General features: G+C 33.9%; 10 protein-coding genes and 2 long non-coding RNA genes across 32 annotated transcripts in view; 9 read left to right on the top strand and 3 right to left on the bottom strand.

Annotated features, from left to right (window-relative positions):
• Positions 1 to 6,498: 6,498 nt before the first annotated feature.
• LOC136272641 (uncharacterized) lies at positions 6,499 to 9,704 on the top strand. The gene is made up of 4 exons (XM_066074545.1): positions 6,499 to 6,655; positions 7,634 to 7,715; positions 7,837 to 7,922; positions 8,747 to 9,704. Exons 1-4 carry the CDS (start codon positions 6,586 to 6,588, stop codon positions 8,815 to 8,817), a joined length of 309 nt encoding a protein of 102 aa, XP_065930617.1. The 5' UTR covers positions 6,499 to 6,585; the 3' UTR covers positions 8,818 to 9,704.
• Positions 9,705 to 13,430: 3,726 nt separating this feature from the next.
• LOC136272640 (uncharacterized) lies at positions 13,431 to 15,387 on the top strand. Its single transcript, XM_066074543.1, has 2 exons — positions 13,431 to 13,711; positions 14,255 to 15,387. The coding sequence occupies exon 2, from the start codon at positions 14,404 to 14,406 to the stop codon at positions 15,271 to 15,273; it is 870 nt and encodes a 289-aa protein (XP_065930615.1). The 5' UTR covers positions 13,431 to 13,711; positions 14,255 to 14,403; the 3' UTR covers positions 15,274 to 15,387.
• A 7,624-nt stretch (positions 15,388 to 23,011) lies between these two features.
• On the top strand, positions 23,012 to 26,114 carry LOC105348359 (uncharacterized). Its single transcript, XM_011457739.4, has 4 exons — positions 23,012 to 23,167; positions 24,073 to 24,154; positions 24,276 to 24,361; positions 25,143 to 26,114. The coding sequence occupies exons 1-4, from the start codon at positions 23,098 to 23,100 to the stop codon at positions 25,211 to 25,213; spliced, it is 309 nt and encodes a 102-aa protein (XP_011456041.3). The 5' UTR covers positions 23,012 to 23,097; the 3' UTR covers positions 25,214 to 26,114.
• A 4,915-nt stretch (positions 26,115 to 31,029) lies between these two features.
• Positions 31,030 to 36,541, top strand: LOC105321671 (vacuolar protein-sorting-associated protein 25). Of its 2 annotated transcripts, none has more exons than XM_066074563.1 (6): positions 31,030 to 31,070; positions 33,860 to 34,005; positions 34,490 to 34,543; positions 34,844 to 34,935; positions 35,347 to 35,422; positions 35,845 to 36,541. In XM_066074563.1, exons 1-6 carry the CDS (start codon positions 31,045 to 31,047, stop codon positions 35,955 to 35,957), a joined length of 507 nt encoding a protein of 168 aa, XP_065930635.1. In that variant the 5' UTR covers positions 31,030 to 31,044; the 3' UTR covers positions 35,958 to 36,541. The 2 variants fall into 2 exon arrangements, with proteins under 2 accessions (XP_065930635.1, XP_011418343.2); XM_011420041.4 differs by lacking the exon at positions 31,030 to 31,070 and adding an exon at positions 31,769 to 31,882.
• Positions 36,542 to 37,241: 700 nt separating this feature from the next.
• Positions 37,242 to 48,469, bottom strand: LOC105321672 (transcription initiation factor TFIID subunit 5). Its single transcript, XM_011420042.4, has 19 exons — positions 48,302 to 48,469; positions 48,093 to 48,205; positions 47,580 to 47,658; positions 47,302 to 47,380; positions 44,576 to 44,699; positions 44,051 to 44,169; positions 43,047 to 43,124; positions 42,513 to 42,613; positions 42,310 to 42,401; positions 42,019 to 42,138; positions 40,908 to 41,053; positions 40,552 to 40,689; positions 40,203 to 40,284; positions 39,893 to 40,004; positions 39,374 to 39,487; positions 39,185 to 39,239; positions 38,973 to 39,095; positions 38,226 to 38,322; positions 37,242 to 37,930 (listed from the first exon to the last, which is right to left on the bottom strand). The coding sequence occupies exons 1-19, from the start codon at positions 48,452 to 48,454 to the stop codon at positions 37,789 to 37,791; spliced, it is 2,067 nt and encodes a 688-aa protein (XP_011418344.3). The 5' UTR covers positions 48,455 to 48,469; the 3' UTR covers positions 37,242 to 37,788.
• Positions 48,470 to 48,548: 79 nt separating this feature from the next.
• LOC105321673 (uncharacterized) lies at positions 48,549 to 49,041 on the top strand. Its single transcript, XR_010710624.1, has 3 exons — positions 48,549 to 48,681; positions 48,780 to 48,806; positions 48,983 to 49,041. It is a non-coding gene; the product is annotated as an uncharacterized lncRNA (long non-coding RNA).
• A 5,256-nt stretch (positions 49,042 to 54,297) lies between these two features.
• Positions 54,298 to 65,263, top strand: LOC105325687 (transcription factor 19). Of its 17 annotated transcripts, none has more exons than XM_066074553.1 (6): positions 54,468 to 54,837; positions 56,063 to 61,701; positions 62,837 to 62,902; positions 63,309 to 63,374; positions 63,583 to 63,824; positions 64,662 to 65,263. In XM_066074553.1, exons 2-6 carry the CDS (start codon positions 61,275 to 61,277, stop codon positions 64,818 to 64,820), a joined length of 960 nt encoding a protein of 319 aa, XP_065930625.1. In that variant the 5' UTR covers positions 54,468 to 54,837; positions 56,063 to 61,274; the 3' UTR covers positions 64,821 to 65,263. The 17 variants fall into 17 exon arrangements, 16 of the variants coding, with proteins under 16 accessions (XP_065930633.1, XP_065930626.1, XP_065930629.1 ...); XM_066074555.1 differs by having other exon boundaries at positions 54,480 to 54,837; positions 56,063 to 59,407; positions 64,662 to 65,262; XM_066074559.1 differs by lacking the exon at positions 54,468 to 54,837 and adding an exon at positions 61,776 to 62,665 and having other exon boundaries at positions 61,567 to 61,701; positions 64,662 to 65,262.
• Positions 65,264 to 66,672: 1,409 nt separating this feature from the next.
• Positions 66,673 to 68,328, top strand: LOC136272111 (uncharacterized). The gene is made up of 2 exons (XR_010710014.1): positions 66,673 to 67,539; positions 67,996 to 68,328. It is a non-coding gene; the product is annotated as an uncharacterized lncRNA (long non-coding RNA).
• A 1,859-nt stretch (positions 68,329 to 70,187) lies between these two features.
• LOC105321674 (uncharacterized) lies at positions 70,188 to 77,499 on the bottom strand. The gene is made up of 2 exons (XM_011420043.4): positions 77,361 to 77,499; positions 70,188 to 74,113 (listed from the first exon to the last, which is right to left on the bottom strand). Exon 2 carries the CDS (start codon positions 74,063 to 74,065, stop codon positions 72,314 to 72,316), a length of 1,752 nt encoding a protein of 583 aa, XP_011418345.1. The 5' UTR covers positions 74,066 to 74,113; positions 77,361 to 77,499; the 3' UTR covers positions 70,188 to 72,313.
• Positions 77,500 to 119,937: 42,438 nt separating this feature from the next.
• LOC105321675 (nose resistant to fluoxetine protein 6) lies at positions 119,938 to 130,674 on the top strand. Its single transcript, XM_066074564.1, has 17 exons — positions 119,938 to 120,048; positions 120,522 to 120,730; positions 121,206 to 121,347; positions 121,486 to 121,664; positions 121,863 to 121,941; positions 122,031 to 122,139; positions 122,405 to 122,607; positions 123,210 to 123,380; positions 123,803 to 123,899; positions 124,012 to 124,104; positions 124,539 to 124,704; positions 125,941 to 126,020; positions 126,117 to 126,224; positions 126,348 to 126,468; positions 127,955 to 128,141; positions 128,443 to 128,585; positions 129,275 to 130,674. The coding sequence occupies exons 2-17, from the start codon at positions 120,554 to 120,556 to the stop codon at positions 129,392 to 129,394; spliced, it is 2,175 nt and encodes a 724-aa protein (XP_065930636.1). The 5' UTR covers positions 119,938 to 120,048; positions 120,522 to 120,553; the 3' UTR covers positions 129,395 to 130,674.
• Positions 130,675 to 136,389: 5,715 nt separating this feature from the next.
• On the top strand, positions 136,390 to 140,242 carry LOC105321676 (polyprenol reductase). Of its 2 annotated transcripts, XM_011420047.4 has the most exons (5): positions 136,390 to 136,627; positions 137,036 to 137,181; positions 137,919 to 138,119; positions 138,512 to 138,631; positions 138,838 to 140,242. In XM_011420047.4, exons 1-5 carry the CDS (start codon positions 136,452 to 136,454, stop codon positions 139,140 to 139,142), a joined length of 948 nt encoding a protein of 315 aa, XP_011418349.3. In that variant the 5' UTR covers positions 136,390 to 136,451; the 3' UTR covers positions 139,143 to 140,242. The 2 variants fall into 2 exon arrangements, with proteins under 2 accessions (XP_011418349.3, XP_065930637.1); XM_066074565.1 differs by lacking the exon at positions 136,390 to 136,627 and having other exon boundaries at positions 137,052 to 137,181; positions 137,864 to 138,119.
• Positions 140,243 to 140,860: 618 nt separating this feature from the next.
• The window catches only part of LOC105321678 (V-type proton ATPase catalytic subunit A), a 10,947-nt gene continuing 7,628 nt past the window's right edge, over positions 140,861 to 144,179 (bottom strand). For all 3 annotated transcript variants that reach the window (XM_034447056.2, XM_034447057.2, XM_066074566.1), the window contains exons 9-15: positions 144,073 to 144,179; positions 143,621 to 143,858; positions 143,198 to 143,405; positions 142,981 to 143,040; positions 142,784 to 142,878; positions 142,478 to 142,649; positions 140,861 to 141,919 (exon numbers count right to left, since the gene is read on the bottom strand). The exon at positions 144,073 to 144,179 is cut by the window's right edge and continues 2 nt beyond it. In XM_034447056.2, the coding sequence (XP_034302947.1) occupies positions 141,827 to 141,919; positions 142,478 to 142,649; positions 142,784 to 142,878; positions 142,981 to 143,040; positions 143,198 to 143,405; positions 143,621 to 143,858; positions 144,073 to 144,179 (973 nt within the window). In that variant the 3' untranslated portion in view covers positions 140,861 to 141,826. The remainder of the gene's footprint in view (positions 141,920 to 142,477; positions 142,650 to 142,783; positions 142,879 to 142,980; positions 143,041 to 143,197; positions 143,406 to 143,620; positions 143,859 to 144,072) is intronic.

Genomic DNA, 144,179 nt, shown 5'->3' on the forward strand with positions numbered 1-144,179 from the left:
AAATATAAGTTCATTAATGTATTATAAATGTATTACGTTTGTCATTTAGGATACCCTTACTTAAGCCTGTGTTAAGTGAACACTAGCAAAAACTATTTAAATAAACTATTAAAAGCTCTTTCGAGAAATCAAATCCTGGTTCCAGGCAAGGGTATACTTCTCTTTTAAATGTCTAAACACTTAGGTTTTAATTTGTTCGCAATTGTATATAATATCATTTATGCTTTACGATTAAATTATCTTTTCCTCTTAAAACAATGTAGTAATTATGAAGTTGTTGATCCTCCATCCATTTTTTGTATATTCAAAATAAACAGTTGCTGATAGATTGATATTCAAAACAAGACATTGGTTTCCTGGTCCAAAAAAAAATAAAATTTATATATCTTTTAATCCCGATAGAATTGTATAAATATACACTAGCTAGAACTATACTTTACTGTCATATCGATCCATTTTTAAGCTTATTGTGCATGGGTATACAGTAAATTAATGAGTAGGGAGGAAATAAACAATAGGACATTTTGAACTAAATATAAAGGAACAAAATGAAAAAATAAAACAGTTAAAAAAATTATGTAGATTTTGCATATAGTCAGACCATTCAATTTAAAACTAAGTGGAAATTACACACCTATAATTACAGGGACCGGGCTCTCTCTCTCTCTCTCTCTCTCTCTCTCTCTCTCTCTCTCCCTCTCTCTCAGAATAGGGGGTTGCGCTGTATGTATCATCACCATTAAAATTAGTACTTTTGGCATACTTATTGTAGAGCAATACTCTATCAAAAATTCACACTAGGTTGACAATGATGCAAGGTATGTGTAATTCTTGCTGCGCTCGCCAGAACGGTTGCACCGTAAAATATATTAATTGATATTCATTTCCCTAATATTTGGCAGAAAATACGTAATAAATGGAAAATATTCTCAATGTTGCATGACAATGAAAACTGCACAATTCAAAATATAGGTAGTTAAACGATACCTTATTGCAACTAAATACCAAAATAATCTTAATCTGAATGTAACTCCGGTGAAGCAATTTTGAAGACAGGGTTTGATTTTTTAAAATGTGTGCTAGTCTCCCATACAAATGAACTTATTAATAACATAAAAGTCAATGGCAGATATTTAGTGAAAAAATTGTATCATACATATATAATTTATATCGTGTAAGGAAATCATTGGTGAACAACATTCGCGTGGAGACTCATGTATATCCCATACATAATCAGTGTTACTAAGATTACTATGACGTCAGGTTTCGTACTCAAATTGAGACTTGTAATAGAGACCGCAGCGAGCTCTATAGACAACGTGTACGAACGGGGGAAGATCGAGTTGAAATCTGTACATTGTTTAAGGGGAACAGAGGGGTTACAGTGTAAAATAATTTGTCAATGAATTTTTTGGCTTTTTTAAACACATTTATATTAAGATGTCCACTACCACACATATCATTTCCAGACCTATTTTGTTATCTTGCAAGGGAGATATTTTGATAGGAATTGTCCCCCTTTTCTGGCATTATGAACTTATTTAACAATTTAATTTTCCTGCAATAATTATTTTCTTTGATGCAATTCATTTGCAAATCATATTCATTAATTTTGAGAACGTAAACAAATTTCACAAATGTTTACAACACTGGTTCTTTTACATAGCAATATCATAATTTTATCAATATATTGCTAAAATCAGCACTTTAAATTGTGCTTTAAAACTGTGCATGACAACTTTCTTGGCATTTAAGAGAGATACTACAATAGGAATCACCCCTACCCCTTATGACCATTTGTGGCAAATTCTGTCTTGAACCATCAAAAAAGTAATGCATTATTCAGTTTTATCAATTGACATGAACAGATCATTATCAGAATATATCTTATTTAACTTTCCGCCTATGATTTTGTATATTTACATTTCTAAAATTAATTATGTCAGTTATATTTCAACCTGTTCATGTTGTGACACACCTTGAAGCCGTTAAGTACGGGAAAAGGTCTATCAAATCCTGTGTGATGTTATAATGAATAAATGACATCATAGCATCATACAATCAAATCAATTATGACGTCTTAATAGAGTTAGCACATCAAAGCATCATTGTAATAAAAGTCACGTAATATGTGTCCTGTTCCTCCTAATGACATTATTATAAGGCCACGTGAATGAAAATACATGATTGTATTAGCTTTAAAAAAACAAACTACTTTGTTTTATCAAAATATATTAAAAGGTCTGTTTTACATTTGATTAATGCTCCGTCGTAGTTGGGTTATGTAAATGAGCCGAGGTCGGGACACTTGAAATAAATGTTTTATAACCTCGGTTCCTTGAGGAAGTAAAAGTATTCGAGAGAAAGAAAAAGTTTATGGTTGGGGCGCATGTTGCATGTAACAATAATGAGAGATGTGTATTTCCTTCTGCGTTCGCCCCAACGGCCACATCGTAAAACATATTAATGTTATAAAAGCTTGATTTTCATTGTTTTATCTACTTTTTATTATTAAAAAAAGGCTGTCGGTAAGATACGATCGTTATATGGTTTGTTGTTGACCTAATATGGTTTATGCAATGTATAAACCATATTACTAATTAGGTCAACTTTAAACCATGTAACTAATAATCTCAATATGCATGTATATCGGCAAAGAAACACATCATATTTCACACTTAATAGTGTTTGCACAAATATTTGAGTTATCAAAGCATTGTTCTGTCAGCGTTGACATTCGTCATCAAAAAGTGGAACCAGTTGCAAAAAAGTTAGAAAAGAAATCAAGTAGAACTCATTTTCAATTCTCTTTAAATTCCTTTAAATGTGGTACCAACATTTAATTAACATTTGATTTTCCTTCATTGAATACAACAACGACGTGCCTCGACGTTAAACGAACGTCGTATTGGCTTCATTTTGTTCGCTGAAATTAATCGGTTACATCTTCGATTTCAGATTAAAAATGGGAAACTTCCTTAGGCTAAACCGCTCGGCATTTCCTCATTTTATCTCAAGAAATATCTAGCTGCCAACACGTGATGTACAAAATTAAAATGATTAAGATTAATGATAAGTTAAGGATATATCTTAACATCGAAAAATCCTCACTTTCTTTTATCCAAGTAGTACAAAAATAGAACATTTGAATCAGATATAATCTATTTTGTTTTGTGTTTCCATTAGAGTAAGAATATTACTTGAACATGCAACGGAATTAATTGGAAAAATGACTAATGATTTAACAGAAGATTATTTTATATCACTGATGAGGGCTGAAAGAGCTTTCAACATAAACAACTTAAAAAACGTTTTCAAAGCATTGTTCTGTCAGCGATGACATTCGTCATCAAAAAGTGGAACCAGTTGCAAAAAAGTTAGAAAAGAAATCAAGTAGAACTCATTTTCAATTCTCTTTAAATTCCTTTAAATGTGGTACCAACATTTAATTAACATTTGATTTTCCTTCATTGAATACAACAACGACGTGCCTCGACGTTAAACGAACGTCGTAATAGCTTCATTTTGTTCGCTGAACTTAATCGGTTACATCTTCGATTTCAGATTAAAAATGGGAAACTTCCTTAGGCTAAACCGCTCGGCATTTACTCATTTTATCTCAAGAAATATCTAGCTGCCAAAACGTGATATACAAAAATGATTAAGATTAGGGCTATGTTAAAGATATATCTATACATCGAAAAATCCTCACTTTCTTCTATCTAAGTAGTACTAAAATAGGACATTTGAATCAGCTATAATCTATTTTGTTTTCTGTTTCCATTAGAATAAGAATATTCATGATTATATTTAAGCATCCTTCAATTTATCGTTAGTCTGAATCTTTTGTGAACAATCATGTGTTGCCAGCTAGATAAATCTTAAGATAAAATGAGGAAACAGATTCTATTTACTTGTAGATGGATATGATTATTGATATTTGTTACTTAACTAAAAATTGTTAAGACGGCGTAGAAGAGATAAACAATAAAAAATCAACTGTGTTGAGTATGCTGGACTTGAAATTTTTTATCACAATTAGAAAATAAAGATTTAAACAGAGAGACTAAACCTAACATTTTGAATTCATACAAATACTTAATGTTGTTAGGAAATTATGATAGTTTTATAAATCAAGTACTGAAGTCCTTAAAGTCGGGCTCTTTAAAAGACTCTCTCTCTCTCTCTCTCTCTCTCTGTCGGCAAATTGTCGAGCGCGACTAATTTTTTAAGCGACTACTTCCAAAAATACACACAGATTATGACTTTTTATGAAACTATATGGTATACCGGAATTTTAATTTTGCTTTGACGCTGTTCGTTTTTGTACATTTATTTTGTTTGGGTTTTTTGGTTTTGTTATGTTTTGGGTTGTTTTCCTTGTTTTTTTTTAAATTGTTTTTTTTATTTGTTTTCAGCAAACCCCGGATAAAAATAAAATGAAACTAATAAAATAGCTAAAATGGAGGGAATATGGGGAAATTACACCGATATTGGAAAAAAGGTTTCTTTTAACAAAATGACACAAAGTTCTATTGGCTCTGATTCCATATTCTACATAGAATAATCCAAACTATAAACTATCTAATTAACATCTACGACAGCCCATTGAGCTGTGATAATTGTGCAAACCATAGAGGAATGCGTGATCTGCGTATAATAACTGCTTGAATACCTTGATACAATATTTCTTTTTCCAACATGCTATGTTGGTCTATGATAATAAGAAAATATGCTTGATTTCATAGCGGAAATCACTCATTTTTTATATCCCCCTTTTCAATAAACAAAACAAACCAAGAAACAAAATTGATCCCGATAAATATAATTATCAAAAATAAACCCCAAAAACAAACTACACATTCAACCTTCCCACACAATATTACCTTTTCGATATTTGTCAACGTTGTAGATTCAGTAGATTCATAATTTTACTTTTATCATGATTAGAATATAATAACGGTATTTTGTATATTTTCTCAATTAATGTTGGAACTTATGCTTATGCACATTCCTTGGCACACTTAAATAACCGTCAGACCCTCAACCTCCCACCTGGAATTTTTTTTTTGATTTTTGATCAGTGCATACTCCCCCTGTTCGGAAAAAAATTGTTCCTTAGAACCCCCTGTAAAATTTCCAGGATCTAACAGTATTTTTAAAAGATATATTGGCGCAATCGATAAAAATGCGTGTAAAATGGTTCGTCTTATTTACCTTCATACCGGGCTTACCCACGGTGTGAAAAAAATCGTTGTCCATATCCTGTCTATATTTAGTAAATTATGATGATTTTCTTTTCATCAATTATCGCTTTGGTAATGATCTGCAAAAATTAGTACAATGTTATTCGAAAAGACTGAGAGAGGAGGGTCCAGAAGTAAGAAAACAGATGTCTATACTATAATATTTTTATAGGAAAAAAACATAACAACAATTGTGATTTAGATCTAATCAAGTGATGCTGCTTTAGAAATAATCGAAATGACACTGATACCAATTCTATATATTAGTTCCAGACAATCCCCGAACAATAAAAAAAAGACTAATTAAGCCCTAAGAGCCAAGAGTCCATGATTAAGATATTTTCATCCAATCTAAGACTAAACTACATGTATTAGCCTACTAAGGCTTTCATTATTATTACCACTATAATAACACAACATATTGGGAGTATATCAATAAAGTTGCATGTATATGGCTCGAAGGCAATTGTATTTCACAAAGAAATCATCATGAAACAAACTCTTACGTAATTCGAAAGCATTTGTCTCTTTTACTCAGTGGTAACACACCACCATGGTATGGTATCAATTTTGTATTACGTCGAAAGTATGACGCAGGTACGACGGAAGACCTAATCGTTGCTTGCAACGAGCTCGTCTCTAGTTTGGTAAGCAATTTTAACGACAGGACTTAATAAGACAAAATTATTGCCTTTAATGAATTTTAGATATTTAGATTATAAAGTTAATGGCAGATAATCAGTGAAAAATTCTAATCTATATTAATTTCTATATGCATATATATTCTTTTTATTACTCTTATTACGCTCAATATCAAACAAATTTTGTTTTTGGAAAGCAACACCCTGTGGAATCATAAGAATTTGTAGTGTCTCAATTTTTGTAATATTCGTGGATAGCTCTCCCCCACGAATTTACATCCTCGACAAAAAAAAATATTTCAAAAGGTTAGTTTTCTTCTTGAAACTGAAAACCGACGCATCCACGAATTAACGACGTCCTCACGGATTAGCAAAAAATCCACGAAAATTGGCTCCAACGAATTTAAATGATTCCAGATTATTTTGTGCTATATTTTTCTATATCTGCATGTATCTATCACTGTGAGTTGAACTTTTGGTGTTTGTGTATTAAATGTAAAAATGAAATAGGGATGTTTAAACTGAGTTTAACTGTAGTTTTTCTGTGGTTTTTCTGCAATTGTAATCTGTCTATCAGTGATATAAAGCTTTACAAGGAAGTCCGGTGGAATAAGGGTATATAATTGACTCTCTTGCTGCATCCCGCCAGTCCATCACCAGATTCAACTCATCACCGCGCTAACTGTACGATTCAAGCAATGGCTGCCTCGGACAAGGTTTTCGTCGCTGCCCTGCTTCTTATGTCCATGCTATCTATCAGCCACAGAGGTAATGGTGTTTGCTCGTTATTTTTCATTCTTTGACTAATACTTTACTGTAAATTCCTTATATCACGCGAGTCCTTTATTTCTCGTCCTCGCTGTCTTGTATCAAATCGCAACAACATAAAATCGCATACGCGGAACTTTTATAATTATTTCGTTAGTTCTCATTTTATGCAAAACAATAGCGAGATTTTAAAATCCGCAAATGCATTTAGTATACTTTTAGTATAAACATATTCCAAAAAAGTCAATATTTTTTTCTCGGAGATGATATTTTTTTCTTGCAATGACTGGGAAATCTAATTTAAGCATTCGAACATTCATAAAAATTTAATTTGAACATTTCTTAAGTGTATTTATTTTTCTGAAAATGGAAATGTCAGAATTCAAAGAAGTGCTTTGGATTTTCATAAAACAAAACTTCGGCTTCTATAGTCAACTCTCCTTACTTATGTAGCAATATACCTTCATCACCTGCATAAGGAGTTTTTGTTTCTCAGTTAATTCGATACGCAAGGGCATGTTCTACGTATGAACATTTTCTAAGGCGGGGGAAGCTACCGACAAATAAGTTGATAAAACAGGACTATCAACAGTTTCGACTGAAGTCATCATTTCGTAAGTTCTATGGCCGAATATTACGACGATCTTGTATTCAAGCTTCCACTGGGTCGCATGCTGATTGACCTTTTTCATATTAATTGTTAAAACATAATTAATCACCTAATTGTATACGGATTTTTCCGGGGTTTTTTTTTCGCAATTACGACAAAGAGCACAGGGCGGGTGTGACCGATCAGCAGAGGATGCTCACTCCTCCGTGGCACCTGATCCTACCTCTATTTCTTCAGAGGTCCGTGTTTGCTATGCCCCTGTTTTGTATTTTTCCTTTGGCGATTTTGATTTTGAACACTGTCCGTTATCACCACATGTCATATTAAATTAATATATCATACTTACCATATCATGCAACGTTTCACAGGTGTTTCAGCTCAAACTGTCTGTAGTTCAGCCTTGGGCATTTGTGCTGCCGGTGTGACCGGGGATAACGAAACATTCTGCAGGTAGGAATTGATTTTTATACATTTTACTCAAAGTTTAATTGAGAATAAAGTCAGGGAAATGATTTTAGCGCCATGTTTTCATTTTCATAACAATGGTTTTACTAGTAATCACTGTTTTAAGGCGCGCATTAACTTGCATTGATACATCACTAGTATGCGGAAGGGAAGAGAAGGACGAAGCAAAAAAGAAGTTAATTGAAAAAGGATGTAAGTAACAGCTTGCTTTATATAACATTGTTCAAAGTACTCTATAATTATTTCTGGTTAGTTGGATACAAACGTTTCATTTACTAAACATATTGAAATAGTCTTCCAAAAAAAGGTTTTGTGTTAATTAACTCTTAAGATTTTTTCTAAATTTGCTAAAAAAGATCTTTCTGATTTCATAAAATAACATTAAATTTCGTTAAATGTTGACTCTATATTTAACTGGATGCAGTATTAAAATAAGTAAACTTAGGATGCGTTTATCCGGTGATGAGTGATTAGTCATATTGAAGTGTATAAATGAGTTTTGCCACCAAGTACACACAGGCACCTGACGTTATAAACATTTCTCGTAATAAAAATAAAAACCCTACACCTAATAAAACACAAGGTACCCATCGCTACATCTTGGATTCATTTCAAACTGTAGAATCGGAATTTTCGCTGAAAACTCATCGGTAAAATTATTTTCCCGTCACCCGATCGGTCTTTCAACATATTAGCTTACAACCACTTCAACCAAAACAGTCATTACACCTGCATGTCATTAATAAAATTCACCCCTAAAATTAAATCTGCATCTACTGCCTTAAATATATCTTCTATATATGTGTATCCCATTGCAACTTAAAGGACATATCAGTCTTTTTAAGTATTATTTTAACCAAGTCTATGTAAAAAAAAATATTTGATGGTTTTACTTGATTGTAAACATATATCATCTACATAGTACATAGTACTATGAAGTTCACTTGTTTTTCAGAAACATTCACTATAAAATTATTTATCTATACCCAGACTTTATTTATCTCTTTTCCTTTCAGGTTCCGGTTCCGGAATACCAATAATCAGCGCCATGAGTCTCTTCGTCGCAGCTCTTTTCCATATGCTGTAGTTTTAACGTTAATGATATACAGTTTCTCAAAAATTAATTTTAGCAAATTTTGGTATTGCTGAATTTTGGACAAAAATATTGAACTCTTTGATAAAAGTATCAAAGAACTTCGTTAAGATTTTTTTTATTGAACATGTATGTATATATTATTGATTAACTGAAAGACTTCAAAAGTATGTTTACTGTATTGGTAACCAAAGTCAATCTCCTAATAGTCAAACCACACCCAATCCAACATCGGTGCGAATCCTTATGATTCATTCGTTCTTCTTTTAAATATTCATAAATTCCTCTCAGTAGAAATATTGAAAGCGGAAATCACTGAAATGTTTAATAATAGGTGATCAAATCTAATAAAGCCCAAAGGACTTAACAATAGATTTGATAACACTCTAATGATTCCTCACTATACTTATATTTTTATAATTTTCAGTAATTGCTTTTAAATATTAAAATATTCATTGATTAAATGTACTGGACTTTAAATTACAAAATCAGTTTGAGTTCTCACAGACAAAGACATTGGAAAATGTAAATACTAGACAATGAAGTTCAACATATAATGAACAATTTTTAAAATGGAACATCTTCAGTGGTTTTATAGTAGTGAACACTTTAGCAATTTTTATGTACCGGTATTTAAATGTGTGGGGTTTTTTTCAATTTTTTATTTGGGGGGGGGGGGGGTGTTGTTAAGGGTTGGGGGTTTTGGGGGGGTTGTTTTCGGTTTGTATTTTTTTTTTTCTTTTGAGGACAGAGTGTTGCATGCATGTAAAACGCTTACACCTTTTTTGGAGTTTTTTCAAATTTCTATTATCGTTTTGATGTATTTTTATTCGCATGCCTTAATTCTTTTCGTAGATAATGAATAAATTTCTCCAAAAATATACGGGTTTTTTTTAATTTCGTACAGACTTAAATGGCACCATCAATCAACAGGTACATTACAACAAGGGGGCACCTTTTTTCGCAACAAGCATTTTTCTTAAATTGATATATAGAAGATTGAATTGTGAAAGAGTTGCACCCCTCCAACACACACACACACACACAGAATTATATGAAATAAACATTGAAATAGAAATTTTAGACCTCAACCCTCACCAGGGATAAGGGTTTTGAAGATTTTGCGGATTAAACCCCGTCTCCCTTTTCAACTTTCAAAAAGGATGCTACGTGTCTGGCCTGCAAAAAAATCATGTTTTTTGGTGAATTCTTGAATTTAAAAAAGTAAATTGCGAATGTTAAACACAACTTTACGGATACTTCTTAATCATATTTAATGGAGTAAAAGAGTGAAATGGAGAAGAATATACCGCACACAGATTGCTTAAACGAATCCGGGAACAAACAAAACCTTATTGTAATGAATAACTTACCCAATGATGAAAAGCTATGCGAAATAAAGAAATGTATTCCAAAGGAAACGAACTATAATCTGAAACTAAATGCTGGAGAAGACTTTTTTTCGTCGAAAAACGTATTTAATAGACGCCTACGTTTCATGAAAGGAAATATATAGGTCGGATCTTGCGCTTGATATTGAAAAAAATATTGAAAATTGACAACACGACAAAATTTTGCATAATTTCTTTTATAACACGTACTTCGTTACAACATTTAAGCGGATGCTAGAATAAATTATGAATTAGTATTTAGATACCCAACTTTAGTACATAATATAGGCCCAATATATATTTGATTAATTAGTTTGTTTTCTGCAATCAGAGAATCTAGTAGTCGGTATGATGCGTCGTTTTTATTGTCCATTTTGCAAGTGTAACATAAAAGGAAACAAGACACATTATATGTGTATTTAGATAGGGTATAGAATAATTATTCCATGTGGTATACTGAGAATTTAACAATTTATCTCCGTTTAAGACCTAGTTAAAAGCATTTCTTAACTTAAGATCAAGATCTTTTAAATGAAAGGTGCCTACAGATTTATAAAACTAAGATATAATTTCTTTCGATGATGCTTCATAACAATAGCTTTGCTTGATAGGGTGTATTGGGGCTAAAATATTTGATCAACACAATGAAAAATCATGTTTTAAACTGTATTTTTCAATAAAATATGAAGAAAATAAGGGTAAACTATTGGAGTTTTGTTTATTTTTGACAAATTAAATATGTTTTGTATGCCTACAGCAGTCTCTCCAAAAACGAAATTCGTTAGAAAACTTTAATGAATAAAATTGTTTTGAAAACATTTTTACAGAGTTTAGAAAGGGATTATATCTTGTGGCGGAAGGTTTTCAAGAAGAAAATGAACAATTTTCATAACTCACTAGCTTTAGAGTACTTTTACTTTAGCTTCCTAATTTTCAGCGCATATTTAAACAATATTTTAATATTTCTATCGATATATTTTGGCATATTTAGCTTATATTTCACAGAGGATAAGAAAAAAATAACTCCAATTTTGACCTAAACTTAGCTAATTTCATGCTATATCTCAAATTTTTGAGATGTGACCCCTACTTGCTGACGTTAAATGTATGTCTATTTGTATGCAAATATTTGGAAAAATGACATTACCATAGTTTTATAATTTTATTACTCCAAAATTTTGTAACATCTGTTGTGTTCATTATGTACTGGCCTTAAATTTGATGCTACCAGTAAAGCAAATTTTTTAAACTTTGACTAAAGATTTTACTTTTATAGTCACTCTTGTGTTCAACTTGATACTGTATTAAAATCATAGCTAAATAATAGTAATGTTCAAACTATAAATATTTGTTTGGTTTCTTCAAATTATCCATTTCCATGTCAATTTTTAGCAAAAATTTCAGGAAAATTATCATTTCTGTTCGGGACCCTATCTTTCCAAAAAAAAAAATAGCATGTGACATGGGTCATAAATAAAATGAATGAACATTTTATGTCCCCATCTTTATATCCAAGTGGTTTTCGGATGAGTGACATTATGGCTATTATTTCAGGTGCCAATTAACCTCCTTAAAGCGGTCGACTTTAATTTTCATTGCGCATGCTTTTGCGCATTCTAAAATACCGTGAATTTACACTTTTTTAAAAAGAAATCATTTCGGATTTTTAAGAAAATTTAAATCTTTAAATGGTTTTCCGTTGTTCGGTAGAGTTTTATGGGAGTACGTTAAAAGAAAAAGTATTTGTCGCCCTGGAAATTTCACACTGAGGAATATGATATTATCGATACCCTTTAAAAACAGATAGCAGAATATTTATAATACGTAGGTATTTTTATCATCAATTTCGAAAAGCAATTTCCAATATATTCCAATGATAACTGTGCATGCAGTCTGTATTATAATTATGAGATGGTTCCTAAAGAGAATCATATGACAGATTTTCAAGAAACTTTGGAAGTATATTAAAGTTAGTGTATATTACACATGGTTAAAAAAATAGTTTTCCTATTGTGGTTTTCATGCACACACACACACACACATACTCGTAAAGACATGAAACTCACTACACATGACTTTTCACCAGAAAGTCACTACACTATTTTCTAAGGGTCGTGAAGAAAAAATTTGAGCAAATTTATAAAAGACTGTCTACTCTTATTAGCCTAGGGGGCTGATAATTCGTAAATTCATTACATTAAAAATTTGGGTTTTCCCCTGAACTCCACTACATCAGACCACGTGACCCACCAGTTAGACACATATGATTCTCACTACATCGTCAGGTTTGAAATACACACATGAAACTGACTACATTAATTTTTACTTATTTATCCCATCTTCTCATTATCAAATGATTTGATACACCATACATTCTTTGTACAGTTTCTAAAGAATTATAGCACACACGTTTTGTGATTTATAGTGGATTTTAAATAACGTATGTGGCAACGCACTTTGAGAAAAGTACACACTTAAAAAAAAATAAAACGCGTTAAACTTAGGACTTAGCTAACGCAGTTTGAAAAAAAAATTCAAAGTGCGTTATGAAGGAACTTCAACATTTTTTATTTTCGAAACACTTAACGCACTTTAAAAAAATATGTTAAAAAAGAAAAATCTGGAATTGAATTTCTAATTTGCTGATTGTATGATGAATTGTTAACACTAGTAAATCTCATTAACCGTCTTTGAGAACGGGGTTGGGTGTGGGTTAACCAATCATTCAGGTCAATTACCGGTGCATCATTTACTAGTAATTGATTTCAGGAAGAAGGTTGCCTACCCCTTATCTTTCTATCCAAAAAGTATGATATTCAGCAACTTGAAGTAAACGTTTCTGACATAGCCCAATGTATCAGATAAGAAGTACATTAATGTTGCTGCATAGACAAAAAAGGAAAAGGCAATTACTACGCGATGCAGCTGTTCATGTCATATTTGGATAATTTAAAACTCCTGATTTGTTCTTGTGTAAATTGTCAAACTACGTAAGCTTATGAGAAAAAAATTCTAATCGAGAAACTGTTTATAAAGTAAGCTGAGAATGCATTGGGGTTTTTTTTTAATATATCCCATTGAGCTAAACAATATCAAACCAAGGTTAAAACAATCAGTTATTGTATGTCAATAAAAGTATCAATTATTTGGACCAAATCTTGAACAGTTTTTTATAATATCGACGATATCAACGCACTTTGAAAAGTACTACCGTTGGCAGACAAAAGGTACCACTGGTAGAATTTCCTACCATTGGTATGCCAACGGTACCAATGTTTGCCAACAAAATTTACCATAGGTAGACATTTCTGCAGACGATCTAGAGCTCTATTAGCGATGGTAACTTTTTTTATGACGTCACCAAAAATGGCGGGCACTGAGTACGTAATGAAAGCCACAGATTTTTTTTTCTCAGCTTTTCCCGTTAAATCTTGTCGTGGCTGAGAAGACCTACCGAATTTTAACAAAGGCAACAAATATTCAGTTTATATCCGACAGTAAGTATGCATGCTTTTTGCTGTGTAGTCCATATATAACAAATGAATATAACGTATATCAAGGACACTCTATATGTATAGCTATAGTGGAGCATTTGGGATAATTTTTGCGTGTCTTTATATGATGTATAGAATACGACTTACCATAATTCGTGTGTTGGACAAATTCTGATTAGCAGTGTTATATCATACTTATACTGCAAATTATTTCAAGTACATGCCCATGTGATATCATTTTCAGCGTACATAAAATTCTCTTAGAAAGACTTTGACAATTAATACAGCTTATTTATCAAAATATTGATATATTTTCTTAGACTTATGTAAACTTCATTTTAAATGTATTTAATTTAGTTTTTATATTTTTTTGTTGATTGTGTGTCTTTAATTGGTACCGGTAATCAAAGATGAGACATGCAACATTTTGTTCACAATTGTTGAGTACCTTCAGTTTTTTATCAAACTATAAGAACTGATGATAAATAGGGTTGTTTGACTAATGGTTAAACATGTACTGAATTTGTTTTTCTTTTCTTTTACTAGATCTTGATGTGGTATCTAAACAGTTGGAAAAGTTACTTCCACCTGAACCCCCCAAAGATCCAATATTTATTGATACTATTAATGGAGAAATAGTTATTCCGAAAGTACTATTTGAACATCAAGAAACACAGGAAACCCAAACAAGAAGTATGCCTAAATGTAACTCTGCATCCTGTGGTGTATTGAGTAAAACTAGCAACTCGGCTTCAGATAATCATGCCCCTGATCACCAAGCAAGCACCTCAGTTTCAGATAATCCTGTCCCTCAGAGTAAAGCCTGCACCTCAGCCTCAGATACTAGTAAGCATGTCCTTTATAGTAAAGGCAGCACCTCAGCCCCAGATAAGCATGTCCCTCATAGTATAGCCAGCACCTCAGCCTCAGATAATCCTTTCCCCCAGAGTCAACCCCTAGATGTCAGTGATTGTGAAGATTCAGGCATGAGGAGTACAAGGTATGAGTGGAAGTTATCCACAACTCGAAAGCTTCTTAATGTGTTAGAAGAGAGAAAAATGGCTGCGCCAGAGTCATTCTGTATCAACGGAAAGATATGGCCTGGAATATCAAAGGAGATTTCAAAAAGTGAAACTAACTGTCCGTCTGCAATTCAGTGTCGGGAAAAATTTTATTCCTTAAAGAGGAGTTACAGAAAATTTTTGTCCGAATGCAAAAAAACTGGAAACAAAACTCCTAAACCATTTCTTTACGAAAATGAAATGCAGAAAATTCTTGATGGGGATCCATCCATTAAACCATTGGTGCTTCGCAGCTCTTTCGGTATGAACAAAGATAATAGTGACTCAGATGAAGACACAATGGAACAGGAAGATGATGCAAGCACCAGCAGTACTTCAAGACCACCCACCCCTGTACCCACATCCAAGACAAAGAAAAGGAAGGTTGATGACATGAAAGAGTATTTTGAGGAGAGGGACAAAAAGTTTTTTGAGCTGATGAGGGAGATGCAAAATAGTAACAAGGAGTTTTTGAGCAAACTGATTGAAAAATTAGGTAAATAGGGTACATAGAGAATGTTTTGTCCCTTTAACATTCTCATAAGTTAGATTGTTCTTATAATTTTACACAGTTGGTGCTTATAATTTTTACAAATGCTCAAGTAAGCTTGTCTATGATAATTGTGATCATCATAGACATAGACATTTACCAGTAATTACATAGTGAAATAAATGATCTATTTGTTGTTGGGGTTTTTTTTCAAACAATTAATCCATTATTATATGATATTATTTTTAGCTATACAAAGACTTTGTATATTTATACATGTTGTTTAAAACAAATAATAAAGTTGTTTAAAGATATGTTTAATGTTATGAATATTTGCAATAAACATGATAATTTTGAATAATGATATAAAAATTATTGAACACAGTTAACAGTCTATTACAGGTAATTGCATTAATGCTGTGAGTTCATATGAGTTGATTCATCATCTGTTGTCTGGTTTGAATTCCTTGAAGTTGGTGACCATCGCGGGCGTATGGCATGTCATGACAAGCTTCAAATTCATCTGGCACTTCGATGAAGTCTGTGTCTGATATACATAAATTGTGTAAAACACAAGCAGCAAGAATAGATTCCACTAGAATTTTCATATTGGAAAACTCAAATAGCAAAAGTCTCCTAAACCGACACTTTAACAAGCCAAAGGACCTTTCAATGACTTGTCTGCTACGACTGTGCTCCCTATTAAATTTTCGCTGTTGCTCAGTAAGGTTGCCACAATCCCGAAAGGGTGTTATAAGCCACTGCAATAAAGGGAAGGCTGAATCACCCAATATGACAAAGCCAACAGGAATCTTTCAATCGCTGTTTTGAAACAGACCAGACATACGCAGAACTGTGACATCGTGTGTGCTTCCGGGATTCCCTGTCCAAACATAGGTAAATTCCATATTCGCATTGCAACACGCCAAAAGTACAACAGAATAAAATTTCTTCCTGTTAAAGTAGGCCTGTGGCTGGTGTTTTGGGGCATTGATTGGAATATGACTGCCATCCAATGCACCCAAAACATTTTGGAATTGACAGTTTTCTCCAAATGTTGACTTGTTTCATTTAGTTCTGCTTGTGATGTAGGCCATCTGATTACTTCTGCCATAATACTTGTCAAGGAGGATGAAACTCTTTTAATACTGGAATGAAAACTTCCTTTAGATGTACCAAAGCGATCAGCCATCGATCGAAAGCTCTCAAGGTTACCTATGTACCACAAAAACATCAAGAGTTCTTTTTCAAGATTAGGGGTAGGCCCCTTTAGATTGTTGTAGGCATTAACTGTATAGACAGTCTCTGGCACGTACTTTCAAATGTGTCCCTGGACAAACGGAAATGGGTTTTAAATTCATCGAGTGTATATGAAGGTATAGTAATTTCATAATAATGACCCACTCTGGCCATTTCCTCAGATGATCTCCGCATGTTTTGCAGAAGAAAATAATCTGTCAGGGAGAAGTACTTTAATGTACTAAATATAGTATTTCTGAATGCATCTTCTTGTTGCAAAATGATGCACGAAGCAGTAATTATATCTTGGTTAGACATTATTTTCCTCTTAATATTCAGCCAATGTTAACATTGGTACACCAACGGTACCATTGTAAACATTGGTGAATTTTCCACCAATGTAACGCAAAAATCCGTTCAGAGTACATAGGCGTCCAATGGTACCAACGGCACAAAATGTTACCATTGGCAAACAGGTGATGGTACCACTGGAAATACTCTGAACGCACCCAGTGCTCTCGCGCTATATTTTCCGCGATAAATTAAGAGGTGGATCAAACATCTGTAATGAGTGTACTTGAGTTAGCTATTTCAGTATAGACTGCGATATCTGTCTCATTGACGTATGATTTGTTTTTCATTTTATTTTTTTTAATATAAAGATTGTATAAATACTGTCATATCGATCCATTTCTAAGCTAATTGTGCATGGGTTTACAGTAAGTTTATGAGTAGGGAGGAAATAAACAATAGGACATATTGAACTAAATATAAAGGAATAAAAATAAAAAAATAAAACAGTTAAAAAAGTTATGTAGATTTTGCATATAGTCAGACCATTCAATTTAAAACTAAGTGGGAAATTACACACCTATAATTACAGGGACCGGGCGCTCTCTCTCTCTCTCTCACTCTCTCTCTCTCTCTCTCTCTCTCTCTCTCTCTCTCTCTCTCTCTCTCTCTCTCTCTCTCTCTCTCTCAGAATAGGGGGTTGCGCTGTATGTATCATAACCATTAAAATTAGTACTTTTGGCATACTTATTGTAGAGCAATACTCTCTCAAAAATTCACACTAGGTTGACAATGATGCAAGGTATGTGTAATTCTCTCTGCGCTCGCCAGAACGGTTGCACCGTAACCTATATTAATTGATATTCATTTTCCTAATATTTGGCAGAAAATACGTAATAAATGGAAAATATTCTCAATGTTGCCTGACAATGAAAACTGCACAATTCAAAATGTAGGTAGTTAAACAATACCTTATTGCAACTAAATACCAAAATAATCTTTATCTGAATGTAACTCTGGTGAAGCAATTTTGAAGACAGGGTTTGATTTTTAAAAATGTTTGCTAGTCTACCATACAAATGAACTTATTAATAACATAAAAGTCAATGGCAGATATTTAGTGAAAAAATTGTATTATACATATATAAAATATATCTTTTAAGGAAATCATTGGTGAACAACATTCGCGTGGAGACTCATGTATATCCCATACATAATCAGTGTTATTAAGATTACTATGACGTCAGGTTTCGTACTCAAATTGAGACTTGTAATAGAGAGCGCAGCGAGCTCTATAGACAACGAACGAGGGAAGATCGAGTTGAAATCTGTACATTGTTTAAGGGGAACAGAGGGGTTACAGTGTAAAATTATTTGTCAATGAATTCTTTGGCTTTTTTAAACACATTTACATTAAGATGTCCACTACCACACATATCATTTCCAGACTTATTTTGTTATCTTGCAAGGGAGATATTTTGATAAGAATTGTCCCCCTTTTCTGGCATTATGAACTTATTTAATAATTTAATTTTCCTGCAATAATTATTTTCTTTGATGCAATTCATTTGCAAATCATATTCATTAATTTTGAGAACAAAAACAAATCTCACAAATGTTTACAACATTGGTTCTTTTACATAGCAATATCATAATTTTATCAATATATTGCTGAAATCAGCACTTTAAATTGTGCTTTAAAACTGTTCATGGCAACTTTCTTGGCATTTAAGAGAGATACTACAATAGGAATCACCCCTACCCCTTATGACCTTTTCTGGCAACTTCTGTTTGGAACCATCAAAAAAGTAATGCATTATTCAGTTTTATCAATTGACATGAACAGATCATTATCAGAATATATCTTATTTAACTTTCCGCCTATGATTTTGTATATTTACATTTCTAAAATTAATAATGTCAGTTATATTTCCACCTGTTCATGTTGTGACACACCTTGAAGCCGTTAAGTACGGGAAAAGGTCTATCAAATCCTGTATGATGTTATAATGAATAAATGACATCAAAGCATCATACAATCAAATCAATTATGACGTCTTAATAGAGTTAGCACATCCAAGCATAAAAGTCACGTAATATGTGTCCTGTTCCTCCTAATGACATTATCATAAGGCCACGTGAATGAAAATACATGATTGTATTAGCGTTAAAAAAAACAAACCACTTTGTTTTATCAAAACATATTAAAAGGTCTGTTTTACATTTGATTAATGTTCCGTCGTAGTTGGGTTATGTATATAAGGCAGCCGAGGTCGGGACACATGAAATAATTTTTTTTTAACCTCGGTTCCTTGAGGATGTAAAAGTATTCAAGAGAAAGAAAAAGTTTATGGTTGGGGCACAAGTTGCATGTAACAATAATGAGAGATGTGTATTTCCTTCTGCGTTCGCCCCAACGGCCACAACGTAATACATATTAATGTTATAAAAGCTTGATTTTCATTGTTTTATCTACTTTTTATTATTAAAAAAAGGCTGTCGGTAAGATACAATCGTTATATGGTTTTTTGTTGACCTAATATGGTTTATACATGGTCAATAAAATCCATTTGGAGGCTTGAGCTCCGCTCTCGGAATTTAATGACAATGTATAAACCATATTACTAATTAGGTCAACTTCAAACCATGTAACTAATAATCTCAATATGCATGTATATCGGCAAAGAAACACATCATATTTCACACTTAACAGTGTTTGCACAAATATTTGAGTTATCAAAGCATTGTTCTGTCAGCGTTGACATTCGTCATCAAAAAGTGGAAGCAGTTGAAAAAAGTTAGTGAAGAAATCAAGTACAACTCATTTTCAATTCTCTCTAAATTCCTTTAAATGTGGTACCAAAATTTAATTAACATTTGATTTTCCTTCATTGAATACAACAACGACGTGCCTCGACGTTAAACGAACGTCGTAATGGCTTCATTTTGTTCGCTGAAATTAATCGGTCACATCTTCGATTTCAGATTAAAAATGGGAAACTTCCTTAGGCTAAAACGTTCGGCATTTCCTCATTTTATCTCAAGACATATCTTGCTGCCAAAACGTGATGTACAAAAATGATTAAGATTAAGGCTATGTTAAAGATATATCTAAACATCGAAAAATCCTCACTTTCTTCTATCCAAGTAGTACAAAAGTAGGACATTTGAATCAGCTATAATCTATTTTGTTTTCTGTTTCCATTAGAATAAGAATATTCATGATTATATTTAAGCATCCTTAAATTTATCGTTATTCTCAATCTTTTGTGAACAAGCATGTGTTGCCAGCTAGATATATCTTAAGATAAATTGAGGAAATGTATTCTATTTACTTGTAGATGGATATGATTATTGATATCTGTTACTAAACTAAAAATTGTTAAGACGGCGTAGAAGAGATAAACAATAAAAAAATCAACTGTGTTGAGTATGCTGGACTTGAAAATTTTTAATACAATTAGAAAATAAAGATTTAAACAGAGAGACTAAACCTAACATTTTAAATTCTATCTTATCATTTCATACAAATAGTTAATGTTGTTAGGAAATTATGAAAGTTTTATAAATCGAGTATTGAAGTCCTTTTTAAATTCTATCTTATACTTAATGGCCTTCGATCATCAGCAAAGTTCGATAACTCTAAATTATCCAGATTTCTTTTATTCGTACCATAAATCTGACTTTTATACAGACAATTTTAGTGTAGTATTCTACTGCTAGTACAATGTGTAACATTCAGTTACACAACTGCATGCTTGGCGAAGTGGATCCACGGAGCACTCCCAGTTATATACATCTTTGTATAGAGTTCGAGCCAACCGATGCACCGGAATTTTTTTAAACTCAACTTACTTCCTAATTCCATTATATCCATCGTAGGCAAATTTACAATAACTTTGTAAAATGCATTGATACTCTCTAAAAAATCATTTTATATCATTTCATTTATAAAGGTTGAAAAAAAATATCATTCTTATGATGAAAAAATACTTTGAGGCTCATGAGGATCGGTGAACCTTAATGTTGTTAGGAAATTATGATAATTTTATAAATCAAGTATTGAAGTACTTAAAGTCGGGCTCTTTAAAAGATTCTCGCTGGCTCTCTCTCTCTCTCTCTCTCTCTCTCTCTCTCTCTCTCTCTCTCTCTCTCTCTCTCTCTCTCTCAATGTCGAGAGCTACTAATTTTTTAAGCGACTACTTCCAAAAATACACCCAGAATATGAATTTTTGTGAAACTATATGGTATATCGGAATTTTAATTTTGCTTTGACGCTGTTCGTTTTTGTACATTTATTTTGTTTGGGTTTTTTGGTTTTGTTATGTTTTGGGGTTTTTTCCTTGCTTTTTTTCCCTGTTTTTTTTTAATTGGTTTTTTTTTATTTGTTTTCAGCAAACCCCGGGTAAAAATAAATGAAACTAATAAAATAGCTAAAATGGAGGGAATATGGGGAAAATTACACCGATATTGAAAAAAAGGTTTCCTTTATCAAAAAGACATAAAGTTCTATTGGCTCTGATTCCATATTCTACATAGAATAACCCAAACTGTAAACTATCTATTTAACATCTACGACAGCCCATTGAGCTAATTTTCGTAGGTAAGAAAAATATTTTTTTTCGCGAATAACTGCGAAACTTTTGCGATATAACGCGTTAGTTTCGCGAATAAACGCGAAACTTTCGCGCCATAACGCGAAACTTTCGCGACATAACGCGTTAGTTTCGCGAATAAATGCGTAATTTTCGCGAATAAACTCGTAACTTTTGCGAATAAACGCGTAACTTTCTCGAATGAACGCGAAACTTTCATGAATTAACGCGAAACCATTTAATAAATATTGTCATTTCATACAAAACCCTTATGAAGAAAAACGATTGAAAACAAACACATTTTAAGTTTTATATTTATAAAATACTTATTATTCATTATTATTATAATATCCGTGTTACGTTGATTTTTGAAGACAAAATTATCTTTTTTGCATATAGATAATAATAAATCTGATAAAACTTTATAACATTTTTATATGTTATATGTCCAAAGTAGATAATAAGTTTGAGCATCATATTTAGATTTTCATTTCTTTGCCGACTCTGTGTTCGAACAGGCATTCATTGATTATCTTTTTCTTATAAAATTGATATAAATTCAACCGTCGGAAACCTTTAAAATCTTAGTATTAATTTTCAAATGACGTGATAAATTTGGAGGACGAATGTACGTCATCTAAATTTGAACAAAAGCTTAAAAATTTCAATTCACAGCTTGACTTATCTTTCTGATTCTAAACTAGACGTTAATTTATGTCGCGGCGATATAACATATATCATAACGTTTTAAACAATGATATCCTTTAAATTCTAAAGTGATACTTAATTAAACATTTAATTCGAATTAAAATTGTTATCATTAAAATATGTTGCTGCCTCATTTTCAATAATACAGCGCCCATTAGAATGTGAGAAGCACGATGAATTATGTTCTTTGAAAATCAGTACTAAGATTTTAAAGATTTCCAACGTTTGAATTTATGTTAAATTGTATAAAGTTAAATCTTATTCATTTACATCTGTATATAATATTATTTTGTTTTATTTAAATTAATATATTTGTTTTCAGTAATTATTCTTCATAGGAGTTCTTCTATGAAATAACAATATCTATATTTAAGTTTCGCGTTTATTCGCAAAAATAACGCGTTATATCGCGAAAGTAAAGCGTTATATCGCATTAGTTACGCATTTATTCGCGATAGTTACCCGTTTATTCGCGAAACTAACGCATTTATTCGCGAAAGTTTCGCGTTTATTCGCGAAAAAAAATATTTTTTACCAACGAAAATGAGCTCAATAGGCTTTTGTAAACATCAGATAAACTCATTTGCTTGTGCAGTTCGAACGGGGTGAGCGAATGCTGGCGTAAAAGGAACACGTTATAAGGTTGTGGCGCGCACAAAAAATCCAAAATCCACGAAAATTGGCCCCCAAGGAATTTAAATGATTCCAGATTATTTTGTGCTTTATTTTTCTATATCTGCATGTATCTATCACTGTGGGTTGACCATTTGGAGTTTGTGTATTCAATGTAAAAATGAAATAGGGATGTTTAAACTGAGTTTAACTGTTGTTTTTCTGCAATTGTTATCTCTCACACTTCGTGGTACATTTTTAGAGTCTATCAGTGATATAAAGCTTTACAAGGAAGTCCGGTGGAATAAGGATATATAATTGACTCTCTTGCTGCATCCCACCAGTCCATCACCAGATTCAGCTCCTCACCGCGCTAACTGTACGATTCAAGCAATGGCTGCCCCGGACAAGGTTTTCATCGCTGCCCTTCTTCTTATGGCCATGCTATCTATCAGCCACAGAGGTAATGGTGTTTGATCGTTATATTTCATTCTTTGACTAATACTTACTGTAAATTCCTTATATCACGCGAGTACTTTATTTCTCGTCCTCGCTGTCTTGTATCAAATCGCAACAATATAAACAAAGAGGCGCTTTGAATTTTCATAAAAGAAAACTTCGACTTCTATAATCAACTCTCCTTACTTATGTAGCAATATACCTTCATCACCTGCATAAGGAGTTTTTGTTTCTCAGTAAATTCGATACGCAAAGGCATGTTCAACGTATGAACAGTTTCTAAGGCGAGGGAAAGCTCTACCGACAAACAAGTTGATAAAACAGGACTATCAACAGTCTCGACTGAAGTCATCATTTCGTAAGTTCAATGGCCGAATATTACGACGATCTTGTCAGCAAATACAAGCTTCCACTGGGTCGCATGCCGATTGACGTTTTTCATATTAATTGTTAGACCATAATTAATCACCTAATTGTCTACCGATTTTTCCTGGGTTTTTTTTCGCGATTACGACAAAGAGCACAGGGCGGGTGTGACAGGTCAGCAGAGGATGCTCACTCCTCTATGGCACCTGATCCTACCTCTATTTCTTCAGAGGTCCGTGTTTGCTATGCCCCTGTTTTGTATTTTTCCTTTGGCGATTTTGATTTTGAACACTGTCCGTTATCACCACATGTCATATTAAATTAATTTATCATACTTACCATATCATGCAACGTTTCACAGGTGTTTCAGCTCAACCTGGCTGTAGTATTTTTGCTCTATTTTTTTATTTGAATTTTTAAACTTATATAAAATATGTATTAAAAAAATATAAGATATACAATTCTTCATCTCACATATTCCCCCATTTAATAAAATAATAAAATTAATTTATCATACTTACCATATCATGCAACGTTTCACAGGTGTTTCAGCTCAACCTGGCTGTAGTACATCCTTGGGCGTTTGTGGTACCGGTGTGACCGGTGATATCGCAATACTCTGCAGGTAGGAATTGATTTTTATACATTTTACACAAAATTTAATTGAGAAAAAAGTCAGGGAAATGATTTTAGCGCCATGTTTTCATTTTCATAACAATGGTTTTACTAGTAATCACTGTTTTAAGGAACGCATTAAGTTGCATTGATGCAGTATCAGCATGCGGAAGGGAAGAGAAGGACGAAGCAAAAAAGAAGTTAATTGAAAAAGGATGTAAGTAACATTGTTTAAAGTACTCTAAAGTACTCTATAATATTTCTGGTTAGTGGGATACAAACGTTTCATTTACTAATTTTTTTGTTTTGTGCTAATAAACTCTTCAGATTTTTTCTGAATTTGCTAAAAAAGATCTTTCTGATTTAAAAAATAACGTTAAATTTCGTGAAATGTTGACTCTATATTTAACTGGATGCAGTATAAAAATAAGTAAACTTAGGATGCGTTTATCCGGTGATGATTGATTAGTCATATTGAAGTGTATAAATGAGTTTTGCCACCAAGTACACACAGGCACCTGACGTTATAAACATTTCTCGTAATAAAAATAAATACCCTACACCTAATAAAACACAAGGTACCCATCGCTACATCTTGGATGTAGAATCGGAATTTTCGCTGAAAACTCATCGGTAAAATTATTTTCCCGTCACCCGATCGGTCTTTCAACATATTAGCTTACAACCACTTCAACCAAAACAGTCATTACACCAGCATGTCATTAATAAAATTCACCCCTAAAATTAAATCTGCATCTACTGCCTTAAATATATCTTCTATATATGTGTATCCCATTGCAACTTAAAGGACATATCAGTCTTTTTAAGTATTATTTTAACCAAGTCTATGTAAAAAAAATATTTGATGGTTTTACTTGATTGTAAACATATATCATCTACATAGTACATAGTACTATGAAGTTCACTTGTTTTTCAGAAACATTCACTATAAAATTATTTATCTATACCCAGACTTTATTTATCTCTTTTCCTTTCAGGTTCCGGTTCCGGAATACCAATAATCAGCGCCATGAGTCTCTTCGTCGCAGCTCTTTTCCATATGCTGTAGTTTTAACGTTAATGATATACAGTTTCTCAAAAATTAATTTTAGCAAATTTTGGTATTGCTGAATTTAGGACAAAAATATTGAACTCTTTGATAAAAGTATCAAAGAACTTCGTTAAGATTTTTTTTATTGAACATGTATGTATATATTATTGATTAACTGAAAGACTTCAAAAGTATGTTTACTGTATTGGTAACCAAAGTCAATCTCCTAATATTCAAACCACACCCAATCCAACATCGGTGCGAATCCTTATGATTCATTCGTTCTTCTTTTAAATATTCATAAATTCCTCTCAGTAGAAATATTGAAAGCGGAAATCACTGAAATGTTTAATAATAGGTGATCAAATCTAATAAAGCCCAAAGGACTTAACAATAGATTTGATAACACTCTAATGATTCCTCACTATACTTATATTTTTATAATTTTCAGTAATTGCTTTTAAATATTAAAATATTCATTGATTAAATGTACTGGACTTTAAATTACAAAATCAGTTTGAGTTCTCACAGACAAAGACATTGGAAAATGTAAATACTAGACAATGAAGTTCAACATATAATGAACAATTTTTAAAATGGAACATCTTCAGTGGTTTTATAGTAGTGAACACTTTAGCAATTTTTATGTACCGGTATTTAAATGTGTGGGGTTTTTTTCAATTTTTTATTTGGGGGGGGGTGTTGTTAAGGGTTGGGGGTTTTGGGGGGGGGGGGGTTGTTTTCGGTTTGTATTTTTTTTTGTTTTGTTTTTTCTTCTTTTGAGGACAGAGTGTTGCATGCATGTAAAACGCTTACACCTTTTTTGGAGTTTTTTCAAATTTCTATTATCGTTTTGATGTATTTTTATTCGCATGCCTTAATTCTTTTCGTAGATAATGAATAAATTTCTCCAAAAATATACGGGGTTTTTTTATTTCGTACAGACTTAAATGGCACCATCAATCAAAAGGTACATTACATCAAGGGGGCACCTTTTTTCGCAACAAGCATTTTTCTTAAATTGATATATAGAAGATTGAATTGTGAAAGAGTTGCACCCCTCCAACACACACACACACACACACACACACACACACACACACACACACACACACAGAATTATATGAAATAAACATTGAAATAGAAATTTTAGACCTCAACCCTCACCAGGGATAAGGGTTTTGAAGATTTTGCGGATTAAACCCCGTCTCCCTTTTCAACTTTCAAAAAGGATGTTACGTGTCTGGCCTGCAAAAAAATCATGTTTTTTGGTGAATTCTTGAATTTAAAAAAGTAAATAGCGAATGTTAAACACAACTTTACGGATACTTCTTAATCATATTTAATGGAGTAAAAGAGTGAAATGGAGAAGAATATACCGAACACAGATTGCTTAAACGAATCTGGGAACAAACAAAACCTTATTGTAATGAATAACTTACCCAATTATGAAAAGCTATGCGAAATTAAGAAATGTATTCCAAAGGAAACTAACTATAATCTGAAACTAAATGCTGGAGAAGACTTTTTTTTGTCGAAAAAAGTATTTGATAGATGCCTACGTTTCATGAAAGGAAATATATAGGTCGGATCTTGTGCTTGATATAGAAAAAAATATTGAAAATTGACAACACGACAAACTTTTGCAAAATTTTATTTATTACACGTACTTCGTTACAACATTTAAGCGGATGAATAAATTATGAATTAGTATTTAGATACTCAACTTTAGTACATAATAAAGGCCCACTGTATATTTGATTAATTAGTTTATTTTCTGCAATCAGAGAATCTAGTAGTCGGTATGATGCGTCGTTTATATTGTCCATGTTGCAAATGTAACATTAAATGAAACAAGACACAGTATATGTGTATTTTACGAAAAACGAATAGGGCCACTTAAAAAAAATATTTTTATCTTGTAATTACGAGAAAAAATCTCGTTATTACGAGTTAATTATCTCGTTATTGCGAGAAAAGATCTCATAAATACGAGAACATATCTCGTTATTACGATTTAATTATCTCGTTATAACGAGAAAATATCTCGTAATTACGAGAAAATATCTCGTTATAACGAGTTAATTATCTCTTTATTACGAGAAAAGATCTCGTTATTACGAGTTTATTATCTCGTTATTACGAGAAAAGATCTATTTAAAATGGCGCGTTTCATTATTCTATTCTTTTTATGTAAATTGTATGAACTACTGCAATGTCTATTTATATACACAAACTTATCACAATCATCGTTTAAAAGCGTACGCATAATTAGATATAAAATCGGACTAAGCAGTTTTAAAGAAATTTCAGAAGAAGTAGCAAAGCAGACTGATTAATAAATTCATTGAACTATTTATCAATAATTCAAAAGGATACGTGTAATTTGTTTTCAGACTCCAAAATGTTAATATATATAATCAATTATTTTCAATATACATGTAGGTTGTGTATGAACATATAAAACACAAATTCGGGTAAATCCTTTATATCCATATCCATGACTGAAACTATATAGTCATTAAAGTTATCTGTAACTAATAGAACTGTAGGACTACCTGGTATTTACTTCGGAGTGGGATTATAATATATATAAGTTGAATAGTAAAATTATATGAAGTTCTTTCCTTTTGTTCATATAAGATAAAATGTCAAATATAATCATTTTGATATGTAGAAATTAATGAATAATGATCGTTGTTAATTTTAAATATTAATCAAAATTGAATCAACGTTCCTGTAATGAAAAAGATAGACTGAAAGGGTGATCCAGTCGAATTCTTTTCAGAAACGCACCATTTTATATAGATCTTTTCTCGTAATAACGAGATTTTTTCTCGTAATAACGAGAATATTAACTCGTAATAACGAGATCTTTTCTCGTAATAGCGAGAAAATTATCTTGTAATAACGAGATCTTTTCTCGTAATAACGAGATAATTAACTCGTAATAACGAGATCTTTTTTCGTAATAACGAGATAATCATCTCAAAATAACGAGATCTTTTCTCGTTATTACGAGATTTTTTCTCGTAATAACGAGATCATTAATTCGTAATAACGAGATCTTTTCTCGTAATTACGAGCTCTTTTCTCGTAATAACGAGATAAATAACTCGTAATAACGAGATTTTTTCTCGCAATTACGAGATAAAAATATTTTTTATGTGGCCCTATTCGGCTTTCGTAGTATTTAGATAGGGTATAGAAAAAATATTCTATGTGGTATACTGAGAATTGAACAATTTCTCTCCGTTTAAGACCTAGTTAAAAGCATTTTTTAATTTAAGATAAAGGTCTTTTAAATGAAAGGTGCCTACAGATTTATAAAATTTAAGATATAAATTCTTTCGATGATGCTTCATAACAATAGCTTTGCTTGATAGGGTGTATCGGGGCTAAAACATTTGATCAACACAATGAAAAATCATGTTTTAAACTGTATTTTTCAATAAAATATGAAGAAAATGAGGGTAAAATATTGGAGTTCTGTTTATTTTTTACTAACTAAATATGTTTAGAATGCCTACAGCAGTCTCTCCAAAAACGGAATTCATGGGAAAACTTTAGTGAATAAAATTGTTTTGAAAAAAATTACATTTTTACAGAGTTTAGAAAGGGATTATATCTTGTGGTGAAAGGTTTTCAAGAAGAAAATGAACAATTTTCATAACTCACTAGTGTTAGAGTACTGTTACTTTAGCATCCTAATTTTCAGCGCATATTTAAACAATATTTTATTATTTCTTTCGATATATTTTGGCATATTTAGCCTATATGTATATTTCATAGAAGATAAGAAAAAAATAACTCCAATTTTGGCCTTATATTAGCTTATTTCATGCTATATCTCAAATTTTTGAGATGTGGCCCCTACTTGCTGATATTAAATATATGTCTATTTGTATGCAAATTTTTGGAAAAATGACATTACCATATTTTTTTTTATATCCCTTATAATTTGATTACTCTAAAATTTTGTAACATCTGTTGTGTTCATTATGTATTGGCCTTAAATTTGATGCTACCAGTAAAGCAAAATTTTTAAACTTTGACTTGGATTTTACTTTTATAGTCACTCTTGTGTTCAACTTTATACTGTATTAAAATCATAGCTAAATAATAGTAATGTTCAAACTATAAGTATTTTTTGATTTCCTCAAATTATCCATTTCCATGTCAAATTTTAGCAAAGATTTCTGGAAAATTATCATTTCTGTTTGGGACCCTATCTTTCCAAAAAAATAACATGTGGCATGGGTCATTAATAAAATGAATGAACATTTTAGGTCCCCATCTTTATATCCAAGTGATTTTCGGATGAGTGACTTTACGGCTATTATTTCAGGTGTCAACCTCCTTAGGTCAAGATCTAGTAAATGAAAGGTGCCTACAGGTTTATGAAATTCAGGATATAAATTCTTTTAATGATGCTTTATAACAATATCTTTATTTCAAGGGGTGTACCGGGGTTTAAATTTTTGATAAACACGATAAAAAATTATGTTTTATACAACAATTTTCTATGAAATATGAAGGATAAAAGTATCAAATCTCGGAGTTTTGTCCATTTTTGACTAATGAAATATATTTAGAATGCCTACAGTCTCTCCAAAGACGGCATTAAACGATATCCTCTTTAAAATCATTTCAAATTGAATATAGGTACCGGGAATACTTTTCCCGTGATTAAATATAGAATGTCAAAATATTGGGGTTTTTTCTATATAATTCCTTAAAAACCGTAAAATACGGGAAAGATTCATCAAATCAATTATGACGTCATAATGGTTCTAGCACCAAAAAGACACGCTGGAATCATTTACTAGATCTTGACCCTTAACGTAGCTCGCGGGTTTGCTGACGTCACAATAGGAATCGACGTAAAGAGTTGACCGTCATAGTAAACTCATAATTTTTTTTTAAAATGACAAATGAGATATTTAGAAACATAAAAGTAAATATTTCAAAAAGATTAAATGCAGTTTATTACTGTTTATACAAACATTTATAATATCAAGTGCTGAAAATTTAAAGATGCCACATACATTAATTGTCACATTTCGTTCTATAAAGTATGTGTGCGTTGGAACTCTTCCATTTAAAATCATATTTTAAAATAGACAAGTGAGTTAATTGAACCGTATGACTTAACTTCCCTCTTTTTGTTTCAATTATAACTTCCTAAGTTTAACTACCGCGCTCAATTTTTTAAAATTCTTTCGGCTTGAGCTAATTATTTTATACGATTACAAACTTATTATGTCAGTAGTTGCCTGGTAATTTTTGTTTTTTTTTTTTTTTTTGCATTGATAGACTCAGATATTTATAAAAACAAAAATATCAATTTTCTGTATCTTTACAGCCTTACATTAATTGCATTTGATAGCATTCACAATAATGTCTAATTAGTATTTACATGTTCTAAAATGTGTTAATCAGCTAGTCTTGACAATAAATGCATTTCAATTTTTGGGTTCTCAGACGTAAGAAAATGATGACGTCGGGCTAACGTCGGAATGAAAATAAAAGGTTTTTAGAAATCTTTTAAATCTTTTAAGTTGTTTTACAAAAAATTGACCGATAACACCTATTGATAATTTTTTATGAATCGATTCATAATTATCTCTTCTGTTATTGTGTTTAGTATAATTAATTTCGTCTGAATCGTTTAAAAGTTTGGAATATAGTTTTGAAATGCGTTTCTCGACTAAGATGTGCATTTTGCTATTTATTTCATGGAAATGGCGTTACTTCATTTTATCAATGACACTGTATTTGAAACACGACAACAATATTACCGCGCAGACGAATCTCATATACATTTTAGAAATAAAACACTGAAACCTATGGATCACGTGGACAAATTTTCAAGGTAGGTTTTCTCACAAGCAGGTAAACCCGCGAGCTACATTAAGGCGGTCGACTTTAATTTTCATTGCGCGTGCTTAAAATTACGCATTCTAAAATAGGTCCTACCGTGATTTAACACTTTTTTGAAATTTTTAAAGAAAATTTAAATCTTTAAATGGTTTTCCGTTGTTCGGTAGAGTTTTGTGGGAGTACGTTAAAAGAAAAAGTAAAATTTGTCGTCCTGGAAATTTCACTCTGAAGAATATTTTATTTTCGACACCCTTTTAAAAACCAGATAGCAGAATATTTCTAATACGTAAGGTATTATAGTATTTTTATTATCAATTTCGAAGAGCAATTTCCAATATATTCCAATGATAACTTTGCAGTCTGTTGTATTAATTATGAGATGGTTCCCAAAGAGAATCAGATGACAGATTTCCAAGATACTTTGGAAGTATATTAGAGTTGGTGTATTACACATTGTTAAAAAACAGTTTTCCTATTGTGGTTTTCATGCACACACTGTCACACACACAAAACAAACAGTCATGCAGCATTCGAACTTCAATCAAAGTATCAAATAGAAGAGTCGCAAGATTTAATTAATTTCCTTTTCAGTTATATCAGAGATGTCTCTGGTTAAATATTACCTTCTTCCTTATATGTGATGTTATTTTGAGTAAGGACACAGACAGATCCCGGCATTCGTATTTTTTTCCGGGAAAGTCAGGCCTTTGCATAGTGGTTCTTTCTTTATTTTATACTTTCGTTTTCTCTTGCAATGGCAGATTTTGCTTGGCCATGGCAATACAATTTCCCACCTTTTTTCACGTAAGAAAAGAACTTTCAAGTCTTTACTTTTTATATACAATTTCTTTTTCTTCAACTGCTATACAGATGTTGATTATGTAAAGCGATTGCTTTCAACTTTTCAGCTCACAATATGTCACTGTGTGATACAAGCAGGATACCGGCAGGATGTGTCCTATAGATAGAATTAGACACAGGAGTCTGCGATTTTATCAATTTCCTGAAAATAAATGAGAAACAGGCAAAATCCTACCATTGAGCTTCGAATTATTTACAACCAATTGATAAAATCGCCAACTCCTGTGAATTATAATTAAAATGACAGAAGTCCTATCTACCCGGTTTAATGATAGAATTCGTCCCCTTAGCGCGCTTCAAATCAAATGAAAAAAATATATATTGTGTTTTCATTTAATTGGTCTAAAAAACACCTCCATTGTTACTCTTTAATAGTCATTTACTGTTTTTGCAACAAAATTACTACCATTTAACATCACGTTTGAAAATTTGCTGTTCACAGTCGCAGTGTTAGTGATAATAACATGTAACATAGACATTCCGTGAGTGATATCCAGTGTTATGAAGAATATTAATCCGGGTTGAAAATTGACCTTTGGGTCATTTTTCAACATTGAATATTGACCCATGAGTCATTTTTTAACGTTGAAAATTGAGACCAAAAGTTTAGAAATTTATACCCAGGGTCATTTTTAACAGTTTGAAAAAGATTTTTCTAAACTTTGATGACCTCGACACACATTGAAAATTGACCCTGTTGATAATTGACTCCAACTTCAGTCAATTGAAATGGAATTTGCTCTACCCTAATGTACGTGTATATACTTGAAAGCTTCAGTTTTTAAATTGTAATTCTTTCATACTGTCTGATACATATACAGACATGGCTCATTTCTTTAAGATTGATTTGTTCGATTACAATCATTTAATATTAAAACTGAAAATTTGGTATCTGTTCATTTTATAAACAAAGCTTAGAAGATGACATTCTGCTTGTGAATGGGACGGGCGAGTCAGCTAGCAATGTTTTTGGACACAGATTTGATTTTCATTCCCTTGTGGGACAGAATACAAAGGTCACAAGGACAGATTAATTATCAGTCTTTACTATTAGAATTTTTTGTTGTTTATTTTTTTTTCAAGTGTACTAGAACAGAATACAAATTAATGTCTCTATTTTCAAAAACTGACATCACACCCCCCCCCCCCCCAAAAAAAAATCTTCCCTTTATCTGGATATAATGATTGTCCCTTTATTGATCAAATACTGGCCATTAATAACATTATTTTTCAGACAAATCTGATGTTGTTCTTTTAATAAAAAAATAATTAATACTGTATTATTAGGAAGAGGGTATGATCATTTTTATGAGATATATATTTAAAACGTCAGGTGCCTGTGCTTAATTTTGAGAAGTCAGGATATTTCCCATATAATAATAATTGAATAGTTGTCATATTCTTATGTGACAAGTTGTCAAAAGTTTTTATTTAAAGTTTTTGACTTTACAACAATTTTTCGAAAACTTGCCAGATGACTTTTTTTGAAGCACCAGCCAACTTTCTGCAAATGAATACATGTAGTTCTTTTTAAAAAATAATTACAATTCATTGCTACTATTTTGAGTTTTCAATTTCATTTACTACGTGAGAATGTAAAACACAGGCACCTACTGTTATATATTTTTCTCATAATATAAAATGTATGTATACCCAGTACTTCATTTTCATGTACGAATTTTTTTATTCAAATAATGCAATTTACCATTTTATTGACGAAACTATTATTGTACACATATACTGGGTGAGTGTACAATATGACATATTGTATATTTTTTATTTATTATTTCTCTTTATACACCTATATATCCAGCAAATATTAAAAAAAAAAAAGGTTTCACTGAATTGAATAGTTTATCGTGTATCCATGTATACTTATATATTGTTAATAAAATTTTATTTTTGCAATTTCTTTTTCAGAATTCAGCCAAACCTTGAGACCAGGAAGAAGCAGCTGGAGGCTTGGTGTGCCCTGGTGTTGGACTATCACAGGCAGAACAAATCCTACAGTGTAGATGTGACAGAGATTCAGTCTGCGCCCCTGTTCTGTAACAAAAAGCTAGACCGTATCCTCCAAACATGGTGAAATAAAATGAACTAGAACATACAACATAATGAATGCTTTCGTCATTTTTCACAGATTTTAAAGTATCTAAGAATTACGATGGTTTTTTACAGAATGGTACATGTACAAAATGCAGATTTGGTCATTTAAGACTAAAGTTATATTAGATGTGGAATTATTGATCTTCAAAGTTTAATGTTTCTTTTAAAAATATGAGATCTTGTCAAAATGTTTTTACCGGGTAATTTGATAATTAAAATATTAAAATTTGTCGATTCATACATATAATGAATTTGAATATAGGATCAGACAGCAATAAAGCAATATAAAACTTATTTCTTTTTAAGTATGTAGAGGAACTACAAAAAGTAATTACTATCGTTTGATGCATCATATCTATGCTGTAAATTTACAGAGTAATTGATTTCTGTACATCGGCTGCAAAATCATACAGTATGTACATTTTTTCCCTTAACCAAATGAAGGTAAACTCTCAATAGAAGGAATATATATGGTTTTAGAAGAACTCAGAAAACAGGGTAAGTAATTGTACCAAGTATGTGTAATTGTGTATGTAATGTATAATAATCATCTTAACTTAATTTAGGGGTGTTGAAGGGAACTTTCATTTGGTTATTTTATTTTTAAAAAGCAAGTTTTGATTATGCACATACCTTTCTTGAAGAATTTGGGACTGCATCTGTGGGCACGAGAATAATAAAGCTTGTTTTTTGTTGTAACAATATATATTTGACTGGTGAAGATTGTTCATCGATGATTTTTGCTTTTCCATGTTGAAACTCAGTTGAATTAAAATAAATTTGAAAATGAGATTACAGGACACATAGAATGGAAAGATCCCAAAACAAAGAAGCAGGGCCTACTGATGTGGAGGACTCCCGAGGAGTGGGGCAAACTGATCTACAGCTGGGTACGCCCTTAAAGCTCAGTATTTCATTCTTTTTGATAGAGAATTTTCTGTGCAGCTGTTGACTACAAAATTCAATAATTTTAATTATTGAATTTTGTGGTTCTACAGTTTTTAAAAAAACATTAGAACCACAAAATTAAGTACCTCATTCATCTCAGCAAGTTTTTCACCATTACCAATTTTTTTCGGAGGGGGGGGGGGGGGTTAATTACTTATTTTACAATTATGTAGAATATGAAAAAATGCTTTAAATTGTCATTCAGTGTTAAAGAAAATATTTGGAGCATATCCTACAAATTTTTACACAACTTCAAACCAATTCATTATTTCATAGTACTAGTTTCAGTTGTACAGGTAAAGATGAATGTGAATTGTTTGATTGACACATGTCTTCAATTGTTCGATTGACAGGTGTCTTCAAAAAGTATGCAGAATTCAGTTTGCACTCTGTATGAACTATCTGAGGGTGAGGATTCTGAAGGCACAGGTAAGTGTCATTCTCTCTCATGCACTAGCTTCATTCTGTCTCGTGGGAGATGGACCACTCCGTTGAAAGCTTGAAATATTCCACATAACATGTCACTTGGACATAGTTTGTTAATTCTAAGCAGAAATGTGCATTAAAATTATCATTACATTTCAACAGATGAGAAAAATAAACATAAAATGTAACTATTCCATCTGATGCCAGCATGGTAGCCGTCTATAATTTGACTTTGCTCTATAACGATTCCTTACATGGAGCTGTTTAGTTGTACAAATGCCGCTATAGCCTAGAGCACCATTGATATTTCTATGGAGGAAAATACTAAGTAAACAATGTATTCATGTGTTCTTTATGCAGTCGTGGAATAGAAAGAAAAGACATTGTAAATTTTATATAATGAAGGATTAATACTTGTATTGCAGAATTCCATGGTTTGGAGAAGTGGCTGCTACTTCGAGCATTGCAGACACTTCAAGATCAGGGAAAGGCGGAAGTCATCAACTTTGATGGAAACGAAGGAGTGAAATTCTTCTAACTATCATGTGTGACTGTGTTCACCATACTGAGATGGGCAAGTCTCCAGGGTCGTCTGATCCAGGGCATTCTAACAGATTTACAGACGCACTGGCAAATCTGTTATCATGTACATGGTCAATTTGAACCTCCATTATGTGAATCTGTGTATGCTTGTGTATTACTGCAAGTGAACTTTTCTGCAAGATTTTCATATCCATGTACAATTTTTTCAACTTATATGCTAAGAATGAAGATGCTCTTCACAGCCATCAATTAATGTAAGATCACTGGTACATGTACAAGACCTCCTGTAAAACTTTAATTTACTGATATATTTTTTTTTCTTTGAGAAGTGTGAAACAGAATTCATGAAGTTGTACACTAACCATCAATTTAAGAATCTGTTGTTTATTTTCTTCTTTATTTAACATGTGATGTGATAACCATATGTAGTGAAAGGAAAAATTGTGAATCTTGTGTTTCTTAGTAGATTCATATGAAACATACTTTCGTACATGCAGTTAGATATTTATGATTTTAATGAGTATGGTAGAGTGCTTGTTATTTATTTATATGATAATTGTAATAAATATTTAAATCCACTTTTTGACTACATATGCATTTACAGTGTACTTTTAGAACATTACAGCACGTGTTGATACACGTCACCTAGGGTTATTGTCGCCCCATGTCATCTTTGCCTTCTACAATTGCAAATGATTTCGCCCCATTTTGAATTCACCCACACACAGTTGTACTAAAAGAGATTTATGAAAAATTTGAATTTGCTCAGTCTAAAATTTACCTACGGACAACGAGGTTGAAAGAGGCGATAAGAAAATGGGCTGAATATTTCACTGTATTCAGTATTTTTACATTCAAAGTAACAGTACTTGGTTTATATAGTTTTGCATTCAAACTAAAACCAGGGTCTTAAAGTTGGGGTTTTTTGGGTGGAGGGGGGGGGGTGTTTATTACACACAGGCATATAATAACGCTTATCATTACAATATTCTCAAAAATGCAAAATTGATACCCATTAGTTTCGCAGTTCTATTCATAATACTGAGTTTTCATTAAAATTCAAGGGCATCAATTTTTGTGGATAAAGTGAAAATCACAGTTTCAAGGATACGTAAATTCGTGGCCAATGACCCTTTCAATACAAAATGTTAATAAAAATTGCACTTCAATGAACATTTAATTTCGTGGATCAACTAAACAACGAAATCCACGAAAATTGGTATTCAACGAATATTGATGAAACCACAATACTATATTTGTCATTTGTGTGAAGACACAAGGTTTTCTGCAATTTTATTATAATTTCACATCTAACATGTAATAAAGTTCCACAATTTCATTTTTCTAGAGAAAAAAACCCACCTCTGTAAGACTAGGTGGTATAATATTGCTAGTTTACAGGATTTACAGGAGCTGTTGCAGCACGGTCAATGGGGAACAGCATGTTGTCATGTTACCATGGTTTTGATCACTGTACTGCTCTGTAGCACTATACCCGTCGTGTCACTCACATGCCTCACAGTTCATCTCGTGTCATCATTGGCACAGCTACAGGGGTATCCTTCTCCACTGGTCTCTCAAAGTGTTCCCTTCATTCACAATTGGCACAGCTACAGGGGTATCCTTCTCCACTGGTCTCTCAAAGTGTTCCCTTCATTCACAAGATAAACACCACCAGCATTTACAAGCATATTGGATGGTGTCTCATTTCTTACAGCTGCTGAAGCTTAATCAGGTTAAGAAAATCTCCTCTCTTCTCTCTACTATCATACAATCATTGTCACAATTCTTCAAGTCCTTTGACCCATGTTATAACATGGGGTTCCTCATGTTTTGTGGGGAGATTTTTCCTCTGTGAGAGCAGCAGGCCCACTTGCTATCATCAGATTCTTGCGGGTGAAGTGAATACAGAGAACGGGCGTGGCCTTGGTAGCCCAGGAACCAATCAGGAGACCCGTGCTGTCATTCCTACAATTACAGGGATACTTTATCATCAAATAGATAAAACCACTCTACGTTTATATATAAGTAAATCCTCTCATGGAATTAATCCCAGTGTATTCAAAAAATGGTTCAATAATTTTCTTCATCCAATAATATTGCATAGATACAAAAATCTGGAGTTGTAATGTAGTCATGTTATATAACCAGGTACTGGTACTTCGTAACAAGTATGAAACATATTCCGTCACGGGAATATACAGCATGGCTCCCACATTTGCGGTTCTTGTTATTTGAATGAACCCAGAACATAACAACTCACACGTGGACAGAGCTAGGTATGCTGGTGTCTGCGTCCGTATCCACTTCCTGTAGCACCTTAATCACATCCCACAGTTTGACGCTGTTGTCCAGACCACCTACAAGATCATCAAACAAACACCTGAATCAGTAATTGTCCGATGGTCATTGATAATTGTTCTAACATGTCTTACAAATGTTATACATGTACGGTAACATAACCACGTTTTTTCACCAAGATACATGTATTAAAAAGATGACAGCAAATAACGTCTGGACTGATTCTAGCCTTTTCATTACTGACCAATGCCACAAAAAACTCAATCACATTTCTGTGTTATTAAAACTGACATGTATTACCTTCTGTAATTATATCTGATCATGTTTTGCATGTACAATATTTAGCTGAAATTCAATTTTTCACAAGTTATCATGGATTTCAATTAGTGTATTTCTGGATGCACCCATTCTGTTGCATATTTGTATAGCATTTAGCAATTAACTTGATTTAGCAGAGGCCACTTTCCACAAAAAACACTAAATATAATACACAGCCAAATATAATATGTTTACAGTAATTCTACATTAATTTTATTTTGTGATTACATCTCTACATGATTACATTTTGTGTTATTATAATTTGTGTTATTTCTTCACTGTTTTTTTAATTTCTTGGTTATTACATTACTGGGTTATTATATTACTGGATTATTACATTACTGGGTTATTACATTACTGGCTATTAGATTTCTGAGTTACTGTAACTGACCCGATGCCAGCACTCCCCCATCTCGACTGAAGCACAGACTGTACACTGTGTCTGTGTGACCTTTCATCTGAGCCATCAATCCCCCAGTCGCAATATCCCAGAGTAGTACAACACTGTCCACCCCTAGAAAAATATTATTACATCATTAGTCATCTGTAGGTGGACACTGTGATATAGCAAGAAATGGAGACCTGTAGAATTCAGCACTTTACCAGAGGATGCCAGAAACCTTCCATCCGGTGAGAAACACAGAGCTTGCACGGATCCCTATTACAAACAGAAACATGATCATTATACAATATACAGGTAAAAAGGCATTTAAAACTTCAAGCATAGATCCCTGCTAATCTTCATCAGCTTGTATGTTTATGATCTGGAGTGGCTGGGGGTAGTTCCAGTACCTTGTGCCCGGAGAAGAGCCGCACACAGTTACCATTGAGGATGTCCCACAGGCGGATGAAGCGGTCATTGGATCCTGTAGCAATGTAGTTGGAATTGGGATGAAACTTCACACACTGGAAGCAATTAATCTTTTCATCATTCCGGTATATTATTAATTACATGAAAATGTAATATTTTCAAACAAGTATCTGTATGTCATATGGCATAGCATATATTTATTTGTAATGATAAAAGGAGTGTAGCCATTCAACTAAAACATAAGGTCAAACTGCATCATCTTGAACTTAAGGAGCCATGAGAAAGCTTCAGGATATCCTGAAATTACCTACATGCTGTAATCTACAATGCTGAATTTAAAACTTTGTTTCATTTTCCCCAACATTGGGTCTGTCAGTCTTTACCCTAAAATGTCAATGATCTCACTCATGATCTCAAGTATTCATGCGTTTTGCACCACTGTTGAACATCTCCAATCTTGGTTGTCTTGTGTGTCTAGAAATGTATGTGTGACCACTTACGTCCATGTCGGAGAGATGTCCTGAGAATATCCTGATTGGAACGTGGTGGTCGGTGGCCCACAGCCGAGCTGTCCTGTCATGTCCGACCGACACAAAGTAATGGCCATACGGACTGTTGATAAACAGAAATGTCAGTACTAATCATTATACACACGGGATACAAGAACATCACAAACTTGGTTCTGTTTCTCCAAAATTAAATCCTTAAATGCATGACATTTATGAGTATGTATAGTATTTGAAATGTTCAAGACATTAAAACAAGAGATGAATGTATTTGACATGTCAATGAGATGAATTTATTTGATACCTGAACTCTACGTCCCACACAGGGTGGTTGTGTCCTTTATAGCAAACAAGGTTTGTCCAAGTCAGCAAACTCCACAGTCTCACTGTATCAAAGGGTGGATATATTGATTTCCACAGAATTAAAATCAACACAAAACAAAAGGTCACATGAACAATTACATGTGGATACATCCACTTTATGTTCATTAATCCTGGTGACTGTTTCTTATAAACATTGAACAATATAACATGTAATATATGACATTTTACAATTAAAACATGTAGGCTACAGATAGTTGAGTTGAATTAAGTGACTGTGACATATTTACATTTTTCAGTATTATATGTAGACCATGTAGATTAGACCTGACCTGTGCCGTCCTCGGAGCAAGACACTAGGTACTTCCTGTCACGACTGAAGCGGGCGGCATAGACCGGGCCACTATGACCTGTCAGGAGTTTACTGTCCGTCGCCGACCTGTCATCCATCATCCTCTCCAAAACATCATCTAATCAAAGCAATGATTCTATAGAGTGTCATTTGAACCCAATCATTTAGTAACATTAAATTTGATTGGTTGAAACTTGTAAATTACTTAGCATCAAAATGAACGCAGTCTGCCTCATTTATCACATGCACTCTGGCAAAAACATATTAATCAGCATGACATAACCTTTATATTCCATAAAATTTTCATAAAAACAGTGAATATTAATATTCACTAACCTGCGTCCCTGTCTATATTATCTAGTTCTGCAGCGGTCTTCATACTTCTGAGTTTATGGCTGGAGGTGGTGAAGACTCGAATGGTGGAATCTCCAAACCCAGCACAAAGCAGGCTGGAGTCCTCCGACATGTCAATAGATGTCACTCTTCAATCCAAAAACACAGACACTAAATCTAAACATGCATCAGTTACTGTACTATTACTTTTGAAGAGGCTAAGATTTCGAAGTCTTCGCTGCATCATTCAAACAATTGAAAAATTGTTTAAAGGGGGTAAAAGTTGAAACAATCATGGTACCAGTAAATGTACGGATCCCTAGTACAAGTTTTGATTTAATTTACACATGTTCATAATAGATATGAATTAGAAACTTTAAAGCTGCTTGGTCCGATCTTATATCAAATTTTATGCACGCTTTTAAACGATGGCTATGCTTAGTATATGTATAATGATAGACATTGCAGTAGTTTTACCTGTCAATTATGCCCAATGAAGAAAAATACGTACAAAATTTGTTAACAAAACAAACGACATTAAAAGGTACCGCGTTATTTCGCCTCATGTTAAATTTCACCCCTGACGACGAGACGGGTATGGCTGTATTACGAATTTGACATCGCTTTAAATAAAGGTCGAAATGATCAGACAAATTACAAATAAACATGTGTACGTCTGTTCGCTAATATTTCTAAAGTTTGCTTTCTTTACAATCGATGCATAGCATGTGGGTTGAATAACCCCAATCATTCGGGGGACGAAACCAAGCTGTTTCCTTTTCTAAACATTCCCGTGATGCATTTTGGTTTGTTTTTTCGTTTGCCCAAAGAGAAATTATTTTATTTACTTTGAATATTTCTAACTTTGAAAGGAGACTGATTCTGCTGGTGTAAATAGGAGAAAGTCCATAACTTTCTAAGATAAATGATTTGTATGGAAAAAAATTTGATACTGTAATTACAAAAAAATCGGACCAAGCAGCTTTAAAATTACCCTTTTACTTTTATATTCAATCTTTAAAAGGTACTTCATAACACTAGTACAAACACAGAAAATAGTTCAAAACTGGCTTGACTAGAGGAATTCCAAGCAGTACAATTTAAGAATACTTACCCTTGATATGAATTGAGGACAGTGTAGAAACATATTGTGGGGGGATTGTCTCTGCCAACTTTTACTCTTTTCAAGGCTTCTCTGTAAGCTGTTATTTTCTCCATCTTATCCTGATCTTTCCTGTTGGTAAACACAATCAATTACAGATTCTGTTAAGAGAAGGTTTTTTTACCCTTGCATGTTCCTGTACTGCTATAGCAGAAATTTTAAATCTCGAGCACACCATATTTCTTAATATAAAATAAACTTTGCTTAAATGTTGAACACTCCATGTCCTAACTGTGGTCTTACATTTCAGGTAGTGGGATTCTGTTGAATGCCGGAGCGTGGGGATCATTTTTAGACTTCTTCATCATCAGAGGATCCTTCTTTGGTTTCTTTTTCTGTAATCGTAGGAGTTCACATCAAATAAAAAGAATAGAATTTATGAGCAAACTTTGAAAAATGTTCATTGAAGCACCTAATATCACGTTCAACAAGCTAGCTGATAATACCTTTGGCTTGTCCTCCCCCTCTGGGGGTTCATCTTCTTCCTCCAATGGCATGTTGATGTCTGGTTCTTTTAGAAGGCCGTAAAATACTTTCACTTTGTTTGCTACAAAAAAATTTCAGTTTCAATTATTCCCCAATATAATTTGATTAATTTCCCCCACCTCCTCAATTTAGTTGCAAAGAGATGGAAATTTATTGAAAGAATTATTCATTTTTTTTTTTTAAATTAAAAGTAATACAAAAGACAGCCAAGGAGATATCAAATAGATGTACTTGTTGATTGATGTAATTTATTTAGCTTATTTACAACAACAAAAAAACTGGGTTTTTTTAATTTTGAATAAAATCAAAAGCAACAGTCCCTTTTTTAAAATTGTAAAAATATATATATTATCCATGTATTATATTTATTGTTAATATATTTCAGATTTATAACAGATTTTTAATTGCTTTATTTGCAAATTTCTAAAATCCCAACAACAATGAAAATTGATATTCTTGCAGATTTCTAATTGTTTTTTCTTAGTTTCTCTCACCGTCTCTTTCGCTCTCTCCCAACAATGCCCCACTGGTGGCATCAATCTGTTGTTTGGTTCTCGGAACTCCATCAAATACTGAAATCATTCATTAACTACTCTAAGACCATTTCACAATAATTTGATACATGTATGAGAACAAAAGATTTTCTTCCTATTTACTAGTATATCACAATGTAAATCGTTAATTTTATCAGAAGGTTAATTTTCATTTACATCATCATGTATTGATGAATTGGGCGGTAGTATACCTTTTCAAAATACATGTATACCCTAAAATGGCATACTATAGCAGGGCTCACGCTGCCCATCGCATTTGTCGCTTTTTGCGATTTTTCAGAATTAAATGCGACAGTTTTTTGTAAAATGCGACACCCAGATTTCATTGAAAATCACCTAGCCTTTTGTTTTGATTGCATAATCTCTTCCAAGCGACAGTCTGTAGCTGGACTTTACGCTTGACTGACTTAAGACAATGACACAGGTAAACGGTCGAAGCCATCTGTAACTGGGGTATACACAACTGTTTTAAAAAAATGATAGGTGATTTTCACACCCTATTACAGCTATATGGATTTGTAATTAACCACGGACATATCTAATGCTTTCATCAACTGAGCTTACAATGTGATCGTCATTTCACAAAGAATTTGGATACGGACAACAAAAAACTGCATAAAATGAGAATATATATTTTGAAAAAGTGTAACTGGTTTAAGATATGATATATGGTTGATCAAAATTACTTAATTTGAATTGTTATGTAAGTGTTTTTGACAAGGTGCTTAGACTTAAAATTCTGACATCGTAAGGGTAGTCTATAAATAGAATTATATAGCAAACTTGGAATTTTTACATTTGAATTTAGCTATAGTATAGGTCTCACTCTCTCTGAATCATTCTTCAGGAAATTCTTGGCATGTTTAACAAACTTTAACAAACTTTTATTAAAAAATGATCCAACACATTCAATCACTATATTGTACATGAGTTGTTTAGATTACCGTCAATAAACAAGTGTTCCTGAATGATGTTTAACAAGGGCTTCATTTTGTTCTCCTGGAGATAGCGCTTCAGGTGGTTGTACGAATCTCGGGACATCTTGATCACAAACTTACTGGCTCTGAAACACAGTTAACACACCATGGACATTCACTGGTCAAGTGGCGGTTCATGAATTTACTGACCTTCTTATTACTTCTACTGAAGCTTTGAGTAGGACATAACACCTACACACTCAAATCTCATCATGTCTTTTAAATACAAATCAATACATTTTCTACCAACAAAAATCAAGCACTGGTGGAATAAAATGTAAAATCAAGTCAGAATCTTCAATCTATTTAGTGGTCTAAAAATTAATACCAAGCTCTATGAAAGTTACACATACATGTACTAGTAAATAAGTTTATAAAATATTTTTTTTAATTGGACAACACAGTAAATCTTTGCACATGTAGTAGGATCAATAATATTGAGCAATTTGAAAAATTCTCTTTGCTCTATAGGACTTGAGTCACTTGACTTACTTAAAACTCTCCATAAGTTCGTTCCCTTTCATGTGTTCTTTTTTAGTGACAGTTGCTAACTTTTGTAAGTCTTCCTGATAAAAATCTTCTTGTTCTTTGGAGAACCGCCGGAAGAATAAAATAGCTATCAAGAAAATAAGGAATGGATGAAGTGAAGAAAAATGCTAAAATTACTTCCTTTCATGCCTACTGTCATAAATATTTACAATCTGTATTGCAGTTCATTACCGATAATTACATGTAACAGTCAATGATAATATTCTAAAAAAAATTTACCCTTCCAATGAAAATAAAAGAACATCATTCCTTATCAAAAACATCTATTTTTATGTAAATAGTTCACAAATAATCAAGCAATATTTGTCACTCTATAAAGCAGTTTGATACATGTTTAAAATTGGTCTGATATAATATAAATTAACAAAATTTAACCTTTTGGTAATCAAAGTGAAAGATATACTCAAACATGAAATCCATAACAAAACAAGAGGCCCAGGGGCCACATCACTCACCTGAGCAACAATTGCCTTAATTCTGATCAAATTAGCATTACAGTATCAAAATATCTTGACAACTAAGTACAATAGATCTTGCTAAAAAAAAAATGAAAATCTGCCAATTTTTATTCACCTCTTTTTTCTTGGTAAATACCAAGCCCTTTTTGTTGTTGTACCTGTAAGAAGATTTTTCTCTATTCCTATATACCACCCCCCCCCCCCATTTCGTGGCCCCACTTTTCTCTAGGGAATCATGGTTTCATCAAACTTAAATCTGCATAACCTGTGCTTTCACACTAAGTACTGAGTTTTGGACTGAAAACTTTCCCAGAATATTTTTACAAGTTTTCTCTATGTAAAAATTCAAAGCGCCATCACGGCCCCGCCCGATCACTAGGGACTATGATTTTGCAAACTTGAATTTACACTACCCGAGGATGCCTCTACACAAGTTTAAGCTTTTTCTGGCCAAATAGTCTTTAAAAAGAAGATTTTTAAAGATTTTCTCTATATTTTCATATGTAAAAATTCATCCCCCATTGTGGCCTCACTGTACCCCTGGACTATTATTTAAACAAACTTGAATCTACACTACCTGAGGATGCTTCCACTCAAATTTGAGCTTTCCTGGCCTAATAGTTTTGAAAAGAAGATTTTAAAAGATTTTCTCTATATATCAAAATTTATCCCCCATTGTGGCCCCGCCGTACCCCCAGGGACCATGATTTGAACAAACTTGAATCTACATTATCTGAGGATGGTTACACGCCAATTTGAGCTTTCTTGGCCAAATAGTTTTTGAGAAGAAGATTTTTAAAGATTTTCTCTAAATATTCCTGTATAGAAATTTATCCCCCAATTGTGGCCCCACCCTACCCCCGGGGACCATGATTTGAACAAACTTGAATCTACACTATCTGAGGATGCTTGCACTTAAATTTGAGCTTTCCTGGCCTAATAGATTTTGAGAAGAAGATTTTTAAAGATTTTCTCTATATATTCCTATGTAAAACTTAATCCCCCCATTGTGGCCCCACCCTACTCCCGGGGACCATGATTCGAACAAACTTGCTTCCACTCAAATTTGAGCTTTTCTGGCCTAATAGTTTTTGAGAAAAAGATTTTCTCTATATATTCTTATGTAAAACTTGATCCCCCAAATGCGGCCCAACCCTACCCCTGGGGACCATGATTTGAACAAACTTGAATCTACACTATCTGAGGATGCTCCCATTTTAATTTGAGCTTTTCTGGCCTGATAGTTTTTGAGAAGAAGATTTTTAAAGAATTTCTCTATATATTCCTATGTAAAACATGATCCCCCTATTGTGGCCCCACCCTACCCCTGGGGACCATGATTTGAACAAACTTGAATCTTCACTACCTGAGGATGCATCCACTTTAATTTGAGCTTTTCTGGCCTAATAGATTTTGAGAAAAAGATTTTTAAAGATTTTCTCTATTTATTCTTATGTAAAACTTGATCCCCCAAATTCGGCCCCACCCTACCCCTGGGGACCATGATTTGAACAAACTTGAATCTACACTATCTGAGGATGCTCCCATTTTAATTTGAGCTTTTCTGGCCAAATAGTTTTTGAGAAGAAGATTTTTAAAGAATTTCTCTATATATTCCTATGTAAAACTTGATCCCCCTCTTGTGGCCTCTCCCTACCCCCGGGGACCATGATTTGAACAAACTTGAATCTACACTACCTGAGGATGCCTCCACACAAGTTTAAGCTTTTCGGGCCGAATAGTTTTTGAGAAGAAGATTTGTTTAAAAATACCAACAAATTTTCAATAATTCTCAATTATCTCCCCTTGAAAGAGGGCTTGGCCCTTCATTTGAAAAACTTGAATCCCCTTTACCTAGTGGTGCTTTGTGCCAAATTTGGTTGAAATCTGCCCAGTGGTTCTTGAGAAGAAGATGAAAATGTGAAAAGTTTACGACAACGACAACAACGCCGACAACGGACAAATTGTGATCAAAAAAGCTCACTTGAGCCTTTGGCTCAGGTGAGCTAAAAATAGTGTAAAATATACCAAAAGTGAAAAGCTCTGGAATGCATGAAAGAAAATTTACCAATGTGTTTTTAAAACATTAAATAAATGCTAAATTAAAAAATGTACTTAAACATTTAAAAAAAAAAGATTTAACAGATGTTTGAATTAAAATATAATCATAACCAAAAGCTTGACTTTAAATTTTGAAAATGTGAATCTTACCATAGGATTCATGTTCATTGTAGACCATTTCAAGATACATGTGGATGAACACTGGATAAAGAATAACAGACAGCTCAACCTAAAAACCAAACAGATAAAGGATAACAGACTTTGTAACTTGTAACCTAAAAAAACCCAAAAATAAAGTAAAGCAAACCAAACAGTTGACAATGAAAGAACAAGCTAGGGTTACAAGTTACAAAGTCTTAATGCCTATTCTATTGAAAATAATCTGTAATTCTTTAAGAGATATAAAACATCAGTATACATGTACTAACCTTGTGAGCATCCAAACAGGACTCTATGAATGTTTTTAGATCTGTATAATAGTCCGTAAACAGACTTGGGTCATCAGCACTGTAAAAAGGTTCATTTAGAATTAAATATCATTGTACATGGAGCAATGATAATTCAGTAAATCATACTAGAGTAAGGTAAACAGTAATAAATTATAGTTGAGATCAAACCAAAATCAAAGATTTTTTTAATCCTACTTGTTTATCATTCACACCAGATGACATATTTGGAATTGAATGTTTGCAAAATTAATTCAGAGTAGAGGAATTTTACATGTAATATAGTGAATATACATGTACATGTAATACACATTAAATGCTTACTGTTATTCAGTGATAAATATGTCTTTCGAAAATCCACAAAATCACCAGTGAGGTTCGTTCAAAGTGTGGGGACAAAAAATGACTGGTGTAAAAAAGTGGTGTTATTCTTAAATTGGTTTTACTGTCTTTTTTATTTTCACATATAAGAGCAGTTTTTAATGTGATCAAAACCTTTTGTAGGCTGCCAATGCGTGCGAAACATCAGTTTCTGATTGAGAAGAGGTTTGCGGGCGGACGTCATCATCTTTTATGGAAGCTTCTCTTTTCAATAATTCTTCTGTTCCCTGTTGATAACAATGATACACTCAATAAACTAACACCGTGATCTGAAGGCTGAAGGAAATTCGAACTGTTATCTTATCTTAAATTTGATTGCATACCTTCAAATTATTTTTCTTCAAAAACTGCAATACTGCTAAGAGTGTTTGTTTGTCGGAAACATCTGCCTTTGGGACATTCTGAAAGGGTAGAGTTTGCTGCATATTCGCCTGTGTTTTGAGTGAATCTGAAAACGGAACTTCGTTGCCCGCCATATTTGATAAAAACTCTCCACTTCCAAAGTGCATGAAATATTGATTTTACAAAATATTTCAAAATTTCTTTAATTTGGGCGACTATATATTTATTTTATTTATATACATAGTAAGTTCAAAATAATAAAATTCAAACGGAGTATCATGGAGCAATTTTGATTTCTCTGATTATACATTATCCTTTTCTTCTAGGGTTTCTTTCTCTTGTATACTTCCGTCTTGAACAGGTAAGAAGGGTAATCACGAATGTCTGGAATAAATCGAGTGAAAATCGTTGCCATCAGTGACTTTATGTACTGATCTTGTTTATTATTTATTATTTTAGTTTACACTGATCAAGATGAGGGCAAAGGTACGTGCAAAATTATTTTATCTCAAAAGTAATGGGTCTCCATATAATGTTGTAACACGTTGTTCCGACATGGAATACGTAGAAACGGTTACATGATAGATTCTAGAACAACTTATAGTGTCTAACATTTAATTGCCTTGCATACTTTATACAGTTGACATTTTATCTAATTGTAGTGGAGGAAGAAGCGCATGAGGAGGTTGAAGCGCAAAAGGAGAAAGATGAGGGCAAGGTATGGGCCATGATCACCAATATTAAACTGTGATATGATATTGTCAGATTATATTTCATATTTCATCATTTGTAGCATTATCATTGAAATGTTATTGTTCTTGACTAAAACTCGTATTGGTATTGTGCATGGATATGTCCATAAAAACCACACACTTGGGTAGAAGCTATTGGACTGAACTTTAAATGCTAATTTAATAGTAAGCATGATGGTTAATTGTTTATCTTAACAATATACTGTATGAAAATTTGTAAATATTTAAAATGGATTCTCATCAGAACTCCACAACTCTTGAATCGGTTGTCTGAAAAGGCAGAGATTCTGAAAACCAGATCTTATTTCTGACTTGGTATAGTTTAAAGAAAAAATTTTTGTTTCAAAATTTGAAGATGAATTTTTAGGTTTTAATGGTAACATCGAAATATAAACATTTTTAATGAATAAATTTAAATGGAATCAAAATTTTATTTTCAAAATTCAGTTTCAATTTTCATTTAATCCTCTATACTCTGTCCCGACTTTTTGCTTCCACCACTTTTTACTTGATATTTCAATAATAGTAAATACCTTTGTGCTCAAACTACTTTTATCCACTAATATGAAAAATGTCCAGATTGTCTGTTTTGAAACGCCCCCTCTACCGCTTCAGGTTTCAATACACAACCAAAAATTGACAGTCTATGGAGATTTTGCATTGCATCAGCCATTAATAAGCACGGATGATAACGTTAAAAAATTGTGCGATGTATTCGGAGTGTATTCCGAAAATAGAAAATATGTAAGCATTTCCCGTTAAAATCTCATTAAGAAAATTGTTTTCGTTCCTGTGAAATTTTATGAGTGAAAAGGAATAATTGTTCAATGAAGATATCTTGGATATATTCCCTTTCATTAATTTCAATTGTATTTCTTTCACAGATTTATTAAGAATCATCAAAAATTGATGGAAGCAATAACTAGGGACAGACTATAGTTCTATTGTCTTTAAGACTCTCTCATTTTCATCCTTTTAAGTTGGAATCTGAATAACTTTTATGAACCCTATGGGCTGTATTATGAGACCATATAAGCAAAGGAGGTCTTATCAGACTTGGTTAACTTAGTTAAGGCGAGAGAAATTTAATTTTTAGTTTTACGGATTTTTTGGTAAAAAATTTGGGTCGGAGGAGGGAAAATAAAAAAAATAAAAAACTGGGGGCAAACTTTTATTAATCAAAATTACATATTATTTGCTTGAACTTATAATATTAAGTTTAATTTGTCCACTATCCATTGTGTACTTTGTGTTTGTTTCAAGATCATTGGTATTAACCTTACTAAACTTGTTCAGGATGACATATTTTCTTTGCTTTTCATAAAAACTTTTAAGCCAAACCATGCATGGCTGACCTCCATCTTAAATACTCCATGTTATAGAGACGCTTACACTTGATTTTAAAAGCTCCCTTTGTCAAACGTTTTGCAGATTTCAAATAAAATAAAGTAATTTTAAAACCAAGATTGGTCAAACTTGAAAATTCCGGAAAAATTTCCGAAGATACGAATTTTTTTTCATTATTTTTTTTTTTACAAAATCGGAAAAATTGGGTCGGCGGATCCGTAAAACTAAAAATTAAATTTCTCTCGCCTAATAATTCAAAAATTTATCGAGGAGAGAAGATTTGTGCGATGGTTTTCTTTGAATCTTGATCATAAGCTGAAATGGACACAAACATAAGCATGCACAGCAGCATTTTTATATTAACATTATATCAGTTGCAATTAGAGCTGAAATGAACACCATAAATCAACATTTGAATATTCGTATACGTCATCTACTAAGCAGTATTTATGTTTGATAGCTAGTAAGACTATGGTAATAAATTGCATGTGCAGACTGCATAAACATGTCAGCTTGACTTAACATTTAATATCCATTGAATTAGGGGACCCTTTTTTTTTATTCTATTGATACCAAAAAAAATAATAAACCACAATCTATTATGTCTTTAATATGACATTGCAGTCCTGACTCCTTAGACGGATACGCAATCAATCCAGTGCTTTCTGCAATGTTTGATAAACCAGTAAAGACTTTGATTCCAGAAATGTCTTGTGTAAAAAAATTTTTAAAGAAGTTGTATCTTTAAAAAAACTTTTGATGTACCTTTTGATATTATCATTCCTTACTCGCATGCACTCACTCAAACATATTTAACAAATCATTTCAATATTTCTGCGATTAATACATTAGTCATATTAATATCCAGAATGTTTGCCTCCTTCGATGTAAACCAGTATGGCAGAATCAGTTCAGAATTTTGAGATTTGATACGATGAAATAAAAATTATCATACTGCTGAAGGGAGTTTGCCTTCTAGATGATTGATTAGGTTGCGCATTTATTTAAGGAATAAGGAATCATTCTTTGAGTATTGTGAGGTGACAATTTTGGTCAGGGCGTGATCAAATCCAATAAAGCCCAAAGGACTTTATGATAGATTTGATCACACCCCGAGCTAAATTATCACCTCATAATGCTCAAAGAATGATTCCTTACTTATATTTAAAAAATTTTAAGCCATTGTACGATCATATTTTTCAATATAGATAAGCAAACCTCGCTTCCACCTCAATTTGGCGTCATTTGAAGTTATGGGTTATATATTAACAAATTAACACGATGCTGTATAGTTTACAGCGCTGCACACAGGCATGAAAAAATCTGACAGAATCTTGAATGCTGAATATCCATTTGAATATTAGAAATTTACAATTCATTCATTTCAGCACTAGTTGCAATTAACAAAGCTTTTCGGGGTTTTTTTTTTTTTCTTAATATATTTTAAAATGAGGATGAAATTGAATGAAATAAAATAGTTTCTCCCCATAATCAATGAGCATTGAACAAGACCAGCACTGCTTTCATTTTCAAAAATTAGAAGCACTGATAATTCTTAGATTTTTTATTTTTAAAACACTTTAATTTGTTGTTTAGTTAGTATCTCATCCCGCTTGTTTTATTCCAGATCAAAGTAGAAAGCCCCCCTTCACATTTCAAGTATAAATTGGGATTGGAAAAAGACTCTGTGTGAAAAACATGCAACTACAACCCCCTAAAGTTGAAGAAGAAGAAGAGAGAGACAAAAGAAGAGGAAGAAGAAATAATGTGAAGCGTAACGAGTCGTTTAGGCTTCACATGTCGTATGGCATTTCACACAGGGGACAGCAGAACACTCACATTTTCATCATCATCAGTAAATTCATCAACGTCATCATCATGTCTTGTGATTGGGCATCCAGGGAGATGGTGAAATTGACCGCTGGATGTTCTCTATATGGGACTTTAATGCTGTTGCTGCATTGGCAGATCTTTTTTTGTTCCTCGATTTGTATTTGGATAATTAAAAAAAATTGTAAAAAGTTTACATGTACTTGTTCTGAAGTTAATAGAAGGCATCAGAAGAAAGCTGTGAAATTCATTTGGAATTTAAATTTAATTTCTTAATGGAATTTCCATTTGAAGACTTAGTTTCATAGTACCGGTAGTTAGGATTTTGGATTTGCTGAAAAGTTCACAATTATATATTTTTGTCAAAAAGACGGGACTTCATTATGTTTAATTTTGTAACTTGGATAATTATTACATTAGGGTCCTGCTATGTGGTTGCCCTAAACTAGTGATTAGTCTTTCCAAGACCTCTTGTCCAGAGCCTATCTTCTCTCCCCTTGGTCCAAATTTGGCTTGTACTTCACCCACAGAGTGCCTTTGAGTAAAGAGTGTTCAATGACCTCGAAACATGTTCCTAGGTTAAAGGTTTACGTCTGAGCAGAATTATGAAAAATTCTTGGAAGGAGCTTATATTCTCTGTTCTGTCCAATCTGGCTCATACTCCACCCACAGGGTGTCGTTGATCAAAGGATATGCAGTGACCTTGATTGATGTTGGTAGGTCAAGGTCATATCGAATCGCACAAAAATCTCATTAAGTGCAGATATATTTTCTACTTGGCCCACACTGCACTTTAACAGCTTTTGAACTAATGTTAAACCAAGTCAATGTGAAGGTCAAAGCAGATCGATTATATTCCATTTGTTCAGGTTGAACACAAACGCCTGTAAGTAATAGGATGTTATGAGATTCAATTAAAAGTCCTATGCCAGCTGGAAAATTGAAGTTATAGGTCAAGCTCAAAGCAAAATTCTCAAAGCAATCTTATTTTTAAATAAAAAATCATTGTCCAGACCAGAGGCGGATCCAGCAATATGGAAAGGGGGGGGGGGGTCCAATCGATAGAAAAACGATACATGTAAAATTCATTATTTGTAAAGTATCTCGTCCCTATCTATTTCAACATCAAGGTACACTGCAGTATGGCAAGTCCTGCCATTATGTTGAGCGTCAAATGGTTTTGGTAAGGTATGTACATGTAAATTTGCATATAATTTCTAGCCTTAATAAACCATGTAAACAAGTCTCCAGCAAAGAGAACGCGCGGCGTCTATGCTAAATAGAAAAGGTCATATAAGAAACAAATCATGATTAGGACTAATTACGAGAAGCTTTTATAACATTTTTTTAGCATTTTTAAAAATCTATTTGAAGTTATAATCCTGAAGTATTTTTTTTTAATTTTGATGTTCTATCTATTCTAAATGATCGGATGATTTCATGGAGTTTATTTTCTTAAGTACTGTTAAGCCAAATGGGGCCTCGAGGCGGTCTCTAAACCCCGTGGTGCTTAGAGTATAACCATCTCAATCCATCGGAAATTTCTTAATCCATTTCATTTTCAGAAAAAAGTATGTATTCACTTATATTTCCAGTTTAAATTACATGTCAGTGTTAGAGTTACTTTTTAGAGATATTAAAGGGACTTGGACACGATTTAAGATCAAAAATTTTATTTTTATTTTTTATGTATAAAATGGTTAACTGGTGCATTTTGATTGACCAAAATATTGAATGTTAATGTCAAGTTACAAGCGAGATACAGAGGTAAGAATTGGTTGTTATGTAAACAAAGCTCGAGTCTTATAGTTGTTTACCAAAAATGTAATGTAGAAAATTACCATTTCTTATACAATTTGACATGTAAAAAACAATTTAAACTAATTCAATATCTTCATAAATTTATACTATTATAAACAAAAGAAAGATATTTTTGATTGAAACTTACACCAATACAACACATATGTAAATCAAAGTACTGAAGTACTGTCGGGAGTTGATTTTATCGATTATTATTTATTTTAAAATCAACGATATGTTATTTTGCATGGCAAGTAAATTCTTATAAGTATTTGAATTACGCACATATTTTTATAGTATGAATTCTCCGACAGGAATTTCGTGAAAATCCAATATCAATCATGTTGAGTAATATTCAAAGAATTATTCCATCAAACTACGTATCAGTAATCGAAATTGTTATGAGTAATTGTATGGATCCAAGCAAAATTGAACTCTAGTATCGTTCAACCAGAGTCTCTCTGCTTGTCGGAGATTTACGGAGACAGCCGAGCGTCTGGTTGGACGAGACTATATTGTCACAATCAATAGATTTATTCATGCTTACTATTTTCCTGTAGGATACCTCTGATTTTTATTCTATGTTCATATCCTTTTTGGTGCCTCAAATTTTATCAATTCAGGTATTGGTCAATATTGGACTATACTCGGACGGTTCTATTTGTTTACTTTGATGCTATAAATACCCATGTTTTTTGGTCAGTGAGCCGGGGTCCATTAGCACGCACTGCAGTAGTAGCACGATGTATAGCTAAGCGTATTTTTTACGGTAACCATCTCCATTAGGGGTAAGTTCGTTTTTCCTTATACTTTAGTCTTGTTTGTAATATTTAAGACTTTAGGTAACTGTTCTTATACGTGTTCGATAGTATTTTCGTGTTAACTTTTTACATACTTGTTTATTTACCGTAGAATTATGGTGCGTTTGTGTGACAAGCGTGGTTTGCTAGTTTATTTGTGAGTTTATATTTTATAGTCTTATAAGGCGTTTTTGGTCATACATTGACTGTTTTGTGATGTTAAGGGGTCTTATACACTTTTTAAAACTATATTGCATGTTAAGAGGTCTTATATATGGTGGCATAGATCTGCCACCACTTGTCAGATAATTATGTCGACTTGTCCGATCTTGATGTCGACTTGTTTGATAATTATGTTCACTTGTCAGTTCTTTAAGTCAACTTGTCACTTATTCACGTGTTTAAGAATTCAACACTTTAACCTTTCCACGCCCAATTTGTGTCATCCATTTGAAATAATATTTTCTGACAAGTCGACAAAATCATTTTTTAAGTCGATATAATTATTTGACAAGTCGACATAATTATCTGACAAGTCGACATAATTATTTGACAAGACGACAAAACATCAGACAAGACAACATCATTATCTGACAAGTCGACATACAATATGAATGATAATATTGTTTAAACTAGTGGCCATATTATTTTTTCTGTCAGATAATAATGTTAACTTGTCAGATCTTTATGTCGACTTGACAGATAATTATGTTAACTTGTCAGATCTTTATGTCGACTTGACAGATAATTATGTTAACTTGTCAGATCTTTATGTCGACTTGTCAGATGATTATGTAAACTTTTCAGATATTTATTTCGACTTATATGAAATAATGATGACAAGTAAATGGCAGTTAGTGGCACTAACACTCTTTTACAACAAAATATTGAGTTTCTAGTCACTATGGTTATTTTCTGACAAGTCAACATAAAGATCTGACAAGTTGACATAAATATCTGACAAGTCGACATTATCATATGAGAAGTTAACATAATTATCTAACAAGTGGTGGCAGATTTATGCCACCATACTTATACGCTTAACTGTGACAGTGTTTGATACGTTAAGGGGTCTGATACACTTAACGGTATTGTAGAGCGAGTATTGTTCGGTGTGATTGTATGGCGTGCAGTTACGGTAATTAGGTAAATAAGTATATTGTGACAGTGTAACGTTTAATTGAAAATATTGTTATTTATATATAATTAAAAGGTTCCAGCAAGGCTCCAGCAATGTCCCGGTGATGATTCGGCCATAGTCACCAGTGTTCCGGTATTGAACATCTTAACACCCGTGTAACCTCCTTCGAGTATTCACTTACTACGCTGGAAGCCGGTGGACGGAAGTCGTCATCTTAGGACGTGGTACCGAAGGAGGACACATTGGAGGAACACTGGAGGGACACTGCTGTCCAATATATCACCATAGGACATTGAAGAATCAGATATTAGGAACATTTTTTTTTGTTAATATTTTTTTTGTGTGTGTGAATGTGTATATTTGTAAATTTATTGATTTTATGTGTATAGATAAAGATTGTAAATACTTATTGTTGTTCTCTTGCTTGACTGATTAGACACACGACGACTGTCGTGACAAATTGGTGTCAGAAGTGGGATTAATATGTCTAATCAGTCAGCAAATAATGGTCATTTTGTTATTGTCAATTAGTTTTTGAAGTATCCAATATGATTTTTTTTTCATTTAAGGTAGCTAGAAATTGTATGGAACCCCGGTGGAGAACGGTACCGTTGCCTTGTGTATGGTTATATTTTTTCTTGGAGTGTTTAGAGGATAAGTACATTTTTGTTTGAAATATTTATTAACATTTGATTGTGTAGTTGATATATTTTTAGCTCACCTGAACCGAACGTTCAAGTGAGCTTTTCTGATCACCCGTTGTCCGTCGTCTGTCCGTCCGTCCGTCTGTCCGTCCGTCTGTAAACTTTTCACATTTTTGACTTCTTCTCAAAAACCTCTGGGCCAAATTTAATAAAACTTGGTACAAAGCATCTTTATGAGAAGGGGATTCTAAATTGTTAAAATAAATGGTACAACCCTTTTTAAAGGGGAGATAATTACGAAACAATGAAAATAGGGTGCATGTCTTTAAAAATCTTCTTCTCAAGAACCACTGCACCAGAAATGCCAATATTTACACAAAAGCTTGTATATATAGTGAAGATTCTAAATTGTAAAAATCGTGACCCCCGGACGAAAACTGGGGCCCCAGGCGGGGTTCAAAATTTAACATGAAAATGCACTGGGAAATGTTTAAAAATCATCTTCTCAAGAACCACTGCACCAGAAATGCTAATATTTACACAAAAGCTTGTATATATAGTGAAGATTCTAAATTGTAAAAATCGTGACCCCCGGACTAAAACTGGGGCCCCGGGCGGGGTTAAAAATTAAACATGGAAATACATTGGAAAAATGTTTAAAAATCTTCTTCTCAAGAACCACTGAACCAGAAATGCCAATATTTACACAAAAGCTTGTATATATAGTGAAGATTCTAAATTGTAAAAATCGTGACCCCCGGACCAAAACTGGGACCCCAGGCCGGGTTCAAAATTTAACATGGAAATACGTAGGAAAAATGTTTAAAAATAATCTTCTTCTCAAGAACCACTGCATCAGAAATGCCAACATTTACACAAAAGCTTGTATATATAGTGAAGATTCAAAATTATAAAAATCGTGACTCCCGAACCAAAACTGGGGCCCCAAGCGGGGTTCAAAGTTTAACATAGAAATCCATATGATAAATGTTTTAAAATCTTTATATCAAGAACCACTGCACCAGAAAAGCCAATATTCACACAAAAGCTTTTATGTATAGTGAAAATTTTAAATTGTAAAAATTGTGACCCCCGGACCAAAACCGGGGCCCCAGGCGGGGTTCAAAGTTTAACATAGAAAACCATAGGATAAATGTTTAAAAATCATCTTCTCAAGAACCACTGCACCAGAAAAGCTAACGTTTACACAAAAGCTTGTATATATAGTGAAGATTCTAAATTAGAAAAATTGTGACCCCCAAACCAAAACTGGGGTCCTAGGCAGGCCGGACTACAACTTAAACATAGAAATATGTAGGAAAATTGTTTTAAAATCTTCTTCTCAAGAACCACTGCACCAGAAATGCCAATATTTATACAAAAGCTTGTATGTATAGTGAAGATTCAGAATTATAAAAATCATGACCCCTGTACTAAATATGGGGCTCCAAACGGGGTTCAAAGATTAACATAGAAATATATATGATACATGTTTTAAAAATCTTCCTCTCAAGAACCACTGCACCAGAAATGCAAATATTTATACATAAGCTTGTATGTATAGTGAAGATTCTAAATTGTAAAAATTGTGACCCCCGGGCAAAATCTGGGGCCCCAGTTTAACATATATAAGAAAAATGTTTAAAAATCTTCTTCTCAAGAACTACATTGCAACAGTTTGGGATATTACTATGCATACATCCTTGGCAATTGTAGATTCTAAAGTGTTAAAATCATGACCCCGGACTACCGTAATACTGGGGCATCAAGAGGGGTTCAAAGTTTAACATAGAAATATATAGGAAACATGTTTTTAAAAAATCTTCTCGAGAACTACAATGTCATTCTTTGTGAGATTACTTTACTTGGATCCTCAAATAGTAAACAATTTAAATTATAGAAGCGATCTAATACTGGGGCCCCAGGAGAAGGGGTTGAATGTTTCACATATAAAGATAGGAGGGAACATGTTTAAAAATCTTATGGAGGAGAACTACAATGCTTCAATTTGTGAGATTACTATGCAAGCATTCTCAAATTGTAAAGTTTCTAAATTGTGGAAGCCGTGACCCCCAGACTAATATTGGGGCCCAAGAAGGGGTTCAAAATTAACATAGAAATATATAGGGAACATGTTTAAAAATCTTCTTCTCAAGAACTACAGTGCAACAGTTTGTGAGATTACTATGCAAGCATCATTGGCTATTGTAGATTCTAAATTGGTAAAATCGTGACCCCCGGACTAATACTGGGGCCCCAAGACCCCCAGACTAATACTGAGGCCCCAAGTGGGGTTCAAAGTTTAACAAAGAAATATATATGGAACATTTTTAAACAATTTCTTCTTGAGAACTACAATGCTACAGTTTGTGAGATTACAATGCAAGGGTTCTCAAATAGTGTAGTTGTTAAAGCCAACCATAAACCCCGGACCAATACTTGGGGCCCAGAAAGGGGTTTAAAGTTTAAAATAGAAATAACATATGCTATGAAATAGAATGTTACAAGGAACTGTTGTTCAGGTGAGCGATGTGGCCCATGGGCCTCTTGTTTGAGTATATTAAGATGGACCAACCAACGTTACAAGAATTAACGGAACACGGACAGAAATTTGAACTCAAGGGATCAGATCTCCAGAAGTTCATACGAGATCAGCAAGCACACTATCGGGAGTTACGAGCTGCAGAGAGAGAACGGGAAAAGGAAGCGAGGGAGTACGAGTTGAAGAAGCAGACTCTAGAGATGGATAGAATTAAGATGCAGGAAGAACAAGGTAAAGCGGAGCTTGAGAGTAAGTACCGTGCTACTATTTTTCATTTAGAGCAACAGTTGAAAGAGACAAAGGTTGATATTGCAAGTTATTCATCTGCTAAAATTCCTAAGATGCCATTTTTTGACGAAGTTAAAGATGGCATAGATTCTTACCTTCGGCGGTTCGAGCGATATGCAGAGGCACAGAAGTGGAAACCAGATACATGGGCAGTCAATCTCAGCGCACTGTTTCGTGGTCGAGCCCTCGATGTTTATGCTTTGCTGCCTCAGGAACAAGCTCTCAACTATGATGCTCTGAAAACATCGCTGTTGAAACGATTTGAAAGAACAGAGGACGGATTTCGTCAACGATTTCGTATGTGTCGACCTGAATCAGGTGAGACTTTCTCTCAATTTTCTGTTCGTCTTGGAAGTTATTTAAATAGATGGATAGCACTTGGTAGAGTGTCTAATACCTTCGACGGATTGTATGATCTTGTGCTTCGGGATCAATTTCTTTCAATGTGCAACAGAGATTTATTATTGTTTTTGAAAGAACGTATACCCAAAGACATTGATGTGTAGGCTAGCTGATCAATATAAAGAGGCCCGTCATGTAAATATTTCGTTAGTACTTTCTGGCAGGAAAGAGTCTACTACTGAACCAAGGAACGGATCACCAAATATACAGAGAGACCAGAAGGAACAGAAAAGTACGAAAGATGCAGCAACAACAGAAAAACAGGTACGCTGTTACAAATGTTCCAAGATAGGACATGCTTCATTCCAGTGTCCACAGCAACGTTCACGACCTAGAGAAGATTCGCGGAGCGGACATCCCTACCAAACACCAGGTAAATGTTCAGCATTTACTTCCGTAACTACAACAACGTCTGTCTCGAATCCAAAGACTGATGGTTTAGTTAGTACATCTTCTTGCAATGTGACAGCTGCTTTAGAGAACATGCCTACTTGTGATGGTAGACTAAATGAACATTCAGTTAGTGTGTTAAGAGACACGGGTTGTAACGGTGTAGTGGTTCGTAAAGACTTGATTTGTGATTCACAGTTGACTGGCAAGTGTCGAGAGTGTGTTCTTGCAGATGGATCCAAGATAAAAGTACCAGTTGCGTGCGGGAGTATTGATACACCTTACTTTATAGGAGAAGTTGAAGCATGGTGTTTAAAGCTGACATGAATTCATAAATACGCATTATTTCCCTTTTATCTCCGACTACCGCCATATTAGTTGTCGATTTCTATTGTTCTGCTCATCGCTACACACCCCCTATATAAGGCTGAGAACACTATTCATGCTTCACCGCATTCAGGAATTTCATACACCAGAACACGTTACCTTGACGAAAAGACTTGTAAAAATGCGTTTTGAAGAAAAATAAAATGACAACCACTGCACTAGCAAGATATATCCAATGAACGACGAAACAAGACAGACAGAAATCCAGGTGCAGTTACTTTTAAAATTCCTCGATAATTGTGGACCGTTTATCTTGTGTATGTTATAACATCGCACATGCGCAAACAACACACTGTGGCAGATCGAGCAATGTCAATGATCACATGGATTTTAGAAATGGAGCGGTTTTGTAGGGACGGATGGAAACGATGTTACGTTTTTACTTTCTTGGATTTACTATCATTTATCTACTGTGTTGGATGTAGTGCTGACGCAGACGTTAGTCTCTCTGTATGAACGACACACGTGTTCGATGTGAATTGGAAGTAAGCAAGTACTGTCTGTGGAAAATAATAAAGATATCTTGGAAATCCTTTAACAAAATAAAATTATTTTGTTTTTCATTGTGGTTTTCTTGATTCTTTACAACAAACATTTTACTACAATGTGTAGTTCATGCATTTAGAAGTCCATGCAACCTGAATGCTTCGATTGGAAAGCAACCGACCGTAACTTTCTCAACCGGTATATATACCCCAGTGGCAGTAGAGGAGCGATCAAATCTAATATGGCGATCAAATGCTTTTATGAATTCATGTCAGCTTTAAATAACCTTTTGTACGATGTAATCATAGGAAATATTCCAGACGCAAGACATCCAAAAGATCCAGATATGAGGTGGAGTCCAAGTACCGCCAATGCAGTTTTAACTAGACAACAAGCTCGCCATGTTGTTAAAAAGACTAAACCAATTTGTGTTGATTCTATTATTGATTCTAGCGTGAGTCCAGCCGACATATTACGAGAACAAGAAGAAAATGCTACTCTGGAAAAGATTCGTGGTTTAGTGGGAAAGGATACAGATGCAGACACCAAAGTTCATTTCATAAAGAATAAAGGTATGATTTATCGAACTTTTCAATCTTCTAATGTTAAAAATGGCAAAAAGCTCACACAGTTAATTGTTCCTAAGAAATTCAGGACGAAAGTCTTAACCCTCGCACACGAAGCTCCGATGTCAGGACACCTAGGCATTAGCAGAACGATTGACAGAGTATTAGCAGAATTCTACTGGCCGGGAGTGCAGTCAGATGTGAGGCGATTTTGTCAGTCATGCGACATTTGTCAGAGGACAACTCCAAACGGTAGGACTACAAAAGTACCTTTGGGTAAGATGCCATTAATTGATGAACCTTTTAAACGTGTTGCTGTAGATCTGGTCGGCCCTATTCAACCAGCAACGGACCGAGGGAACCGGTACATCTTAACCCTGGAAGACTTTGCTTCACGATACCCAGAGGCAGTGGTGCTAAAAGGTATAGAAGCTGAAAGAGTTGCAGAGGCTCTTGTTGAAATCTTTTGTAGACTTGGAATACCTGTCGAGATGCCAACTGATATGGGCAGCCAGTTTACTTCGGAGCTGATAGCTGAGACAAGTCGTACTTTCATTTCGACAACTGACGACAACACCGTACCACCCCATGTGCAACGAATTGGTCGAGCGTTTTAACGGCACGCTGAAGCAGATGTTAAGACGACTCTGTGCTGAGCGCCCTTAGGACTGGGACAGATATTTGTCTGCAGCGCTGTTTGCCTATCGTGACACCACCCAAGAAAGTCTTGGATTTTCACCTTTTGAATTGGTTTATGGTCACACCGTCAGAGGTCCAATGCGAATTCTTCGTGAGCTATGGACAAAAGAGGTAACAGATCCTGATATTAAAACAACTTATCAGTATGTTGTAGATTTAAAAGATCGTCTTCAGTCAACATGTGAGTTAGCCAAAGAGAATCAGCAGAAATCGTCACAGAGATATCGCACCTACTACAACAAACGGGCGAGACAGCGAGACATGAAAGAAGGCGAGAAAGTTCTTGTGTTGCTTCCTACCGCTAGCAACAAGTTACTGTGTAACTTTCTATTGAATAGAAAATAATTTTGAGATTTTTCATACAACTCCTCGATATTGCACATTTTTTTACTAAAAGCAAAGCATGTACAAATCATTGATATCCATTTTTTTGTTATTGTAGAATCTGACGATGAAGTGGAAGAAACCAGAGTGAAGGAAACAACCTTCCCAGAGATCGAGGACAATGGTAACATGATTTGAAATTATAATCATTTGTCTCAATCAAGTTTTTTTGCAATTGATTCATGACTTAAAAAAGAAACCCAATTTCAGTTACTAGTGTGGTACTCTGTTCAGAATAGACCATAATTTTTTACTCTTAGTTCAGAGGGCTGGAGAATAGTGTCCGTTTTTAGGTTATATTTACCTTCTCTCAGTATGATATATGGCATTATGCTCAAATTTGAAAGCATAAATATTTGACTTTTTTACTTTTCTCAATATTAGTTTATGGTCATATTTTCAGATGTGAAAGTTTAAGGTAGATCTGATAGTTAATTTGTTGACCATCAATCCTCCTTAATGTGGTGCTCTTTTTTGACTAAAAACAGAGTGTACAACTCATTGATATCCATTTTTTTTTGTTATTGTAGAATCTGACGTTGAAGTGGAAGAAACCAGAGTGAAGGAAACAACCTTCCCAGAGATCGAGGACAATGGTAACATGATTTGAAATTATAACTATATACAGTTGGGCTCAAAATTAAATCACCAAGACAATTCTTTTAAATGGAATGATAACAATGCAAATTGATTAGAGACACCTAATCTAGAAGTGACACTTTAATATTGAAGTAACATGAGCTATTGATCTTCATAATAGTTAAACTCTGAAGAAAATTTAACGAATATAATAATTCTCTGTAGTAGATACCCCGGACACGGAACAGGATTCTTTTGACATGGGTGACCTCCCTCCACCACCACCACCTCTACCATCACTAAATGAGTCCATCTCGAATGATTTTCCACCCCCACCATTCATTGAAATGATGGGGAATATGACAGTAGACATGGGCACCCCATTAGAAGAAGGACCTCAAGCAGATGAGCCCCTCCCCTCCCCACCCAGACTGCCTCTGGAGTCTGTTCAGAGGGTACCGATGAGTGTAAGTATGCTAATGCTTCCACTAACATAATGAATGTTTAGATCAATTTGATGTGAGAGATCACTATTTAATGAAAACACATTCTAAAAGCCTAATTATACAATATTTACATTTTCAACTGTCTTTGTTAGTGATAACATTACAAATCAATTTTGAAGCCTATAGCCCAATAATTTTATAAAAGATGAGCAACACAAAATGGGCATGTCCTATAATATAAGCGAGAAATGGTATTGGCTGCGCCGCATAGTAATACATTGCATGTGCTACATAAAATCATAGTGCTTTTCAAATGTTGTTTTAAAGTGTAGAAATTGAAAATATAACCAAGTAATGAGGTGTCATTATTATGAGGCGATAATTTTGGTTAAAGCATGGTCGAATCTAGCATAAAGCCCTTCAGGCTTAATTTATTGGATTTGACCACACTCTGGACTTAACTTATCACCTCAAAGAATGATTTCTTATTCCATACATAAGTATATAATAAAGCAGATCGAGTTTAATTGGCATATCAGAAAATGTTGTTATCCATTTTATTCATTTTAGTCTTGTACTCAGTATAGCTATAAAAATATAGGAATGTGTGTATATGGCGAACTATGTATAGAAATTCTATTATAAATGAAACATTATGTCATCATCAATAATTTATTCCGAGCATATCAATCTTAATTTTTATCTTTAGTGCCTTTACTTGGAGGTACACCCATGTTATTGAAGAGATTAAATAATTAAAATAGAGAAATCAAATAGGTGAAAAACGTAGGATTTGATTTAAATGCTGATTTAGATGAGAGTGTGCCAAATTAGTAAAATATGGTTTCTTTTTTTAAGGACCTTTGTGCCACTTGTGGGAAGAAAGGGAGAAGAGGTCTCCTTTGGCTTTGCTGCGATGCATGCCAGCAGTGGTACCATCGGAGTTGTGCAGGGATCTCCGTACAAGCGTACAAGACCATCGGAGGAAATCCCTGGAACTGCAGACATTGCCACTGAGTGTGCTGGAATCGCCCTTACCCCTTATTCTGGAATTATGACCTTTTGTGACAAATTCTGTTTGTAACAATCAAAAACGTTATGCTTTTTTAGATTTACCAAATGAATTAACATGAACAGATCATTATCAGAATACATATCATATTAACCGCTTATGATTCTGTTCATGTTGATTGGATTTAATATTGTTGATGTTCATTTTTTATTTACAGTTCACTATGTACGAGTTATTGTTACTCGTAATGTTAACATGTGTATGTAAACAGTCATTTATCTATATTTCAGTTATTGTTGATTGGAAGAGCATTAATTTTATTATATTTAAAATGTATTTTAAACATTTCTATTTATTCAACAATTTTAATTTAACTGATTCTGTTGTGTTTGTATGTTATATGGCATGCCGAGCAATTTTGTATAATAAAATATACAGCACATGTTTCTTCTTTGATACAATTATTTCTATTGTATTTTGTCACATGTATAGTGGAATGATAGATAATGGATAAAAGATATCAACAAAAAGCTGACTGCAAAACACTTTGACATATCAATCTTTAAAAGTGGGTAAAAGGAGACTCAAAGTGGTTGTATCAAAGAATTCTGATGAAATAAAGATATCAATAGACACTTTTGATTAACCATCTATACACAGTATACTAATACTGAAGAAACATAAAAACAATGGAGAAAGGTCACAGCAGAACAATGACCCATTGAATTTAACCATTTAGCAATTATTTATATATAAATGCAATGAAAAGTAATGAAATTTTAAGCAGGTATTTTTTTTAAATATTGGAATCATGCATATTGAAGAGATAAAGTAGAGACGCTAATTAAAATTCATGTTGGATTTTTTTTTATAACAGTTTGATTTTTACTTCATGAAAAAGAAATTTAAAAGAGTCAAAGAATATTTCTAGAGATTAATCAATGAAAGTGATATGAACTCAGATGATGATATAATTATGAAATGAAATGTTATCTTTGTAGAAAATTAAATATTTTCAATTTGTCAAAAAAAAAAAAATATTTAGTATATGTTAATTAACATTCCAAGTTTATGGAAATTTTCGCTACCACATATTTGTTTGAAATTCAAATCATACAAATGCTACACATAAACTTTACTGTAAAGTGCTAAGTGAAATGAAATGAAATGGACAGTATGAATCAAAAGTTAGTAACTCTTTCAATGGTTCAGATGAATACAATTAAATAAGATACCATGCTCTCCTATAATCCTTGTACCCTGTCTTAGAGCATAGATATGTATAAAAAAAGGTCTGTTTGCCTCATAACCCTTGTAATCCTGTCTAATAGCATAGCTTAGTATAGAAACAAGGGTTTGTAACCCTCAGAACCCTTGTAACCCTGTTTCAGAACAGAGCTTAGTATATAAACAAGGGTCTGTAACCCTTGTAAACCTGTTTCAGAACAGAGATTTATATAGAAATAAGGGTCTGTAACCCTCGTAACCCTTGTAACCCTGTTTCAGAACAGAGCTTAGTATATAAATAAGGGTCTGTAACCCTCGTAACCCTTGTAACCCTGTTTCAGAACAGAGCTTAGTATATAAACAAGGGTCTGTAACACTCGTAACCCTTGTAACCCTGTTTCAGAACAGAGATTTATATAGAAATAAGGGTCTGTAACCATCGTAACCCTTGTGACCCTGTTTCAGAACAGAGCTTAGTATATAAACAAGGGTCTGTAACCCTCGTAACCCTGTTTCAGATCAGAGATTTATATAAAAACAAGGGTCTGTAACCCTCGTAACCCTTGTAACCCTGTTTCAGAACAGAGATTTATATAGACACAAGGGTCTGTAACCCTCGTAACCCTTGTAACCCTGTTTCGGAGATTTTTCTAAAACAATGGTCTTCCCTCTTTTATACAAATTTGTATAAGTTTTTTTTAAACGATTCACCTTATCTAAGATATACCTGATTCTTTTTTGACTCTTCATGAGGATCATCATTTCTCATCCTTGTGTAACCGGGTTACAAAATTGCAGCACTGGGAAACTGTACTGGATTTGAGACATATCTAGTTTTATACGCTAGCCAGAAGCTGAAGTCGCATCAGTTGTCCTACTCTACGATCGAGAAGGAATGTTATCATAATGCCATAGTCTGGGCGGTCCAGAAGTTCCAAAGGTATTCATATGGAAAAGAGTTCCTACTGGAGACCGACCACCAACCTCTGGTTTATCTAAGCCACGCCAAGGTATCTAATGCTCGTTTAATGAGGTGGACATTGTTATTGCAACCGTACAGATTCCGGATCATCGCAATTAAAGGTTCTGAGAACGTCGGTGCAGACTGTCTAAGTAGACTGTAAATATGTTACAGTACATTTTGTGTATATTTTCTTGACATTTATTTTATTGATTGTGTTTTTTTTCTCAAAAGTTTATAAAACTTTCTTGGATAGGGAGATATTGTCACAATCAATAGATTTATTCATTCTTACTATTTTCCTGTAGGGTACCTCTGATTTTTAATCTATGTTCATATCCTTTTTGGTGCCTCAAATTTTATCAATTCAGGTATTAGTCAATATTGGGCTATACTCGGACGGTTCTATTTGTTTACTTTGATGCTATAAATACCCATGTTTTTTGGTCAGTGAGCCGGGGTCCATTAGCACGCACTGCAGTAGTAGCACGATGTATAGCTAAGCGTATTTTTTACGGTAACCATCTCCATTAGGGGTAAGTTCGTTTTTCCTTATACGTTAGTCTTGTTTGTAATATTTAAGACTTTAGGTAACTGTTCTTATACGTGTTCGATAGTATTTTCGTGTTAACGTTTTACATACTTGTTTATTTACCGTAGAATTATGGTGCGTTTGTGTGACAAGCGTGGTTTGCTAGTTTATTTGTGAGTTTATATTTTGTAGTCTTATAAGGCGTTATTGGTCATACATTGACTGTTTTGTGATGTTAAGGGGTCTTATACACTTAACTATATTGCATGTTAAGAGGTCTTATACGCTTAACTGTGACAGTGTTTGATACGTTAAGGTGTCTGATACACTTAACGGTATTGTAGAGCGAGTATTGTTCGGTGTGATTGTATGGCGTGCAGTTACGGTAATTAGGTAAATAAGTATATTGTGACAGTGTAACGTTTACTTGAAAATATTGTTATTTATATATAATTAAAAGGTTCCAGCAAGGCTCCAGCAATGTCCCGGTAATGATTCGGCCATAGTCACCAGTGTTCCGGTATTGAACATCTTACCACCCGTGTAACCTCCTTCGAGTATTCACTTACTACGCTGGAAGCCGGTGGACGGAAGCCGTCATCTTAGGACGTGGTACCGAAGGAGGACACATTGGAGGAACACTGGAGGGACACTGCTGTCCAATATATCACCATAGGACATTGAAGAATCAGATATTAGGAACATTTTTTTTTGTTAATATTTTTTGTGTGTGTGTGAATGTGTATATTTGTTTTTATTGATTTTATGTGTATAGATAAAGATTGTAAATACTTATTGTTGTTCTCTTGCTTGACTGATTAGACACACGACGACTGTCGTGACATATATTGAACTCTGGCGTAGGAATACATAAAATGTACGACTTCAAAAAATATCTAAATTGTTCGTCCATGTACCATTTAAAATCTTACTATTTACAAGGTATCTCTAAATTAGTTTCCTTGAAAAACAATGCTTAAGATCTCATTACATCGAATTTATTGATTAGAACTAAACGTTGTCAGCGGTGTTGATTTACAAGTGCTTAGGTCGAAACACTGTTTCACTTTCGGTTTGCCTGAGTAACTGCATAGGAGAGTTGAATAAAATCACTCCCAAAAATGACATATTGAGCTTAGTTTGTTTACAAAACAAAGAATTATGAACTCTGTATCTTGCTTATAATTTGATATTTGACTTTCAAATTTTGACATAGCATTATAAACTTCTTTATTTATGAGTATAAACATTGAAAATGGAAAAATAAATTCGAAAATTTTAAGTCAAATCGTGTCCAAGTCCCTTAAATATCAGGCATTTCTTTGCAAGAATTAGCGCCAATTCAATCCGTTTATTCACTCCAACCATTTGTATATACAATGGTACATGGCATCAATTTTTACGTACATGCACCTCTTCTTGTTTTGTCCAGTTTCAATCTTCTAAAATGATATTTTTGACCCATAAAAGGATTATCGACATCAAAAGCTTATTATAACAGTTACACTGAATTAGGAACGTATATACGTCCCTGACTGAATATTATGTTTATTTTGGTCCATTCCGGCGATATTGGAATGCCTTTTCCCGGAGCAAGCATTTGTCATATAAGGTAGTGTCAAAATTCGACAATTTTGTAGACTTTACATGTGTCGATTTGGAACATGTCAGATGTGTTAACAAAATCATTTTAAACAATCAAGCTGCAAAATGTGCACCATACGAAGAGAATGAGTCAAATCCTAAATTGTTTATGCCCAAGTTTAATAGATTAAATGATCAGAATTACACACATTCATACTCAGTCTCACACACTAACACGATTGAATATTTACAGGCCTGGATTTTTTTTAACACGATTACACAGCATAGTACAAGTACGGGTTATCGTTCATTGAATTTTGCATAGGATATGCGAGACACTAGGGAATCGAATGCTGCTTCGCGGTTTATAAAGCGTAAACTCTCCCAACCTAGCCTATGCTCGTTTAAATTGGGTAGCTATTGAATGCATACTTTAAATCAAAACCAAAAAAAAATAATAGTAATACACGGAGAGTTTATTTGACCTCCTATAAACTACATCACTTACATTGGTGACATATCTTAACTTACTCGCCTCGCCATCAATGAACGCTAACAGCCTAACAAACCGTAGATAGTCAGTAACAAATCTTTATCAGAAGACCAAAAAAAAATTTGGTATATTTAATGTATATACATAAGAAAGGAATGCAATGAAAATTACACATATTTGCCGTCTAATGCAACTCGCCGTCTTCAGAAATTTAGGCGGAGATCACGTGACGGGGCATCTAATCCAATGAAAGAGCGTTATTTTTGTTTGAGGCAAAACACATGACAGTGCAGTAGTCTTCCGCGTGTGACAGCGAAATCGTTAAAATATTAAATAATACATGATTTAACTCGTGGTGTGTGGTTAAACAGAGTGAAATAACATATGAACAACGACTGACCTCTTAAATAAATGACCATTCATTTTTCTTTTTTTTATATGTCTAAATCATTGAAGTTGATTGAATCATAATTCGTCTTCACCTAGATGTGTCAGACAGTGACCCCTCGATTCGTGGATCAGTATTTAATCGATGTCTGATCAGGATTACAACTGAATATATTGAAAAAACAGCACGTCTGATAGTTTTATTGACATTGTCACAGAAATGAAAACAGATGACTAAAATGGGACCTTTCTGGGGTCAGTCAATAACAGAAACGAATACAACAATGCGTGTAAAATAAATTTTACAATCATATATACGTACACGTACGAATAACAATACCAAGCTCTAAATAAGACAATGGTGTTGAAATATGTCGCTGTGGTAATGTACACATTCATGACTTTATTCACGTAACACGTAGCAACTGTACGCATCACATAACGACGTGCATACAGGAAAAATAGAGGAAATAAACAAATAAATAAGCTGTTCAAAACGACACTATATAATACTGATCTTTTCTGTTCGATTGATCAGAATAAAATTTATATGAAAAAAGTTTCATATATAACAATCCTAATCGTAGAATAATTGTTCAAACAAAATTTCTGATAACACTTACCAATAAATAAACAACAACAAACTATTAAATACTCGTACATATAAATAAATAAAAAACATTAAGTTATAAATATTAATTAATCTCGGATGACTGGACAGAGTGTCGGACGGTAGTGGTGGTGGTGGGGGGGGGGGGGGTATATTAATTCAACAGGGGTCCTCCAGGAACAACAACGTAACTTGTGCATGCGTATAGAAGAAACACCAGTATGTGTGGACATTGACCCCACAGCTCCAATAACACAGGTAAATTGGACATTTATTTATGTGTAGACCCTCAGAATACTCCGGGAGTGAACGTTCTTTACTCTGCCTGATCCTCATGCCAATTCTTAGTGTACAGACACGTGTAATAAGGCCTGTCAGAAGCTCTCTATTCAAATGGAAAGTTGTCCCAAGCAGTTGGCAATCAAACAAGAGTTAAGATTCTCTGCAAGAAATTGGACTGTCGTGTCTAACAGAGTAAATACAGGAATTCAAACCCCAACATTTCTCTTTATCTACAGCTATTTCTACCTTCTAAACACTTGCGATAACCTATCCACCTGCCTGAATACACATAATACGACATTTAAATCGTATTCAATAAAATGAAAAATTAGCACCTTTCAAACATGCCATATCAATTTTGCTCTCCAAGTTTTTATGAAAATACATCATCATCGACATTGATGGTCCATCAATGCTTAATTATTATGAAGATATAATTCTCAACCTTGTATCCACACTCCTCTCATTCGTGTCTTTCATATTAACCTTCTCCTTTCATATGAAAGAAAGTTATAGAAATTTTGGTCCGTTTTTTGTCACATATTTCATCGAGATAAATCATCATACCTTTAACCTCCAAATATCACCCAACATTATATATTAATGATACTGTGGAATGCCATCATACTTTAATTCATACTGGGTATAATTGATCGCTACTTTTATACAAGGCACTTTACGTTTTGACACGTGAATTCGATCTAATCGTGTACATAGCAAAATTAAAAGGCTTGGTTTAACTAGTATACATAAAAGCTTTTAATTTTCAATTTAACAAAACCCTTTGTAAGCCTCACAATAATTTTCACTAAAAGGGTTTTCATATCTTTTTGTCACCCATAACGTTATTGAAATGTTTGTTGAAGCCAGCCTGTCTCTAACGCACGAAAAAAGAAGAGAATTCGAAATAAATAATTGAAAAGAAAATAATACACGAACGCGAACAATACAGATAAACAGGATGAACGCTTACTATTCAGGGCTTCTATTTAGTTCTTTGTTGAATTGTCTGTCATTATTCCGAGAACGGGGGGTTTTATGGCCAATTGCATTAAACTTCAAAAGTTTCATTACCAATATCGACATGACAAAAAAGAAGCAAGTGAATTACGACGATATGAAGGAGGGCTCAATTGGTTGCTTGGTTTACGAATTGTCGGAACATTTTTATACCCTTTAAATTGAACAGTGATTTCTTTCTTATATCGATCAATAAATGACTGCTATAGATAAAAAAAAAATCAGAAACTTCGACATTACACAATGATCACTCTGGTCATACGGCAAGAAATCCCAAAACATGGAACAGGTAACAAATAATACTGCAAATTATTTCTAATCCTCTCAAGTTAATCACTATGACCCCATTCCGCAATACACAATGGATAATCCTGCATACTAAATATCACAGTCAGCAATTTTTCACACGTTTTTAAAAATTTTGACGGTGTGTTGCCATAGCTCCCGTACCCAGATGTGACCTCGGTTGTCAATAGCAACAACGTCCGGCCAGTAGAGACCATTTTCCTCTGAAAGAAGCAAGCGAATAAAGGCGCCATTAATGTCCAGTAGATGAAGAGAGTTGTTGTTGATGTCACAGACGACAATGTTCCCGTCTTTGTCGCATTTGACGTCACGCGGGTCAAACGGTTTGTCCAGGGTTCCTTTTGGAGGCCCTTTATACACCAGTCTGACCTTTCCATCGTTGTTAAGGATAACCACGTGCTCTCTCTCAATGTCGGAAATAATCATGTCACCATTGATGTTGACATCGATGTATTCAGGATAGGCAAAAATTTTGTCGCCATTTACATCGCGTTCTATTTCGCGTTTCAGCCGACCCTCTTTGCTGTACACTTGCAAGCAATTTTTGTGTTCCGGTTTGTACCGTCTTCGCAGGTCTTCGACGGCGCAGACAATGATATCGCCATGGCTGTTAACGCTAATCCCTGCAGGATGAAGCGATGACGTCGCGAACGTTTCAACTTCTCCTACGGAGTTCACGACCTTTATGTGCTTGCTAGGGAAACAGGAGACAAACAGTTCGTCGGTTGCCTTGTTCACCACCATATCCCTCACTTCGTTGTAGATTTCCACGCTCTTTACGTGCTTTCCGTCGACATTATACAGGTGTATCGCTGACGACTTTGCCTCCGAAATCCAGCACTGGTCTCGCGAGCCTGAGCACATTGCTAGAACATAACTCGGTAGTTCAAACATCGTGATTTGGTTAAAGTCATTTTTCCAGCTGCTAAATGAATTTCTCACGGGTTTAAAATCAAACTGCTTCCTCTCGCTGGCGCGAGGAGAGTTCCCTCTCTGGTAAGCATCCTCCATTGTCAGGTGTGATAATCGCGTATTGAACGTGACGTGGTTTGGAGTGAACGAATAACTCTCAAATGGTGATATGGGAGAGAGCGAGTCCTCCACGCCGGAGTCGGTGCAGTACGACCCATACGGAACATCGCTCCCCGTACTCCGTTTGGGAGAGCCGCTTCTCGTGCTGTCGTTCCTTTTTGGCGATACGCTTTTTCTGACCACGTTGAAATGGAAGTTTCTCTTTGGAGAAGGTGTTCTACTGCGCCCGTTCCTGATTGGAGAAGGCGATCTAGTCCTGCCGTTCCGGATAGGCGACTTAGACCTACCACGCCCATTCCGGGTGGGTGAAGGGGTGCGAGTCCTTGGGTTTATCCGCACTGGGGAGGGGGACCTGGAATGTGTCGGTGTGGAGTCCGGATCCACGATCCCAGTGACATGGTGCCGCTTTGTGGCTTTCGTACGAAGATGAGTCCGCACACAGTCAAAACAGAGCTTCTGGTTACACTCGATACATTTAACCTCAGCCTCGCCGGTATCACAGGAATGACAAATACTCACGTAACCATTGTCTGAAGAGAAGCTCAGCCTCGGGAAAACATACTCATCCATATCAGGGTCTGCTCTCTTGTACTCTATGGCTTGGTCCACAGACTCTACGATAATGCTGGTAAGACACACGGGGCATTTAACCACATTTCCAGACTTTCCCGATAAGTGCGCTCTCACTGTGTTCGCCAAATTGACTGGGTCTTTCGAGATCTCAGGTCTACGGGAGCGGGACTTGGCGCATTGGCATACACTGCACTGCTTACAGAAGCGTATTGGTTTATTGAACGGCAAGGAATTCTTATTCATTTTTCTATTCTTCTATTTCGTCGGATTATTTATTCTTTATAACCTTGGCTGCAATTCAAGATATAAATTGTATTAATTCAAGGCTAGAGAAAATACATTGGTATTGCAATAGAAAGTTAGCTAACTTCAAAGATTATGTTTAAGAGATTTGAGGTAATTTTTAAAGCAATTATATTGTGTTTAAAGTATTTAATTAATAAAAACCCTAACACGTCCATGTAAAATTGACGTTTAAATGACACCGTTCATTTCTCAATCTGTATACAGAGCAGGGTATTAACCATGTTTGAGTTTTATCTAATTGAAAATCGGCGAGATCTCCACTAAATCTCATCTTTTTGTTCAGGAAACTTTTATTTTATCAGGCTGTTAGAAAGCCTGTTTGACTCGACGTTCTAAGCCCACAGAATTGTGCTTGTAATGGACCGAAGTGTTGATCTAAGCCAAACTTTACGAACCTTCGTCAAAGACATGTTGATGTAATGGGGCGCATTACAAATTCAATTGATTTCAAAATCGGATGAAAACGTTGATCTTTCAGCTAGGTACATAATTTCAAAACTTATCGACAATCCCTTGTTTAGAAATCGATTTTTACGTGAGTTTTGATGAAAACTAATTCTCTTAAATAAATTCCTATGTCCAAGCACGACACTTCTCGGTACATGAATACACGAAGCTAAAAATACAGTATGGGATGGACATCAATTTTATTACATATTTCGTTATCTCTTCTTACTAAAATTGAAATTTTAAAGATCTGAATCGGATAACGGTGGTTGTTTTTTCACACCTGATCGTTATGAAAACTATTTTACAAATGATATTAGATTTGTGGCCAGGTCGGTTTACTTATTTACAGAACATTCGAGGGAAGTTGGATCTCTCCTGGAATTTCTCCAGCCCCGGTCCCTTTTTAAAGAAGCCATTTCATCTGCACGTCAGCGATAATAAAAGACCAACGTAAACCGATATGTTTACATTTGCTTCGATTTGAATAAAATCAAAGGTGCTAATCATTTAAACAATATTTAAATATTATTTCAGCCATATCACAAACGCCATGTCTAGATATGCGGCACAAGGCGGGAAAATCTCTTTAAACTTCATATCTTTATTCATAATTTTATGCCTATAATTTTTATTTTTAGTATGAGAAGGGTTTGAGGGTTTCTGCTATTAATTCCTTTTAATAATCTTCAAACGCTTCATTACCTATTATAACTTCATTTCACCCATTATCACGGATCTGCGAATGTCTTTTAAATTTCAAAAATTCATCTTTCCAAGAGACATGAAATTTTAGCATTGTTTAGCCTTTCCTAATTGAAATATTTTACCCCATTTAAAATCACCAGAAATTAATAACCGTGAGAAATAAATGCCGTTCTTATAAAGAATAAAACCTAAACCCTATAGTTTACCAGGATAGCTGAAGACAACCGAGGAACCCTCTTCTTAAAGGTACATTGGTCTTGATATGCAGACACAAACCCCTTATAAAAGTACCCGGTAGATAAGTTTTGCTAACGTAATCTTATTTCATGATAAGAAAAATAATCGAACTTTGTCGAGGAGCGGGTGACTTGAAAAACAAACTGGCTGCAGTCTCAGAAGTGGCACTTATGCATCATAAAGGGGTTAGTCATTACGGCTATTGACGTCCCCTGGAGTGCACTGCTCGTGATCAACCACTGCACAGCAGGATAAGTCAAACTCCAGGCGTCCAGTGCAGTAGCCGAAAAAATCGTGACGCATTTCTGGTATGGTAGGGGGTAGTCCGGAGAGAATATATGTCTTATACCCAAATGTGTCCAAATCAGAAGTAACGTTACACGATGTAGATATAAGGTACCAAGTAATGATTTGTTTTCATTTTGTTTTAGATACGAGATTTAACCAATTTGGTTTAAAGAAACGTCATCAGTATTTAATCATTAACCGGAGGTACTTTTGGACGAGGGTCTCTCTATGGACCTCATGTATGTTTCTAATGTGTAAATCAATTTCGCCCATCGATTCATCTATAAGTCTTCATAAAGGACCGGTTGTTGGGAAGAGTGATGAAGCAACTTGAACAAACCCTGTTCATAATTAAGTTGCCAATAAGGCTTAACAACTCATTTAACTTCATTGAATCTCAGCTCGGGACAAAAATTCCTTTCGAACAAGAGTTAATTTGACGGCTTTTACAGAAAAAAAGGATCAAATGAGAGGTCCCCCAAATGAGTTTTTACCAGGAACTCTAGACTGGAGTATTTTACTGATAAAGAAATTAAACCCCACTCAGCTCATAACATTTCAATATTTGAAAGCCCTACTGTATTCTGCACGGAGAGAGATAATCTCGCGTACAGGTAGATATGTACATAGGTAAGTAAAGCACTGTTATTGTTCGATTTATAACAGTCCACACCCGCTGCTTTACAAAAATCGTTTGTAGTGTATTTAAAATCGTGACCTAAAGCACAACAATAGGTTTCATTTTCGTCCATGTGCCAAGTTTTTAAAACCACTCAATCGTTTTCTTTTAGGGTTTTACTGTGTAATGAATATTGCAGGGATTATTAAAGATTTATGACTGTGCTACTGCATTGGGAAAAAATAAATTGTGCATTATGTTGACTTATGTTTTCTGAGTACTTAAAATCAAATAAATTTCTAACAAACCGCAGCTAGTGTACAACTTAAGAAATTAACAAAGTAAATTAAATTAAAAAATTGAAAAATTAAAACGTAAATCCACTCGTATCTATATGCCTTTGCTATTAACAAATATATATATATATATATATATATATATATATATATATATATATATATATATATATATATATATATATATATATATATATATACTTACTAAACACGTAGTAATTTTATGTTTTAATTTTCAAATACTCATATTTAACTAGTTGATTACTCACGTGAGCCTGTCATAAGCAAAAACGGATACACGTATAATAAAACTAAATCTGAGGATAGTTTTCACAAACATTATTTTATTTTATTTTTCAATAAAAGCTAGCAACACCGCCAATGTAATCGTAAGTTCTCTACTCATTATGCATAAAACAGATTTACCTAATTCACCCATATCTTTTTTTGTTTTAAATCAAATACCCTTAGTTTTATTTTGAAATAAAATAACAATTTATTTCATATTCTAGATTAATATTTGAAATATTCATATTTAAAGAAATTCACAAATAATAATAAAATAAAATATTTAAAAAACAAGCGTTGAAAAATCCCTTGTCCACTTTATATGAAATGTAATTCACAAAGAACTTACCATATTCGTGGCGTGCCGAGCACCTGCTATCCAGACAACACAATCTGCACAGGGTGCACTTTCTGGGTTGTATAGGGACAATGGCCACAGAACACTGTTACCGGCTCAATACACATTCATTCTCCCGACCAGGGAACTACAAGTGTGTATTTAATTTTCTATTGTTCTTTTGCCTACCCCTATTGAACGAATATTAAAAGATTTGTGGATTTGATTTTGCGGGAGTAAAAGTCACATTCAACTCCTAGAACATTGAATACTTATTTATTATTCCAGGGATTATAAAGGGACATTTATCTTTAATTCATCAACATCTTTATCCTGTAGAATAATGTTATGACGTTAGGGACTTTTTCAATTTGACATAGTATGTATTATAAAACATACTAATTAATTTTTTGTAAATGCCATGTATTCAAGTTCACACGGTCAAATTCCACTACGACCATTTTTTGTTCGTCTATTCTATAGTATTGTACAAGTACAAGTAGGATGTACAAGTAGATATGTTTTGATTGTTGTTTACAGTTCTCTTAACTGACAATCGTACTCTCAAAAATTATCAAATCCTCGATTAGAGTTGCTAAATGGAACACATTTACCTAAAATGCCATCGAATATGTATGAATGGTCATAAACGATACATTTTAGTTTAATGGACTTATCGATCATATTGAGATTCAATTTGAATTATTTTTTGGGGGGGGCAAAAACTTTCCATTCTGACTGGTAATTTTGCATGTAATTAACAGGGGTACCTTATTCGAATGCGAATGATTTTGCACAGCTTTTTGTTTTCATGCAATGCGAAGTAATAGCTTTCCCACATAAGTATTGGTTTTTTTGTTCAAATATAACATTTATGTAAAATATGCATGAAGCCAAAGATTTAATTATTAATCGTACAATTCCTGAGTATACATGTCCGTGTATATAGATATAAGTAATAGGGAACTGATAATTGCGGTCGGGGCGTGATCTGGCTTTATTGGATTTGATCAAGCCACAACTATAATGATAACCTCATAATACTGATTTCTTATTCCTTAATTGATTTTTTTACGCAAAAATATACCACAACGTGCCATATAAAGAGATATGACGCATTGGAAAAAACGTTTGGAGCCATTTTATAAAAGTTTAAACTTTCATTTTGATGAAACCACCAATATCTTGTTTACTCTTCAAAACAAGCTGTCAAATATTGATCACCTTTATTCTGATTCGCTAGGAGAAGCTCATCGATATTTATAGAATATCAAAATCGGAAAACTGCCTTATTGTGTTGTTAAAATGACGCTCTGGATAAATTCGGACAAATGTCGTTGCGTTTAATGTATTCCTATCTATTAGCGACTGACTGGACAGCTGACCATGAGTTGGCCTCCGCCTTCATTAAATTGGAGTTTGACATGTGCTGCCCAAAAGCTCTTGTTAAAACGGCTCTAATACAATCCCTGGACCAAACCATATGCCAAACACCATTTTGTATTTCTATGCATTAATTTTCTTATATTAGATGGAAGTGGGCTACCAGGAAACCATAAAGCTTGGATATACAAGCTAAAGTTAACATTGGCAGCACTGTGAAGTAAAGACCAGTTAAAATCTTACACCTGCCGGGGTCAGTGTATGACACTCCTATATCCTACAAACTTGATTACTTGAAACAGTTGGGACAAAGGGAAGACCCAAACTGTAAGCTGTGTAGAAAGAGAGGGACCATGGCGCATATTTCCCAGGATGCCACATATAGCTCTGACCGTTGGGAGATAGATGGCAGCATGACTACGTCTCGCGGTGGCTGATGTAATGGAGGTGGAGGGGATAAGGAAACGACCAGCAAACAATAAGCAAAATGAGACAGGGTGAATCTACAGCTGACACAAGAGCGGCAAGATGTACATCATTGCTGGATAGAGGGAATGACTGGGAACTCAGGATGGATCTAGATAGGAAGTTGTTTTTTGTTTTTGTTTTTTTATTTACTTATAATTTATTTACAAAAGTACATGTTAATACAATATTCAAATGTATTTGTAGTAACAAATATATAATGATTAATATATTAGTGACAATAATAATAATAATAAGAGTAATAGTAGTAGTAATAACAGCTATTATATCTGACTAATTATCATATATATATATAAAGTTACAATAATATTTTATACAAATCATTGTTATTTTTTTTTTTACAAAGATAATATTATTATTGATTGATCTGAATACAGAGAAGTGTACAGAAATATTGAAGTTGCTAGGTTGTAATAAGAAAAGCGTTTTGTAGGGAGGTAGATCCATCGTCATCACAGTCTCTTTTTACCTCCCTATTTATGTGAAAAACCACGGGCCAGGTCACCCATGGCAACATAAAATTATCTACAATTTATCCAAGAGCATTTTGAAGAATGAATAATATCTAATCGTCGGAACACGCGTTTCAATACGTGAAAGCTGTACGAAGTGGCGATATTCCCAAAGCAAACGCAATTCAGTCTGCGACTACTGCATTAGATGCAAAAAAAAATTGGAAAAACCATCTCGAACTCTACAAGTTTTGAATCTGAAAAATTAGCTTTGATGACAGAAATAATAGAAGCGAAATTTGACCAGGTATCGGCTTTCCGTGAGGCTTTGCGTAAAGCAAAAAAATCAACAATCTTCGTTGAGGCAACCTACGATGATTTTTGGGCGTCCGGTATTGACAAAGAGGGAACGATCCACACCCATCCCACTGCCTGGCCCGGTCAAAACAAGTTAGGGGAAATCCTGACCAACGTCGCTACATCTCATTCTAACGACAATCGAACCACTCAGCGCTCGAATTCAGCACCGCGAATGTCCAAAGAGAGCTCCCAGCGGGCCATCTCCAGTATGCTCAGCGAGCTCAGAGCCCCGAGAAAACGCGATTGCTCCGGTACACGGAAAAATTCACCAAAGTCACACAAACAAGCTAACAGTGATGGCTAACATTTCATGTGAACCTTTACAAATAGTGTCAATCCGACTATCTGATCACTTGAGAAAAATTGCATTACAAGAGGATACCTGTGTGGACTGTTGCATAGGTATACATATTTACTATTTATTGTTATCTTAAACAACAAGTATGGCTATGCTTAAATTTATTTCAATAAATACACGAGGTTTAAACTCTAAGGAAAAAAGAGATAAATTTTACAGTTGGATAATTGATACAAATATCGATGTTATTTTGATTCAAGAAACGCATTTTGTAGAAAAAAACGCTCTTCAATACGACTATGCTTGGAATGGAAAATCTATACACTGCTTTTCTGACTCACCTTTTAGTAGAGGCGTATCTATTTTGTTTAAAAAGGGGTTAGATATTGATATAAAAAATATACATAAGACCAGTGATGGTAGAAAAATATTGGTCAATTTTAATATTGGTGATATCTCCTATAGTTTAGTTAATATTTATGCACCGAACAAAGAAACCTGCAGAATTGATTTTTTGAAATGAATGAAAAGATCTATCATTAAGAATTCTATAAACACAGAAAATAATATCTTATGTGGAGATTTTAACTGTCATCTTGATGGGGAAAATACTGATAAAAGTTCAAAAATATTGAGCGACATTATTGTCAGTTTACATTTAAATGACTTATGGAAAGATAAGTATGTAAATAGCAGTGGTTACACCTGGTGCGATGCAAACAAAATACCAAAAAGCCGTATAGATTATATCTTTATAAGTACATCTTTGTTGATAAAAATAAAACAAATAAGTATTCGTAGAATTCCCGGTACTCATAACAACGGGACCAGAATATCTGACCATAGAGCAATAAAATTTCATCTATCTGTATATGATAATGAACGGGGAAAGGGGTATTGGAAACTAAATACGTCACTTTTAGGAAGTAATGAATATAAACGTCAAGTCAACAAAATAATCACAGATATAAGTAAAAAAGAAGGTTCTTCTATTGAGAAATGGGAGTCTCTAAAAATATCAATTAAAGATTTTTCTATAGCTTTTTCCATCAAACGCCAAAAAATATATAAACAAATAGTATTCCAAATTGAACAAGAAATTTCCGAAATTGAAAATTCTAACCATAAAGCAATAGATATGAACAGAAAACGTGAATTAGAAAATCAGCTAAACAATCTATGTGATAAAAAAGCACAAGGGGCACAAATTCGTTCGAGAGCAAAATGGGTTAGTGATGGTGAAAAAAATACAAAATATTTTCTTAGTTTAGAAAAGAAGCACCAAACACAAAATGTTATCCACGAAGTTTTAAGTGAAAATAGTCTTCTCACCGAAGATGACGATATTCTTGGTGCAATGTGCGACTACTATGAAAACCTGTATAGTTCAAAACTAATATCAAATGAAGACATCGACTTATATTTAAAAAATTGTAAAGTAAATACACTATCTGAAACTGATAAAAACATGTGTGATACATTTCCGTCAATGAATGAGTGTAAAGAAACCGTTATGAATTTAAAATCAAATAAATCCCCGGGCCTCGATGGTATACCCAATGAATTTTATCAATGTTTCTGGCACCAACTATCCTCCTTATTTTATAACATGTTAAAAGAATCTTTTTGAACGGAAAAATGACATTTTCTCAAAGACTTGCAGTTATCTCCCTTATACATAAAAAAGGAAGAAAAAATGATTTGAAAAATTACCGACCGATTAGTCTTACTAATACAGATTACAAAATCATAGCATTTATTTTTGCACGTAGATTACAAACCTTTATTTCAAAGCAAATTGGTAATGAGCAAACAGCTTATATAAAAGGCCGATATATAGGTATTAATGCCCGTTTCATTTTAGATATTTTTGAATATTGTGAAAATTTTAACAAAGAGGGGATCTTGCTATTTTTAGACTTTGAAAAAGCTTTTGATTCAGTAGAATAGAATTTTTTATTTAAAACACTAGAAAAATTCGACTTCGGGGAAAACTTTCTAAATTGGATAAAATTTTTATATCAAAGCCCAATATTCAGATTAAAGAATAACGGATGGATTTTAAAAACATGAATAAGACAAGGCTGTCCAATATCAGCCATTCTATATCTTTTTGTTGCCGAAATTTTATCTGAAAAAATAAAGAATAATGAAAATATACAAGGCTTTAAAGCTAACTTCATGGAAAAAGAAGTAAAAAATATACAACATGCCGACGACATGACATTTACTCTACAGAATATTGAATCATGCTTTAGAAACAATAAACAAGTTCTGTATTCATGCGGGGTCTAAGGTTAACATTAGTAAAACTGAATGTATTGTGCTTGGTCCTTTCAAAAACATGTTTACAGAAATCGAGGGTATATCAGTCACGAACGAAGCAGTAAAATGTTTAGGAATTCATGTAGGTCATGATAAAATTGAATGTTATAATAAAAATTGGATGAAAATTTTTCATGATATAGATACTTTATTCGAATCTTGGAAAAGAAGAAAATTAACATTATTTGGGAAATGCACCGTAATAAACTCTTTAGCACTATCAAAACTCATATATGTTGCAAGTATTTTGGAAATTCCCGATGAAGACTATATCAAAAGTATTAATAAGTTAATATATAATTTCATTTGGAATAAAACTGATAGGATTGAAAGAAATACGTTAATTGGTCACGTAAAAGAAGGCGGACTAGGTATTACTGACGTCGAATCTAAGATTAATGCATTAAAAGCCTCATGGGTCCCCAGATTAAAAGAAACAAAACATTGTATTAAAAGTTATGTAAATAGTTATTGCACTCCAATCAACATAGACATAAACTATTTAATTAATACAACTGAAAATAAAATTGAAAATTATGAAATATTAAAAACTATGCCGCTATTTTATAAACAAGCTTTTGCATGTTTTAACACATGCAAAGACTTACAAAACAAACTAAGCCATGAAACATTTTTGAAGCAACCGATATGGTCAAACCTGATGATTTTATACAAAGGGAAAACAATATTTTTCAAAACTTGGCTTAAAAGTAATATTTTATTTGTTAAAGACTTATACTCTGAGGCGGGAACTTTAAAATCGCCCGAGGAAATAGCAGACATATTAATAAACAAAAATAACTGGTTATGCGAATATAAGATAATTAAAACAATATTCAAGAATTATGAAAACAAATTGGATCTTAGAGTTTGCCAGTATATGAATCAAGTACAATTATATTCCCCTTCATACAATCAATACTCAACTAAAGATTTCTATAATCATTTTATAAAGAAGAAATTTCAAAAACCAACCATGCAATTAAAATACAATAAAGAATTTGATATTCTCAAAAGCGATTGGGAAAATATTTATATGAATAAAATCATTTTGTTACAAGACAAAAAGATTTCGAATTTAATTATAAATTGTTAAATAATTTTCTTTCAAATAATTATTTTGTGAGTAAGATAAATAAAAATTGTGATTATATGTGTAAAATATGTACAGAAAAAATTGAAAATTCACACCACCTTATTTTTGAGTGTGTGAATGTACAACATACATGGAAGATAGTGAGCAATATTTTTGGTTTTGGTGTTAAATGGAAACACATAGTTATTGGTTTTTACTCTGTAAGAAATGAAACCACTGCCATGTATAATTTACTTTTATCTTTTGTTGCATTAAAAATTTACAAATATAAGATGTTTTGTAGACTAGAAAATATTGTAGAAACATCAGAAGGAATCGTATGTAATTTGAAATTCTGCATTCAGAAATACTTAGAAATTCTACATTGTATAGATAGGAAGTTAGTTTTCTAACTAACTAACTGAGAGAAGCAGCAGAGATCATCATGCTGGATATGGCACAGTCCCGATGATCTGTGCCGCAATTAAGATCCACCGAGGAGAGGATTGGTCACCACTGCTGGCCCACCAACTGAGGGATGTCATGGTACAGGGTCAAAACAACCGGTAAAGGTTAGAGACCATCTGAAGACGATCGGAACACACAGTCGAAGACAAGGGGCAGTAAATATGTACATCGACAGGCATAAGGAAAAGTTCCAAGCTGGCAGTTAGCAGCTATCCGTCTTCTGTATATAGTGTATAGGGTAAACTAAAATACAATCCTTTGGACAGGAATTCAAAAATACTGAAAATATAAAAGTTTGGCACATTTTCAACAAATTACAAACAAATGAATTCAAACGGGACGACCCTTCAGAAAATCGGAATAGTGAATGTATGATATTCAAATCTTAAAATGATATACTAGTAAATAAAAAGACTTGGTCTTGTTCAGCCCGTTATAATAAAAAAAAGAATGACACAGCTTGTAGTGTTTTAGAAGACTATTATAGCAAACTAGTTATTGTAGGGGATTTTGCTTCTGTTCTCTAAATCGCTTCCCTCCAAAAATATGAAGAACAGAAAGTTTAAAAACATACATTGTTATCTGTCATTGAAGATGCAAATTCTATTGTAAATCACAAGAACACAAAAGAATATATTGTATTTCAAACTCCATCAATACATGTTTACGTACCTCATGATTACAAGCAGTTGATATACTGGCAAATTGGTATGTCTTCTAGCTAGTTACCTAACCTTGATAGTGTCTCTGGCGCTCTATCAGCTTTACACAGTACAGATCTGTCTGGTAGAGTGTCTCTGGTGCTCCATCAGCTTTATACCGTATATATGTCTGGTAGAGTGTCTCTGGTGCTCCATCAGCTTTACAGGATACAGATCTGTCTGGTAGAGTGTCTCTGGTTCTCCATCAGAGTGTCTCTGGTGCTCCATCAGAGTGTCTCTGGTGCTCCATCAGCTTTATACCGTACATATGTCTGGTAGAGTGTCTCTGGTTCTCCATCAGAGTGTCTCTGGTGCTCCATCAGAGTGTCTCTGGTGCTCCATCAGCTTTATACCGTACATATGTCTGGTAGAGTGTCTCTGGCTCTCCATCAGCTGTCTACAATAAATATCTGTCTGATAAAGTGTCAGCTGTCACAGTACAGATCTTGTGCCGAGCAAAGCGAAGGACCAAATCAAACAGCAAGAAAAAAATGTAACATCATACTTAGTACATGTTTCACACGAGAAATTAAACTCTTTGTGATTCTATCTCTATTTTTACAATTTATTTGTTAGCTATCATTAGTTCAAGATTACCTTCAAAAGAAGAGTTATGATCTTCACAGCCAAATTTGGTGATTGTAAACTGCGAATATGAATTCTAGATTTTGAATTGCGAACTGCGTTCTAGATAGAACGTAGTTCACTATTCAATTGCGAACTGCGAACTGCGTTCTAAAAACCGATTGCCCAAATCTACTTGTATCTATAACAAGTGGCCATTCTCAAGCTGACATGTCTTTTAGGAACAGAGAGTAGGAAAATACAACAATCGTTCAATACTTCTCAAAGATGTTTCAGAAAAGGATGGAAACAAGCTTTTGCATCTCAATTATTAAGAATTCAAAAGAAACAATACAAGTGTGTTAAAACAATATCAAGGTTCATTTCCCTATAGTGAGGATTTAAAGGCTGGGATTATTTGGTCTGCATTTGAAGTGAATGTAATTCTCTGTATGTGTTATAGGTTACACATTGTCTTTCCTAGGAGAGTGATTACGTTAGGTTTGTTATCAATTTTCTCACATTTCTCGGATAGTAGATAACTTGGAAAGCAACAACTTTCAAAATACTTGATAGTCAGTTTCAATGCTTCTGCCGTTGGTCTTCGTCTAGTTAAACTGTAAAGAAAATTATCATTTCCTTTCTTTATCAAAAAGTTAATATATATTTTTAGAAAAAAATGTTAGTTCAGAAACTTAAAGAACCCACGTGCAGATATTACGTATCTTTATTTCAACTAAATGTTTAAGATAAACACCTATTAGAATTCTAATAAAAGGGTTCACAAAAAATATTATTCAAATATTGCCTTTAAATATTACTCATACCTGGTATGAAATTTATACAATAAATTTATACCAATGTTTGAAGCCAAATACCATGTTTAATCTAGAAATGAAAGGTGCATTGATGATGCATAGAATCAAAATAACAATATCAAGTGTGTCCGAGGAGGTTTAACAGGTAAAAATCTTACTCCATTTTGTCAATTTCATGTTTCTTGAGCTTTCTAAAACTACAAAATGTAAAATTATATACATGAAAGTTTAGATATTTACAAACAGTGAGGCTATTTTACATAATATTTTCATTAAATTATTTCACAACTTTTTGGATACCCACTGCAGCTATCCTTTGTATGACAAAATCTCTCCAAAATAACAAAATTGATTCTGACACAGTTACCTCTCTTTGTTCAGATTTAAAGTTTGTCTCCATTTGAATAAGTCAATGCAATAATTATATATAATGTGTAGGAAAAGTTAAATCCTTTAGAATTTGTCATGGATTCAACTCCTTTAAGTGCAATGCCAGTAAACTGAATCAATACAGAATTTTGTTTCATTTTTATTCAATATGCTTTAACAAAGGTTTTTATGTTTTCCATGTATTTTTCCTGTATTTTTAACAATAAGAATCGACAGAGTTTATAGGTAAACATGTTTATTATATAGGAGAGAATGACAACATTTTTGAAGTGGTTTGAACATATCTTATTGCATAAACATATACAAATGGTTCGAACACGTTCTTACAAGTTCTTTTTTAAGTTCCAAGCTTTGGTATTCAAAAGCTAAAGTTATGGACTGCCAAAGGTATATTTGTATATGTAGTTAGAATCTTGGAGAGCAAAGTATGCTACATTTTTAGATTAGCGAGTCAATATGATACTAATATAGGTAAGTTAAACATTTGTGTAAAAAAACTGAAAGTTAAATTTTATCACTGGAAAGAGTTTTAACATTTGAAATATAGAACACAATAAGTTTGATTAATATTCTACAAAATGACATAAATGTAACTTGCTTCATTCAGCGGTTACTCACAAAAATATAAATAAGTGAAATCCATAAACCATGTATTCTGTTATTTCACGTTTAACAGTAAAATATTTCAACACTATTATTTCTTATATATATATATATATATATATATATATATATATATATATATATATATATATATATATATATATATATATATATATATATATATATGAGCTTCCAAACAGCTTTACAGATTATTAAATCTTTGGATTTAATAAAAATAATTCTTTATTGATGAAAAAGAAGAATTATTCAAAAACATAATAAACAGTAATGTTAACACGAAAAGGTGTCATTAAGTATAATGATTACCTTCATAAAAACAACGTTATATATTGTAGGTTGATCCAAATTCACGACTAACTTATGAAAAATAGTTTTGATTAAGGGCAATAGAGTTATGTACCGTTTTATACTTTACCAGATATCACAATGTATAAGACAGCGAGATATTTAGTATACTTTTATTCTGAAATCTCGTCGTAAAAGTTTGTTACTGATATTTTAAATCAAAGAGGCTCGAATTTTAAATGTAAGTGTATGTACACTATGAAATGATTCATTTGGTAGTTCATTCAGTTTGGATTTCAACCCAAACGAGGTACAGCTGAGGCTATATTTAGCCTTTCGAATATTATTATGTCAATAAGAAAGAAAAAAAGATTGTATTGTTGTTTTGTTGACTTTAAGAAAGCATTTGGCACTGTTGAAAGATTGAAATTCTGGGGAAAATTGTCTAGCGTTGGTATTAGAGGAAAATTGTTGAATTTTATTCGTAGTATGTATAATAATATGAAATCATGTGTTAATTCAGCAGGAAAGTTATCTGAGTTTTTTAAAAACAACACAGGACTTTTGCAATATTGTTTTCATTATATGTGAATGATTTTGAAATGGAATTTTTGTGCAAAGGTAACATACCAATACAAATTCAAGATTTAAATCTTTTTGTTTTAATGTACGCAGATGACATGGTTATTTTCTCCGAAACTGCACATGAGCTTCAAGAAATGTTAAATACATTGTATTCTTATACATCTGTCTGGGATCTTACTGTAAATGTACAAAAAACCAAAATTGTCATTTTTAGAATTGGTGGTAAAATTCACAATAATGAAAGGTGGCATTTAAATGGCGAGCCAATTGAGGTTGTCGATAGCTTTACATACCTGGGCCTTTTGTTACAATATAATGGAAAGTTTAACAATACACAGAAACAGTTGGCGAGCCAAGGGAGAAAAGCCATGTTTTCTTTAAAGTCAAAAACAAGTCAATTGTATCTGAATACAGAAACAATGCTGTCAATTGTTGATACTTATATTGCTAGTATATTAAATTATGGCTGTGAGATATGGGGCATGCATGCTGCAAATGATATAGAAAAGTGCATTTAGAATATATTAAATTTGTGTTAAGTGTTAAGAAGAAGAATACAAACATTGCACTTGTATATTTTGAAACTGGGAGGCTACCTATGAAAACTATACGAATGTTTAGAATATTCAAATTTTGGTTCAAATTGTTACAAAGTCAGAATTGTATTTTGCAGTCCTGTTACAAAATGCTGTATAATGAGTGTGAATCGTCTTTGGCACCTGCTGAAAATTGGGTTACTGTAATTAAGAATAAACTTTTTGAAATAGGTGTAGGACATATATGGTATGAACAGGAGTATATACATTGTGAAACATATTTTCCTTTAATTAAGCAAAGAATCATTGATCACTTTACTCAACAACTTGTAGAACAGATTAATTCCTCATCTCGATGTTATTTTTACAAGCATATTATTGACCAGTTTTCATTACAATATTATTTAACATAATTAATACCTTCTACATATAAGAAACAAATTATAAGAATTAGATTGTCATCTCATAGACTTGCAATTGAAAGTGGATGACACACTAATGTACCAAAAGAAAGACGCTTATGTAAATTTTGTTCAGATATTGAAGATGAATTCCAATTTGTTTTGAAATGTCATGCAGCAGTATAGAGAAATCCGAGTAAAATATATTAAGAAACATTATTGGAAAAAACCTTCTGTTTACAAATTTATACAATTATTAAGTGTTCAAAATTTTAAAGAACTGTGTAATTTGGGGAAGTTTCTCCATCTAGCTTTCAATATTCATGATAATTAAGAAAACTTTCTCTGGTTTTTTCGCCTGTTAGTAAAATTTATTCATTATGTACATGTACTATTTCAATATTGCTATTATTTATATGTAATAACCTATGCCATAAGATGTATGTCTTGTGGAAATAAAGAATATAGATATAGAAGTATGAAAGATATGGGCTTGCAGAAAAAAAGATATAGGTTACGCATTGATTTTTATTAAATTATCGCTTCATTTACCACTACATAGGTGTTTTACTGTTTACAGTATAATCTTTCCATGAATATCGTTTGTATTTTTTATATTGAGTACTTAAAAAAACATATCAATTATGAAAGTTATGTATAAAAGATTAAAAATATGCCACTAGCCCTTTTAATCAATGATTTCTGTTGTTTTCAATGTTTTAAGGAGAGGAACTTGTAAGTTGTCAGAACTTGTTTCTAACCCTTTCGTTTAATAAATAAAATATGTTTCAAACCAATGTTGTTAAAACAATATGGATAGAAACAATTCAAGAATTGTAAAGGTCAAAATTATAAAATGATGTACTGTCTACCAGTATCACTTTTATTAACTATTGTTTAAAATTTATGAAATAACTACCAAGTATTGTTTTACACGTTATGACAAATTACTTTGAAGGGTAAAATAAACCAGCCAGTTGTAAATAGAAATGCACATTACACATAACATTGTCAGTGATCAGATTTTATAATTGATAGACAATTAATAACTGTTGACATGGGTCTTAGGTTGGGTCAGCATCAGCAATGTGCGTCACTCCTTGGTCATAATAAATGCAATGTCACTGCCGTTGTTGAATTATTGTAAAAATATTTTAAACATCTTAAATTTTGCACTGCTTGTACTACCATGACCTTGACACTTTGATGTGACCCATATTCATTAATTGGTGATGTTTTTGATCAAAGTTATTAGTGTATGTTGTTTTGATTCGAACAGCTATCGGTTATGTCTGCACAATAAATGTTAGCATTAATAAAGTACAATATTTGATGTTATTGCCCTTAGATATTTTTAACAGAGGATGTTATTGAACTCAATTTATACATTTAAGTGCCCGTTTTAAAAAGTTATGACTGTAACAGATCTGTGTGAAGACATTTTTTACAAGATTTGGACGTGTAATCCTTGCTGTAATTGAAGCCATTTAATCCAGTGATAACCGAGGTATGAGTCAACACAGAGAAAGGGCAATGCTTGTTTCGTCCTGCAGAATATTGGGGTTAATCTTTGGAATCATTATGTAAGCCCAATAAAAAATAACAAGAATTGATCATTCTAGAATTTTCACGTGGATTATTATAAACATAAAGTAAAATAGTTTCTCGATGTTCTTAAACAATTGTTTTTTTACTATTCCATATGATATTTTATATGATTTTTTGACACGCAGTAGGAAAGATTTGAAAAATACGTAAGGCATTTCAGGCAATAAAATAATTATCATTGACCTAATATTATTTTAATTTCAACAGAATTAGAACAATATAAGTAATATAAGACTTGATTGAGTTCCAATCCGTTTTAAAGTACTCAGTATGCAACTATAGATTAATAATGAAGGAAATTTGGAATAAATTAAAAGTTAGGTGTTCAAAATATTTATATGTATAATCACGATAAGATTAAGTAACCTTGATCAACTGATTCCACTAATCAAAAGATTTTCAGTGTTGGTAATGTTTGATGATAAAAGTTAATCTTTTGTAAAGGTGAAAGATATTTATTGTTTCAAATTTTCAGATGCTTGTAGGTTTTAAAGTAGGTCACTGACCTAGTTATTTGAAATCTATACAAACAAGTATATGGTGTATAATTAGTGGTTTTCATTCGTATAAGTGATTTTTTTTCTCATCTGCTTCTTTCATTATTGAATGACATTTACTTTGAAAAGAAATCTTTAAGACGTCTACACAATTGTAATTGCAATTGCAATTGTAACTGTAATTGGCAGCTAAAACTTTCTGTACTGCAATGGCCTTGATAAAGATGTAACCAAAAGCTAGTGAGAAACTTTCATCAGAAAAGCATGCTGTGTTGACTAGTGAAGAAATGTCGACAATATCCTGGTTTAGTATGGGAAATTTCGACGAAACAGGTATCTGAGGATTAAATCATAACAAACATAGGAAACGGGAACAATAAAAAAATTGGCAGCATAGTTTTAAGTGCGTGTTTCAATTGATAAGTTGTAAAAAAAAAACTTAACATAAACGTGACATATATTTCTAATCAAATATCAAGCATTTTAAATCAGTGTCTAAAACACAATTAATTTGGTAGCCATCTTGGACTTAATCATTAAGAGTAAAATATGTGAAGATTAAAGCTTAAGTTAACCGTACAAGTTTGATACAATCGTCTTCTTGTATTTTTGTAATGTTTATGCATGCGAAACGTTCACACCTTAATCATCTGTTAATTATTTCATTAATTAATATTACCTGTCAAGATCTGAACTCTGTATAACACCAATTTGTCTATAAAGATTTTGGCAAGATATATTCCCATGCTGCCAATTCCAAAAAGTTGGATATTTTTGTGTATCTAAAATAAGGTATTTCAGGACAAGTTATAAGTACAAAATCTTAAGTTAGAACCATTTTCGCTTTTTGCACTAAATATGGAATGTGAGTGTTCAGGTATCGACAAAAATAATGTTATTTAGCAAGCTTACCAAAGGAATATATTATCATTATGAATGTAACACTGTGGTATCTGTTTTATACAATAACGTGTTAACAGATTATCCCTTTACCTAATTTTTACATTAGATTCGAATTCCTTTACTTGATTGGTAGATAGTTACGATTACAAACGTATGACTAAATGAAAGAGAACGATGAACATATGACTAAGGTTAATGTTGATTGAAGAAATCCCTGTCAGAACATACAAATGTTTGCTCATTAACAACTTTACTATGTAAAACAAGCAAGGGCATCCTTAACTGTCGCACAAAGTTTACTTTTAGTAACACTAAACATTCGTTGATGTGTCGACGCCTGACTTTAGGCACAGATTGAAGGCTTTGGCCCACTGATTCAGATTTCCTTTCCAAGTTACATAACGCATGTTAATAGGAGAAGAATTTCATCAGACTTAAAACATTACAAATCTCCTTTAAGAATGACGTTTAAATCATGATCACTTATATTGGACTGATATGCATTACTACTCTAGCAGACATCTTAAAGCAAGATTTGCAAGTCTTTAGCTTTAATTTGCACATAAGAATAAATCAAAGTTAGTCAAACAATCGTCCCCATTTATACATTGCGTAATGTTTTGCTTCGTACCCAGTACATGCATTCAATAGGCCTTCTTAATATTCAGTTTTGGCCAAACCCAGTGAAGAAGAAAACAAGATCTATTACCATAAGAAGTAGTCTATATATTATTTCTGATGAGTTTCATTTATTATACTGACTGTATGAAGGAAATTTTAAATGTTTCTTCTGTAACTGCAATCTATTGAGGTTTGGTCGAGTTGTGTGTGGGCAAACTTATTCCAGTCGAATACGATGAAAACGGCAACAGTCAAAACAATTAGCACTGGCTTGAACTTCATATTTACTCTAGACTTTACACTTTACACTAAAGTTTTCAATCAACATTGTTGATTGCACCCAATGCGGAAAAGGGCACCTGCTTTGCTCTCTGTTGGGGGCAAACCTTCAAGTCGACGGGGGTGTATAATACTCGTTCACACTACACTACACATGATAAGCATCAGTACCGAGTATCCCCAAAATTCACAAAGGGGCAAGGTCACACTTTTACACTAATGATTGTTTGGGTTTTGTTTTACTTTTTTCAGAAAGTACATATATTTGTTTTATATTCTCGTTAATTCTAGTTGATTGATGGCAGTCCTCCAAACAGATCGGGTATGGTGTGAACACGTAGTCTTTGTTGCGACAAGCGTGTTCTGATGTTGGATAAACAGTAGACACTGAATCTCCGTATTTATAGAGCAACCTAGATTGTTAACCTTTCCCATACAAAATATTAATCTTTGAATTATTGTTAATTTGACAGAATTTTACTAAAACAATAAACGGCTAAGGGTGAATTGTTTCTATCTGATCACTGATACTAATACTTTATGTAAACGATCAACAATCTTTATGAACATCAAAGACCGGGTTAAATGTCGGAAGTTAATTTGATGGTTTCTCAAGATTGCCGTCACTATCAAATCAACGTCTGTTATTCTGTTGACGTCCTTGTGCTAGTTGTAGATAAATTAATAGTTAGTGTTATTCTGTACTCTAATTGGCTCCAAAAGAATCAAAGTCCAATCTTGTACTCTGTCAATCCGATACGTTTATATCAATAAGATATGAAAAATCTGGAGTTTATATCTTTTAATGTGTTCAACTGACTTAAAATTTTATATTGAAAATATATGCGCACCCAATTCCTTTATGGCAATCTAGCAATATTAGTTATGGATTTTTAAAAATTCTGTAGTGAATTCACTACAAGTATAGTAAGATGTTTGCAATATATAAAATTTTAAAAATATATTTTAAAGAGAAGAACAAGTTGTAAGAACTTGTTTCTAATTCTTTTGTATTTTTATTTACATAAATTGTGTTTAATGGATTTTTTCTCACGTAAAATCTCATGTATTTTGAATTACAAAATGAAAGAAAGTCTTTAATTTAAACAATGTTTTGTACAATATAGTATATTGAATGGGATTAGGCAGCAGACACCACCTATTTTAGCCTTCTCCCTACATCAAAATCAAAATAAACAAATTAAAATATTTAAATTTTCAATATTGATAATACAACACAGACTATAAAAAGGTACTAATAAAGAAGAAAAAAAGAAAAAGAAAAAAAGAGAAAAAAATTAACAATGTAATAATGGTTTGAAAAGAAAAGATAAGACTAAAACTTTACCTGTTTTAGTAACCAACCCCATTTTATCTAGTTATTATAATAACCGCTTTCTATTTGAGTCTTTATGTAATAAATAATTTTCTTACATGTACATGTGATTTCCATCTGTCATATTTTACATACCGGTACATGTATTGTAATTTTGGCCTTAGATATAAAAGTTTCTTAAAGTAAATATCGCTGATTCTAGGTCACATATGTTCATAGTTTTGTGTTACAACAAATAGTGCTTTTTTACGTTTTCCATTAAGGTGTTTTTAATACTTCATTGGTATTTGTAATAAACGCTATTTCCTACACCTTCTTTCCTAGCTTGCGCATTTGTGTCCTTTACTTATGTTTTTAACTTATCACCTGACAGTTTTATTTTAAATATTCCGTTTTTACATGCCTTGGTTTTTATTTGGGTTACTAGTCATTATCATTTTTTTTTATTTGGAAGGGGTTACTTGTTGCTTTTCTAATTTTTGTAATTAAAAATTATTTACTCATTACTATTTTTACCATTTTTTATCGTAATTTAAAGAATCGGATTTTTCTTTAAAGGGTTTAATGAATTCACTTACAGTAGTATTTTCTTTAATCTTATCATAATAGATAAGAAATTATTTGATTAAAGCCAGTGACCTACATAAACTCATACACAATGTGCAGTTTTAAATTTGTTACACAACTTTAAAAAAATAAACTGGAAAAAGTGTTTTACATTCAGTTTCAGTATTCTCTTTTAATTTTGAAAAAGATGTACAGGTAAATTATGTTTGATATCTTATGAATAAAATAATGAGCAACACATTCAAAACATACGAAAATTATTTAAGGAACGAATTCAATATTTATAAGTTTTACACGATATAAAATGGTTTGGGTCATTTTACACTTTATAAACCACGAAGCAGTTTATAAAAAAGCCTAAACTGTTTCAAACCATTTCATATCGTATAAAACTAATGATGAATTCATTGCTTATAATTTAATTTTCTGCTGTTAATTGAAAATTAAAACTGTCAACTGACCCTTAATTGACATTAAAGCGTACAAAATTCAAACGTAACGTCAGGCGGATTGACGCAAGTCTTGCTATGGCGTAGGAAACATTATTTATACAATATAGAACAACTTAGAATTAAATTATTTTTATATAACACACAACCCCAGATTTTAATATAATTGTTAGGTGATAATATGAATAAATTTCAGCTGCATACATTATACATAAAAAAATTATTTTTATATCACGATTTCTTAGTGAGAATAGTGAGCTATAATAAAATTAAAGTTTATAACAATGTGCAAATTATACATTTAATTGTAGAATTTTTTAAATTGAAATAAAATGAAAATATAAAAAACATCTGTTTGTTAATATTTTATTGGGAGTTTGATGGTTCTGAATGAAAAAAAAATCACAAAAATTATTCGATAGATATTCCATTTTAAAAAAAACCCTTTATTTTTTAATAAATCATATGGTTTTATGCCCTTTTTTACTATAATAATGTAAGTCATGTGCAGAATCATCAAAATAGTAATATTTTATAGTAATAGTAAATTGTAAAGCCTAAGTATTACAACTGAAATATATGTATTGAGATGTTCCTAGAAGAAATAAATCAAAATTAGTTCGTTCGCGGGTAAAAATTACATGACAATACTCGTTTCGCCTATTATAACGCTGGCAAGTAACAACCATTTGGATATTTTTTATAGCATCATAACTTGTTCAAATTTTTATTTTTGACTTTTTTCTTTAAATTTCTTGTTTCAAGCTCCATGCAAAAGTAACCTCACATTTTTCTGTTCAAACATGCATATGCTTTAAAAAACATTGTTACATAATAGGTCGCTTTGACAAGTGTGAACTTTCGTTTAAGATTTCATTATAGCCACAAAAAACAAATAAGGGTCGCATCGAATACATGACAAACGACCCACATCTCAGTAAATAAATGTAGCTCGAGTTAAATCAAATGTTAGGTAAAGCAGGTATTTATATTGGGTCGGGACGGGGGGTCCGGACTTTTCCGGCGCTGTCGCTGTTTTCACGAGCATGCAGGCGACACCACACGTAGAGGGACGGCTATGAAGGTCAGTAAACAATTTGTGAACGCTTGTCTCTGTCCATTGTTCAGACTTACTAATTCGGGGTAGTACGGAATGATACGGTATCGGAGATTATGTAGTTCAAACCTATCGTATTGCTGAAATGTACAAATATGTATCGTATGCACTCCTGCTGTGCTACGCTAACAGTCCTAACTGTTTATGTTGTAACATTAAAATCCTATGATTTATGGCGCAGATTTAACATTTCATCAAGGAGATTCAATTGGACTCCACGTGTGTTTTCATGGCACGTTGGTCCGACCAAAAGTCATTAAAAACCTTTTAATTGATAAAGTTGTAAATCTATCTGATTTTTTTCAAAGTTTTAGGAGTTTATTAAAGTATGTTAAATTGTTATGACTAAAGTACATATACATCATTTTGGTTTATTTTTTAAAAAGAATATCTACTCCATTGTAGAGCCTTTTGAAAACTATGAAAATCTTAAGCATTTTTTTAAAACATAAAATTCCAGAGGTTAGAATTCAATAATTTCTGTAGTGAGGTTCTGCCAAACGGCAGGGAAAAATCAAACAAATGCGTCTATTTCCTAATCATTTACAACAGCTGAAAACTCTCAAAGCGATTTAATGATTTCTTCTGAACTATCTATCGGCTCTATTTCAACATAAAAATTAGAATTCACCCAAAACGGCGAAAAAACTAGTCGACAACTCAGAATGGCCAAAGTGCTGTAATATTTCTTAATAGATGAGAAATTTTAATAAGTTTGAAAAATATTAATTCGACTGAACTTCGCCCAACGGCTTAGAATTCCGTCTGTACATATCCACAAGGTCAAATATTCAGTAACGTTAACTTTAGGGTAAGCTTTTAGCATTAAGTATTATTTCCTTCATTGATGTAGCTATTAAGGAAGAACATTATGCGTCTATTAAGTATTTCTGTAAATAAAATTGAACACATTAATTTCATGAATTTCGTGTTAATGTTTTCTTAATCTTCGGTTGGAATTTTATCCAACCTTCAAACCAAAACACGTGCCTTTATTACGAATGTGGCAACCGAAAGTCAATAAATTTATATTTGAATAGTTTAATAAAAGATTCAATTTTAAATAATTGATTGCAGACACCCCAGGACGGTGCCATTATCATTATCTTTTACATTATTTTAAAGTTTATAAATGATCTGTATATTCTAGAAAATTGCAATAGGGTTTCCGTGAAAATTGTTTTACATTATTTTTTTTAAGAAAATTATTAATTGAGGATTTTTTGTCATCCTTAAACGTTGCCTACGCATTTCTCTGGTCAAAGAGAAATTTGATTCCTTCTCCGATTCCATTCATTAATTCAACAACTTTGAGGAAGAAAGTCGTAATACGTGACTGGTCCCCAGGGCTGAACTGAAAACCAGTCAATCAAATGCCGCTTTTGTAACTGCATTTCCTACACTCAAATTGACATCTGTACAATGTCTTACAAATTTCATTGTCTATTTTTAAATGAAGTGACAAATAAAATGAATTTTAAGATGACAAAATCGTAAGGTATATTGGGGTGTATTGTTTTCTTTAAGATGCAATGTGAAATCATCTATCGAAATGATTGAAATTAAGAACATGTTAACTGATATACTTGCTATATTATTACCTGCTTATACCACTTCAGCTTTAACATCTCCATTTTATGTTTAATTAAGAGGCAAATGTACATTAAATAGGGTAAAAAATGATTAAATGAAACATCTATTTACACATATTTTTGAGATACAAGAACTAGAAACTTAATTTTAAGTAATAAAATTGTCTAGCTATTCTAAAAGAAATATTTTCCCTCAAATATTTTAAGATTGTTATCTTTTTAAGCACATTTAACGACCATTGCCATTGCAATAATTGTCTATGAAAATGACAGTGCGCATTTAGGAATTCTTTCTTTGTAACTGCTCCGGTACATTTAGCTTTTATTTTCCACTGCACTTAAGCAAAGGGGTGCAGTATCGGTGATTTTTGCAGCCAGTTATTTACACGAGGCGACATCAACATGGCAGTGTTACCTGTTATCTGACAAATGACAATTAAACAATTCAAGGATTAAAATTCCTGCTCCTTTATCTCGTCCAGCAATCGCTTCTCAAGGATTTTGAATAAGAACTGCACTTTTAAGGAATCATTTGGATTTCAGAGCCTGATTAAGCCTACCTTATCTGACAGGTGTTAATAATTAAAATAGACGTTAAACAGGTGGAAAATGAAGGGTATTCTCAACACTACAACCAAATATTTCAAATATTTACCTCATTAGAACATACTACTCTTATCTGAGAAAGCAACTGCATAGCAAACATGGTTTTTTGAAAAAAGAGGGGGATATATATGGCTACCTTTTTAAGGATGGTTTGGGCAGCAAATTCCATCAAGCCTAAAGCTAAATGTACTTGAATGTTTAAACGATGAAATATTTCACATTTAGTATACCAAATAAAACCAGTATTGGTGGTATGGCCTTCACTGCTGGGGATGGAATTACTACCACTCGTGGGCACTCATTTGTCACAGAAATATTTACCCCATAGGTTAGTGTGCCCATAATAAAAGCGCAGTTCTTTAATATCGCTTTTCATAAATGGAACATAATACGTCTTCAGGAAGAAAGTCAATCGTGAAATAAAAGTGCATGTACATTTCGCGTGTCGTTCGCAGACTTGACACCATCGGGTCGTGATAATATTACTCAATCTTTGGATAATCGGCACGCGACCGGAACATTTTATTCGACAAATGATTGGATAAAAAAAAAATTAAACCACGCCTCTTTACGACTGTAAATAATTTAAATAGGAAATTCGAGGTCTAGAAAATACTACACTTGAAGCTTTTTGCGAGAAAGCAACTTACAAAAAAGAAAAGAAAGAAGTAGCTTGGTTTGAATCGTTCCAACAGAATCTACAATGGCCATCGTCTTACCTCGTAGCTTTGATTTCCTTGGATGTTCTGAAGTGGAGGATCACTCTGAGAGAATATCAGCATCCTTGGGTGATGTATCTGCCTCCTCCAGTGTTCCATCTCCCATTGGACTTAAGAAAGTCTGGAATTTCCATGGCTTTCAACTGAAGAAAATACAAAGTGACATTACAAGATGAGAGATCGAAATAAACTGTTCCTATCCAAATTGGAACCGTGATTACACTTTCTCACTTTGACATGGGATTTAGTACTCCACCAGTTCGTGTGTTTTTTGGCACAGTGGATTGTATTCCAAAGAGGGACTTAGAAGAATAGAATGGCATGGAGTTCCAATAATTACATGCAGAAACTGTTTTTGATTTTGGACTTGCATGTCGATAAAACTAGTGGAAAAGACTAGAGACCTGAAGAGACAAATTTGTCAGCTAAGTACTGAACAAGTTGACGCCTGAACTTTTGGGCAACATTGTCGCCATGATGGCACGTTTGTTTTACATTTGTTTGTCAATTTTTTACAATATAATTGTTATAATATAAATAAATCAATTGTGATACCAATTCATTATTTTTTTAGTTATTTTTCAGTAAATATGTTTGTAACACTTTAATTATAAGAAATTTGAAAAAGAATATAAATTTCTGTCGCAACTGGAAAACAAATGAGAAAGATTATGTAGCAGAATGGACGTAACGTAATTAATCAATTTGCACGTGGAGGAGGTTTAGTACTGAATGATAATGAAAGCGAATTTATTACATGGGGTCGAGCAAACACTTGGTCTATCAATGTTACGCTGCATATCTTGGACGCGTTGGAGCACTAATCCTCAGAAACAAATATCCTTGAAATTCCTTGTAAAATATGCAATCTGTGTTTTGGATGTAAAATATAGGTGTCTTTAACTTAATCAGGAAGAAATCGCCCGCTTCTTTATCGTGCGGTTTTTTGTGCATGCTTGCAACGACATAAAAACACGTGAAGGTCAACGTAATAAATATTTGAGTAAGGATTGAGTTAGGGTTATAGATGTCTGGAAAACTGTGAAGATAAGCTACATATTTTGTTATTTGTCTCTAACCTTGAAACACTTGCGAATTTTTATTGCAACGACTATTTACATAAAACGTCAATCGACGTATTTGGAATTACTTCTTCTGCGGATTAGAGTATTTCACACATAATACTAAGATTAATTATTATGATCAAATAATTTAATAAGAAAACAAATTTGGGGACTGATTTTCTCTAACTCCGGAAACATCATATATCTCTAAACACTTCCTTGAATCATTGTGTTGAGTTTTACTAGTTTGGTCGAAATTGACCGGAGGTCGAAATTACCCTGTTCTACCTATATAATATTTATTTACTTAAGTTCCAGTAATGATTTATGAAAAGATATAATCTTAAAGCTTGATAAAGTACACGCATACTGCATACGGATATATTATGTTAAAAATTGTATCAAAATGAATTTTACGTAATAGCCACAGAACATACAAACACCGTGCATTATACAAAATAAAAAGTGCAAATTTTTTACTTAATTATCAAAAGTAAACTGACAAGTGTTTATCACATATAAACCCACAGGAGAGAAAAAAAATCGTTTATGTGGTAAAAAATCTCACGGATCATAATTTGCGATGATCATTTAGATCAATTTCAAGGCTAGGGGGAAATGGCAGTAATAAATGTGATTTTCATTAGTTTTCGAAAAATTTCCTGCCAAAAACAAGAAAATCACGACCCTTGCTTGACATCATCAATCAATCAATCAAAGAGCTCCAAATTAAAGGTTTTAAGAAACATACCTGCAAGACCAAACTATTATACCTCTTTTTCAGAAACCGAATTGTTTAATTTGCCTTCTTTCCTATAAGGGTAAATATGTTTGTATTTCAACAGAACTTTAAGTAAATCTATAACTCCTCGGTAAATGTTCACGAGACATTAGTTAGTGTGTATTGCTATTAACCCAGTACCAGTACATTTCTTATAAAGTACAATCGCACAGATAGCTCAGAAGTTTAATTTACATATACCTGATGGCAAAGGGTCCTTTTTCTGAGAATTTGATCTTTTGATGTAAACTTTTTTGTATCTGTTTTACAACGGTAAAGTATATTCTTAAGACGAATTTTAGAACTATCCCATCAATTAATGTAATGGTAAAAATCTTTAATTTTCTGCTTTCATAAGAGTATCGTTAGACGTTTTATAAGTTTAACAGTTATTTATTAAGTCACTGATGATACCCGGTGTTTTATTTCCTCAGCGGTTTACATGGATACAACCTGTCCTAAGTGACCCGATACAGCATTGCATTACCTTGTTACGCCATTTAATAATATAACTTGCCATCTTGTTTATGTAGCGTAAACAAGCAAATTGAAGCGAATGTCTTTGACATGAATTGCATAATTTTTTTCAGATGAAGATGGAAGAACTTAATTCTTCTTTTCAGCGATATAAGTACATTGTGATTTCCCTGAAGTCGGTGAAAGCTTGTCAAGTCTCCACCAAGGGCTGTGCTCTTTACTGTTTATGCCTGATGATGGAAGACCAGCGCTTCCGCCTTTTGTCGCATTCCTGAATATTAACAGCTTCTCAGATCACATGACCTTAACACTGTAGCAATGACAAACACGTTAATGATTGGGGTCGTGCCCTCGTGTAACACAGGTATTGGATTATACAGGAAGTGTTCGGCAATCTGGGACAATTTATATGTAAGATTAATTACGCCAAACGTTGTTGGGATGTAATGATAAAAAGATAATGAATTCAATTATACATATTCACAATAATTTACACACTACATAAGTGATAACTTCAGGACATATATATTCCATGACCCTGGCTAAGATCAGACATGCTTTTATCTAATGTACAATTGAATACGTGTATGTATGGAGAGAACAGGAACCTAATTTTCACGTCATCATTTGGTGAGACATTGCTGTGGATATCTGGTAGATGGTGAGAACAGAACGGCCAATGAATCATAAGGTCGTTTATCAGACCCAAGAAGGTCAATATGTGTTGTACATTATAATTTCACTGATGACGTGATTGTTTTTTTTAAATATTTTCAAGTATCCTGATAACAAGGTATACCTAATGACCGGTGAGGAGGATAAAAAGCTTGGTTGTATCAGGTGATGAGGACCCCAGCTGACAGTCATCATGCGGTTCATCGAACCACCTTTTAAAATGTACATTTACGTTTAATAATGGTCTCTTTTTATATTTATACTAATAATGGAAATTGTTAAATATCTTAAAAGTCTCTCTCTCTCTCTCTCTCTCTCTCTCTCTCTCTCTCTCTCTCTCTCTCTCTCTCTCTCTCTCTATATATATATATATATATATATATGATGTATAACTTTTGATGTTTTAAGATACATATCTTGTGGCACAATATATTTTTCACTAAACAGTCAGTAGCCACCGAGAAGGTCGAAGTGGACATGTGGTGTTGTAAAACTTGGGAGCATATACAAGGTTCTTGTACAAAGTAGTTTATGTTGTTCAAATAAAATGTATTTTATATGGTATATTCATTGTTTTTCATAATGTATAAATTCCATCATATGTCGCTGAAAATAAAATTTGAGCTGTTTTATGAAAATAAATTCATACAAAAATATATTACATTACATATTTTAAAAATAAAAACATCGAATTAAAGCCATGCCTAATGAACAAATATACAAGTATGACGTCATCGCTAATTCGCTCTAGTTACATTAATGACCTACAAAACCATGTACAAAACTCACAACTCCACGTAAATATAAAACAAGTGACATAGTAACAGTGCGTGTGATATCATAAGGGGTAGTGTCATATATCAAAACTAGAACATTTAAATACATATACGCCATGCTAAAAAATTAAAAATTGTACACAATTGTTCTGCCTCACTGCATAATAATAAATATTTGTAAGAGTTTTTAAAAGAGGATGAAAATATTTGTCAAGGCACACAGCAGCCTCAATGTAAACTACTAAGGGTCACAATTAATAAAATGAATACTTGTCTTAATCAATTTAATAAATACTTGTCTTAATCAATTTAATGAATACTTGTCTTAATTAATCAAATGAATACTTTTAATATGGTGCATAATCATGGTAATGATATTGAAATTTGAAATACCTTCTTCAAAATTATATTGAACGAATTTTGCTGGAAAAAAAATAAGATGGCTTTATATCAACTATATGTTAACTTTCATGGTCAATAAAAAAGGATAAACCGCATAACAGACAATATTGTCGCAACAAAGGGCCGCTCAAAGTCCGGTATCCTTACTTCAAGTCACGGTGGGTTAGAGTCGCGTTATATCTCACCCCTAGTTATCACAGTCCCGCTGTCTGGTCGACTACTGAACGACTCGACATCCGTCAAAATATTTGTTTTAATCAAACACGACACGCATGCATCACTGAGATGATGTATCCTCCCGATACAGGTCGGCCCTGGTCGATCACGCCTGATTCATCATACCCCCGGCGACCCGCACCGGGAGGTTCACCCTGCCCTTCACATTCAGCACCATCGCTTATCGCATTTCAATTTTCTTACGATTTATCAAAATTTGTCAATATGAAGACCCCTATACACACGAGGCTGATTTATGACGCTAAAAGCCACACTTGGAATTCCCACATGCAACAAATTTGCAATACATGATATTTACACGTACACAGTGCAAACAAAAGTATTGACACTATTCTGACCTTAATGCCCTAACAATGTGTTCTCTTTGAAGACTCCTCGTGGAAATGTTCATGTATGCATTCGTTTCCTATTACCGTGACCTTGACACTAGCAAGACGAAACATGAAACGAACCAATCTTTGTCCTTGACCCTTTGTTTAAACAAGACGGTAAACTTTGTCGTTCGAACTGAAACCGTACCATTATATAAATAGTGCCTGTTTGGGAGGGTAACAGTTGAAATTGCAATTTCAACTGTTACCCTCCCAAACAGGCACTATCTATTTTATTATATTGAATGTCTTAATTTTAGAGAACTTTTACTACTTTATTATAGAAATGACGTGAATTCTACGGCGAACCGTACGCGCATGATTTACGCGCATGTAGCAATTTGTTGTGTTACCCGTTGCTAAGTGTGTTGCTAACGCTGAGGGTAATAGAACGGATTATCAACTGCGTCTTAACCAATCAGATTTCAGCATTTAACATGAAGGTATAATAAGTTATATAAATAGTACCTGTTTGGGAGGGTAACAGTTGAAATTGACACCCCGAGAAAACCATTGTCAACCGACACGAAGCGGAGGTTGACAATGGTTTTCGAGGGGTGTCGATTTCAACTGTTTTCCTCCAAAACAGGCACTATTTATTTTATTATACTGAATGTCAATTTTAAAGAAAACTTAAATGCTTTTCTATAGGAATGACTTGAATTCTACTGCGAACCGTACGCGTATCATTTACGCGCGTGTAACAATTCGTTTTGTTATACTTTCATGTTAAATACTGAAATCTGATTGGTTAAGACGCAGTTAATAATATTTACTATTACCCTCAGCGTTAGCAACGCACTTGGCAACGGGTAACATTAAAAAATGTTACATGCGCGAAAATTATGCGCGTACGGTTCGCTGTAGAATTCACGTTATTCCTATATAAAAGCAGTAAAATTTTCTTTAAAATTTTAAAAAAGACATTCAGTATAACAAAATAAATAGTGCCTGTTTGGGAGGATAACAATTGAAATTGACACCCCGAGAAAACCATTGTCAACCGACGCGAAGCGGAGGTTGACAATGGTTTTCGAGGGGTGTCAATTTCAACTGTTACCCTCCCTAACAGGCACTATTTATATAATGTTACCCGTTGCTAAGTGTGTTGCTTACGCTGAGGGTAATAGAACGAATTATCAACTGCGTCTAAACCAATCAGATTTCAGTATTTAACATGAAAGTATAATAATATTTAAATAGTGCCTGTTTGGGAGGGTAACAGTTGAAATTGACATCCCGAGAACGCCATTGTCAACCGACGCGAAGCGAATACTGAATATTATATAAATAGTGCCTGTTTGAAAGGATAACAGTTGAAATTGATATTCCTCGAAAAGCTTTGTCAACCTCCGCTTCGCGTCGGTTGACAATGGTTTTTTCGGGGTGTCAATTTCAACTGTTATCCTTTCAAACAGGCACTATTTATATAATTTTCAGTATTCGATTAACGCCTCTATAAATGTAAAACCAAAATATATATTATTGAAGTTCGCCAATATCCGTTTATATTGCATACATGGATCACATAATTGAAGCAAAAAGCAGCAAATAAAAGGAGGGACCATAGTTGGTGACTATGGGATTTTGTTGTTTGATTACCGAAGGCGTTATTTTGAAGTTATAAAAACGGTAAATTAATGTTTGTTTTCATTAACCATTGTATCTCTGATAACAAAATATTCCTGATATTGTAATGAAAATTCCTTTGATTATGTAAATAGAGCAATCAGGGTCAATCAAATATATTCAATCATAAACTATTCCTTGGGTGTGGTTAACTGTCTCAAACGTTTTGATGACCCTGCGATGAGTCAGCAGAATTGACGTAGGGTATAAATAGGAAGCGCGTCTGCGCATAGTAGTTAGTCTGCTGATAGACGCAGAGGAGAGAAGACCTCAGAGAGCAGAGATACAGCGATTATAGTAGGTACGCTTTATGTTTCATTTGCGGGACCCCAAAATACTGCGGGTGGACCATTTGAAACATTACGGTATATCATATAGTCCGGGAGCATAGGCTCAGAAATAAATAAGTTCGGACTAGGTTCAGCACAGGGTCTGAAACGGTGGTCTGAAACAGTGGTTTCAGACCAAGTGTTGTACAAGGATAGCTGAAGGAAAATAATTAGTTATAAATCAGTTAGAATCATCGTGTTTGATTTAATTTGATGAAAAGTGTTTAAGAGTTGATTTTACTCCAATCATTTAAAAACGTAGGAAACGTTTAGGGAAAATTATTATCCGTGGTTTGAACCCACATTACACGTTACAAATTTTTGGTGGCAGCGGTGGGATAATTCAAACCAACTTAATTTTCTTTTCATTGTGATTAGGATTATAGCGTTTCAAACTATTGTAGTTTTAGATAGAATTTTGTTTGTTCATATTTACTTTTCATGTTTGAAACAAGTTATTAAGAGATATTCATACAGGTTTAAATAATAAAAATATCATGGATAAGATAGATGAAGAAATCAGTTTTCTTGAGGAGAGAATTAAGGAGCTTTCTAATGAAAGCATGAAGATTAAAGAAAACAGGGCACAGTCAACGCCTGGGACTGTGAGAGATTCAGGAATTGGAGCGTCTGGACGTGGTGTAGAACATACCACGGAAGAAAACTATGATTCCAAAGGTGCAAGACCTAAAACTAAGATGTATGCCCAGACAGAAGATTCGTTTGAACTTTACGATAGAAAAGACAGGGTTCAAAAGCAAACATCGTCGATGTATTTAGATACGCCAGACAATATGCCAAGAAATATAACAACTCGTAGAAACAGGGATGTGCCGCAGGCTCGCACGTATGATGAGCAAGGGAATACAGATAAGCCTGGTAAGCTGAAACCAGCAACATACGATGGTTCAACATCATGGGTGGATTATAAATCACATTTTAATGCGTGTGCTTGTCTGAACCATTGGTCCGAGGCTGAAAAGGGAATGTATCTGGCTGTTTCCCTTAGAGGTCAGGCTCAAGGAGTGCTTGGAAACCTGGCTGAAACATTACAGATGAATTTCAGGGCACTATCAAAAGCTCTAGAGGAGAGATTTTCCCCAGCCAATCAAACGGAACTATATAGAGCTCAGCTCAGAGAAAGAAGACAAAAAGCTAGTGAGACGATACCACAGCTCGGACAAGATGTCAGACGATTGACACGGCTGGCCTATCCTACTGCCCCAGCGGATGTTTGTGAAACTCTCGCCAAAGAGTATTTCATTGATGCTCTTACAAGCGCAGACATGCGTCTGAGGATAAAACAATCCAGGCCACATGATCTCAACGATGCTATAAGACACGCAGTAGAGCTTGATGCATTTGTTGGTGCAGAACGTAAAAAGTATGAAGAAACCGGATTTCTAAGAGAAGTTGGGGATCAAATTAAGCCTGAACCAAAGCGGGAAAGTTTGGAGGAAACTGTCGGTTCAATACAGGAGATATTGGTTAAACTGCAGAAAGAAATTAATGATTTGAAACATGAACAGAAGGGATCTCCTAGAACCGACAATGTGCCAGTAAATCCTATGAAGTGTTACAATTGCGGCAAACCTGGTCATATAAAGAGAAATTGCAGACTTAACCAGTCAAACAGAAAAAATGATCAGAAGTTTCCAGTACTGAACAAGAACAAAGTTGACAAACCTGGTGAAAGGAAAACCGGCAGCTCCGGACATTTCAAAAAGGCAACGCTTGGAATGAGAAAACCAATTGCAACATGTGGGTACCAAGGAAGCATTGGCGTTCAAAGAAATGCTAATGAACCAGGAATGTATGTCAGAGGAAACATAAATGATATTTCTGCCATGACGTTAGTTGATACAGGGGCTACAGTTACACTAGTGTCTCGGGAAAAGTTTGAAGCGATAAATAAAAAGTGCAAAATTGAATTAGCTGAAACGAATCAAAGTATTCTATCAGCGTCTGGTACGCCTCTTCAAATTTACGGTAAAGCACTTGTCAAATTTAAGTTTGGCAACAAAATATTATATCAGACAACACTGGTTGCTGACATGACTGTTGATGCTGTTCTGGGCCTTGATTGTTTGAAGACTAACAAGGGCATAATTAATTTGCAGGACAGAACACTGACCTTAGGAGATGAAACTCACTCACTAGAGTTTGAGGGGAGAATTGGATGCTTTAGAATTGTAGCACTTGAAACTGTATCCATACCATCCAAAATGGAAATTGTTACAAAAGGAAAAGTTGTAGTTCCAGAGAACGAAGAGATGCACTTAGATGTTGGAGTAGTGGAACCAGCAGAAACGTTTTTGAGTTCTGGCAGAGGATTGGTTGGAAGAACAGTAGTGAAAGGTAGTTCTACTGTTCCAGTAAGACTCTTTAATCCGTCTGACAACAATGTTATCATCCACACTGGAACAACGGTTGGGCAATTGTCACCCATAGACCGTATAATAGAGGAAAATTACCAAGCTACAATGGGAGTTGAGAAACTGCCTGAGCATTTAGAGGAGTTGTATAGAAGGACTAGCCAGAATATGAGCAAAACAGAAGCAGGTGCAGTCAAAACACTCCTAATAAGGTATGCTAATCTATTTACAAAGTCCGATAAAGACATGGGAAGAACAGGACTTGCTAAACATAGCATTGACACCGGTGATCACAAACCCATCAAGGAAGCTCCTAGACGACTCCCAGAATACATGAATACAGAAGTAGAAAAGCATGTGAAGGAAATGATGGAGAACAAGATAATAGAACCATCAAACAGTCCTTGGGCTTCTAGAGTGGTGCTTGTAAAAAAGAAGGATGGTTCTACACGATTTTGTGTAGACTATAGGCGTTTGAATGCTATAACTGAAAAAGACGCCTATCCAATTCCACGCATTGATGAGACCCTGGACCAACTGGCAGGGTGTAAATGGTTTTCAACCCTCGATTTACACTCAGGCTATTGGCAGATTGAGATGGAGCCAAAAGACAAAGCCAAGACAGCATTCGTCACTCGAAATGGGCTATATCAATTCAATGTCATGCCTTTCGGGCTGTGTAACGCCCCAGCAACGTTCGAGAGGTTAATGGAGTTAACATTACAAGGGTTGCACTGGGACATTTGTCTCATCTATTTAGATGATGTCATTGTATATGCAAAGACATTTGATGAAATGAAGACTAATTTGTCGAGAGTCTTCGACAAACTTGCAGCAGCTGGACTAAAACTGAAGGCGAAAAAGTGCGCGCTATTTTCACGAAGTGTTGATTACCTAGGACATGTTGTGTCTGAACATGGTATTTCCACAGACCCAAAGAAGACCGAAGTTATTAAGAAATGGCCCCAACCTTGTAATGTAACAGAACTAAGATCCTTCATTGGTTTCTGTACGTAGCTATTATCGTAAATTCGTTCCAAACTTTGCAGTTTTGGCGAAACCATTACATGCTTTGACAGAGAAGGGAACAAAATTCATTTGGTCTAGCGATTGTCAAAAGTCGTTTGAAACTTTGCGAAATAGGTTAATCAGTGCACCCATTCTAGCACACCCAGACTTCACAGAACCATTTATTTTGGACACTGATGCCAGCGACATGGCTATGGGCGCTGTGTTGTCACAATTACAAGATGGGGAAGAGAAAGTGATTTGCTATGCAAGTCGCTGTTTAAGCAAAGCAGAACGAAAATATTGTGTCACACGTAAGGAACTTCTGGCCATCGTCCATTTTGTGAAACATTTCAGACATTATTTGTACGGAAAGCTATTCTTAATTAGAACAGACCATAGTTCATTACGATGGTTATTGAACAAGAGAGATTCTGAAGGTCAACTTGCTAGATGGATCGAAACACTTTCTTCTTATGAATTCGAAATTCAACATAGACCAGGGAAAATGCACACGAATGCAGATGCTTTGAGCCGAATGCCATGTAGACAATGTGGAAAGGATAACTGCAATGGCAAAAACCTTATTAGCAAAGGGCAATTTAGATCAGTCTTCGAAGAAAAGTATACAGCCAGCACGTCAGTGCATGAAAGTCAAGAAGCAGATAAAGACATAGCTTTAGTCAAGTCTTGGCTAGAAGCAAATGAGAGACCATCGTTCGAAGATATAAGAAGTGCAGGATATTTTCTGAAATCACTATGGAGTCAATGGAAGAGACTGAAACTAGTAAATGGAATAGTATGTAGACAATGGACAGTGCTCGAGACAAATGACGAAATACTCCAGCAAGTTATTCCTCTTTCTGACAGAGGAACGATTTTGAGACTGTGTCATGATGAAAGAAACTCGGGACATCTTGGAGTGCATAAAACGTTGGCAAGAGTTAGGCAAAGGTTCTACTGGCCTGGGTTGCAACAAGATGTTAGACAATATGTCACAGGCTGTGATATTTGTATGAAGCGGAAGAATCCAAACAAGAAAAAGATAGCACCGATGCAGATAGTTCCATCAGGAATGCCTTTAGAGCGCATAGCAGCTGATATTCTCGGCGAACTTCCAGTTACAGAAAATGGCAACAGATATATTTTAGTAGTCTCAGACTACTTTACCAAGTGGACGGAGGCTTTTCCTATGCCAAACATAGAGGCTAAGACCGTGGCTAAATTGATTGTAGAGGAAGTTATTGTAAGGCTTGGGACACCTAAAATAATACATTCTGACCAAGGCAGGCACTTTGAATGTGAACTTTTTAGGGAAGTGTGTAAACTTTTAAACATTCAGAAAACGAGAACCACTGCCTACCATCCCCAGTCTGATGGGATGGTAGAAAGGTTCAACCGAACCTTAACAAGCATGCTTAGCGCATACGTACAGGAAAATCAAAGAGATTGGGACACACATATTCCCTATATTATGATGGCATATCGGTCAGCTGAGCATGAATCGACAGGTTTTACACCTAACATGCTTTTGCTAGGAAGAGAAACGTCTTTGCCATTGGATTTGCAGTTTGAGATGCCGGAGCCTCTAAAAGAAATGAGTCCAAATGAATGGGCTTGGACTCTAAGAGAGAGAATAGAGAGAACTCACAGTTTTGTTCGTCAATACACAGAAGCTGCTATGAATAGACAGAAAAACTATCATGACATGAAGATGTCTTGGGAGAAATTCAAACCAGGGGACCAAGTTTTTGTTTATTTCCCACAAAAGAAAATAGGTTGTTCTCCGAAACTCACTTCATTTTGGCGCGGGCCATTTGAAGTCCTTAAAAAATGGTCCGATGTTCTCTGCGCTGTTAACTGTGGAAGAAAAGGAGAAAGGCAGATCATACATTGTGATCGTTTACGCAAATAGAGGGATCAAACTCTCAGAGGAGAGGATACTGGATTAATTACCGAGCTGTTAGACAGTTATACTGAAACAGATGAAGGAGAGCAAGAAACTGATAAGATTGTAGAGAGTGTTGATGAACTTGTCGAGTCTACCAGGCCTAAAAGAAAATGTGGCCGTCCGAAGTGGTTAGAGGACTATGAGTCCTATTAAGTTGTGTAAAACTTTATTATTAAGTAATAAAGCTGTTTATTTTTTTTATATTTTGTAGAAAATGCCGAACCTGAAAGTAACAAAAGCTAAAGTTAGAAATCATTGTCCATTGTGTGAAGGAGAAGTTGTTGATAACCAATGGCCTGAACATTTGATGAGGTGCACGGGAGGCAAGTTTCCTTGCAAAACGTGTGGAAAATTATTCAAGAAGAAGGAATATTTGATCAGACATGAGAAGAAATTCCATGAGAAAGAATCAGTCAATCAGAATGACAATGGTGTTGACAGCGGCGATGAAGGGTGGCTTACACAGGACCCAGGTGATTTGCTTGGACAGGTATCCAGTACAGATGACAGTTCCAGTGACGAGGGAGTCGAGTCATGTGAAGAAAATTCAGAGGGGATCAAAGAGCAGTCTCAAGTAGCGTCAAATGAAGATAAGGGTGAAAGTGAGAAAGAGAAGCATAGTGCGAAACCAGAGAGCCGTAGTCCTTTGGAAAAGGGTAGAGTTGTGCGAAAGCGTACAGAACCAGCTCCAGTGTTTGCACCAAAGAGGTCAACACCATTGGTTTCAACCCAAAGCAGCGGGGTCTGCACATCTTCCGTTCCGAAGTTCAGTTTCGGAAAGACGTACAAGTCGTCGAGCACACAGACGGAGAATCAGTCTGGTGATGGACAAAAGAGAGTTTTGAAGAAGCGGAAGTTGCACAAAGTCGTGTCAACCTACACCAAGGATGACAAGCAGGTTGAAGAAATTGTGGAAGAGGAAGAATTCGAGTACATGGAATGAAAGACATTGATTGATATGAACAGGCAGAAACCTTGTTATGCTTCTAAAACATTTTGTTTTGTTGAATAACTTTATCGAAAATGTATTATAAAAAAAAAAAAGAGTTCGTATTTGGTTTTACTTCATATGCAGGGTCGCATATATTTCGGAGGCGTGGGTAATGTAATGAAAATTCCTTTGATTATGTAAATAGAGCAATCAGGGTCAATCAAATATATTCAATCATAAACTATTCCTTGGGTGTGGTTAACTGTCTCAAACGTTTTGATGACCCTGCGATGAGTCAGCAGAATTGACGTAGGGTATAAATAGGAAGCGCGTCTGCGCATAGTAGTTAGTCTGCTGATAGACGCAGAGGAGAGAAGACCTCAGAGAGCAGAGATACAGCGATTATAGTAGGTACGCTTTATGTTTCATTTGCGGGACCCCAAAATACTGCGGGTGGACCATTTGAAACATTACGGTATATCATATAGTCCGGGAGCATAGGCTCAGAAATAAATAAGTTCGGACTAGGTTCAGCACAGGGTCTGAAACGGTGGTCTGAAACAGTGGTTTCAGACCAAGTGTTGTACAAGGATAGCTGAAGGAAAATAATTAGTTATAAATCAGTTAGAATCATCGTGTTTGATTTAATTTGATGAAAAGTGTTTAAGAGTTGATTTTACTCCAATCATTTAAAAACGTAGGAAACGTTTAGGGAAAATTATTATCCGTGGTTTGAACCCACATTACACGTTACAATATCAGTTATAATTTATCCTCAATTCAACTTAGATTTTTAATTATATCATCTTTTAACCTGTTACCTTGACAGCGGGTCTCATAGCAACATTTATGGTCGACCTGCACCGAATCCTGATATCAACAAAAAACCTTAAATCTTTAGACACCTACAAAACCATTTCACCTGACCGCTGTCTATTAGAACAGTCTACACAGTGACAAAGGATTGGGTATAAACAAATGCCCCATGTACCTCGACTATGGAGAATATTACGTGTAATGGCTGCAATACTCAAAGAAACTATGGAGCAAACAACCTGGACAGATTTTTTCTTAATAAAACGAGAAATCGTAGAACTCTGAAAATGACTGTTTAGAACTGCTCATTTTAACAAAGTCTTAGCAAAGTTAAGCTAAAAAATTAAAATATCTGTGTACATGTACCGCAGATTTTGCTGCTTCATTCACAAAGTGTGTCATAAACAATTATCCAAGTTCTGATTGATCAACATCACAGGAGGTCATAAAAACGTGATGCCACGATCACTGTCACACTTCTCGTACATGTGTAGGTGATCTTACTGTCCCGTGAGTCAGAGCGTGAATGATGGCGGGAACACGATGGAGGATCCCTGGCACGGCGTGGAGTAGAACACAGCAATATAATGTATCTATTGTAATGATCCACCGGTTCTCTGTGTCAGTGGGTCCATGCATGTATTCCAGGTACGAATTCATAGCTGAGGAATTATCTTTGATTGATACATACATGTATACATGCAATAAATGAAGTCAACTAAATCAGGCTCATATTCTGATTCATATCTGCAGTATTTTTAGTGTACTGAGGAATATTTTAAAATTCAAATTATTGTTGAGTTTTTTTTAATTATTCAACATTCACTAAATTACGACACATTGTATACAGTAATTGACTGGATATGAGGGCAACCTATAACTTGTTGGCCCCGAGGACACAAATATTACCCAAGGTCGAAGGCCGAGGGCGATGTTTTTGTCTGTCCAACAAATCATATTCTCCCCCAATCCTATAGTTGGAAGTTAATTTAAAGTAGCAACTAGCCATTGATATTCAGTTTTCCGTTTTGCCGAGGTCGGACGAATATTTATTAGCTGTGTTGTAGCGGTTCAACATTTTTTTATGCTGAATCGGCAGCCTCCTCTGCGTCGAATTTGTTTGACCGGTTAAATCAATATTTGTTTTGTTGGTCTTTTTATAAGCAAGAACAATAAAAAATGTTTATAAGGATTCAACAAAGAAAATTGGGGTTCGTAGATATCATTTATATTCTGGATGTAATGAAAATCACCCACTTATTTCTGATTTAATGATGGAAAAAGACTCATAAGTTAAATCGAAAAAAATCGCAAATGTCACTGCATGTATATTTCAAGTTTGTAAGATTTAACAAGATTCATCGGCTATCTAAGTGATATAATGTGTGTATATATCAATCGTTTGGGTCATCGTAGAATCCGTCATGTTTTGTACATAGACGTTTTAAAACAGCAAGCCAGAGTAACGCCCACTATTATAACACAAACATTGCACCATGATCAGCAAATCACCGAAAACAATCACCTAACAAACATAAATAAGGATGACTGATTAAATGTTGTGGATGCTCTACACAGACATTTTTTGCATGACAAACAAATTTATTTGAATAAGATTAACGTTGTTGGTGATCAGCGTTTCTTGGTAAGAGAACATATACCTGCGCTACTCGACCGACTGCGTTACCTGCAGTTCAGGTCTTCATTTCATTTGAGAAAATATAACTTGCACAGTCGATGAGTTTAGTAAGGAATCTTAAAAACTTGAAATATGCTGACATTGGTGATTGTTTTGTAATTAATAGTCTTCTTTCTGATTAATTAATTTCTAGCCTCATAAACTGTCAACTTTCTAACAGGTGCGTGTACCTGAATTCTCTCCAATCGGAAAGATTTGTGACCAGTGCATAAAGTTCAAAATAGCAGCTTAACATAAATAGACATATTCCAATTCAAATTTGACATTAGAATACTATTTTCAGAATTCAAAGCACGCGTCTTTAATATATTTATCTTTGTTGATGTAAAAAAAATCTATCCTGCAAATATTCTTGAATTGAAAAAAGCCTCATATTGTGTCAATTGTTTTCTCAAGATAAATGCCAAAAATTGGTAACTTGCAACAAAAGTTTTAATTTCAATCACGAAAATATCTTTCTGGGATTTTTGAAATTGGATCAAACAATCAAAATTTAGAAAAGTAATGAACGGATATGCCAATCTTCTTTACAGTGATAAATGATTTGAGAATACTAATCAGATTAATGTTTAAAAATTCGAATAAAGTATTTTGTAAAATTTCACTTCAGATAAAATAAGCCGGTATCAATTTGGGGAAATCGCTCGCCTTTCATGTTGTATACCACTAGATACGGAATTCATTATATTTTGATACCATTTAAACGTTAGCTGATTTTTTACATAATATTTCAGACTGGTCGTTTAATTGGACTGTTTTATGATTGTATGAATGATATATTTACATCAAAACTTCTTATTTGTCTTCCAACCCCTGCGTTTTACTTTTGATATAAAATTCGGAAAAATAATAAATTACATGCATATGAAATGACTGTTTCAAGGATTTCTTTACCATCAAGAAGTCTTGTCATCTTTTCAGGGAAATCTGACACAGAGGAAGTATCTTTTGGATGTCAATATTTTAGGGGATTTTTATTTGTTTGTCAAACTTTAGATCACCTTACCACGAATTGGCAAATTTAGGTTAACTATCCATGAATTAGGAAGTGGAAGTGGGCAGGTATTGATGGAGGAGAATCAAATCAGAATTTTTTGGTCCTAAAAGAAATGCTTCTTTATAACCACCATTAGAGACACGCGCAGATACCAAACCTTCGCGGCTCATCACTAGAGAGCACGTTAGCTACTCCATCTTATACGATAAGACATGCATTGTCCATTGTGCCTAAAATAAAGACTTTATATCCAAAAATAAGTCAACAAGTGCAAAGGTTAACGTGTTATCTTATCATTTAAATCTGCATGTACTCTATATATAATTGTACATGCAAACATCAAGAAAAAAAATCGGTGGTAATATTCTTTTTAAAAAAAGCGACTGCATTACAGTATTCTAATCAAATTTTGTTTTGACCACTCATTAGTCATTACCTTGCTCTTTGTAGACCGTGTACTGATTAGGGTATCAGGTTGGCCATTTTATACGTATTATACGGTTACAGGTAGACGAAGGTTGTACTGTACATAAGCATTTCGTAACTTGGGTCACATCTTCTAGTCTAGTACGTAAATTGTTCACTTCATTTCACTTGTAGATGAGAGAATGGCCTGGTCTGTGGTACTAAATCATTGTACAGTTACATACCGGTATTGTTATAGGCAAAGATAGATGGTGGCAGGGTTTAAAAAGCTAGATTTAGACAATAATAAATAAAAACAATTGTAATTGACGCAAATAGCAATCAAGCATAAAAAAAACATCAGTTTTTGAGTTTTTTCGTTTAAAAAAATAAGCCACTACGTTTTCAGTTGTTTGTTGTGGGGAGTGAGTATTTAACCTCCTCTTCAATCGTCCTCACCATTAACCGAGGTCATTAGGTCAAATCAAAACATCAATTCAGATCTGTTACGATTCTGAAATATCCTTTACTGTTGTAATAAATCGAAGGACTACGAACAGGACTGTTTTCGGTGACGAGTTACAATCTCATGTATAAAGTTATTTTCTTATCATTGTCTTATTCTAATAATGTAATTTAAAATAAGATTATTAAATACTTTTTCGTTCGAAATAGTAATCATTTGGTCAAAATAAGAGAGATAACTTGTATTTTTGGTTGAACAATGTGGGGTTTTCCAATAATAAAACAAATCTTTTAGTCCCAAAATGTTTTCAAAATCAATTTGCACTTTTACAATTTATTTTAAATCATGTATAAAAAAATTCAGATAAAAATTCAGTATGTTAATTTGTTTAATACCTGTGCATTGTAGTCCAATGACCAGCAGAGAAATAATAAAAAAAATCTTGTATTTAAAATTGCAAATTAACGCGTAATGAACTCGTCAAGAGTAATACCTTCTATGAAAATTCGGCGTGAAATCTTAAATATATACATGTAAATGTAGGCAAGAATCAAACGTAACTAGCGTGTCTCGTTCTATATACTGTGTTATAAACAATAATTGCAGTATGTATAAAAAATATCGTAGATATTGTACTACACTTATCCAGATAATGTCCGAAATAGACTATAACTATAAAGGTAAAGGAAGGGGTACATGTATATGGCATTGTACAAATAAAATTGTAATGCCTTTGTATCACTGACTGACACTAATTTAATGTTAATAGTACAGTTTGGAACAGTTACATACTATAGAATTTATGCAAGCTGTGATTTTGAAAAACTAAAATGTCCAGAAAGGATATATATCGCCTCCTAAATGGGATCAGAATATGTAGGGATGTGTAGTCGGCACATCTACTCTAAGCTTTTGTAATGATTGATGATTTTAAAAGTATGTTTTCTGTGAATGTGCGTAATCAACTGATTATATCGGCCAAGTTTACAGTAAGATGACATAGTTCTTGTATTTCTATGTGACATTGAAATAAATGTATCGTTGTGTTTCATATACATTTTCTGAAAGCACGCACATAACGTCACCAACGCCTTCCAGTCATACATCATTTCTTTTAAGTCGTTTTTATTACAGATACAACTTTTATATACTTACGGGAATTGTACGTTTTCCCGAAATTTCCCACAATGTATACATTAATTAATACAATCGATTTACACAATATACCATCTCATAATACACCGTTTGATCCTTTGGTCACAATCGAGCGATACAATATACTGTGGTAACAGAATTCTAGCTTATCCTACACCGTTTGACTTGAGAAGCGATGGACTTAAAATCACGTCAAGGGAGGAATACAAGTATTATAATTCGGGTCTGTCTGATCTCCAGTAGTCAGTCATTTAGTGTCCACAACACTTTCGTTCTCAGGCTATGTATGTCGAAACGCCTTTGAGTTTTTACAGTGTAATATCACATCTCATCATGTCCGTCACAGAGACCAATATTGATTTTGAGGTCAAAATTGTAAAATGTCAAGATAAGAAGCTCATTTAAAAATTTGAAGGTCAAGGTTTCAAGAAGACTCCTATTGACTGATGTTCATAGGTCCTAGTCAGACATCATTTGTGTATAGATGTATTACATTTTATGGTGGAGGTGAAACATTTGAATATCTTAATCGATAATCTATAGCTGAAAAACGTTTCAATAAGAATCTCTGTAACTATTTAAGAAAGGTCCCTTCCGACATTAATGTAGCTCCCGCTTGTGAGAAAAGCTATCCTTAAAGTTCAACAGCTGAATCTTTTATTACAAAAGGTCGTTTTTTTAATGGGGTTTTTTTTCAGTACGTCTTCGTCAAGTACCTCTTCCTCTTTCTTAAGGTGGTCCATCCATAACTATCATATTTCATATCTAATAGATTTTAAGTTTGATCACTGAAATCTTAGTGAGAGTTTAAGGGGTTTATTAAATAATAAGGATTCACCTTTGAAATTCAAAAAAAAAAATAATTAAAATTGACAAATTTATCATATGTTGAAGTTAACATTGAAATTGAATTGAAATCTATGGAATTTTTAAATATATTTCTTTAGTACAAGTAATTTTCTTCCATTTCTCTCGGTAAAAATTGCAAAAGTTTTCCCTTTCTTCAAATATGCTAAAGTAATTCATACTTTATTATACATATTTTCAGAAAATGATTTTTAAAAATTTTCTTATAGGGCAGACAACTCTTTAAAAAAAGTTTTAAGTGCAAAAAGTTCATTTATTTGACTACACACATACACCCGAGTTTGGTTTTATGTCGGCTTCATAATAGCTTTAAAATATGTATTTGATGTAGTATAGACCAATCAAAATTGTTAAATTCGCTTTAGTTATAGATGGACGACCTTAAGCGGGGGTCACACAAAAATGTCCTGAATCAGCTTGCTGCAATTTAGTATATAATGGTTAATTTTCCAAATGTTAAACAATTTACGGTAAATTTGACCAGGCACACCAGCTAAGTTTAATGTATCAAAGTGAAATAGTGAGATCATTGAACAGTATATGGTATGTCATGTCACTGAGACGGGAGTCAAGAATTTTAACGGATATATATCAGTTCAATTTCTTTATTGACCAATTCAGGTCCCTTAAGGGGCAACAGGAAAATTTTCATAATATTAGCAGAGTCTGAACTTTCCAGTGGTGAACATTAAACGCATACCCTTTAAATTATTTCGATAGCATTGAAATAAAAATCTCTAACTACCATAATTTGTTACCGTGCAGTAACAGCTTCTTGATTTTCTTTTTTTTAAATCACATGTGAAGCATTGAAAAGTACTAATTAATGTTTTTATGCATGTACCTTCAGATGCGAACAGTTATACATGGTTATATACAGCTAAATAATGAAAAATATCACGACCGGTCTTCAAATGTGAAGCAAGTTGACTCGGGTAAAGTTAATTTATTCAGTTCATTAGTCTTTGGGAAAGCAACAAATTCTTGATGTTAATAAAATCGCATGCCGACCATCACTACAATAAGTTAAATATAAATCTTTAAATTAGAAAAACATTTTGAGATTAAAGTAAGACCTCAAAAGTAAACAATGATAATATTACTCAAATGTTCTTCCATATATTTCGAAAATGAAGATCGGGTTCGGGGAATAATAAAGATCGGGATCGGGCAAAAGTATCAACAATATTTCCTCCTGGGCTGGTATGTGTTGTTGCTTACAGTGCAGGGATTTCTATAATGCTGTAAGTATGATGAATTATGTCATTACAGGTTTTCAGGTATCTTTTGCGTCGCATGCCAAATTGGTATAAAGGACCTGTTGTTGAGAAGTGGAAAGTGTTCATATACTAGCTAGGGTACAATGGGGTACTTGTAGTGGATATGAAGTCTAACGTTACTGAGGTGCCACCAGTTCTTGCCGTGTACTATAGTATCATTTCTCGCCAGTGCACTATTACATCATTTTATCAACACATAAAATTATTATATACGAAAAATGACTATAGTGAATATATCTTAAAACATTGATTAAGTGCATGAAATATCCTTCAAATATTGGGTACAGATATCCCACCACATTTATTTGGTATAGATATCCCACAAGCATTAGATGCAGATATCTTACAAACATTGAGTGATATCTAATGAACATTGGGTCGGAGACATATTACATAATGATTTCCTTTAGACTGAAATGTCACACTTTCTTTTACAGGTACATGTACTTTGAGTGGTGAGCATACAAAGATGGCTTTGACACAGACTGTATTAGGTTTGGTAGTTTTGGCGGTCTGTCACTGTTCCAAACACAGCCAGGATATCCCTGGATATCATGACCTCCTGAAGCAGGGCTTCTCTAAGCTTGTGACCAGAGAGTCTGACCAGTATGTCCTTGACAGATACGATGTTAAGACTCTGATACAGGTCTGTGTTTGATTATTTTAGTCGTTAACAACTTCAGTTACCTGATGCAATTTTTCACAAAATGTCTTACAATACATTTTTAACTGTTAACCACAGTTCCAAACTATGTAGATGTATTCTTGCTCTTATACATGTATCTGTGGTTTGGACACACAGAACAAGGATAGCTGCAAAAACTCCACGCAAGACGTGATAACTCATATTCTCACCATCCCTTTTTTGTTATCATTCCTTAACTGATTTGGCCCCAATGACGTAGCTGCAGGTCTGTAGCTTCAAGCCTGAAAACTTTCAAATGGATGACCTGGATACGATTTCTTTAGACCGGGAGCTGCAGACCAGCAGCTATCTATGATATAGACCTATTGAATTGATCTACATCGTAGAGGCTGAAGGTCAATAACTTGACGCTTGAATTTTTTTTCATTAGAAGAAGCAGATATGCACACAAATACTCACAAGTTCCATTTTGTAGAGAATGGTCTCAGCAGAGGCTTTACTCAGTAGGAAAGAAACTGGACTTGATCTCTCGGCTGCTAACATATCAGAGCCATGTAGTGTCGGAGTGAAGCTCTTAGAAGACGGGCTACAACAAAGAAGTTTATGGGCCATTAAAAGCAAGTAACAGGTTAACTCTATTAATGTCCAGACACATATCCGGTATTCAACAAAGAAAGACACACAATATTTTTACTATAAAAAATAACCCATTCTATGGTTTCCCGTTTGTTTCATCTATTGTTGTAATTTTCCAGTGTTGGATTCCTTCTTCAAGATTCCAAGTGGTGTTCTTGATGGTGATATCATTTGGCCCGGACAATACGACGAATGTATTAAGATTAACCAGGCATTCAATGACAGGCTAACATACAACATGACATTCCTGATTCATGGAAAATACTTCTTGGCTGCTCTGCTTATTCCTGTGGATCTTGTGAGCAATAATTCATTTAGAACAAATTAAAATCTCGTTGGAGATTGTAGTCTTGCATTTTCTTTTATTTCTGTTGACAAGCGGGTAACAGTTTTAGATAATTTTGAGTGGTTTGATATACACGAAGACATGAGAATAATGCTTTCAAATACTGATAACTCTGGAAAAGTGATTTAAACTTTTACCGGTATATTTTAGATAAAAACTAATTTATCAATGCGAGTAGGACTGTGCCTGCCTGATGTGTGTGATAAGACAGATGTCAGAGAACTATTAGGTCAGTGCTCAAATTGTATCTCAAAGTTCACACATTTTTAAAATAACTTACATTAGGTTGATTTGATATTAAATGATTTTGTCTTACAGAATACTATTTGGGTATACTCTTTGCAAATTCAAGTTCAAAATATGAAGTAAATTCTGTTTCTCACCCTGAGACGAAATTTGAGAGGACCCCTGAGTTCATCATAGCGAGGTAAGTAAAACAAAGTTTGAGATTACCCCTAATTTCATCATAGCTACATAAGGACCCCTGAGTTTATCATTGCTAGGTAGGTAAAACAAGCACCCCAAAACTCGTTATTGCCAGGTAAATTAGTCTAATTAAAGAGCATCCAAGAGTTTAAAATTTCCTAGAAAATAAGGCATCAGTTTTATGAAACATGGTCACTTTTAATAAAAAATTGTAACATTTTATTTTTTGAATTTTAATGTTTAATTTTTTTGGATTTCTTTTTCAGTGTTATTTGCTCCGTCGTTGGATTTCTGTTGTTAGTGGGTACACTGTATGACATGTTTATTTATCAAAGACCGGATAATTCAGATATTGTGAGTGGTAGATTCAACAAACCGGATATAGAACCACCCATCCTGAACTCTGACACAGCCCATCTCCTCTCTACCAGTTCTCAAGGAACACTCATACACAGAGTGTTACACAACCGTATGTACATGTATTAACAAAATTTCTTTATTACCAGACTGCTAATTCATCCAGTATAAATCCAGTACAATTCATGTATGTCTGTTGAAAATTTTGTCTCACTGATATTTGTGTAGAGTAATTTTTTATGGTCATTTGTGAAAAATGTGCATGCTGCAGTTTTACATTCATTTTTACTTTTTTCATTTTATTGATATATTAATGATCATGTGAAGATAGTCAGTGCAACACAGAATTCTTGTCTTATTAAGGGACATAACTTTTATGATGTTTTTATTGCCTCTCAAAATGTCATTTTCAACCAAGAAAAAGTGCAATGTTGTTTGCATTGAACATAAAAAGTAGAAATAAGGGTACCCTGCAGAGATTGAGCTGGGTAGGACACCAATTCCAGTAGTGTTTATATCACCTCAATGACTTGTGGTGATCATTTACTCCGTTTATTTATTTGTTTGTTCATTTCATATACCTTGGGTCTGATTTCAAAATTTAAACTTGTTGCACATTGATGTGGATGAATTATATTATTGATGAAATTAGTTGTAATTTTTGGACTGATTCTGAGTTATCTTGATAAGCCTATGTGTTATAATCAATTTCAGGTAAGCTTGGAAAGTTTTTGCTGACATTTTCCATCAGTACTAATGGCAGTAAAGTACTCAGCACTGAACCCCCGCCCCCCACAGCGGTACAGGCTGTTAATGGAGTACGCGTCCTCAGTATGAGCTGGGTCATCCTCGGACACACCTACATTTTCCTGATCTCCAACTTCAGTAAATGTCATCTTTATATAGATTTTTATGTCTTTTTCAAAGGTTTTACTGTTAGAAGCATCAGTAAATTCCATTCATATATACTATAGATTTTTAAGTCTATTTCTTTGCTGTAAACCAAGTTTACACTTGTCGTTTATGTGACCAGTGATTGGTTTAGAACTAATTAACAATTACCATGATAATTTTCGCCAGGTTTACAATACTGTGTGTGTATTTAATGTTTTGCTATATTAACTATGATGGAAGAATACAGAAAACTGCCTGTACTACTGATCTTTTTGACATGGGTTTCTTGATTAACATTACTCTGGGGTCAACCAGTCGATTTTGATTAAAGGAAACATTAGTTTAATTATTATTGAATCTACCAGGTATATGTAGCTTAAAGATTTCACTTTGTCTGTGTGTTTGTATCTCAGAGAACCTTATCCCTGTGGCCCCTGAGTTGATACACAGATGGACTTTTCAGATCGTCCTCAATGCCATTTTCTCCGTTGACTCTTTCTTTCTGTTGAGGTAGACCTTTTTTTAAATAAAAAAAAACAATATTAGATACTGTCTTTATCGTTCTTTTTTTTTAAATTAAGGCTTTATCAAAAGATGAGGCATTGTTAATCATGTATTTCAGTGGTTTGTTGGTGAGTTATCTGACACTGCACGAGTTAGAAAAAAGAAATGGGAAAATCAATTGGCTGCTATTTTATTTCCATCGATTCTGGAGGTAAGCATTTATTCATCAACCTCACTAAATTTATTTCTCTTAATTAAGTCAGAAAAAGACCATGATAAATAAATAGTGTGTTTCCAGTTCCCCTGTCTACTATAATTGTGTAATCCATCCTTAGAGATTTTATGGATATCTTTTTCTGGAAGTTGTGATTTTGTGTTAATTTCCCTTCTTGGTCTATAAATGCAACAAAGAAATTATCAAACAATAAATCTGTGTTCAGTGTTCTGGCACTTGAGTTGTTTCATAAGTGTTTTATGAATAATGTTTAAAAACAACAATATAGAAAGTACATGCATGAGTGTGTTAGGCTAGCTGAATATAGGTACATGAGCATGCGCTGTATAGGGTTTGGTATTCTAGTATCTGCGATTGTCTAGACGCCAGTGTCATCTATAATTGCTTTACATGTTGTGTGTATCCACAAGGTTGACCCCTACCCTGATGCTGGTTCTCCTAGTGTACACAGCCTACTTCCAGTACTGGGGGTCAGGGCCTTTGTGGCCCCCCAGATCGCCGGACTATGACCAGTGCTCGCAGTATTGGTGGAGGAATCTGCTGTACATCCAGAACTTCTTCCCTCTGAGTGAGGAGGTAAGACTGAGTTCCAATCCTTTCCTTCTGAGGTAGGAGGTAAGACTGAGTTCCCTGTCCCTTCCCTCTGATTGAGAAGGTAAGACTGAGTTCCCTGTCCCTTCCCTCTGAGTGAGGAAGCAAGACTGAGAACCCATCCCTTACATCTAATGAGGAGGTAAGACTAAGTTCCCTTTCCCTTCCCTCTGATTGAGGAGGTAAGACTGAGCTCCCATCCCTCCCTCTGAGTGAGAATGTAAGACTGAGTTCCCATCCCTTTCTGAGTGAGGAGGTAAGACTGAGCTCACATCAATTCCCTTCGATTGAGGAGGTAAGAGTGAGTTCCCATCCCTTCCCTCTGAGTGAAGAGGTAAGACCTAGTCCCTGTCCCTTCTCTCTGATTGAGGCGGTAAGACTAAGCTCCCATCTATTCCCTCTGAGTGAGGAGATAAGACTGAGCTCCCATCTCTTCCCTCTGATTGAGGAAGTAAGACTAAGCTCACATCCCTTCTCTCTGAGTGAGGAGGTAAGACTAAGCTCCCCTTCCTTGTGATAGAGTTCATTAAGAAACAAAACTTCATCCTCTGAGTTATAGTCCCCTTTCTTGTGACAGAGTTCACTTGCAGTGATGGAATAATGATTGACTATGACTTATTACCAGTTGGAATTCTTGTAAGTTTTTGCATTTTTCATTGACTAGGTTGCTGCTGATATAGAGCATATCATGAGAATTTCACTCACGTGTCAAATGGATTAGAATCAAATAGCAGATGCATTTTTAGAAAAAAAAGATCTATGGGATAGTAATGCAACTTTTAGAAGCTAGAATTAAAGAAACTGCCCTTCACAGTCAACAAAGCATGAATCATCTAAATCATGTCCTTTGTAAAATGTACATAAGAAAGATAATTTATTATAATCTTGTACCTAAATACTTCTGATGGTTTAAAAAAATGTTGCATCACTCAAGGGTTGAAGTAAAAGTAAGGTCACGATTGCAATAAAATCATGAATCATCAGGTAAAAGCAACAAATTAAAAAATGTGGCTTAATATTTTAGTCCTATAGTATGATATTTCAGTAACACAGCACATGTGTTCTGTGTCACTACTTTTGGATCAATCTTGGTACACGTGTAATCTTGATTGATGTGAATTTCATGCAATATAGTTTACTTACTTTTCCCTGAACCTTTTCAACCTAATCTAATTTTCAATGGAGGAATTTTTTTATATGTTTATCAAAATTTTGTTTTAGTGTGTGGCTTGGGGATGGTATCTAGCAAATGATATGCAGTTTTATGTTATTTCGCCGCTGCTGATATATCCTCTGTACAGGTAAAGCTGTGTTATCGTGAGAGGCTGTGATTGATTCATCGTACAGGGTGTACACTTGTGGACAATGTTTCATTACCTGTACCATTGTCTCTTCAGGAAGCCACTGATAGGATACATCCTCTGTTTTGCCCTGATCTTGATGCAGGCCATATATAGGGGCATCATTTCTGTGAACTTAAAGATGACAATGAATTCATCAACCAAGTAAGACAACTCTTGTTTTATAGACCCACAAGTTACAATTTGCATACACATATATAAAAAAAACATTTTTAAAAAACAGTCCTGTATGCACCAGTCATATAAATCTTAAAATGTCCTTTGTAGCCAGGAGAAGTTCTTTGATGAGCTGTACCAGCGACCGTATGCCAGGATTTGTCCGTATGTGGTGGGCGTTGTAACTGGCTTCTTCATGTGGAAATCCCGCAGACAAGTCCGATTGCCAAGAGTAAGCTCCCCTCCCTCCACCCACAAACAATCAAACCAAGAGTAAGCTCCCCTCCCTCCACCCACAAAAATCAAACCAAGAGTAAGCTCCCCTCCCTCCATCCACAATCAAACCAAGAGTAAGCTCCCCTCCCTCCATCCACAAACAATCAAACCAAGAGTAAGCTCCCCTCCCTCCATCCACAATCAAACCAAGAGTAAGCTCCCCTCCCTCCATCCACAATCAAACCAAGAGTAAGCTCCCCTCCCTCCATCCACAAACAATCAAACCAAGAGTAAGCTCCCCTCCCACCATCCACAAAAAATCAAACCAAGAGTAAGCTCCCCTCCCTCCATCCACAAACAATCAAACCAAGAGTAAGCTCCCTTCCCTCCATCCACAATCAAACCAAGAGTAAGCTCCCCTCCCCCATCCACAATCAAACCAAGAGTAAGCTCCCCTCCCTCCATCCACAAACAATCAAACCAAGAATAAGCTCCCATCCCTCCACCCACAACAAATCAAACCAAGAGTAAGCTCCCCTCCCTCCACCCACAAACAATCAAACCAAGAGTAAGCTCCCCTCCCTCCACCCACAACAAATCAAACCAAAAGTGAGCTCCCCTCCCTCCACCCACAACAAATCAAACCAAGAGTAAGCTCCCCTCCCTCCACCCACAAACAATCAAACCAAGAGTAAGCTCCCCTCCCTCCACCCACAACAAATCAAACCAAAAGTGAGCTCTCCTCCCTCCACCCACAAAAAATCAAACCAAGAGTAAGCTCCCCTCCTTCCATCCACAATCAAACCAAGAGTAAGCTCCCCTCCCTCCATCCACAATCAAACCAAGAGTAAGCTCCCCCCCCTCCACCCACAAACAATCAAACCAAGAGTAAGCTCCCCTCCCTCCATCCACAAACAATCAAACCAAGAGTAAGCTCCCCTCCCTCCACCCACAAACAATCAAACAAAGAGTAAGCTCCCCCCCCCCCCCCCCCCCCCCCTCCATCCACAAACAATCAAACCAAGAGTAAGCTCCCCTCCCTCCACCCACAAACAATCAAACCAAGAGTAAGCTCCCCTCCCTCAATCCACAAACAATCAAACCAAGAGTAAGCTCCCCTCCCTCCATCCACAAACAATCAAACCAAGAGTAAGCTCCCCTCCCTCCACCCACAAACAATCAAACCAAGAGTAAGCTCCCCTCCCTCCACCCACAAACAATCAAACCAAGAGTAAGCTCCCCTCCCTCCACCCACAAACAATCAAACCAAGAGTAAGCTCCCCTCCCTCCACCCACAAACAATCAAACCAAGAGTAAGCTCCCCTCCCATCACCCACAAACAATCAAATCTCTTACTCATATATGTACAAAGTTACTTATTCCTCTGTGATTTAGAATTTCAGAATATCCTTTGTTTCTCAAGTTGATGAATTTTGTTTGTTCATATAGATTTTATAAATATAGTTCTTTGAATTGACTTTGACCATTGAATGTATTTGCAGTGTGTTGCATTGCTGGGATGGGTTATTGCCCTTGGTTGTGTTTCGGCTGTGATATTTGGGACCACTCATGAAAACAGAGGACACAAGAACTCCCTGTCCGTTGATGCCCTCTACAACTCCCTGTCTGTCCTCACATGGAGCCTGGGGGTAGCCTGGATTATATTTGCCTGTAATACCGGATATGGAGGTACATGGATATCTACAAGCTTAAATAATAATGTTAGAAATGGAATTACCTTTCATGTTTTTACTCTAGTGTTAGCGGTAAGTCTTATCAACAATTTTCATATGGCAGAATATTTGTGTATGCAGACAGGTTCAGCCTCTGGTAGACACATTTTACCTTTAGTTACAAAAACCTAGATAGTTTTAAAATCTGCAGTGATAAGTCAAACAGCTCAAAAGTATTGAACTGTCACAATTTAATACAGACTAAAAGTTTTGCTGGAAATAAAAATTAAGGTTTGCTCCATGTTACATTTACCCAGGTTTCATCAACACCTTCCTGTCTGCGGGGATATGGTCGCCTCTCAGCCGTCTTACCTACTGTGCCTACTTGGTACATCCAGTCATCATGTTTATGTACAGTCTATGTCAGAGATATACTCTCTATGCCACAGACATCAACATGGTAGGTATAGTGTAGTCATCATGTTTATGTACAGTCTGTGTCAGAGATACGCTCTCTACAATACAGATATCAACATGGTAGGTATAGTGAAGTAATGTTTATGTATAGTCTGTGTCATAGATACGCTCTCTCATTGAGTCATTATTGGTGAATAAACTGAGTTTATAAGCATATTTATACATATTTGAATTTGTCAATAATATGAATACTGGGAGGATCAGATTTCTAACACCCCGACAAAATTAACTCAGGTTTGTAAAAACAATTTGATAAAACAACTTGATAATGAGATCTCTAGTTTTAGAATGACCTAGTCTATTTGTGTGATCAATCATACAATGTATTCCACTACATGGCAACTTATCATTACATACATGAGTATTTAGAATGTTACAAAACAAAATTACCATGTGATGTTAAATATATCAAAAGTAATTTACACTGAGCCACTGACATGCTACACATTCTTCATTATCTTTTAAATTGGAACTACATTTTTGAGCAAAGAACAATTTCAGTGGTTGTTCGGTCAACAACTGGTAAAACATGCAGCGTAGCTATAGCCCGAACATTGCTTACGCAATGAGCATGGCCAAAAAACAATAACGACATATGGCAGTGTCATCAACACTTAGACTAACTACATGGTTCTTAATGAAACTTTGACTTACCTCTTCATTTTCTTCCAGATCTTCCTCTTTTTGGGATTTTGGATGTGTACTTATGGTGTTGCTTTCTTTGTTTCCATGGCGTTTGAAGCACCAATGATTGGCCTTGAAAGACTACTACTAAAGAAGCAGAGTTCTTAAGATTTTTTTCTACATTATGATCTGTTGCACCCTATCCTTTAGTCTGAATTAAATTAAACTTTTACTAGCTCCTTTCTAGTCCATTGACACCAAGTAATTGATTGAATTTGCTGTTAGACATATATATATAATATGTTACTAATACTTATGTTGATATTTGAAAAGAGTGTTGGGGTTTTAAATAAATCTACAAATGAAGAAATAAATACCGTAGCTGCAATGTAAAAAGTTTCCTTGAATAGAAACTTGGTTGGTTATAATTATTGTTTTAGGTGTTTTAATATAGATATTGATTCTGAATCTTTTGGTGATGAGATCTTTTTTTTTTTAATCTTTTATATTTGCATTTGTTTTGATACATTCACGGGTACCAGTTTAAGTGTGCACATACATTTATATTGTTACAGTACTTATCAAACCCAACGTAACGCCAGAGTAAACCCCAACTAAACTCCGGGTTTACTTTTGGGGCTTACTTGGGGTTTACCCCGGGTTAACTTTGAAAAATTTGTGTCCAGTTGGGGTTTACTTTGGGTCCACTCAGGGTTTACTTGTGGATTGCTTTTATGGTCCTCTTTAAACATTGAAAAGGGAAGAAGACCTGTCTTTTATCTTATTATCTTACTGCCTGTAATTCCCACCCCTTGTATATTCCAAATACATATGTGGTGTCTGCCTCAGGGATCTACTTTTGATCAGGGTTTACTATCTGGGTTTACTTGGAGTTTAAATTACTCTTGGTCCACTCAAGTAAACTCAGAGTAAGCCCTGAAAGTAAACCCAGGGTTTAATCTGGGTTTACTTTCTGTTAGGTTGGGTCTGATCAGTACTGTGTATTTTTCTTGTAAAAAAATAACCTTACTCTTTAATATCTCAGAACTTATTGTTTGTTTATTAATTAATCAATAATTTATTAATGCATACACATGTAACTTGATGCAGGTGACATGTACTTTAGGATTTGTTTTGATTAATATTTGTGTTTAAGGTATATAATCAATTATATTCAGGTACAAAAATCAATATAACATATTGTTGATGTTTTTAAACATTTTTCCAGACAACTTTTTTGGAAGTTTTGCCAACTAGATTTAGATAATATATATATTTACAGTATATACATGTTAAATTGTTAATGAATTTATTTATTTTGTATATATATAACGTACATGATTCTTAACTTCTTTTTCTTTATGTCCTCCATGTTTATATTTTTAAGATCATGATAAGCCTTTCAAGTTTCATGAAAACAGAATAAATTTATCCTTTTCTACTACTTACATGGGTATTCATTTATTCATGCAAGGTACTTATGTTTTTTTTTATTAAAATATTATTAAAGCGAAATCAGCGAGCTCCAAGAATCAGTGCGTGAGGAAATCAAAGTAGTGAAAGTACTCATGGGAGTTGAACTTGCATAAATTTAAAATCAGTAGTATGTTTGTAGTTGTACAATGTACATTAATAACTAGACAACATTGAGATGGTCACCATCTCAAAGGGCCCTGCTTAAATAATGGACAATAGAATGAAAAGGATTTCTTGAAAAGAACTTTGCTTTGACATTGACCCATAAGTTAGAAATTTTCCAGATGGCTAAGAGCGTTTCTTTACAAATAAAGATACCTGTTCGAGACGATTCAACAAATCACATAGATATAGCCGACTCTAGGGACAGTAAAGGACCATTTTCCACAAATGATTCACTTATATTGCCTGAGAAAGCATCGTAGCAATGTGTTTTTAAAACAAAAATAATTTGGAAGATCACATGGATGTAAATAAACATGTGTAGCGTACTGACAAACGTGCTGATACAGCTCATCTCCATTTTCCAAAATGAAATCTACATCTCCTGAACTCCTGAAGTTCTTTTAAATTGAAATACTTGTACAAATTAAAATACTGAAGAGTGCATTTGAAACACACTGCCTTCCTCGACTCCATTCTGGAAATATATTAGAACCTTGGTGAAAATTACCAACCACACTTTTTTTCAACTTCACTGCTACCACAAGCACCTTTTTGTTGTTTCTTCCTTTCATTAGAACAAGAAGGTGATATATATCTCTTTGGCATATTGGTTTCAATTTTAAAAACAAAATTCGCTCATAATAAGTTGATACACTTAACATACACATATCAATACGCCCTTCTCTTTTATTGATGTATGTCGGAAAAATACGGTAACTGTTCTAGTCCTATGTCCCTGATTTGCATTAATTTCCTTTGTTTTGAAAGACCTTCTCCAGAATGTTCATCTCGTTGTTTGTTCCATTTACCATTGGATGCTCAACTCTACGATTTAATCTCAATGATCAACTCTACGATTTAGTTTCAATTTTTCAGTTCAACCATACTTGCATTGTTGTTGTAAAGAGCAAAACTGAGTAAGATTTTTAGTATATAAGGGGTTTCAAATCAACTTCTTTTATTTCACGGAATAAAAACCTACCCACTCATAAAACTTTGCCTCTTACACCCTGCAGCACAGATCACTAACATGTACAGTCATTGTAAATACTATTGCACAAATTAATAAATACCACTAAAACATCAACGTCATATCATTTACACACACCCTCAATCACTGTAAAAAGATATTTTATTACTTTCGAGATTCAGTGCACTCAAGACATCAATTATTATAACTTTCGCAGACTAACAAAACACACTAAATATGAAACGCTCAAATCACGACAAAAGTCTTTTTTCAGGTTCATTTTAAAATATTCAAATAATAGATTCTTATATCATAGACATAAACGTAATCAAAAGATTTTACATTGGCCTTATTCTACCTAAAACACAAAACGAAAAGTCTAAAATTCGTATAATAAAAAAGTGCGTAATTCAAATATAGAAACTAATTGCCATGCAAGATAAGTTGGTTTTAAAATAAATGATAATCGATAAAATCAACTCCCGTCAGTACTTCAGTACTTTGATTTTTAAGGACGTTGGATCCTGCAATCAAAAGTCTTAAAGTTTTTTCTAAAGTATTTTTTAAAAATCTACATATATTAGAACCTTGGTGAAAATTACCAACCACACTTTTTTTCAACTTCACTGCTACCACAAGCACCTTTTTGTTGTTTCTTCCTTTCATTAGAACAAGAAGGTGATATATATCTCTTTGGCATATTGGTTTCAATTTTAAAAACAAAATTCGCTCATAATAAGTTGATACACTTAACATACACATATCAATACGCCCTTCTCTTTTATTGATGTATGTCGGAAAAATACGGTAACTGTTCTAGTCCTATGTCCCTGATTTGCATTAATTTCCTTTGTTTTGAAAGACCTTCTCCAGAATGTTCATCTCGTTGTTTGTTCCATTTACCATTGGATGCTCAACTCTACGATTTAATCTCAATGATCAACTCTACGATTTAGTTTCAATTTTTCAGTTCAACCATACTTGCATTGTTGTTGTAAAGAGCAAAACTGAGTAAGATTTTTAGTATATAAGGGGTTTCAAATCAACTTCTTTTATTTCACGGAATAAAAACCTACCCACTCATAAAACTTTGCCTCTTACACCCTGCAGCACAGATCACTAACATGTACAGTCATTGTAAATACTATTGCACAAATTAATAAATACCACTAAAACATCAACGTCATATCATTTACACACACCCTCAATCACTGTAAAAAGATATTTTATTACTTTCGAGATTCAGTGCACTCAAGACATCAATTATTATAACTTTCGCAGACTAACAAAACACACTAAATATGAAACGCACAAATCACGACAAAAGTCTTTTTTCAGGTTCATTTTAAAATATTCAAATAATAGATTCTTATATCATAGACATAAACGTAATCAAAAGATTTTACATTGGCCTTATTCTACCTAAAACACAAAACGAAAAGTCTAAAATTCGTATAATAAAAAAGTGCGTAATTCAAATATAGAAACTAATTGCCATGCAAGATAAGTTGGTTTTAAAATAAATGATAATCGATAAAATCAACTCCCGTCAGTACTTCAGTACTTTGATTTTTAAGGACGTTGGATCCTGCAATCAAAAGTCTTAAAGTTTTTTCTAAAGTATTTTTTAAAAATCTACATATATTAGAACCTTGGTGAAAATTACCAACCACACTTTTTTTCAACTTCACTGCTACCACAAGCACCTTTTTGTTGTTTCTTCCTTTCATTAGAACAAGAAGGTGATATATATCTCTTTGGCATATTGGTTTCAATTTTAAAAACAAAATTCGCTCATAATAAGTTGATACACTTAACATACACATATCAATACGCCCTTCTCTTTTATTGATGTATGTCGGAAAAATACGGTAACTGTTCTAGTCCTATGTCCCTGATTTGCATTAATTTCCTTTGTTTTGAAAGACCTTCTCCAGAATGTTCATCTCGTTGTTTGTTCCATTTACCATTGGATGCTCAACTCTACGATTTAATCTCAATGATCAACTCTACGATTTAGTTTCAATTTTTCAGTTCAACCATACTTGCATTGTTGTTGTAAAGAGCAAAACTGAGTAAGATTTTTAGTATATAAGGGGTTTCAAATCAACTTCTTTTATTTCACGGAATAAAAACCTACCCACTCATAAAACTTTGCCTCTTACACCCTGCAGCACAGATCACTAACATGTACAGTCATTGTAAATACTATTGCACAAATTAATAAATACCACTAAAACATCAACGTCATATCATTTACACACACCCTCAATCACTGTAAAAAGATATTTTATTACTTTCGAGATTCAGTGCACTCAAGACATCAATTATTATAACTTTCGCAGACTAACAAAACACACTAAATATGAAACGCACAAATCACGACAAAAGTCTTTTTTCAGGTTCATTTTAAAATATTCAAATAATAGATTCTTATATCATAGACATAAACGTAATCAAAAGATTTTACATTGGCCTTATTCTACCTAAAACACAAAACGAAAAGTCTAAAATTCGTATAATAAAAAAGTGCGTAATTCAAATATAGAAACTAATTGCCATGCAAGATAAGTTGGTTTTAAAATAAATGATAATCGATAAAATCAACTCCCGTCAGTACTTCAGTACTTTGATTTTTAAGGACGTTGGATCCTGCAATCAAAAGTCTTAAAGTTTTTTCTAAAGTATTTTTTAAAAATCTACAAACATAGCTAAATCAAAATTCAAAACAAAATTTAGGGGTCTATATGCTTCATTTGGCGCTACAGTGTATTTAAAATTACCTTTCTGCACTGAAAGTGCAGATTGCACATAAATTGCTTTTCCCTCTATATTTTATTATCGGAATGAACCATGGCATCAAATACAAATTTATACTATTTAAGATAAATAAAATTAAAATTATCATCAAGAAAAATGTTACAATTTCTTCACCTAATTGATATTTTGACCTTTTTGCACTGATAAAACGCTATTTTTATCCAGTTCCAATTTAACATGTAATAAATTTATTTAAAAGTCTCAAACTTCTTCTCAAATTTTGATAAACTTGTCAGAAAAAGCTTAAAATTTCAGAAAATAAAACAAAAATTATAGGTCTATTATGTAAAATTTGAGATATGGCATGAAATAAGCTGCTTTTAGGCTAAAATTGGAATTCATTTTTCTTTGACTTAAATTATTAATTATAAGTTAAATTTGCCAATATATGTCGATATAAATATTGAAAAATTGTAAAATTATGTTTTTCGTCACAAAATGAAGATATCCTAATGCAAAAACTATCTGGAAATTTTGTTTGAACTGAAAATAAGGATTGGCTGTTCGTTCGCCCTAAAACGCGCTCGCCCTTGACGCCGTTCGCTCTAGTTTCCGTTCGCATTGGTCCGTTCGCTCTTGACGCCGTTCGCACTGGGTCCGTTCGCCTTATTTTTATATAGGATTAATTTATATATTTGTTGTGTATTCTGATCAATTTAAACATTATGAAGATATATATCAATTAATGAAAATAATACCACTTCTATAAATGATGATCATTTGACTTACGGTGGCATAACGTTACGAAAACTTGTGAATTGATTTATTTTATTTTATTAATGCTACTAAATTTAATCTTCTTATGTATTTATTGTGTAATAATAATAAATTTTACCTCATAATATAACCGTATCATAATTATGAAATTTGTGGTTTTTGACAAGGGACCTATATATCAGAGAGCAGTCTTTGCAAAGTTACAATTAAAAAAAAAACAACATGTACAGTTGCTGTATATAACTTTAAAAAGGATATACCGCTACATGCTTGTCTCCCCACACACAGTTATAAATAAGTATGCAGACTAATTGTGCACCCGCCCGTTATGATTGCTCTGGAAATGCGTCATATTAAATAATAATGGAGCTTTGAATGAAATTACGACTTCAAATAGAACCAGGTGTAGTTTTCCTATGCTATGACAATGTATGTAATATATACGCCAATAAACTACTACTACATATAAAATTATACACAAATTTGTGATTGTTCAAGCTATATAATTCACATTATGTCTTATGTTATTTATCAATAATACGTATACATATAGATAGCTATTAAACTTAATTTACTCAAGGTATATGTTTATATCTTATGGCGTTATGTATCTTATTTAGAGATCAAAGGATTGCGTTACGTAAATTCTTCAAAGATACATTGTAGAACAGGTGATATTAATCATCAACTAAGCTTCTCAATGAGCCAATTAAGGTCTCAATTTCTTTAATTGTTTAAAAAAAACACCAAGCGGATCATTATAAAAACAAGACGACGGTTATCGACAATTAACGGCAATATAGGAAGCTAAAGTGACGGTACTCTAAAACAACTGAGTTATGAAAAATGTTCATTTTCTTCTTAAAAACCTTCCGCCACAAAAAATAGTCTCATACTACACTCTGTAAATATGTAATTTTTCCTTTACTATTTCATTTAAGATAGTTTAATTGGCAGATAGCCTATGAACAAGAGTGTGATTTTAGAGTGCCGAAATAGCGAGGTGCCGAATACTGTATTTTACTACAGAATGTCGAACCCGTTCGATTAGATTATGGTAAATAAAAAAGCGATGCCATGGTGTATCTAAATTATATATGGTTAATTCTTTCTTTCGGAATTATTTTAGGATTTATTGTTATAAATAGTGAACGATTAAAGTTGAATTTAGTATTAAATTTATATGTCTTTGGAAAACTAAGAAATTTGCAGGAATTTAGTTTGACCTCGCACTTTCTTCAAGTCCCGAAAAGGTAAAAGTTTCACGTTTTAAATGTTAGATGGAAAAATTACATTTTCACATTTCTGCGAAATAATTTATGTTGTCAATGCATTTGTTTTATCTATTCTTACAAAATATCAAGCAAATTGCTGACAAGCTCAGAAGACAAAGAAATTTGATGTATAGGCTAGAACTGGCTTCTGATATTTATTTCGTTGGATAATATTTTCTGCAGATTTACATACAGCAGAGACATAACATATGTTATTTATGTCTCTGCATACAGCTGGAAAAAAATAAATTAGGATATTGTGAATGTGGAAAAGATTATTTTTAAAATCTCATTTGTGTCTTCTTCATTACTGAAAAGCCTGTTTTCTGCCCTTATAATGAACTGTTGGCCAATTGTTAAAATTATAAGATACTTTGTTGTTTGTAGATGGTTCTGGCATTTCTACTGCAGTGGCCTTTTTATACACACTGCCCTGCTGACTGTGATGGTGTATTCGGTATTCGTTGCGGACAAATTCCCTGAAGAAGTTTCTCTTTTTCTGGGATACATTAGAATCCCAGCATCAGAGTCAGGTATACTCCGAAACAATGTTCTTAAACACATGGGTCCGAGTTATAGTTTTAGATGACTGCATATATATACTCAGAAATAATGTTCTCAAATGTAAGTGTTTACAATTCCCACTGACTTCATGAAAACATGACCACTCTGCATGGATACTATTAAAGGTAGCTCGGCAGAGGCATGCTAAACAGAGCTGGTGCTGGCAAGCGCTCACCAAAATTTTCTGTACCTGTAACACAAAATTTCAGGAGTGTGCAAGAACTAAAACTCTGTACAGCAGAGCAAGCGATCGCAAGTGCTTGTCAAAATTTATGTTTTAGGTATAGGGAATGGTAAGCGCTCGCAATCGCTTGCTCTGCTGTGCAGGCCTCTGCTGTGCTAAACTTGCTTCAGGTAGCCCTGGCTATTGGCTCCAAGAGTCTTTGATATCCAACTTTGTCGAGTCTATGTTCTATTACTATATATACTAGTATATGCAAACACATCGCTTGTTTGTTTATTTTCCAACAGAAGAATTTTTTTTAAAGTTAAAATTGTAGTTATTATTATTTTTTTTATTGTTTTCTCAATGAAGAATACACTTGTTTTAAACATTATGGTTCCTTTTGAATATCACTGATTATTCTAGGTACATCTGTATGTATTACTGATTATTCTAGGTACATCTGTATGTATTACTGATTATTCTAGGTACATCTGTATGTATTAAACATGGAGCCTGGGAATGACTTGACAATCATTTCAGAGTTGCTCCCTCCTGCCCAGATCCTGGCTGTTTTGTTGATGGGTGAAGTACAGATGATTCGACGACTGACCGAGTGTATTTTTGTCAACAGCTACTCGGCTAGCACCATGAGTGTCGTTATTTATCTGACCGGGGTCTTTTTCTACTGCTTCCAGGGAATCAGTATTGTCTGCCTCATGCAGGAGAAAACTCTCACACTTAGTAAGTACATATGTATCTGGATTACATCTTCCACATATAAATCCATCAAAAGGTGAATACAGGAAAAAACTGAAGTATTTAGGTAACAGGTATCTCTTCACACTCTGTGTCTGGGTCATAGAACTCTCTTGAATGGGCATTGTATTTCTTAAAATGTATCTACTACTTACCCATAAATTCTTTCTGTGTTAATTGTATTTTATATAAAATTACCTTGAAAAAAACACCTCAACTAACATTTAATGTAACAGCTATTGAATAATTGAATGATTAACTTTTGTACCAGTACTTGAATTTTCACTCGAATGTTATATTGAATAATATGATAAATATTTCTTAAATTCTCACTTGAATGTAATACCTGTATTGCATTAATTACTGTCTTATTACAGGTGCTATCTGGAGTGATCTCCAGTGGTACAACTACCTGCTCATCACCATGTTCCTCTACTTTAGCTACAAGCAGCATATTCTCAACAACATTCTGTCCAGTCTCAGGTGTAATGAGCAAGGCATGTACAGTTATATAGTTTTATGTTCTTTGTAAGAGCTGTTGTCACTGCCAAGACTTTCTCACAAGGATAGACTTATTATAAGTTTGTACTACCAGGTATGTTATATATTTTCTGAATTACCTCCCTTCCATGAGCAGTGGCCACTACTGACAAGCACCTGTTATCTCTGATATGTTTGTTAATTCTGAATTCTCTCCCTTTAGGTGCTGTGGTCACCGACAAGCACCTGATACCAGAGGGGGACCTGTTCCAGCACTCGTCCTGTCCCCACTTCTTCATGGAGATTCTCATCTACAGCGTCTACTGTGCCATGTTCTGGTGGAGACACACCGTGTGTAACTCCGTCGGGCTCTTTGTGTTGGTGAACCAGCTTTTGGCCGGACATCTTGCTCATAGATGGTATCAGGAGAACTTCCCTAATTATCCAAGGGAGAGAACCCCTGTTATACCTCTTGTTCATTATAGCAGACTGGCAGGGGTTCCACCACCAAAGAAAAAGAAATGCTAGTCCCTACTCAGAAAATTCTTGCATATTTGTTAGAGAATTTTCATTTCTATGAAAATTTATTTTAAGGCAGGAAATACTTTCTAGTCTGAACTATTCAGGAAAATTATGCATACATGTAAGTTGTTCTTCATATTTTTTTCTGTGCAAATTTATATCAAAATCAGGGGGAAATTTTCTAATCATACTTGTGAATCATTTTTCATTGTCTTATTTTTAATCCAAATTAATAATAAGGGAAAAGCATGCCAATCACTTCTTGGTAACAGTAAGTGGGTACATTAGATGTGGATTTTGCATGAATTTAGACACAAAAAAAGGTTGAAAAATTCCTTATTTGTAAACAATATGCACATCACATAAAAAATTTGTATGTAGTGTCTTCAGGCCATGAAAATTGGTAAATATCTTGTGAAATGATGTTAGATTTATTGGAATGCATGTCTGTATATAATTAGCAACATTTGATTCAAAAACGTACTGTATCACAGCTTTCAAATTGTTATGATTCTATTGTTTCTTTGTCTTCTTTCCATGTAGTGAAAATTGAAATAATTACTTTCTTCTAAAAATAGAGATATGATGAAGATACAACAAATGATATAACTATCCCATATTTCCTGTAGGCCGAAAATTCACAAAACCCATAGACAGCAGACAAGTGTTATAAAAATTACTTATAACACTTCTTGATGTGGTTTAAGTAGCTCATGCACTGGAATTGCTACAAATTTCAAGAAATCTGTGAGCATAAAGCAAACAATATTTGTTTTAAAGTCTCCGAAGTTTCTAGTTGGCAAAGACATTTATTCCAGTGCGAAAAAGAAACTTAAATCTCATTTGCTTTCTCTCAGACTCCTGCAGCTTTGTCCCTCAAGCCAAACTTCCTTTTGCATACATGTGAACATCTGCTAGCCAAGGGTTCTGATCCATACTCTATTCTGTTGAACAGGAGAGCGGATTGTAAACCCTTGGCTAACTGAGAATACATAGTTCTTGTTTAAAATCTTTTTTATTTTTCTATCAAACTACGCAAATTCATTATAAAAATGCCATGTTGAGATCAGTAATATTTTTGAAGAATAAACTTCTATTTTTGTGCAGTCTGTGTTTTCTTTGTAAAGGATTTTATGTCGCCAACAACCGGTAGATTGTACTTGAAGGTTAAATTCAGATATATCAATCAGTGAGACCCAGATGTAAAATCAGAGGGGATTATCATTTGAATGAAAGAAGCACTCATAATTTGATTGGAATTACTTGATTATATTTTGCTTTTTTTTTTATTCATGCCAGAATTCTATGAATTGGAAAACCCCATTCTATTGAACACAGTCTTCTAATGTTTACTGGTAGTTGTAATGTTTACTGGTAGTTATATTGTTTACTGATAGTAGTATTGTTTACAGGTAGTAGTATTGTTTAAAGGTAGTTGTATTGTTTACTGATAGTATCGTTTACTGATAGTAGTATCGTTTACTGATAGTAGTATCGTTCACAGGTAGTAGTATTGTTTACAGGTAGTAGTAGTTTACAGGTAGTAGTATTCTTTACAGGTAGTAGTATTCTTTACAGGTAGTTTACAGGTAGAAGTATTGTTAACTGGAAGTAATACTGTTTACCGGTACCCATGCAGTGTTGTCTGACAACTGTAATACTATTCCTGTCCTAAAAGATTTGGCTGTTTTTCATTGCTTTCTTTAGAATGAAAACAAAACAAATTTATAAATATCTGCATATTTATGTTTCCTCTTGGTTATTAATATGTACAGAGTTTTAAATACTAGTATGGATTGTTTCATTGCAATGTTTGTACAATGGCTTGAGCTATAAACTAAAATCATACAACTTGCACAAAGACTATCACATTCATTGTATACGAGATAAAAAAAGAACAGGATTTATCGTAACCCAATACATTATCTATGAAAACTTCAATCGCAAGAAAGTTCTAAAGAAATTACAAACATATATTTAAATTAAACCATAAATATATAAAGACTCAACCTATGTTATTTCCCATGCAATAATTTAGTTTTACAATATTTTTATCAATTAATAAACAGAAGTGTATAGTAATAAATAATCAGTGTCAGGGTATAACTCAACTGAAGATGATATGGCTGCATCAGTAAAATGTATTTGTTCATTGTTGAATGGTCAGCACTAAATGAAGCACACACGAGGTAAACATGGAATGTTTCACTGATAAAGTCTACTTATGTAGTTTTAGACTCCAACAACAGATGTACAGTAATATAATAGCACTCAATAAATCTACTAATGTACAATTAATTCAAAATGCCCATCAACTCATGCTGAAGTGGACACATAATTTTACTCTACGAACTTGGAGGACTCTGCAATGTCCATAATATGAATTTCTTAATTTTAGAGGACTCTGCAATATACACAATATGAATTCCTAATGAATGAAATCCTTTAGACAACTGTATTAATTATCTTATCAGTAGTGAACCTTCAACTCTTGCTGATCACACTTGGGACTATTAACACCAATCATACACAGTTACCTTTGTCATGGAAGCATCTGACACTATCAAGCAAAATTTGACTAGAATAATAATGTCTGCAGAGTTTCACAATTTTCAATACAATTTCCACGTACATACTGTCCTAACACGTTAAGTCTACATTTTTTAGTCCTAATTTGCTACTAATTGTTCTCAGTCCTCCAGATTCCTGAAAGCTGTCTGCATTTCTTCGTGTAAATCATCGTAATCCTGTTTGATTTTCCTCTCGCCATCTTTGACTGGGTCCTGTAAGATTAAATACCAATAGTAATAATGAAAGGTAACTGTCATTGGTAACAGATTCAAGTACCAGTTATGGTCACTGATTTACCTTGTATTTACATGACTGTACTAAACATACTGCACTACTGGATTACTAGAGCACCCATTTACAGGATGCATGTTACGGTATTATAGCTTATTTTAGTGTCAGGGTAATTTTTTTTAAGTGTTGACACTTTCTACACAAATTATTTTTATAGTTCAGTTCGAACTTTGGAATATCACTTTACTGAAACAGTGAAAGTTTGTAGAAACATTAAATCTATTTCAAAAGTTCTTTTAGATCTCCAAAAAGGGTATCAGATCTATCAGATGCACAGATCAAAGATTCAATTTTAGAACAGGAGCTCAAACGAGAACAAATGATCAGAGATAAAAATATGAACAGAAAATTATTCAGAGTTAAATGATATCAGTACAATGTACTCAAATGCATGTATTGCTAATGCCCACTCATCTTTCATTTTACAATGAAATTGATCGCCCCAGTCTCATTTTTGAAGTGTATATTTAAGAACTGACCTTGAACTTCATACTGCTGAGCTTGTAGATGATATCGTTCATCTGGTCACGGATGATGGCCCAGGTGATCTTGTTCTCACTCTGAGCCGTGCTCTCTACCGAGTGTCTGGCCATGTCATAGAAAGCAATGATGTTCTTCAACATTCCTACTGTCTTGTAGAATGGACAGAATCTGAAACAAATTAGAGGACATGTACCACATTCATTCCCATCTAACAAAATGGATTATTACTTTTTAAATCTTCCTTTCAGTGTTTGCAAAACAAGGATCACTAATTACGATTTAGGATAAAATGAATCCCATACCTGTCGTAAGGTGTGTATCCATTCTGTTGGAGGAAATCATCCTTGATCAGTTTGGCCACCTCTAGCGTGATCTTGTCTGCCTCTGCCAGAGATCCCTGAAATAAAAAAGCACAAGATTACAGGGATGTTGTATTTGAGTTTCCTTCTGACAACCCCGACTACTTCCTTTCTTCAAGCAGAGCATCCAACAAACTGACCTTTCCGACTAGTTGTACAATTTCAGACAGATCTTCCTCTTCTTGTAAAATTTCTTTGCACTGCAATAGAGGAGTTTTATGATTATTACTGATATATACTTAAAATGAAATTAGATAAAATTTACTGCAATTTTGTTTTGTTACATTTTGCCTCTGCATCAAATTTCTTCAATTTAAGGATCAGGAATACATGACATTAGGGTCATGGCATTCTAACCTTTGTTCGTAGGGGAGTGAAGTCTGGGAAGTTTTTGTCATAGAACTCCTCAAGAGCTCTCGTGTACTTGCTGTAGGAGATGAGCCAGTTGATGGCCGGGAAATGTTTCCTCTGGGCCAGCTTCTTCTCTAGACCCCAAAACACTTGTACAATACCCAGTGTGGCAGAGGTCACAGGGTCAGAGAAGTCACCACCAGGGGGCGACACACTAAAAGAACAAAGCAATCAGTCAATCACTCATTTACACACTCATTGTAACATATAAAGACAACTCAGATGACTCCAAACATGTATGAGGTTTTCTTTTGAATCCAATCATTCATACCTCATCTACAGAAATCTTAACATTCATCAATACAAAGACATCAAGAAATACTAAGGTAAATAGTTATCTAGCTCTTCAGTGAAGAGGGGTTTACTTACGCTCCTACGATGCTGACACTGCCCTCTCTCTCAGGATTTCCAATACATTTGACACGCCCAGCTCGCTCGTAGAAGGAGGCCAGACGAGCTCCCAAATAGGCAGGGTAACCGTAATCGGCAGGCATTTCAGCAAGACGACCTGAGATTTCTCTCAAGGCTTCGGCCCATCGAGAAGTGGAGTCAGCCATCATGGATACGTTGTAACCCATATCACGGAAATACTCAGACAAAGTAATACCTACAAGGAAGATTTTATAATAACATTTTCTTTCCTATGATTGTGTCATTACCATATGAACATAATTTAATGAAATGTATGGCTGGTCAAAATCATTGTCCCCTATTATTTGCAAGCAATGAAGGACAATGAATGACAATCACTAGAGATATTTCTTCTTTCCCAACAAGTTTACACCAATGACACTTTTACATTAGAGGACATTACTCCGTACCAGTGTAAATGGAGGCCTCTCTGGCAGCGACAGGCATGTTGGATGTGTTGGCCACAAGGGCGGTTCTCTTCATGATGCTCTCAGGTTTACCCTCAACCTCCATGGTC

This window comes from Magallana gigas, chromosome 2, assembly GCF_963853765.1.
Source record: "Magallana gigas chromosome 2, xbMagGiga1.1, whole genome shotgun sequence".
NCBI lineage: Eukaryota > Metazoa > Mollusca > Bivalvia > Ostreida > Ostreidae > Magallana > Magallana gigas.

What these genes read in the sequence shown, in the direction of transcription:
- LOC136272641 (XM_066074545.1), top strand. Translation starts at nt 6,586, where the DNA reads ATGGCTGCCTCGGACAAGGTTTTCGTCGCTGCCCTGCTTCTTATGTCC. An exon ending in GCTATCTATCAGCCACAGAG is followed by an intron (nt 6,656 to 7,633) that starts GTAATGGTGTTT and finishes AACGTTTCACAG; the next exon opens with GTGTTTCAGCTCAAACTGTC. An exon ending in GAAGTTAATTGAAAAAGGAT is followed by an intron (nt 7,923 to 8,746) that starts GTAAGTAACAGC and finishes TTTTCCTTTCAG; the next exon opens with GTTCCGGTTCCGGAATACCA.
- LOC136272640 (XM_066074543.1), top strand. Translation starts at nt 14,404, where the DNA reads ATGCCTAAATGTAACTCTGCATCCTGTGGTGTATTGAGTAAAACTAGC.
- LOC105348359 (XM_011457739.4), top strand. Translation starts at nt 23,098, where the DNA reads ATGGCTGCCCCGGACAAGGTTTTCATCGCTGCCCTTCTTCTTATGGCC. An exon ending in GCTATCTATCAGCCACAGAG is followed by an intron (nt 23,168 to 24,072) that starts GTAATGGTGTTT and finishes AACGTTTCACAG; the next exon opens with GTGTTTCAGCTCAACCTGGC. An exon ending in GATATCGCAATACTCTGCAG is followed by an intron (nt 24,155 to 24,275) that starts GTAGGAATTGAT and finishes CACTGTTTTAAG; the next exon opens with GAACGCATTAAGTTGCATTG.
- LOC105321671 (XM_011420041.4), top strand. Translation starts at nt 31,833, where the DNA reads ATGGCAGATTTTGCTTGGCCATGGCAATACAATTTCCCACCTTTTTTC. An exon ending in AGAAGAACTCAGAAAACAGG is followed by an intron (nt 34,544 to 34,843) that starts GTAAGTAATTGT and finishes ATGAGATTACAG; the next exon opens with GACACATAGAATGGAAAGAT. An exon ending in GCAAACTGATCTACAGCTGG is followed by an intron (nt 34,936 to 35,346) that starts GTACGCCCTTAA and finishes TTCGATTGACAG; the next exon opens with GTGTCTTCAAAAAGTATGCA.
- LOC105321672 (XM_011420042.4), bottom strand. Translation starts at nt 48,454, where the DNA reads ATGGCGGGCAACGAAGTTCCGTTTTCAGATTCACTCAAAACACAGGCG. An exon ending in CCTGTTTGGATGCTCACAAG is followed by an intron (nt 47,381 to 47,579) that starts GTTAGTACATGT and finishes TTTGGTTTTTAG; the next exon opens with GTTGAGCTGTCTGTTATTCT. An exon ending in GTGTGGGACGTAGAGTTCAG is followed by an intron (nt 40,005 to 40,202) that starts GTATCAAATAAA and finishes GTTTATCAACAG; the next exon opens with TCCGTATGGCCATTACTTTG.
- LOC105325687 (XM_066074546.1), top strand. Translation starts at nt 59,164, where the DNA reads ATGTGGCCCATGGGCCTCTTGTTTGAGTATATTAAGATGGACCAACCA. An exon ending in TATGTGTCGACCTGAATCAG is followed by an intron (nt 59,783 to 60,017) that starts GTGAGACTTTCT and finishes ATATTTCGTTAG; the next exon opens with TACTTTCTGGCAGGAAAGAG.
- LOC105321674 (XM_011420043.4), bottom strand. Translation starts at nt 74,065, where the DNA reads ATGAATAAGAATTCCTTGCCGTTCAATAAACCAATACGCTTCTGTAAG.
- LOC105321675 (XM_066074564.1), top strand. Translation starts at nt 120,554, where the DNA reads ATGGCTTTGACACAGACTGTATTAGGTTTGGTAGTTTTGGCGGTCTGT. An exon ending in AAGTTTATGGGCCATTAAAA is followed by an intron (nt 121,348 to 121,485) that starts GCAAGTAACAGG and finishes GTAATTTTCCAG; the next exon opens with TGTTGGATTCCTTCTTCAAG. An exon ending in CTGATATATCCTCTGTACAG is followed by an intron (nt 126,021 to 126,116) that starts GTAAAGCTGTGT and finishes TTGTCTCTTCAG; the next exon opens with GAAGCCACTGATAGGATACA.
- LOC105321676 (XM_011420047.4), top strand. Translation starts at nt 136,452, where the DNA reads ATGGTGTATCTAAATTATATATGGTTAATTCTTTCTTTCGGAATTATT. An exon ending in TTTCTTCAAGTCCCGAAAAG is followed by an intron (nt 136,628 to 137,035) that starts GTAAAAGTTTCA and finishes TGTTGTTTGTAG; the next exon opens with ATGGTTCTGGCATTTCTACT. An exon ending in AATCCCAGCATCAGAGTCAG is followed by an intron (nt 137,182 to 137,918) that starts GTATACTCCGAA and finishes CAATCATTTCAG; the next exon opens with AGTTGCTCCCTCCTGCCCAG.